Source organism: Eubalaena glacialis, chromosome 5 (genome assembly GCF_028564815.1).
Source record: "Eubalaena glacialis isolate mEubGla1 chromosome 5, mEubGla1.1.hap2.+ XY, whole genome shotgun sequence".
Classification (NCBI taxonomy): domain Eukaryota; kingdom Metazoa; phylum Chordata; class Mammalia; order Artiodactyla; family Balaenidae; genus Eubalaena; species Eubalaena glacialis.
Window position 1 is genome coordinate 76,616,771 of NC_083720.1, and position 144,179 is coordinate 76,760,949.

General features: G+C 41.9%; 1 protein-coding gene across 1 annotated transcript; it reads left to right on the plus strand.

Moving 5' to 3' along the window:
* The first annotated feature begins 5,565 nt into the window (after positions 1–5,565).
* Positions 5,566–89,929, plus strand: KIT (KIT proto-oncogene, receptor tyrosine kinase). Its single transcript, XM_061192308.1, has 21 exons — positions 5,566–5,684; positions 41,561–41,830; positions 45,588–45,869; positions 46,956–47,092; positions 53,306–53,477; positions 57,396–57,585; positions 60,337–60,452; positions 72,533–72,647; positions 74,313–74,506; positions 75,682–75,788; positions 75,883–76,009; positions 76,287–76,391; positions 76,683–76,793; positions 78,334–78,484; positions 80,351–80,442; positions 80,974–81,101; positions 82,178–82,300; positions 85,806–85,917; positions 86,033–86,132; positions 86,482–86,587; positions 87,718–89,929. The coding sequence occupies exons 1-21, from the start codon at positions 5,618–5,620 to the stop codon at positions 87,844–87,846; spliced, it is 2,934 nt and encodes a 977-aa protein (XP_061048291.1). The 5' UTR covers positions 5,566–5,617; the 3' UTR covers positions 87,847–89,929.
* Positions 89,930–144,179: the final 54,250 nt, after the last annotated feature.

The window sequence follows — 144,179 nt, forward strand, 5'->3', positions numbered from 1 at the left end:
GACCTCATCCAAACCCTCAGCTGCAGCCACCTCCCTATGGCCTGGCCTGTGCTGAGCTCCAGGCCTGGGTGTCTAGCTGGCACGACATCCACGAGCACCTCAAACCCACCAGGCTCAACTCCACATCCTTCACTTTCCATTAAAAACCTGCTTCTGTGTCTTGCTGAAGGGAAGCATGTTGGAGCTGACATCAGAAATCGGTCCCTCTTTCCACTCACCTTCCACAGTACCGTTGGGGATCAAGGCCTACGGGTCTGCTCAGCATCTCTCTTTTTCACCCCCTCTCACCATTCTCACCTCCACAAACTTAACCCAGTTTACCACTCCTCCTGTGGATCACCGCATTAGGCTCCTGTTTTCTCAAGTTTTGGCCCCTTTCCATACATCCTTCACTGCGTCTTCCCACTATCGTTCAAAATGTTAACCTTATCACATCTGGCCCCAGAGTAAAGTCCTTTAGTGACTCTTCATAGCTTCACCCTTCATCAGAGGATGAAGGTCATGATTCCTGGCATGAATAGCTCTTGTTTATCTCTGTGGTCTCAACGCTTCCCTCCCTGTGAGGCCCCGCTTCCTAGCTGTGCTGCACTACTTGTGGTTCACATGCCTCGCGCTGGTTCTTGCCTCTAGCCCTTCGCATGCGTGCTTCCTGCCTCTCCCTGTTTTGCCTTCCTCTCCTCTGGATGCCTCAGAATCTGCCATCTCTTTGGGGGAGCTTCATGAGGCCGCTGTACATGATCGAGGTGCTCTTCTGTGTTCAAACATCACCCTGTGCAGAGCTCTGTTAGAGCACCTGTACAACCATTTCATCTTTGACCCCCTTATGTGTCTCTCTTCTTTCTCCGCAAATCCCATGAGGACAGCATCTCTGTCTTGTCTAACTCTGCATTCCCAGCACCAAATAGAGCACATCTGGCACATAGAAGGTGTTCAATCAATACCGAGTGAAAGCTTGACCTAAGAACATACATTATCTTTTTTCATCCTCACAAACGGTGAGGGTTATCATTAGTATAGAGTCTACCAATAAGGATCATATACTCATTTCTCCCATTTGATGGACAAAAGACTTTCAAATCGTTACTGGAAAAACAAGGTCTATTAAGGAGCAAACTTGAAAAGGATTATTCCCTCGATGTAGCAATTCCACCTCTAGGAATCTATCCTAAATAATTCATAGGAGGCAGGGAAATTTTATTCACCAAGATCTTCATCACCAAGTAATTTATGATAGAAGAAAACTGGAAAAAAATAGAGAAATGATTAAACATCCAGAATTATGGTATATAAATAGGACTGACTGAACATTATATTACCATTATATGGTATGTTTCCAAAGAATTTTTAATGATCTGGGACAATGCTTGTGTTATGATTAGCGAAAAAGCTAGAAAGAAAATTAGCAAATATTGTAAAATCAAATCATATAATAAAAAAAAACCCCTTAGGATAGGCAGAGAAAAAAGATTTGAAGGAAACATACCAGGGACTTCCCTGGTGGCGCAGTGGTTGGGAGTCTGCCTGCCAGTGCAGGGACATGGGTTCGAGCCCTGGTCCAGGAGGATCCCACATGATGCGCCCGTGCACCACAACTACTGGAACTGTGCTCTGGAGCCCTTGAGCCACAGCTACTGAGCCCACGTGCCACAGCTGCTGAGGCCCGAGTGCCTAGAGCCCATGCTCCTGCGCACCACAATGAAGAGTGGCCCTCACTCGCTGCAACTAGAAAGGGCCCACGAGCAGCAACGAAGACCCAACATAGCCAAAGAAAGAAAGAAAGAAAGAATTGCTTTGCTTGGCTCTGTTAAAAAAAAAAAAAGAAACATACCAAAATGAACTCTTCAGTAATTATACCTTGGGTGATTTTTGTTTTGTTTTGTTCATTATAATTTTTGGTATTTTCTAAATTTTCTACAATAAGCATCTTTACTTTTACAATCAGAAATATAAAAAATCTTCAAATTACAGATTTGGGCTGTCTGAGACTATACTGAACATTTTTGGTTCTCTTTGTGCAGCATCATTCCTCCTTCTCCTGTTGAGAGGACCTCGCTTTTTCTTTGAGAACACAATCCTCCCCATTCCCTCGTGACGTGGATGAAGTGGGCCCCCAACCCTAGCTCCAGGGATGGGCATGTGACCCAGGCCTGGCCCATCCTCATGTTCCATCTGTTTGGCTTCAGTGACTGGTTCTAGATGGGCATGTGACTTAAGCCAAATCGGTACTTCTGCAGGAGATGTTCCTGAGGGCAGAAAAGCTCTGCTTGCATTGGTACTAATGAGCTGTAAGTCTAGAGCTGCATATGAGGTCAGGGAAGCAATACAGGAAAGCATTGCTGAAGGATGGAGATGAAAAGGAATGCATGTGTGTCCACACACACACACACACACCTCACCTTCAAGTCTGATGACTTTGAGCTCTTAGATCTAGGAAAGTCTGGGACATTATCACCCCTGGACTTTCCAGTTATCTGGGCTAATACATTTTAGGTTTCTTTGTTTGCACAAACTAGTTTGCAACTTCTACAAGTTGCAGTCAAGAGTTCTCATTAATACAATTACGAAAACAATAAAAATACATAAAATATAATCCATGAAAGGGTCCAGGGCTAATCACAAAACAGACTACAGAACTGGTCCCACACATCCCACCTGAGATATAAAACATTTCCATTATTGTAAATGTTTCTACTGGACATGATCTAAAGTATAGTTCATTCCCCTGGAAGTTCACTCATAGCACCTTCTATATGCCTCCTTTTAGTACATAACTGGCAGGGGGTATTATTAAAAATAGCTAATAACCCTAAAGGCACAAAGACTGGAAGCTCTCTGTTGTGCCTGGCATTAAAACTTTAATTGCTGGATCTGGGGAGATTTGGGGTATCTCAAGGGAGGAGTTGGAGTGAGAGGGTACTAAGGTGTTTAGGAAAGTAGATATTTTTCCAATCAGTACAGAAAGATTTCAATATTCTACCAACCGATATGGTCAGCCTGAGTGTGTACAGGCTGAACACGAGCCCTGTTAACAGATACTATAGTTTCTTATTTGGGTATCTGTTTTTCCTCCTGGAACAAGAATCTCTCTACGTAGAGACTCTGTCTTACTGATTTTTGTAGCGTATGCCTACCTAGGTGCTCATAGGTGTTTTTGAATGGTGAACATGAATGATAGTCCAGCATTGTATAATTCCCTATTCTGTTTTTTATTTTTTTTTCTGATAGACGTTTCCTGCCTAGAATTAAATTGCAATATGGTCTCTTTTCAGCCACTCTTCTGAAGACTTGTTATCCTCTCCAATATCAGTTGATTGAAGAAGAAAATTGTAAATTTTCTCTTTCAGGCATAATGTTGATATTTTTAACACATAGTGATTTTTTTCCCCACTACAAATGATTTTAGAAATAAATCAAGATCCTAGAAACTTATGATTGCTTTGAGTGGTAGCTTTTATCTCTGTCATTTTAAGAAGAAGATGTGGTCTGATGGCCCTGAGCACAGAGCCCTTTGAATTTCAGTTCTCCCACAGCTGTGTGCCTTGAACCATTTGCTAGGACATTGGGGTGTGGGTTCCCACACTTGACTGTAAGGATTGCGGCAGGACCCACACCTGTCTATGAACAATGGTCCTCCCAGTGCCTAGCCCCTCCTTGTTCACAGTAGACACTTAGATGCTTATTGCATGAATAAATAAAAACATTTAAAGAGAGGCAATCATATATATCGATGAAGTAGTGATAATTTTTAAGTGATTAGCTTTTTAAAAAAAATTTATTTATTTTATTTATTTATTTTTGGCTGTGTTGGGTCTTCGTTGCTGCGCGCGGGCTTTCTCTAGTTGCAGCAAGCGGGGGCTACTCTTCTTGTGGTGCACAGGCTTCTCATTGCAGTGGCTTCTCTTATTGCAGAGCACGGGCTCTAGGCGCGGGTGCTTTAGTAGTTGTGGTTAGTGGGCTCTAGAGCGCAGGCTCAGTAGTTGTGGCGCACAGGCTTAGTTGCTCCACAGCATGTGGGATTTTCCCGGGCCAGGGCTCGAACCCCTACCTCCTCTGAATTGGCAGGCAGATTCTTAACCACTGCGCCACCAAGGAAGTCCAAGTGATTAGCTTTAAAAGTCACTTTTCTTAAACCAATTTAGGGCCTATCAACATCGAACAGGTGAGCTTTCAATATTAAATAAAGGGGGTGGCAGAGAATTGGTTAATTATAAATTTGGCTGCTACTTTAGAGAAGGGTCTAGGTATATCTAAATTATTCCATAGCTTTTTCTTATGGGCACTTCCCATTTCTTTTCCATTCTGAAGCTTTCTGGAGAGGTGTTTACTGATTTATTAGAATGCACAGGGAAAGCTCATCATACCTGGGGTCAGTCTTATAATGACTGGGTCTCCCCTCTTTTAGCTGTGTGATCTTCGGCTACTTTTAGAATTGAAATAATATACATACCTGTTCCACGACCTCACAGGGCTGTTACTGTGAGCATGAAATAGCATTCAGCGTAAGGAGGAACTATAAAACCCTATACAGATACTGTTGTTTCCTTGGGTAAAGCATTTCCTAGGCCGTGAAACTTGGCTTAAGAGGATCATTTTACCATTGTTTTGCCTTGGTACAGGCTAGGGCAGCTAAGAGGAACGCTAGAATCCCCACCCCTGTAACTGTCGTCTGATAGAGAGGCAGAGAAAACCTACAGTAAAAAAAAAAAAAAAAAAAAAAAAAAAAGGCGCCCAGAGGGCTTCTAGAACAACGACTTTGGCGCAAATGGGTTTAAAAACTCGGGCTCCCAGAGTAAACTTCTCAAGGCCCCTTCCCACCCCAAAGCCCCAATCTCCAGAAAGGTCTCAGCAGGGGCTTGTTGGGCAGAGGCCACGCCCACCAATAGAAACCAACTGTGATCTTACAGGTTGAGGAGCAGGTGGAGAAACTGAGCATTAATAATTACCTACGCCTGGGCTCAGCTTTTTACCGCGGCGCCCGGCGCCACGCTTGGTCCCCCTCGAATAACAGGAATAGAGAAGAATGTCGGGGCCCAATCCCATCGCCCCCCTCCCCCCGTTCCTGTCCCCCGCACCACCTCCACCACTAGCGGCGTCCAGCCTCCTCCCTCGGGAGCGTGCTCGAGGGGCGGAGGCGGACCTTTATTGTCTGGGGAGCACCTGCCAGGTGGCGGGCCGGTCCCCTGATGTGCGCGTGGTGCCCAGCTTCACAAAGCGCGCGGGCAGCGCCACTCTCGTCCGGGAACCGCCTCTGGCAGCTCTACCATATCACAGGAGAGAAGAGGTGGAGAGATGAAGGGGCTCTGGGGTCAGGAGCGGGAGGCGAGGGCCGGCGTGCTCGCTCGCTACCCGCGGGCTCGGTCCCCCGGGATCAGCACGTCGAAGGAGCAGGGGTCAGACGCCGCAGCCAGGGAGCAAGACCCAGGAGTGGGGGAGGGAGGGAGGGGAAGCGAGGAGGGGCGCGGAGAAGGGGCGTGGCCGGCACGCAGTGGGAGGGCGCTGGGAGGAGGGGCCGCTGCTCGGCGCTCGCAGCTCTGGGGGCCCGGCTTTGCCGCGCTCCGTGCACTTGGGCGAGAGCAAGAACGTGGAACGGAGCTCTGCTCCCAGCGCAGCCACCGCGATGAGAGGCGCTCGGGGCGCCTGGGATTTCCTCTTCGTCCTGGTGCTCCTGCTCCGCGTCCAGACAGGTGGGAGGGCGCTGCGGGCACCCGGACCGCGTCCCTCGGCTCACCTTGTGCCCCCCTAGGGCCCGAACACGTTGGGGGTGTGTCGGGAGAGGTGGCTGCCGGCCCTCTGGTGCCGGGGCATTTCAGCCTCCGGGAAGATTCGGGGCGGCCCTGGGACTCTCCTGCGCCCTGCCCTGCTCACCTGCGCAGGGAGCCCCCTGTCGCTGGTGGTGGGCGCGCTGAGCTGGGGGTCTTCCGGGAATGGGGGCGGCGAGGGGGGCTTAGGCTGAGCGAGGTGAGGCTGAGGGCAGCGGGTTGCGTGCGAGTTTGGGGATGCTTTTGTGCGGAGGGTGAGCGGGCGCAGAGGCGGGCGGCGAGGGGCTTCGCACCCAGCGCGTTAATCTCCGCCGGGCGAGGCGCGACCGCTGCTTCCTTTTGTTAAAAGTTGTGCGTGTGTGACCGGCGCACCGGAGGACCGGCCGGCAGGTTCTCGGCCGCGCGGAGGGCGAAGTTGGAGGAGAGCCTTTTCTTTGCTCTGCGGCGGCTGCTTTCCAAACCGCGGCGCTCTTTGTGCCCCAGAGCAGGGGACGGACCCGCTGCGTCTTCTGCTTCAGGCGCCATCCTGGACCCGAGTCGAAGACTGCGTTGTCCCCGGGTCCTCCGTTTATGCCTTTTGCACGGGGAGCGTGCCGCGTGCGGCTCTGTGGCCGCGAACCTGGAGGTGCGGCTCCGGAGACAACTTGGGTAGGGCGTGTGGAAAGCAGCCGCTAGGTTGCAGACTTTTTGCTTTTGTAGATTCCGTGCCCGAGGCTCGCCCCTTTCTGCCGGGTGCCGTTTCTTTCCTGCAACGCGCCCCGGAGCGGCTGAGGGCTGCGTTTGCTGCCTGCTCCCGGGGGAGGCGGGGACGGTGCGCCGGGACACTGCGGTCCCTGACCCCAGCCGCCACCCACGCACGGCCAGAGTGCCCGGCCAGGCTGGCAGGGCTCTGCAAGCCCCTCTACGCGGTGTCTGCGACCTGTAATCGCAGGTCCCTGTTTTCTTTGGGAATTTTGAGATTCGCAACACCCCCTCCCATAAGATATCTCTACTGAAGGGCTGCCTGAGGTGAGGGGTGGGAGATGGAGTGGAACTTTCTGCAAATCTTACTTACATCTTAAAGCTGTTATGAAAATCGGTTATATCTGCGCGGGAACTTGGGTCTTCAGGTGGAGGAGGATTTGCAGGCTCCTGGAAGCCCTCAGATTCCTGCCCCCTCTCTTTTTTTCTGGGCGTCGCTGGTGCGCAAGCGAGTGCAGGTCGCCCGGCTAACCCCTGAAGCCCTGCTTTTTCCCAGGTCATTTTTGTTTTTTTTTGTTTTTTTGACCTTTAAGGCTAACTTGATGATGTAAGGATAGAAAGTGAGTCTGAACTGGAATTCAAGGGCTCCAAAGGAAGCATCGCTATGAACTGTTGTGGGACTCTTATCTACTGCTGATCAGTTTTCCCATAAAGTCTTAAGATGCAGCCTTCCCCTTCCCGGTCTTATAAGGCATTGTGAGGGCTTTCCTGTGGGGGAAGAGAGGTAGGAGGGATCATGAATGAGTGTCCGGATTGCCGTGGCGGATTTGACTGCCTAAGCGTTCAAATTAGACGTTTGGTCCTTTCCATCTTTGTGCCTTGACATTTTAATTTCAGTGAAGGGGTGTGCACTGGACCCGACGGGGACCCAAGAAAGGTAGACCACGCATACTATTTCCCATTTTTAAAATTAAATGAATCAATTGCTCCCTTATTCCTCATAATTAGCCCGCTCCATCCAACAGATTTTTTTGGCAAAGGGGATTTTAAGGTCTGGCTCCTGGGGGGCAGTGTGGTGTAGTGACAAAGGCTTGTGCTGCCTTTCTGGTTCTCCTTTTCTCAGCTTCTATTGGCTGTGTGCCGTTGTGCCAGCCCCTTAAATTTGGGGGAGCCCGGGGTCCTCAACAGGGCAGCAAGGGGTCTGCACCATGAAGGATCCTTTGGGTCCCAAATTCTCCTCTTCCAGCATTATGAGCGTAGACTCTACACTTCCTCTGAACTCTTTCCCTGAATCCTTCCTGCCTCCTTGAAATTCCACTGCCTCCTGGTCACGGCGACCGCTTGGTGGTGTCCTACTGGTCTGCCTCTGGTTAAAGCAGGGAGATGTGTGTTCTCTCCGGTCCACACATGCTCGCCTACAGTTTCCCTTTGAGGCCTAGGAGGTGCCAACTCTGCAGGACCCTCCATCATCACCACCCCCGCCCCGCCCCAGTGTTTACAACTCCTGTGCCCAGCAGGATGAACCTGCAGTGAATAGTGAATCATACCCTCCCCTCGTTCCTGCAGGTGTGAGGCTAGAGTCATCCCCAGCAGCTGGACACATAACATTCTGAATTACTATCCTGCTGGAAATAACATGATGGTCTTATAAAAGGGAACCCAGACAATTCATTTATCCCCTTTCTGGTCTTTCCCACCCCTCCACACATTTTTTCTTAAGACTTTATAAACCATTCATGCTGTGCTATTGCAACACGTTTTCTAGGGTGCCTCCAATTTCACATTAGTGCCAAACCCAGTGCTGGGGCCTTTGCCTGCAATTTCCAGTCCTCTCAACAAGCCCTGGAGGTAGTCTTGTTACCATCCCTACCATTAAAGCTGGAGAAACTGGCTGAGGATAAGCCAGTTCCCAGAATAATCAGGGGTGAAGCCTGAGATTGGCCCCATATGCCCAGCTGTATATCCAATCACATGATTTCTCAGAATCAGTTGTAAAGTGAGATTTATTTGAAACTATTCTGTATCATATGCCAGGCATTGTTGGAGGTTCTGGGAATATAGGATGGCCAAGATCATTACTTTCCCAGTGTTGGTGAAAAAGACCTAGATTGCCTGTCATACGATGTCTGAGTTAGTGTTCTCAATTTGAGGGAAGTATTCATTGAAGGGGGAGTCATTCAATGATAGCTTCCCTGGGGGGTATGTAGGCATTTGATGCTGGGTATGAGGGCTTTAGGTGTTAGCTGTCCTATTCCAGGTAGAGTCCCTCCGAAATGAAGATGCACTGTCTCTAAAATGATGGTGCAAGTTAGTTGAAATTTTTTTCCATCCCCACTGCAAAAAACTAAAAGTGGTCTTAGCATTATATACTTGTGGCGTACTTGTGAGAGAGAAAACCCCCAGTGATGGGTAACATCATTGGCTGTTTACCCTGGACGAGCACAATGAGATATAATGGCAGCTCAGCACTCAAAGCCTTTCTTTTTCCAAAACAAATGCTTATCAGAAATGTGCCAAGTTATTTTGTGGGCTTCCCTTGGAGCACGTTTATGTACAGATGTTGTTGTGATGGATTTTGCTGCTGTTGTTGACGGCCGTTAGAAGTTGCCCTTAGGATTTTGACTCATTTCCTCAAGTCTCCCCCAGCTGATTAAAGAAAGACACCAGGAAATGAGCCGCGGTGTCCTGAGCGGGAATTCTTGAAGCTGGACTGCAGTGCAGGGACCCCTCAAAGGCAGCGGTCAAGGCTGCAGCGACGTTTTCTCCAGAATGAATTTAGTTTAACAGCTGATAGGCTAGGGAAGTGCTTAATGTTGCTGCATTCACATATGGTAACTTTTTTAAAAAGGGGACTGAAGGACATTTGAAGAAATCCTAAGCATGCAGAATTTCACCTGCAGTCTCTGTAACTTGAATAGATATTTTCGTGGCTGCAAATCCAGAGTGAAGAGGGCCTACAAGGGAGTCACCAGAGGTAAAAGTTTGAATCTAGGGCAAATCCAGTGTAAATCTTTGTTGAAAGCAGAGAGGACTTGTGAGGAAGCCTAGCCTGGCAGCTCTGGTCTCTGACATTTTGGACCCGAGACAGCCCATCTTTTGACTTCAGACTCTTAATTGCAAACTCATAGCCCTTGCTTGGATGTGTTTCGTTTGGCCCACATGGTGCTTTTTTAGAAAACATTGGGGCAGTATTTAAAATATGGAGAATTTATATCAAGATCTAGATTTCTTTATTCTCTCAAAGAATCGAAAACTCCCCCTCTTTAGATGGGACCTCTACTCTTTCCATTGCTCTAGACAATACCACTCTATACTGCAAGTCGGGCGTTTAGGCATTTAGCCTTGGGTCCCGGTGAGCACAGGTGGGACCACGCAGGTACCTAGTGGAAGGAGCACAGGCCTAAGGAATGAAAACAGCCTTGTATTAGTCTGCTGGCTCCATGACTGACAGCTTTGTGACCTCGGAACAAATTGCTTACCCTTGCTGAGCTTCACTCTTTCATCCTAGTTTTAGCTGTGTGACTTTGGGAAAGTTACTTAACCTCTCTGTGCCAGTAAATGTGTGGCTACATATAAAATTTTTAGAATGGTACTGCCTAGCACGCTCATGGTACAAGCTCAACACATGTCAAGCTCTGTACATATTTATTATCTGTAAATAAGGAATTATTGCTGTCCCTAATATGGGAATAATGCCTTCTCTAATATGATTACTCTAAAGATTAGAAACAGATTCTTGTAAAGATACTTGGCACAGGGTCTGGGATGGCATAGGCACCTAACAAATGAAGAAACTCCATGAGTATGTAGAATCTGACTATTTCTCTTTATAATCCTTGCACGCAGATACCAATAGGTACTAACTTGACAGCTTTTAAAATGAAATAAACTTTAATTTTTGTCTTGAGTTTTACATAGCTTTTGACAAAACAGTTGGGAATCACTAGTGTTAAAGAGTGAACAGATCTTGGACTATTTTTTTCCCCAGGGGGGAAAAAAACCCAGAAGATTTTTTTTTTAAACATCTTTATTGGAGTATAATTGCTTTACAATGTTGTGTTAGTTTCTGCTGTATAACAAAGTGAACCAGCTATATGTATACATATATCCCCCAGAAGATTTCTCCAGTGAAAATATTCATACCTTCTAATTTTTCCATTCATCTTATGCTTTAGCCTTAATGCTTACATTTTGGTTATGAAATGCGTTGGTTAGGTATTTTCCGCTGCATACCTTTCTGACAGTTAGGTTTTTAAGGCTTTTGCAAACTTTAAAGTTTAAGCTAAATTGTTATTCAGGGCATGTGGCATCAGAGTTAAGAGTTTGGGCTCTGAAGTTGACAGGTTTATCCAGCTTGGCCTCTTGCCAGCTCTGTGACCTGGGACGAGACCCTTCACCTCTGCTTAAGCTTCAATTCCTCATCTGTAAAATGGGGATGATGGTATAGGCCTACTGAAAGGAGTAAATTAGATCATGCACGAAACACACTTTGCATAGCGTCCCTTACAGGGAAAGCACGGGGACTCCACCATCAGGCTGATTTTATGTTTCTTTTTCAGCGTTTGTCTCTTAGGAAAGAAATTTGGAAATGGTTTTAAACCAGATTGTATAGAGGGGTTTCTTTTAGTATTAAGATGAAGCTTATCCATTCAATGTCTAGTTTTTTAAAAGGTTCACAGTTAGTGTTAATGCATACTTCTCTCCCTGGTTCTTTGTTTAACCTTATTCACAGGCTGTTTTCCACCAAAGGGAATATAGCTTTCTGGATAAAAGTTTAGGAGGGGAAAGTTCTGTAAATGGCCCATTTTCTCAATGAATAAGTAAGTGTAGCTCACAGAGGGTCCATGAACCCTATTGCCTTGTAAAGTGGCATTGAAAGCACCTTGAGAGGGAGGAGCTTTTCCGTGACTGTATGAGGCCCTTCCCTAGCTGTGAGGGACCAAGCTGAGCTTGTCCATTGCCCTGGGCTGGACACACAGCAGTGCTCAGGCAATACTGGTTTAACTTCTCTCCTGTTCTCCAGCACTTGTACAGAGCTTTGAACATAGTGAATGCTCAGGCAACATTTCAGATTCAGTTTAACGAAGGATGATCAATCCCTATGTCTTGGTCCTTGTAGGGACGATGCGTGTAGGCTCTGGGGGTGGGGTAGGAACAGAGTAAGAGCAGAGCCAACAATTCAAAGAGAGAATTGGTGTCGTAAGAAGTGCAAAGGGCCCAGGCAATATTTCAAAGGAGAGGAGTTTACGTCTTGGTGGACATGTGATAGAGATCAGGGATCAGTCCATGTGGGAAGTAATATTTGGCATTAATTTCTAAACTTTAAAAGAGGGTAGAGTGTCTGTAGTGGAGGCTTGTGTTGGAAAAAGCTCCTGAAACAGGGAGCAAGAGATGAAGATCTTATTTGAAGATTTTCACATTTTTCAATTGGTGTTAGGACTGGGGGTAGAGAATTGGAGGCGAAGAGGCTGGAAAGGTGGATTCTGATTAGCCTCAAGGAGCATTGGAGGGGGAGGGTATATTTAGTGTTGAGTTTGGTCCAGATTCTGAAAAAAACTCTGAAGTCAAGGCTGCGGTAGACTTGACCCAGTAGTGGCCCTCCCAGCTTTGCTTGCTGGTCCAGGGCTGTTCGCTCTACTATTCTGTCCTGTTAAGTACACTCCCCAACCTGCTCCAAAAACTTGCACATCCGCTTGCTGTGGGCAGCCAGAACTAAGGGAGGTATGTGTGTGTGTGTGTGTGTGTGTGTGTGTGTTTAAATTTTAGTAAAATGCACGTAACATAAAATTTACCAGCTTGACCATTTTTTGGGTGTACAGTTCAGTGGTGTTAATTACATTCACATTGTTGTGTAACCCATATCCAGAACACTTACATCTTGCAAAACCAAAACCCTCTACCCATGAAACACTCCCTGAGCCCTTGGCAACCATTATTCTACTTTCTGTCTGTATGAGTTTGACACTCTAGGGACCTCATTCAGTATTTGTCTTTGTGACTGGCTTATTTCATTTAGCATACTGTTCTCAAGGTTTATCTGTGTTACAGCGCGTGTCAGAATTTCCTTCCTTTTTAAGGAAGGCAATGTATGTACATGTATATGTATGTACCAACCACATTTTTTTCTCCATTCATCCATCGATGAACACTTGTGTTGCTTGCCCCTTTGGGCTATTGTGACGAATGCTGTTATGAACATGGGTGTACAAATATCTAAGGGAGAGTTTCAGAGGGGCCTCTGTTAGGATGGTTAGGCCCACGGCTGAGAGCTATGTGTTGGTGGGGAGCTGGGCAGAGGGACCATCGGTCATACTCTTTAGATGGTTAGGTGGTCTCTGGATGAAGGAGTGAGTGCCTGCGTGTTGGGGTGCATGCTCTGGAAAGAAGGGGGAACACTTAAGAGACATGAGGAAGATAAAGGTGGCAGACTTAGTTACTTTGCTTGGCAAATTTACAGGCATCTTGGATGTGCCAGGCACTGACGAGATTGTGGGGAAGGGGAGCAGGAGCTATTGTGGGTGTGGTAACGGAGATCTGGGGATGCTACGGAGTTCACAGAAATAAAGCCAAGAAGAGGAGCCCATTTGAAAGAGGGCATATGATGCTGGACTCCGCTATGTTTGTTTATTGATTATTTACAGGCTGCATTTACTTGGCACTTAATTTCACAGACACGATGATAGATATAAATGAAAATCTTCTTAGGGTCAGGTGCATGTAAAAAACTAAACCCCAAAGGTCACAGAACATGGCTCTATAATATTACAGTAGGATTTGGGGATTATAAAGAATTGTGTGTTGTGTACCCATCGTATAACGAAAAGTAAATTTTCATGAAAAGAAATCGATGGCAGGAAGATAATTTTCGTTTAGTCTCTGCATTAGACTATTTTAAAAGTATGTTTATTGGTTTTCTCAGAGAACAAAATGGATGTTTTAGGCACGGAAGAGGACGTAGAGTTGATTAAAGCTTTGGGAAATAGGCCCTTTGAAGGCAACTTAAAGAATTGGATTTATTAAGCCTGGAGAAGATAAGGTAAAGGAAGGTTTAGTGAATGACAGTCTTCAGATATTTGTAGTATGTGAGTGAAGAATGGGACAAAATGAGAATAGTTTAAATTGCCCCAGAAAAAAATTGAGGTTTTTTTTTTTTTTTTAGGGAAAATTCTTTGATTGGAAGGGTTGGAAAAGACTTTATTGTGTTACCAGAGTTATAGGGCCTTGGCTACAGGTATGAGAAAAGCCAAAAGTAATTGTCATTCTGAAATGGTTAGGTCCTGCCCACCTCAGTTGGCTTGATGACCCTTTAAGGGCCCAGCTGAAATCTTTCTAAATAAAATAACCAGCTGTTTTTCTCTCTTCACTGCCTCGGCTGTGGGGTGGACTGTTTCTTATAAATTCTGGGTAGACTCTAACAGGAGCCTCACAGTTTTTGGTTATATTGGAAATAGCCAATAAAGAACCCACACCTAAAAAGGGGTTATTGATCAGTCTATTGGAGTTGGGGACAGTGGATCTAACCACAGAATGAACTGTGCAGTGCACGATAGCTTAAGCTGAGTGCCAAAATAAGAAAAACAAGGAAGTTCGGGGTCTAGAGAAATCTGTAATCGACCATAATTAGCCCTAACCTAAGAATGATTGTGCTCTGTGATCACCCGACCGACTGGTGATTTTGAGACACAGCCAGCCATGCTGCATGTAGGCTGACAGATCTGTAAGGGTGAAGGAAGTCCTTTTCCCTTGATTACTCAGGGATGGACTGTTCAGTCTGGGGTTTACCCAGCACCCTCACTTCCCTTCCCACCTGTCCCTTCCCTTTGGTCATTTCATGGTCATGGCTCAGTGGCACGTTAGATCAGCCAGTGGCCCAGCAGGGGAAGGTGGTAGAAATGAAATTGCAATTGGGCAGTCTCTGGTTGATTACATCATTTCGCTTGTCATGTCAACATGCATGATGATTTCTGAGATGTGATCCCTGCCTTCAAGGAGCCTGGGATCTGTGGAAACATAAGTGCTTGGTGTAGATGCTAACATAGTAAGATTTGTAATAAGATTTAAATACTAGTGCTGGTCCAGAAGCCAGGACACATATTCATTTGCATTGGGTGGGAGGAATGAGCATCATTTCTTGAGTAGAATGGCTGATTCCAAGGAAGATCTGGGACCTGAGTTAAATCTTGAAGAATGGGGCAGGAATTGGTCACGGTGTGAACAGCAGAAGTAGAGGTTTACAGTTAGCTGAAAGACTCCCATAGAAAAAAATCTCTGTGGAGACTAGCAGAAGATGAGATAGGATAATTTTTAGGGCACCTGGATTTTTCTTCAGTAACTGCAGTATTTGCTGCGGTACCATATGTGATGAGATTTTTGTATGTGTAATCTGGTCAAGTAGGTGCTTACTCAGAGAAATAACTTTAAGAAACGGAAGAGTATAGGTCTCACTTTTGCATGATATTACATATATTGTATGCACAGTGCAAATCCAGAGTAGGTCCACGGATGTGTACTTGGAGTTGCTTCTAAGTCCAGGGCTAATTACCCTCCCCTACCTTCCTACTCCCCACCACCCCCCAGCCAAGATCACAGATTTTGTAGACTCAACATCTGTTAGTAGCAAGAGATGATCTTTGAGTCTCTGCTTCTTAACAAGTTTAAAATATTTATTAAAATGATAAGTCAGGAATGTAACAGTCTGCATAAATTCACTTGTTCAACCAACCAACCAACCAACCAACCCACCAACCCGGCAACAAATGAAACCCCCAAGCCTGATAAGAGTCCTGACTGGCTTAGGCCATCTTGGGATTCTGCTCTAGGTTCCCTAGCCCTGCATTTAGAAGGTAATTAAAAGGTCATGAGGGGTACTGGTCACTGCCCTTCCCAAAGCAGTGAGCCTTGGGGTGGAGGTGGCTGTTTGCGGGGGGCAGAAATCTATCACTTAAGGAAAAAGTGTGAGTGATGGTACTTCCCAGGGAATGCCTTGTTCTTGACCTAATGGATTAAAAAATAATAGGGAAAATGAAAAGAGGAGAAATCCTTACTTTTTTCCTTGGGTCTCTAAGTTCTTCAGTGAGGCAAAACATCCCGCTTCATTTGGGTTTATCCCAGGTGACTCACGTTATTTCAAAGGGTGTTATAAAATTCTTGAAAACAGTCAGGGCTGCCAGTAATTTAAATATGATGGCCTATGTAGACTCGTTAGCAGAGGAATTGCTTTGCAGGGTTAGAACAAAGGTGGCGTTGTCACAAAGAACTTTGGAAATTATTTGGTGTCTCTTTTTATTGGAAGGAAGTATTTATAGAAAGGGATCTAATGTAGATGTGGCTTCTGGGGAAAACATTTACCAGCGATTTTGTGTGGCATTTGGCTGTTATTCTACTTGGCTGGTGCATGCTTAAAAAAACCTAAAACTATTGTTTAAAAAATTGAAAAATTATACTACTTGGAAAGACTGTGGGTCCGTTATAAAGTGATAAGTTTTTAAGTTTATAAATGTTAAAATGCATTTCCATCCTAATTTTCACAATGTAGATTTCTTTTTTAACGGCTGATGGAAGATTTTCATTTCAAGGAATGGTCTGGTAAAACTGCACGGACTGGTCTTTCGGCTTTTCGTCATTGTTAAGTCAAACCAGGATTCTTACTCCAAAAATATGTCATTAGAATCACCACTTGAAAACAGTTAATTGGGATGTTTAAAGGTTTTTCTCCTTATTTTAGTATAGTCAGTATATTTACTACAGCGAAATAGTAGACAAGTTTCTAGCTCAAGCAAAATGCATCACTTTCATGAAAAAGAATCTCCCTTTCCAGCTTTTTAAAATAAACTAGCATATGTAGAAGGGTTTATGAATTTTTTAGGAGATCTGAATGTGTAGCCTAATTTCCATTCCAGTCTTTTCAAGGGATAGTATTTTAAATGATCACCTTCGTTTCAGAATGACTGCCTTCTAAGAAGAAGCTGGCCAGGATGCCGAAAGAGCTCAGGTAGTGAGCGGCATGCCATCAGGTGAGGACAAATCCAAGGCAGGTGCAGATGGCTTCTCTCTCCATTCGGAAAACTTGGAACAGCAACTCTGGGCATAAAGCTGTAGTGCTTAAGATTTACAGTTTCATTCTGTTAGTCCCTTCAGTATCTTTTAAACGGACCCTACACGTACCAGGAATTTATAGATTTGTTCACAAATAATTATTGACGCAGTAGGGGGGCGAGTGGTATAGTTGTAAACACACCAGGCAAAAATCCTTGTCCTCTTGGGGCTTATGTTCTAGTGAATTCTTTTTCTTTCGTGAGTCCAGGTCCACAAAGAGCCCAGAAGGAAGAAAAAGTCTAGAGTCTCTCAGAGAAAGCGCCTTCATTTAGATTTATTTCAGTTTCTTATTATGGTCAATTAAGGAAGGAAGCAGAGAAAGGCAAGGTTTCTCAGAGGGTTGGGGGGCGGGGTTCACAGGGAAGGAGGGACCAGAGGAGGCAAAAATGAAGTTAGGTAGGGGTGGGTTGGGGAAGGGCCTGGGTCGGGGCCGACTCAGGAGGAGCTTTGTGAGATGTTTGTCACTTGAGTCCTGTCTGCCCCGTCAGTGCCCTTGGAAGGGCTGAGCATCACACGCCAGTCTTCCAGCTTATCACGGCTCCAGTCTTTGTAACTTCAGCCTCTCCAGCAGGTATGAGGATGTACTGATGAAGGATGTACCGAACGGGGTGGCAGAAGTGTCTGCAACGCCGGGGGAACACAGATAGGTGTCTTCACTTTCAGGACTTTGTGGAGCCTTGAATGTGCCAAAGTGCATCGTCCGTCTGTGGCTTTGGAACCATTTTTCCCAGAATGGACCAGAATGCTTTTTCACAGCTGAGAGAGAATGCTTCAGGGGGGTCCAGGCTGAATGCTCTCCAGTATGTCTCCAAGGACTGGAGGCTCTGCGCCTCCTTTTTCAATTCTTTCATCTTTTTCTTGTCGAAATCTGACCACCTTCAGTTTTTAATAATACCTGTATTTAACTAATGGCACTTTTGAGTCTGACAGAGCGCCATTTAGCCACCGTCCGTCATATTGGGCATGGTGTGTCAACTCCCGTGTTGCTGCAGCCAGCCTGGGTAAGGTGACAGGGTGACTTCATCTGACTTTTTGCATTTTAGCCTTAGGGGGGCCTTTCAGAGTTCCATGAAGTGATAAGCCCTCCAGCTTCAAATCAGGGACTCCCCCAGATGAGAATTGACACTGTTGGTGCCCAGAACTGGAAAGTTCCTTCTCTGTCAAGTCTTGGGCATGGAGTAGCAGTCGTGCTGCCTTTGGTATTGTTAGTGTTGATCCTCAGGAAGGAATCCAAGATAAAGACTGTCCAGGGACAGAAAGTGGTACCCTCTTGAGTTATGGGCAGGAAGGCAGCCAGTGACCACAGCTGTGATTGAAGGCATTAAGGTAGATACTCAGGTGCTTGGTACCATGTCAGTTAACAATTTCGATGAAACCGACAGCTTTATGTATACAAGTGTGGATGCTTAAGTAATTATGAAATCAGTTGCCTTAAAGCACTTGGTTTAGATTTGACGAAAGACTATAGTGTTTCTAAGCCAGAGAATTCTTTTTATCTGGTGTCATCATCATTGGTTAGCACCTATTGTTTTGGGTGAGAATTTCAGGGCCTAAATTTAAATAGACCCTGTTTAAGTTTGCTATCAGTTGACTAGGAAAGGATTTAACGAAAAAGGGGGGTGTCCTATGACTTCTAGGCTGGGTTATTTGAAAACCTATTAGCAGCCATTTTATTTCAAGATGGAGGAATTGAATCTCACGTTAACTTTAAAAAATATGTAACTTTAAAATACATAGAAATGTAAGTATATATATATTTATCATGGGACCATCTCACACACGGAGGATAGTGAACGAACCCTCATATACCTATCATCCAGCTTCAGCAGTTGGATCAACACCAGTCTTTCTGCTTTCCCTCTACCCACTTCATCCTCCCATTTTTTTTTGGCCACCGCACGCAGCTTGTGGGATCTTAGTTCCCCGACCAGGGAACGAACCGGGGTCCACAGCAGTGAAGGCCCATGTCCTAACCACTGGACTGCCAGGGAATTCCCCCCATCCTCCCATTATTTTGAAGCATAAGCATCATAGAATTGCATCTGTGAACATTTTCAGTACGTAGCTCTAAAATAGAAAGGTTCCCTTCCCTAAACATAATGGTAATGCCAATGTCACAGCCTTCCAAAGCAATAAAATTCCGCAGTGTCATTGAGTAACCAGGATTCACATTTCCGTTATTGAAAAAAAATATAAAAACATAGACAAATATATTAAATATTTGATAGACTCTAAGCAAGAGCCATATATGGCAGTTTGTTGATATGGCCTTTTAAGTCATTTCTTATTTATAGGTTCTATCCCCCAATGTTTGTTGAAGAAAACTGAGGATTAGTCCTGTGCAGTTTTCCACAGTCCTAATGCTGCTGCCTGCATTCCTGTGGTGCTGTTTAACATGTTCTCTGTTCCCTGAATTTCCTGTAACTTGGTCATTTAGAGGTTTGATTTCTTTTTTAGTAAGACGACTTAATAGATGGTGTGTTCCTCTATTATTCTCTTTTCTTTCCCTTTTTTGGATATACCGTTGGGTACTTACAAAGATTGTGTTGGGTACTTACAAAGATTTGTGTTCTAATGGTTGCCTTTATACTTATACCTTTATATGATACCCTTGGTTCGCTCTTTCTGGGGCCCTATTTTCTATTGGTTTCCTTCTGTGAGTAACAATTTAAATTAGCTAGTAGCCTATTCTTTCCTCTCCCTTTTCTCCCCTATTTGGGATTTGAAGTAATATCCTTTTACTATAAGGCAATCAGCAAGCATATTCTACTTTGCAGATACTCTCCCTCCCCTAATTTTTCTGATAACTGCACCAAAATTACTTTATCAGAATATACAGCAGTCACATACTCTGCTGTCTCCTTTGTTACCACCGTTTAATCTTAGTTCCACAAGTAAATATATGTTTAATGCTTGCCACTAGTTCTTATGTTCTGTCTTTCCCGACATTTTGGTTTTCTGAAGCTCATCCTCTAACAGATACCTCAGGAAGCATTCATGGGAAGTGTTTCCTGAATTATGTTCACAACAGCTTGTCTGTAGCCTTCGCTTTTATACTTAAAAGTCAGGTTGTCTGATATAAATCCTTGGCTCATCTTTTCTTCGCTCAAGGATCTTTAATATTTTACTATATTGTCTTTTGCCATAAAGTGTTGTCAAAGTCTGCTGGAAATCTGATTTTCTTTCCCTCATGTTTAACTTGGTATGTTTGCCTAGATACCCAAAGGCCTGTTTTTTGCCTTTATTCTTTGAAGTCCAGTAGTTCTGTAGCGTTAGATGCTCTGGGTTGATTTTTTCAGGGACATACTGTGCTACTTTAGTAAGTACAGTATCCTCCCATATCTGCAAGGGGTTGGTTGCAGGACCTCCACGGCTACCAAAATCCTGGATGCTCAAGTTCCTTATATAAAATGGCACAGTACAGCCGGCTCTCCGTACTGTTGTTGTGGAACCTGCAGACACAGAGGGCTGACTGTAATTTCAAACTTTCTTGTAGTGTAGCTTTTGCTGTTTGTTCTATTCTTCTTCTTGGCTTTTGGAACTCCGATTGTGTGTATGTTAGATCTTCTTTGCCTATCTTTTATATTGATCATTTTCTCTCAAATCCTTTTAATGTCTTCATAATTCGTTTGAATTAAAAAATTTTTCTTTCGATCTTCTCCTTCTTTTGAGACTTTATTCATTTTATTTGCTCTTGTGTTCTTTTTATTTACCCTTTATTTCTGAAATGATTTTTTTCTTTCATTTCTAATTCTTAGTTCTTTATCTCCATTTTCAAATCTTCCTTTTCTCCAGTTCATTTCTTTTTTTTCCTTTTTTTTTTTTTTTTAATTGAAGTATAGTTGATTTACAAAGTTGTGTTAGTTTCTGGTGTACAGCAAAGTGATTCAATTACATATATATATTCAATCAGCTCATTTCTGAGTTTTAAAAATTCTGATTTAGGCTGTTCTTTATAGCTTCTTTTTATTTAATCTCTTTTAGCTCATTTTTGAAATATTAGGTTATAGTTTTCATTTGTTTTGTGTCTTTCTGGCATGATTTTATTTCCTATACTAGGGATGTCATTCTGTTCCTTATTTTTTCTTTAAATAACGTATTTGGAATTCAACTGCTATTCTTTTCTGTTGTTCGCTATGAGTTTTCGTATACTCTTAGTAGAGCCATTATAGCTTTTCTAGCTTCACAGTTCTAGAGTACCCACTTAACATTGTTTTCACAAAGTGGTGAAAAAAATGGTCTTTACTTTTCTACACCTAAGGTCTTACTTTTTTTTGGTCTCCGTTCTCAGCCCCTACTTATCTGAACCTTTCCTTTCCTTTGCCCTATTTTGCTCACCTTAGATTCATCCTTAGCAGTTTCTCCTCAGTGTGGGGCTTTGACCTAGTTTGTTAGTTCATAGGGATCAGACCTCTCCCATCCCAGAACATTCCAGCCCATTAGAAATACATGGGTCACAATCCCCTTTGTACTTCCTAGGGAAGTTGGAACCTGCAGAGTCCTCTGCCAGCTTCTGTGGGTGTCCCCAGAATGGCCCTCTGAGAATTGCAGTGCGTACCTAACGGCAGTTCTTGAAGCTGTTGGTAGTTTGTCCCCACCTCCTTCATACATAGGGCTCGTGGGGATACCTTATCACCTGGTTTTGTTGTAGATGCTATCCATGGGGTTTTTGGTTCTGCTCTATTTGTCTGTTTTTATAGTTAGGGTGAGTTGGGGATATTCAGTAATTATGCTTCCACCACCATCTTGCCAGAATCTATGCAGACTTTTTAGCATAAAATTTGTAGACCTTTGGGTCTACCAAGTCAGGACGAAAGTAGCAAAGTCTTGAAACATTAAATCAGTAGTACCTGCCTTTAAAAATAATTTTCTTCCAAAATATAAGAAAGTAGAGAGAAAACTTAATGGTTTTAACTATCTGAAAACTGGCCACTTTATGGGCTACCTAAGCCATATTCTGAGCTTACTGTTTTGTTTTGTTTTTGAATTTTATTTATTTTTTTATACAGCAGGTTCTTATTAGTTACCTATTTTATACATATTAGCGTATATATGTCAATCCCAATCTCCCAATTCATCCCACTCTAAGCTTATTGTTTATGACAAAATGTAATAGTTGAAATCATCTGAGTACCAGGAAGCCCATATCTGAGGAAAAGGTGTAAAGAGTGACACACTTTTGCCATTATTTGTTTGGTTTGATATTCCTTGAGTTCTGAAGGAGATAATGCTATTTTATAATTTTAAAAGGATTAAACCACATTTACACTTTTAATACCATCTAATAAAGATAAAATCATTACTTAATTAGGTGCATTTTTCTCTTTCAGCCTTTTTTTCCCCCATTGAAGAATTTGCATATCTCTAATTATAGTCATTTGAAAAAAAAATGCTGCCAGGACTTGACATAATATTAATTTAGATTTCCAAAAATACTAAATTTCCTTCCTCCAACTTGAGTTTCCTCCAGTTGGCCATTGATTTAAGTTACATACTAAAAGGTGACAATTTTAGAATTGGCCCTTTTTTCCTCCTGTATTTAGGGATAGCCATTATTCTAGAGCCATAGAAGGAAGAAGTAAAACTTTCTCAATGGGTATATTGGAACCTTTTTTTTTTAATTCTGGAAAATAGAGTAAGATCATTTTCAGACATTCCCTCTGCTTTTCTACAGAGATTGAGAAGAAATCATTTCAGAATGGGGCTGGTCATTAAGAATTCTTTGCAAACGGGTAGCAGGGTTAATGTATTGCTCTAAGTGAATGTCACCCAAGAAAAATTAAGGGAAAAGTCAACACTCATTAAGCAAATTGACCAGCCAAGTGTTTTGATGAATGTCGCAACAAATTTGAATAAACAAATTTTGTCCATTAGTGTGCTTTTAGACCAATGTGATTGTTTTGGTCTAATTATTTTTTATTTTGTGTATTCAAATGTAGAATGGCTGCAGAATTTACGATTGCAGCAATTATCTGATTAGCAATTTAGAAAATTGGTGAATAGTATCTGACTACTCACCAAGAAATGCCTGGCATTTGATAGGGCTGGTGCAGGACCACATACAGTCTAAGGAGAAGCCTGTGCTGTTTTCTGTTTCTCACCCACTGCAGATGAGAGCCCAGAGGCCGTCACTGGGTTAGCATGGGCTGTGGACATGGGCTCTGGGCCCTCGGATGTCATGCACCAGATTGAGGTCTGATGTGCTACAGAAGTTGTATTTGCCACCCAGTGTCACTATTCCAGAGTCCTGTGGCTGTGACTGGTGAATTCTGCAACATTTCCCACTTCTAAAGCTTGGGGATTCAAGAAATCTGTGCCCGAGTGGCTGCCAAAGCTTGTCAGGGGGACCCAGTGTGAGGCCGATTTCTAGGTGTAAAAGCCAGGCAGATTTGCTCACTCAAGAAAATCTGTTTTGCAGGTTTGCTTTGAATTCCAAGATACAGATTCTGGTAAAAAAAAATTTTTTTTTGCTGCATTAATGCCACGGGTTTCTCCTGATAGCTGCCTGCCTTGCGGGGGAGGGGATAACTGGTCCTCCACATGTGGTCCTGGACCCGCAAGCAGCAGGATCACCTGGGGCTTGTCAGGAATGCAAACTCTCCCTTCCCACTCCAGACCAGGGGGCGAGGCCCAGCGGTCCCTTTTACCAAGCTCTCCAGGTGATCCTGCTACAGACTAAAGTTTGAGAACCACCAGTCTTCAATGCAAAAATGATTGGGTTTTGTCACAGCGTTGGGCAGTGATCGTTAAAAAAATATTAAAGTTCTTGTGACCTCTTGAATGTCAGGCGAGGGTGCAATTCTCAGTTCTCTTTCTGTGGCACTAAAAAGATAGATAGGAGTTTCAGTTGGTCCAGACAGGAAAGCAGACAATTGCAGTACTGTGGGACAGTGCCCCACAGAGCCTGCAAGGGGCCTTCAGAAAACATGCCATGTACCAGGGGGAGGGGTGATGGGAAGGCCCCTCTTGGTGATATTTTAAAGGAATAAATGTGATCGTGTCCCTCTCTGATTAAAACCTTTCAGAGACTTCCCAGTGTTCCTGGAATAAAGTCTGTCCTTGTAGATCCCATCTCACGCCTCCAGTGGCTCCTCTTGATCTCCATTTTGCAGATTACCTGCCTCATCCTTTGCTGTCCATGCTTCCTTCACTCCTTAAAGATGTCCTTGTTCCTTGGAGCTGCAGGAGCCACCCTGCCCCTCTGCCCACTGCCAGGGGCACTGTGTTTCTCCCTGGTCTCCTAGTGCACCTCAGACCCCAGCTCACATGTTTTCCTTTGCAGTCCTTTCTGACCCCTCCAGGGTAGGTCAGGTCAGCACTCCTTGTGTACAGTGCACTTTTTCATACTCTGCACATTGTAATTATATAATTGTATAAATTATTGGTTTACAGCTCACCCGTGGAGCTAAATATAAATTCCACGAGAGACCCTGCCTTGTTTCCCTGCTGCCCAAGGGCCCAGCCCATGGCAAGCATTCAAGAAAAATTTTTAGTTGAATGAATGAATGCGGGGGGGGGGGGCAGTCCCATTTTTATCCCTAGGACATGCGGGCTGGTGAATGTATGCAATTTTGTTGGAGGTGTCACCTAATGAATTCTATTTACAAGAGTGTATTTGTCACCATCATCTAATCCTCTTGCTAGAAAGGTGAGTCCCTTGCACAGTGGCAGCAGAATCTCATGATTTGGTTCTAATTTGGGGTCTGGCCTGTGGACCACCCAGGAGAAGTTCTTGAGTATTATGCTTCCAGGGATATGGGAGAGGAGGGAAATCCTCTGACCTTGGAGATGTTCATAATACCCAGGCCAGAAGCCAGCAGCCCGAGTGGTAAAGGTGACACCTGCGAAGTTTCCAGGGAGATGACTGTTGTCCCCAGTCCCCTCAGGGCTTCCTGGAAGAGCTGCCCTCTCTGCTCCTAGAAGTTGATTTTGGGGCAGCTTCGTTCTCCCCACCCACTTTCAGATCTATTTGATGGAAGAACAGAGATGGCGCTCCTTTGCCTCATTTTGGTCAATTTGTCTTGACCTGGGTCAAGCCAGGAGTTTTCATTCCTATTCTAGAAGGTGACAGCATGGGAGTTACTCCCAGAGGCAACAGCTTCAAGGTGGGGGGCATTTTGCCTCCAGTCGGAAACTAAGTAAGCCTTACATTGATAATTCATGGAAGGGCTGGCAATGGCACACATGGGTGTAATTTATAAAAGTACACGTACTGAGAGCAAGGGCTCAAATTCTTTTTAAAGATGGAGATTTAAGATCTAGAGTGGCTTGTGGGAATCTTGCTTTTGATAGAGGAACTGATAATCTGCTATTTGCCAATTAATTGATTGTTTTTGTTTTACATTTGGGGCTCAGCATACTCTCTTCCAATTTTTTTTTTTTATGTATTTATTTTTGGCTGTGTTGGGTCTTCGTTGCTGCACGCGGGCTTTCTCTAGTTGTGGCGAGCGGGGGCTGCTCTTCGTTGCGGTGCGCGGGTTTCTCATTGCGGTGGCTTCTCTTGTTGCGGAGCACAGGCTCTAGGCGCGCGGGCTTCAGTAGTTGTGGCACGTGGGCTCAGTAGTGTGGCTCGCGGGCTCCAGAGCGCAGGCTCAGTAGTTGTGGCGCATGGGCTTAGTTGCTCCGTGGCATGTGGGATCTTCCCAGACCAGGGCTTGAACCCGTGTCCCCTGCACTGGCAGGTGGATTCTTAACCACTGTGCCACCAGGGAAGCCCCTCAGCATACTCTCTTATACCTAGTGTAAACTCCTGTTAGATTTAGTGAAACATAATAAACACAGTAAGTTTTGGAACAAACATCATAAACACTATTTCTCACTTGCGACCATTTATTGAACATAAGGTAGGTATAGGATTTGGAGATAATGTATGAATCCTGATGTATCTCACCCCCAATTTATAGATGTCAAAACTCTGAGGCTTGGAGAGGTCAGGTAACTTCCCCAAAGTTTCACATCGCTCAGCTTGGAATCTGCAAAACGCACACCTTTTCCATTATATTTCTGTTGCCTCCTGCGCCCATCCAAGCTCAGAAAAGCACCATCAATCTCCAGTCTCTGAGCTTGCTTCTAGACTTGAAAATATTGCTGAATAAAGTTACAGAAGTTGCAAGATGACTACAAAGAACTTCAGGATACCCTTCACTTAGACTCTCCGATTAACATTTCGCCACATTTACTTTGTCCATGTATATACATATTGGCTTTTCTGACCCATGTAACAGTTAAGTTGCTAACATGCTCCCCTGAAAACCCATCTGAGCCTCAGCCTTGGGTTTGATGAGAACACTGAGGCCGCCCAGGCTGAGTTCCTTCTTCTGCCCCCCACCTGTGTGGTCTTCCCCCTGGCCTCTGGGCTGGGGCCTGGCTCCAAAAAGGGACCCTCAGCTCTCTTTTGCCCTCAGCCCTAGTCCCCAGTCCTTTAAATTTAATTCAGACCCTAAAACCCATCCAACTCCGTTTCTGGAAATTGGCTCTCTCCAGCACCTAACAAACAGAACCTCTTCTATGGCAGGGTAACACAGGCAAATAGCAGGGAGCTCCCTGTATGTTTCTACCTGTTTCGTGAAAAAGTGGGAGACCAGGGACTTGCCCCAGCTTGTTATCCAGGGCTGCAGCTAGGCTGTTTGGCCCCTGCTAATTCAGGTCTCTTTTCAAGACAGTTACCAATGCTGGTAACTTTTTCTCTGTCAACTGCTTCAGATAAAATTGCTTTTTTTTTTTTTTTTAAATTGATACTTTTGTTTTTACTTCCTTTGTTTTAAACCAGCCCTGTGGCTATAAACGGACATTTTGAAAGTGGAACAGAAGGAAAAAACATTCTCTCTGCTCCATGTATGGGATGGAGGGGGAGGTACAATTTCCCTTATCTGACAGGTCTATTAAAAGCAGAATTTAGCATATAATCACTCCTAAAATGTATTGATTTACCCATTATGGTGAAAATTAGCTTAAATATCTATTTAAGCCAAGTATTATTCCAAACAACTTTCAAAACTAGAAAAGCAGAGAGGCCTTTCAAAAATGTAGATCACATTTGAAGGCAGAGTTTAAAAACTGCCTCAGGAAAACACCTCAAATGTCAGGATAAATGGATAAGCTTAAATATGATATTTACATACAGTGGAATACTATTCAGCCTTAAAAAAGGAAATTCTGACCCATGCTAACAACACAGATGAACTTTGGAGACATTAGGCTGAGTTAAATAAGCGAGACACAAAAGGGTAAGTATTGTATGGTCCCACTTACATGTGGTCCCTAGAGCGGTCAGATTATTGAGACAGAAGGTAGAATGGTGGTCACCAGGGGCTGAGGTGAGGAGGTGATGGTGGAATGGGGAGTTATTCTTGAATAGGTTCAGAGTTTCACTTTGGGATGATGAAAAAGCTCTGGGGATGGATAGTAGTGATGGTTGCACTACATTGTGAATGTATTTATTGCCACTCAAAATTTGTATAATTAAAAATGGTTAACATGATTTTATGTTATGTATATTTTACCACCAAAAAATGTTTTTTAAATGCCCCAGTTGGCATATATTTATGTTCGCGAGTGTAAAAACATTGACCAGACAATCCCTTGCTTATTGGTATTACATTTGATGTCATTAGAATGAAATGCTATAGAATTAGAACCAGAGCTTATGGGTGTCACATATTTTTATTTCTTAAAAGTTTTCATTTGCTGCTAACACAAGCTCATTTCCCCGCCTGAGCCTGGGAATTGGCATGTTGAGGAATTGTCAATTTCTTGGTTGGAGGAAATGGTATAGTGATTGCAGGCCCACACTCCACCACACGTGTCCAGGACAGCGCTAACATGAAGGCAGTTTACGCCTCACAGGTCCTTTTGCAGGTCCTTTCAAGGGTCTAGCTGTTGCCCTCTGTAGGGCGTGCAGCCAGGAGGTCTGCTTGGAGGTGAGACGCGCACACGTCTGTTTTCCTGGGTACTTGGTAGGTCTGGGGTGAAGCTGGCCTTTGACTAGCGTGGCCGACCTTCTGTGCTCTTCTTGCCGTGTTCCTTTTCACTTGCCTCTTTCTTGTTCTTCAAGTCAAGGAAGTTAATGTTGCAAGCAGTCAGGAGCTTCCCCACCCCAGCTTCACAGATGGTAAGGGTCTTGTTCTGTTGTTTATTGGATTTGAGTTCTTCTGCGTCTTATCTGCTGCTTATTTCAGTAAGTGCTTTACAGAATTCAAAACGTGGAAATCTACGTATTTACAACAGGAGCTGCACTGGGCTATCAGGAAAAACCCACTGAAAATTAGGACGTTCCTCTTCTGCTGCAGGGATGGATCCTCATACATTGTGCTTGTCAAATCCAGACGTCATCTGACTCCCCAAAGACCCACTTCATAATGGCCGTGCGTATCTTTGAGATCAAAAGGGGAAGTCCTGCTCCCTCAAACATCGGGTTGTATTTTTCTTAGGATGACTGAGTAGGAAATATATTAAGTAGCCCTATGTAAGCCTTTGCTGCTGGGGATGTATGCGTGTCTAGAAGAAGTTTTGCAATATAATAAGCTGAGAAGGATCCTCCTTTCATTGTCGAATGGGTGATAACATGCATCTCCACACTTACTGTTCACTTTATAAGATGTACGAGCCAGGAATCAAGTTCCATGTTTAGGCCCTTATTTAATTCTGTGTTCAAACAGTGGTTTAAAAACAAAGCAGGTGATTAGTTATATTATTTATATCATAAGAGAATCACTGCTACTCATTATTGCCATAAATAGTTGAGTACTTTTTATGTCCAGCCAGTTTTGTTTTTTTTTTTAAATAAAGGGTTTCTTTATTTTGACCCTATTATGGCCTAACTATTTGATTACAGATCCTAGAGTCTTAGGGCTTTTGATGGCCTCTTTTTAGTTTTTCAGAAGAAGAAACAGACGCCTAGAACCTAAGGGACTTGCCCCAAATTTAGAATCCAGAATTTCTCTATGTCCCCACCATTACATTTTTCCTTCACTAACTGCTTCAGAGCAAAAATACATAGTTACACATTTTATCTAAAACGTACAAATATTAAATATCTTAGCAGACACCAAACAGTAATTTGGTCGTGCCTCCAACCTGAGAGAAGCTTTGACATGTCGTACCTTTAGAAGGCATTTATTGGAAGCCTGAATCCTTGCTGCTGAGTCCTCTTAGTAAGTTTCCTTAGAAGAATGCAGAACATCTAACATCTCCTTGATCTTGGGTATGCTTTTCAAACAGCAAAAGCAGCCTGAGGGCAGCTTCCCTTGCCCCCAGATGGCATGCTTGTGAATGGAGAATTGATGGAAAGAAGGAGTTGAGGGTTCAAGTACAAGGAAGCTCCCAGTTGGGCATCGTTGAGGGATCTGCGTGGGGACATGCTTTATAGCAGAGAACGAGGCCTGCGTGATTGGCCCAGGGATCACAGTAACAGCCAGAAAAGCAGAAAATACACATGCTACAGGAAAGGTGTGATCAACAAAGGTGATTTATTAGTGCTGGGTTTGTCTATGTGGTTAAGGCAGAAAATAGAGGGGCTGACTCGGCCCCCAGGAGGAAACCGCTCTCAGGAGCAGAGGCCGGAAGGGCCCAAACCACAGGTGAATCCACCCCGGCTGAAAGTCTGCAGAAAGGTGAGCCAATGTGGGGTGGGAGTTGGGGTGATGTGGCCCAACTCTGCCTCTCCAGAGGGGCATCCATGCACTGGGGCATCCCTTTCTAGCACCAGGGAGCCTGGTGAATCACTCTTGCTCAGACGTCCATGAGAATGTGGGACCCACATGTGGTAGCACGGCTCCTTTGTGCCACAGATATTTTTCTGAAAAGAGCGTGTTCAAAGAAAGGGGGGCTTAAAAATAGTGTTTTTACCCCGCCTCAGTCACCTCATGGCCACATTCATCAGCCCTTGAGGTCAGGCAGTAGCCGCCTAGGCCTCTCCAGCCAATCTGTGTCGTGGTCTTCTCGGCTAGTCACTGCTCTGTGTCCCTGACTCCCATTCCTTCCTTCCTTTGCTGTTCTCCCTGGCTGCCTGCCCCCTTGGATACTCATCCCCCCACCTTTTCGTGCGAGACCTCTGGCAGCTCCCATGTCTTCCATTTCCCCATCAGCCACTGCCTTCCTGCTCACTGACTTCAGGAGTCCTCCCTCCTCCTCTTCCCCCCTCCTCCCTCCCCTCCTCTCCCTCCTCTCCCTCCTCTCCCGCCTCTCCTTCCTCTCCCTCCTCTCCCTCCTCTCCCTCCTCTCCTTGACGTGCAGTCAAGGCTCCTCTTCTCCCACATCCCAGGCCTGCAGTACTGTCAGAGATTCTGGCAGGATTGGGTTCTGGTGTGCAGCCAGGGTTGCAAATCAGTGATATAAGTTCCATGACTCTCCATCCCTCCTCCCTACTGCCAGTGACCAATCCTTTGTGCTGAAGACTTTAGGGCTGGTTCTCTGTCCATTTCTGTTCCCCCGCCTGCTGCCATGTCCTCCAAGATTCTAGCATCCTTTTAGAAGTCCCTCCGCACCCTCTAGCCTGGAATTTCCTGGTTCTCTCTTACCAGTCGAGTCATCACCATCTCCACCCTACTGTAGCCACCTTGGCCCTTGTCATTTCCTTCTCGGCCCCTCTGTTTTTTGCACTCTCCATTCCCTCCCTGGATGATTTTATGGGCACCCCGGGATACCACCCCCTGTGTGCTGGTGAATATGTCTGTGGCCCTGACCTCCCCTGCTGCCCCCGCCCCCATCAATTTGCAGAACCTTCCAGCTGCCACCTGCTGATCCAAATGCCTCTAAATCAGTTTTTTCCCCCTCCAGTCTGTTGGCACCCCATCTTCTCATAGGTGTAAGCCAAAAACAGGGGTGTCTTCTTTCCTTCCTCTTGCTTCCTTACTGCCTAGATCCGCCCATGCCGAGGCCCCGTACTCACCCAGGAAACACCCACCTCTCCTGTCCGTCCCATACCTCTGGCTTATGTTCTCATCAGCTCCTGTCTGGACCTAGTCTCCTAGCTGTCCTTGTCTCTAGTCCTGTTCTGTCAGTACTATCCTTCACTGCTCCCAGAGGGGTCCCCCCAAAACACACACCAGTAGCTCCCCATCTGGGCAGGCTCACCTCCTTACCATGACAAAGACCCTACTGGGTCTCTGGCCTCACATCTTGATGCTGCAGGGATTTTGAGTGACACCTGACTTCTGAGCATGCGTCTTGCTAGTTCTGTGACATTTGCTCCTGTGGTTCCCCCACTCGATAGACCATCTGTGCCTACAGTCTGGCCAGGTCACACACATTTTTTAATCTGAGCTCTAGGAATCCTTTCTGACCCCTCTTTTTTTTTTTTTTTTTTTTTTTTAATATTTTTGGCTGCGTTGGGTCTTCGTTGCTGCACGCAGGCTTTCTCGAATTGAGGTGAGCGGGGACTACTCTTTGTTGTGGTGCGCGGGCTTCTCATCGCGGTGGCTTCTCTTGTTGCGGGGCATGGGCTCTAGGCACGTGGGCTTCAGTAGGTGTGGCACAAGGGCTAAGTAGTTGTGGCTCGTGGGCTCAGTAGTTGTGGCTCGTGGGCTCAGTAGTTGTGGCTCGTGGGCTCTAGAGCGCAAGCTCAGTAATTGTGGCGCATGGGCTTAGTTGCTCCGTGGCATGTGGGATCTTCCCAGACCAGGGCTCCAACCCATGTCCCCTGCATTGGCAGGCGGATTCTTAACTACTGCCCACCAGGGAAGTCCCTTGACCCCTCTTCTTGCCCACATGCTCTGTTGCCCTTTTTGTCTGCTCTTGCTTCATTGTATGGTCACTGTGTGTGTGAGTTCAGCTTCCCCACTGGGCTGTCATGCCCTGCTCTGTATTCCTGGTCCTCAGCCCCACGCAGGCCAAATGGTAGGAGCTCAATTACCATTGCATCCATGAAGACACGTTTCTGAAGTGCTGGCTTTGTTACTGAGCCCCTTCTCTTTGCCACTAATGACTAACGCTCCAGTTTTTCTTTCTCTGTCCTTCGGTTCCCTTCTGTCAATTAGTTCGTAATCTTTACACCAACATTGAAATATGCTTAAGGAGCTGCTTTTTTAAAAAAAGACTGTGCTGCAGGATGTCTTTGTTATTGATATTTTGTGATTTTAAAGTGACTTTCAAATGGCTGATCATTTTATAATGGTCTGTTGCCATTGCTTGAAACCCTAAGCTGTCTCGAAGATGGAAACAGATTTTGTATAATCACTAAATATCCTGGACCTAATGTAGTACCAAGACCTGGCATGCAGAGAGAAATTTTATTTTTAGAAGCTAAATACAAATTTGCATTGTACCAAGGAATTGTTTTTTTCAGGCCCCGAACGTAGGGGTATTACAGTGAGAGACTTAAGGGATGGTGAGGAGACTGTGTCAATTACCTATTGTTTATCTCATTTCTAAACCTGAGTAGATTTTAGCAGTGAGTTCCATTCAGTTGAGTACTTTAAATCTCTATGTTCTAAGATTAAAGCTGTATCTGAACTTTTCTCTTACCCAGAAAATCCTTTGGAAAGTGTTCAATTGTGAATTGGAATTCAAGTGATCCATTTCGGACTGTTCTCAAACTTGTCCGTGGAGGTGCTTTTAAAGGTTGGAGATGGTCGGGATTTGGGTGGTGTGTTTGTGCGTATGTAGTCGTGAGGCAGTTCAATTTCTTTGAAAGCTCATGTTTTCCCCCTGAAAAAAATGCGTTTGATTTTTTTCTTTCTATTTTATGCTATGTATTATAATATAAAAGGATGTTTACTGTTATTTGTCACTGAGTGAAATTGACTTTCAAGAAGACTGTTAGCAAACACCCTGGATGAGGAAAGCACTGCTCTGTAAGATGATGTCTCAGATTATCTTCCCATATCCTGCGCCTCTGCATTTCCTATACGTAGTCATTCCTTCGCTGTGCACTTAGTGAGCACATGCTGTATTCCTGATGTCCTGTGAGGCTTTGAGGCTAGTGATGGCTACAGACCTGGCTTTGGATTCTGAGAACTCACAGTTTGGGGGGTGGGTGTGGGTGGGATGGGATCCTCATAGGATGAGCTTTTCCTCGAATACACATACAAACACGGGCACATGCAAACACACAGACAAAGACTTCCTGGCTTAGCTCTCACGGCCCCTCCCCCTGGAGCTTTTCATGGTCCTTTTGGGCAGAATGATAGCTGCTTCCTTTGAGTCTTGGGACCTGTTTGTGACCTCTCAGTATTTTTGTTTCATTTGTATTAGATTTGTCTCCTACACAAGGCTGAGTTCCTCATCAGCATCTCGTTCACTACCATGGTAATAATTATGCAATAGATGCATGTTGACATGAAAGATGTCTTAATGGTTCTGGTGGCGTGGCCTCACCACAGTGGAATGGGGGCCATGCTGGATCCTCCATGGCGTGGCTTCCTCCAATTTGCGTGGGGATCCGGAGTGGATTCACACTCTCCCTGTCGCTGGGCAAGAGCGTTTTTAAGGACTTGTGTGGTTTTCACTGAGTTCATACCCCCAACCCCAGCTTTATTCTATTTCCAGTATCATCTACTTGTTTTCAAAAGCCTCATGGGTGTTGTGGGCAATTACTACGATCCTTCCATCTTGATTTTTATCCAGTTTACTCCTATGGGAATATAAAAGTGTGTCAGAAACAGTAGGATATACAAATCATTAGCCCTTTTATTACAAATTGTGGTTGAACAGTATGTGAACCAGAGAGGAGCTGAACTACAGTGGAGCTTTGAGCTTTGCCTTATTCACAGCTCTACTTCCCCAAAACTAGAATAGGCCTCTCTATGTGGGTTTTCTTCCCTGCCATTATTTCACCTGGTTCCTTATATTTGTGTCCAAAGAGGAGAAGGTTTTGAAGTGACTTCCTTACTTTTAACCCCAGCTATAAATTCAGTCTTTGCAGCTTTAGACATTTGTGAAGGGTATAAAGACCTTAGGAGGACAAGTTGAGACTCCAGATTGATTAACAGTTGACATGGTCCAACCACTACTGAAGGTGGTTGGGGAGCAACCTGTGCTCAAGCCAGGCGCCCCGACTTACACAGATCATTAAGAAGCTTGTACTGTAGAAGCCCACTCTGGACTCGAGTCTTTTAAGCCACAGATCACAAAAAATACAGGTCTATCTTGAATGGTTTATTTCACTTAAGAAAAGAAAGATGGATGGCTTTGTTCTTTTTGATGGAGAAACAGAACTTTTTCTTTGAGTTTGGGTTGACTTTGAGTTTGGGTTGACTGATGGGAGTTCTCAGACAGTCTGAGCTGCTGTCTTCCCCATACACCACACCCACAATATAAGGCCTGCAGTTTCTAATTTCAGTTTCTTTAAACATAGTGCCTGTGAGACAGTCAGAATGCAGAATCCCCCCGTGTTTGTGAAGTGGAGACCCTCCCCCAATCTTCTGATGTTTCACCCACATTTAACTTGAAGAACCTGTAGGGTTTTTTCAGTTGAGCCACCTTGTAGAGTGTTGCTTCGTTATCAGAGAATCAACAGCTTTCCCCAAACACACACACACACACACACACTCACACACACTCATATTTCATCAATTTTCATAACATGTACTTATATATAATATAATATCAAGTCCAACTTCCATAAACAGGTTTGAGAATAAAACCAAAGGACTCAGATAGTGTGAGGAGAAAAGCAAAGATGTACAGGAGAAGAACTCTAGTAGCCTTGAACGTTCAAGTCTCTTGGGCAGTAGTCAGTGTCGTTTAAAATTTCTAGCTTATTCAGCCCTGAGCGCTAAAAGAGGCTTCTGCTATGAATGGCTACTCTGTATAAGGTAGTAGAGAGCTGGGAAGAAAGAGAGCTGGTGTTCAAGCCCTCGAACACAGCTGTGTGGAACAAATAAAAATAATAACTGATTAATTTTTGAACGCTGTGATTTAAGATAAACTTGGGGGGCCCACAGAGGCTACTACTAGAGGTCAGAGTGGTCAGATAAGAAAGAGCCAAGGTAGCTGAGAAAATTTGAGGCTTCCCCCCGGGCCTTGAAGAATTACTGATTTTTAAAAAACCTTAGTTTTTAAAAAAATTGTGGTAAAATATACATAATATAAAGCGTACCATTTAAAAGTGTCTAATTCAGTGCCATTAACGTACATTCACAATGTTGGGCAACCATCACCATATCCATTTCCAGGACTTTTTTTTTTAATCAGCCCGAACAGAAACCCATTAAACAATAACCCTCCATTCCTCCCTCTCCCTAGCCCTTGGTAACCTCTATTCTACTTTCTGTCTCTATGAATTTGCCTATTCTTGATACCTCATATAAGTGGAATCATACAGTATTTATCCTTTTGTGTCTGGCTTATTTCACTTAGCATAATGTTTTCAAAGTTCATCCATGTTGTAGCATATGTCAGAATTTCATTCCTTTTTATGGCTGAATAATATTTTGTTTTATGTATATACCACATTTTGTTTATCCGTTCATCTGTCGATGGACAACTGGGTTTTTCCACCTTCTGGCTATTGTGAATAATGCAGCTATGAACGTTGGTGTGCAAGTATCTGTTTGCATCCTGCTTTCAATTCTTTTGGATATGGCTGAATTTTACACTAGAAAGAGGTTACAGAGGGTATGTTGGTATTTATCTTGAACTATTGTTAAAATCTTGCATTGTTGACTGTTCATAAGTGCCCTTTTCCTCCCTTATTTGTGCTTCTTGAGAGCAAGGACTGTTTCCTAGGTCCAGCACTTAGCAAGGTACCTGGGATAAGTATTTGCTGAATAGGTCCTGGAGTTCCTAGCCCAGAGCCATCATTCATTATAGTACTTGGTCCCCAGAATGGTGGGTTTTGCCATCTATCATTTTTGGGGGGGCTCATTAATTAACATGTGTTCAGGAAACAGAAAGCAACTCTTGATATTTTTATTAGCCAAACATAATTAGGGAAGTATATGTTCAAATGCAAAGGGTCCTGATATAGATAAAACCCAATTCAACAAACGTTTGTTGAGAACTTGCTATGTACCTGATATATTTCAAAATGTGTGATTCCAGAGCAATTTCAAAGGTCAGTTGGAATAAATTATTGGTATTGATTTTTAAATATAATAAAAGTATGTGTGTATATATGTCTGTGTGTTTGTATATATACGTATACACACACATATATATCTTTTAACAGGAATCTCTAGTTTTTTTTTTTCTTGTGAGAGCATTATAGTTTGGAGACAAGAGAATAATATCCACAGTCCCACTCTGATATAAGCTCTATTTTCATTTTATAGTATGAGTTTGAGGGTTGAACTTATCATTTATTTTGAAAATAAAACCCTGCATGTTTCTGGTGGGGATTATTTACAAAATTTATTTTTTAAAACTCTAGAAGTAAAGTGCAAACTAATGATATCAAATTTGGAGGTATCCATAGTGGTTTTAATGGATGAATTAAGCCACTCCCTTTTCTTAGTGGAGCAACGGAATAGACAGTTGTGCTCTTTTGGGGATAGGTCGGAAGACTGTTAGCATCTGTTACAGGAGCTGGGTGTTTTGGAACCTGTCCTTCCTCCAATCTTTTATATGTTCAGGGATTGAAGGGAATCTTTTTTATGACTATGCTAGGGAAAAAAGTACAATTTAGGATCCTTACCCTGAGAGCCCTAAGACCTTGCAGTAGGTAGAGAAGGTAAGATATAGATGTAGACCACTATGGTACAGCAGTAGAAGCCAAATGGGTGATGGGGCTGAACATGTTAGAGGGATTTAGTGGGGACAGGTGATCATGACCTAGAGTGGTTAGGGAACAACAGCCGTGAAGACTGGGCTTTCTGTATGACAAAGAGGTGAATTGGTGGAGTAGCTGTGTCCTGGGGACATGGGCAGAGAGATGGGCATAACAAGGACTGAAGCGCGTTTGCAGCATCCTTAGTCTAAGGGTCTGACTGGAGAGGCAGGTTGGGTCCAGAGGAAACAGCTAGAAATTAATCCCGTGAAAATGCTTTGTAAGCCGCACATGATGTCAGTGGTAGCTGCTGCTGTCTCTGTTAGGGGTTTTGAGGCTGGGAGTGGGGTTGTTGAAAAAGTGGTGTTTTAGGCTGATGGGTCTCAGGGTTATGAGGTTGGATGATTTGGGGGTGGGGTGAGTGGAGGCTGGAGGCATGGAGATCTTTCAGGAGAGGATGTTCTCTCCATGACATTGTAAGTGGCTAGTCTGGGGTGGGACAGCAGGAGTGGAAAGGCATACAAGGATGTGTGACAGAGGCTCTGCGGAAAGATTGCTATGTTTTTACTGCCAAGGAGGGCGAAGTCAGACAGAAATCTGTTTGGGAAATGATGGACCCATTCACATCCATAGGAAGTAAGTCAGGACTGATTGGAGGGAAGATAAGAGATTCTGTTTTTAGAATAATTGTGTCTCGTATTTATTATGTGTTTTCTATGTGCCTGAGCACAATTCTGAGTGCTTTACATAACAGCTTTATGAACAGGTGCTGTTACTGTCCCTACTTTCAAGATGAGGAAACCGAGGCAGAGATGATTGGTAACTTGCCTAAGGATCACACACTTAGTAAGTGGCAGAGCCAGGATGCAAATCTGTACAGTCTTATCTCTAGAGATTATCATACTAACTGAAGTAAGTCAGAACGAGAAAGACAAATACCATATGATATCACTTATATGTGGAATCTAAAATATGACACAAATGAACTCATCTACGAAACAAAAACAGACTCACAGGCATAGAGAACAGACTTGTGGTTGCCAAGGGGAAGGGATGTAGTGGGAGTTTGGGATTAGCAGATGCAGCCTATTATATATAGGATGGATAAACAACGAGGTCCTACCATATAGCACAGGGAACTGTAATTTCAACATCCTGTGGTAAACCATAATGGAAAAGAATATGAGAAAGAATATATATGTGTATAACTGAACCACTTATAGCAGAAATTAACACAACACTGTAAATCAACTATACTTCAATAAAATAAATTCAAAAAAATTTTAGAAACCTCAAAAAAAATGAGTCAAGCTCTTACCTAGGATGCTTTATTGCTTCACTGTAATAACTAGCATTTATTACAAACTGCCCAGTCCTGTGTTAAGCTCCTTGCGTGTATTTATCGCATTTGATTTGCATTAGAACTCTGTGAAATGAGGGTATTTCTATCATCATTTTCCAGATATGGAAACTTGGGCACAGAAAGCTCAAGTGGCCTGCCTTAGGTCACACAGCTAAGCCTTGCCTACGTTGGGGTGGCAGGTCTCCAGAAGTCAACAGTATTTATTCAGCCAGGTTGTAGTATCTGCATATGCCCTTAAGACCCACTCATGAGAAGATTGAATTGATTGAAATATATTGCAATATAAATTCTTGAGAATTTTTGGATTCAGTTTACTGTCAACGTCGCTCATATGGACTAGGAAGTACTCCTTTTTTTTTTTTTTTGGCCGTGCCACGTGGCTTGTGGGATCTTAGTTCCCCGACCAGGGATTGAACCCAGGCCCACAGCAGGGAAAGCACCAAGTCTTAACCACTGGACTGCCAGGGAATTCCCGGAAGTATTCCTTTTTTAAAAGGGATAAATAATTGAAATAATAGCATCTCCATTTACTGCTGTGCCCATTTTCATTATTTAATGCACCGTATGACTTTAAAAATAATCCTAACCACTTCACTCCCACATTCTGGCTCCTTCATTTAGATGTTCAGCCTAGTGGGCACACAGTCTCGTCCATAGCACTTCTCATATTGTTGGTGCTCAGTAACGTTTTTTTTTTTAAACATCTTTATTGGAGTATAATTGCTTTACAGTGTTGTGTTAGTTTCTGCTGTATAACAAAGTGAATCAGCTAAACGTGTACATATATCCCCATATCTCCTCTCTCTTGCGTCTCCCTCCCACCCTCCCTATCCCACCCCTCTAGGTGGTCACAAAGCACCGAGCTGATCTCCCTGTGCTATGCGGCTGCTTCCCACTAGCTATCTGTTTTACATTTGGTAGTGTATATATGTCCATGCCACTCTCTCACTTCATCCCAGCTTACCCTTCCCCCTCCCCGTGTCCTCAAGTCCATTCTCTACGTCTGCGTCTTTATTCCTGTCCTGCCCCTAGGTTCTTCAGAACCATTTTTTTTTTTTTTTTTTTAGATTCCATATATATGTGTTAGCATACGGTATTTGTTCTTCTCTTTCTGACTTACTTCACCCTGTATGACAGACTCTAGGTCTGTCCACCTCACTACAAATAACTCAATTTTGTTTCTTTTCATGGCTGAGTAATATTCCATTGTATATATGTGCCACATCTTCTTTATCCATTCATCTGTCAATGGACACTGAGGTTGCTTCCATGACCTGGCTATTGTAAATAGAGCTGCAATGAACATTGTGGTACATGACTCTTTTTGAATTACGGTTTTCTCGGGGTATATGCCGGGTAGTGGGATTGCTGGGTCATATGGTAATTCTATTTTTAGTTTTTTCAGGAACCTCCATACTGTTCTCCATAGTGGCTGTATCAATTTACATTCCCGCCAGCAGTGCAGGAGGGTTCCCTTTTCTCCACACCCTCTCCAGCATTTATTGTTTGTAGATTTTTTGATGAGGGCCATTCTGACTGGTGTGAGGTGATACCTCATTGTAGTTTTGATTTGCATTTCTCTCATGATTAGTGATGTTGAGCATCCTTTCATGTGTTTGTTGGCAATCTGTATATCTTCTTTGGAGAAATGTCTATTTAGGTCTTCTGCCCAGTTTTGGATTGGGTTGTTTGTTTTTTTTGATATTGGGTGCTCAGTAACATTTGATGATTATGATTGAACTTACTGTTAATCTTCTGTGAATCAAGGCTGCTGAGCATCTTCTGATCTGGGGGTGTACTTTGCATGACATCATGGAGCTACAATTGATGCCGTGGTTGGAAGGTGCCCAGATGAAATATTTGTCTGGGTTAACAAAGTGGAACTGAGACTGGTCATTTATACACATCCTCAGGGGGCAACTTCATCCTTTCTTTAGAGCACCTTTGGTCTGTCCCTCTCCATGGATTCTGTTTCTTCTATCTTCAAATGCCAGCAAGCCTCCTATTTTTTTTTTTTTTTAACTTTTAACCTTGTTTGACTACAGATCTATCTCTTCTGTGCTTTCTCCTGCCACAGCTCTCTAAGAAGAGGTCTACACTTGCAGCCTTTAACCTTGAAGCCAACAGAAATTCCCACTCAACTGAAATTGGATTTCCTGTGGTGTCTTTCTAACCAAGTCTGGGGAGGCTTGGTTCGTTCCCTTTGACCTTGCTCAGCCTCTGCCCTGGGACCCACCCACCTTTTCTTTGAAACCTTTTGTGTGTTGCCTGCCTTGCCTCTTTAGCCTCTCCCCTTCCTTTCTGGTGGTCTCATTTTCAAAAATCTCTTTTGACTCTTTCCTACCCACTCTTAGCTGGTAAGATCGGTACTCGTTGTGTTCCTCTTTTGTCTACAAACCCTTTCCTTGGATTATTTGTTCGTGTCTTTTAACTTCACAGGTATTACTCTTGCTCCACCATCGGAATTTCGGGTTGTCAGGTGAGAAGTCCATCTACCGCCCAGGTAGCACCTGGGAGCAGGTCTCTTGCTTCTCCCGTCCCTGTCCCTTTCTGACCCTCCCTTTCTATCTCCACCTCTGCCCTGAACTTGTGGAGAGGCTCCTGGTATGGCCTACTCCTGCTGCCGCCCCTTCCTCTACCTGGCTTGGATGGCTTTTGCTCCTCCTTTATAACCTACGTCAGTTCTGTCTCTGACCTTGTATGTGTGCAGGGGGCACAAATCCCAGGCACATGAACCATTCCCCCCATGATCCTGCAGAAGTGGCTGAAAGCCCCCCAGGGAGCTCTGTTCTCCTGGTGCCCCAGTCCATCTCACCCAGGTCATATGTGAGTCAACCTTTTGTATTTTTCATGGCACTCTAGCCACTGATGTGCTCTTCCTCTGGCAGTATCAGATCTTCCTCTTTTCGTCTCAAATCCTTGCTGTGGGTTCTGTGGCTTCTGCCTACCTTAGGACCAGAGCTTTTCACTGGTTTCCCTGAATCTAGTTGACCTCCGCTATCTCACTGTGCATGAGTGTCTCGGTGGTATGTATCTCTGGTACATGTCTGTCTTTTCTTTCTCCTCTTCTGATATTGTGAAAATCCAGCCCACTTCTTTTTCTTTAGCCTAAAGCTAAACCTTGTATCTTTGTTTCATTATTCTGACATTGAACACTGTGTACTTTAAGCTCTGGAGTGTAGGACTGTGTGTCTCATTTATGTGGATTTTCTCCCAGCACCTAACAATGCTTTTGTAGATCACAAGTAATGAACAGATACTTGCCTTCATGCTACAGATGCATGCGTGCACAAATGAATGAATGAATTGGCTGCTGTGAATTTTCTAAGGTTCAAGTTTCATATTCAGAGTCTATAGTTTATATCTTTAAACTAGTTTCCTATGTAGGAAACCTCTCTAGGCATTAGGTTGATCAGGCTGCAACCCAGCGTAGCCCAGGAAGTCTCATGATCTGATCATTAAAATAAGATTTTCATTTTCTGCCTTATTATTTGAAACTTACAGATAGTCCTTTTTTGATGACCATCACCATATAAGGAGAATTGCATAGAAATAACTGAATTCACAAAGTTTTAAGAAAAAGCCAGGTTAATCATGATCATGTACATTTTGCTTGAAGAGTGACAGCCCAGTAGTTTTTTTTTAATAGTGCAAGATTTTGTTTTTGTTGTTTCTAGACTGGGTGTCAGCATGTCAGTATCATTGCAATGGCCCATGTTCAGAGTGGAAACTTGACCCCGCTGTGTGTTTAACCCAGAGAAGGCCATGGCATCCAGCAAGGCTTGGCTTGCATACCAAGGGTGACCCTCAGGATTAATTGAGGGTTGCAGAAAATAACTTAATTTTCTAGATGAACTTGAGAAACTTTAAAAAGAACTCTCTCCCCATAAATAGCTGGGCAGCTTTGTCCTATTTTTATTGTCGAGTACACAGAAGATGGAAATCAATATTGGAAGAAATCCTTATTTCGCCTAAGAAAAAGATCACATTCAACACGATTTTCATTTTTCTTGGCAGGCTCTTCTCAACCATCTGTGAGTCCAGGGGAACTGTCTCCACCATCCATCCATCCAGCAAAATCAGAGTTAATTGTCAGTGTCGGCGATGAGATTAGGCTATTATGCACCGACCCAGGATTTGTCAAGTGGACTTTTGAGACTCTGGGTCAATTGACAGAGAAAACACACCCAGAATGGATCACCAAGAAAGCAGAGGCCACAAATACAGGCAATTACACGTGCACCAATGAAGGCGGCTTGAGCGGTTCCATTTATGTGTTTGTTAGAGGTAAATGCTCAGCTTTCTTTGATGCTATACTTAGAGAACTTTACATCCTGTCCTTAATTAGGGATGACATATAGATGGCTGAGTCATGGATAAAATATTACTGGCTGGGTCTAGGAAGCATAAGACAAAAATTTTTTTTTGTTAGTTTCCCCCGTCTTTTGATACATAGTGGCTTTGGGTATGACTCCAGCTGAAGGTCTGCAAGGCTGTGATACTCTTCCTAATGAGATTACAATATGGTTTAGCCCATTTGTCCTGGTGATGTGAGTAAACCCTGAGAATAAATTAGGCCCTTTGGGAAGGCGGCATTTTAATGCCTTGAGATTCCAGATACTCCCACTTAGTAAAAACACTTCAGGGAACTAAAGGCCTAAACAGATCAAAGCTTCAAATGAATTGACCCACTTTTAGGGAGTAAATTCCAGAAAAATAACTCAGTTGGCTAAGCACCCCCTGTCCTTCCTAGGTTCTTAATAGAAGTCAGTTCATTCATTTAAAAAATTGTGACCTCTTAGAAACAAAAGGAAAATGTGATGGTTGGATTTCTGTACCTCATCTCATGTGATGAATGCAGTGATTCATCTGTGTTTGTGCTTTTAATATCCTTGTCAGGAGGAGATTTCCTGGGGGGCTAGGGGCAGGGATAAGGGAGGAGTCTCTTTTTGCTGATGTAAAAACTGAAGCACTTAAAGCTTAAGAGACATACCCACATTATAGGAGGAGAAATAGTTTCAGTTCTAGTCCTGGGTTTGTACCTGGCCTGGGGTTGTCCTTGCAACCTCATGCATGGTATTGTGGAAGAGGACCGAATAAATTTATCCTAGATTGTGGATCTGAGCCACCCCTAGAATCACAGTTCCTCACGGCAACACTTGGATGAGATCGCCTGCTCTGTCTTCCTTATGTAATTGTTATCAGGGAGACAAAATTGTGCAAATTCTAGTTCTGTCAAGGGTTAGTAAAATTGACTCTCACGTTCTCTGTACAGAAGGTTGCCGTGAAACTGACGCTGCCTCGCCTTAGTTTATCTTTTACTCTTTCCTGGGTGGGTAGCTGCAAAGAAAGACGCGTTGAAAAGCCACAGCTAGCCTCCGGGTGTGGTTCCATAATTGTTGAGCCGACCATGTCCTGTTCTTTGACATTCAAGAAGGTACTCTGTAATTTCCAGGTGGTAATGAAGTATCATTCTGCTTATGAATAGGATGGGTAGACAGCTGAATAAATAGGGAAACTGCTGCATTAGCCAAATCAGTCTCACAGAGCTCACAGATTTTCTTGATGGGGGAAGTCATCCCCAATAACTTAGAACTACACTTAATTATTACCGATTTAAGATGTTCGGATGCTTAAGTAATGTGTCTTAAACAGCAATGAAGGAAATTGGGACATTGCTGTAGGAACTATGACTCAAGTGACTGAGAAAGAATAGATGGAAAACTAACCAGCTATAGCCTCGAACCGTATTTCAGCCATTATGAGATAATTTGTTTGCAGAATAACTTAGGAAGGCTGGGAGGTGCATAATTTGTTTTGGAAAACTCTTTGAAAATTGGTCGAAATTATATGATAAGTATATTTCAATTATGTCATTGATTTTTGTGGGACACCCGATTTACAGATGGAAAGGACAATTTAAAAACATTTTAAGTGTAATCTGTTGGCCCAACCCTGTATCTGTATTATCTTTACACAGTAGAGGCGGCAGCATATTGTGTATACAGAATGAGGTTTGTATTTGCTTATATGAGGTCCCAGTCGACCGGAGGCTTTCCCAGTCCATGCCTGGTGTCCTGGCATAATTATTAAGAGTACCCCTTTCAGTCACAAGTATCCTGGTTTGGACAATCAAGTATTTGCCATAGCATTTCTGAAACTCATAAGCTCCCCGTGTGCATATCAATTTATTTGATTTCTAGAAGTTCTATTTATACATACCTTTCAAGGAATATGAATAGAGTGAAGCCCACATGTTAATTTATACTGTGTGGCCTCCTGATAGTTTTCTAGATTCTATTCAGAAGCTGGAAGATCCTGGAGACTGGGAACTCTGGAAAGAGGCCCACGCGGAGGGGTTAGGGTTTTGTAGGAATGAAAACACTAAACGACAATTTTATGATGATTCAGTTTTGTTCATTTTCAGTCTTTTTTTTTTTTTTTTTTTAATTTATTTATTTATTATTTTTGGCTGTGTTGGGTCTTCGTTTCTGTGCGAGGGCTTTCTCCAGTTGCGGCGAGCGGGGGCCACTCTTCATCGCGGTGCGCGGGCCTCTCACTGTCGCGGCCTCTCTTGTTGCGGAGCACAGGCTCCAGACGCGCAGGCTCAGTAGTTGTGGCTCACGGGCCCAGTTGCTCCGCGGCATGTGGGATCTTCCCGGACCAGGACTCGAACCCGTGTCCCCTGCATTGGCAGGCAGATTCTCAACCACTCGCCACCAGGGAAGCCCCATTTTCAGTCTTAATTGTACTCTATTGTTACTTATAAGCTGATTGAAATTTATCTTAATGAAGAAAGAATTGTGTAGAATGTCCCTGTGCTCAGGGTGTTCACCGGCTTGTTCTTAGAAACTTTCTGAAACCCGTGTTGTTACAAACAATGGAGATGCTGGTAATTCTCTCACTTTATAAGGAAAAACATCTGGACCCCTCCAGCTCCTTCTCCACATTGATGTACTCTGCACTGTTACTACTGGTTATCATCCAAGCTTCAGGCTAACCCATGGGGTTCCCATATTCCTTTCTTCTTAGCACATCTTGAGTACTGATAACACTGGTTAGTCGCCTTTTTAAACATTTCTTATTTTTTTCCCTTTCCTCTCATTGAATACCCTCACATGGCTCCTAGATCGTGGTCATTTTGCCTCCCTCTAAACCTCTATGTTCTTCTTTTAATTCATAGACTCTTTCCCATGCTTCTCGCTTAGTCTTGGAGGCGTATAGTACATATTTGACTTTGAAGTCAAGCACACTTGGGGACAAATGAGGCAAGTTATTGTATCACCAGAGGGAAATTATTTCACCTTTCTGAACTAAATAGGTCTTCTTACTTGTTAAATAGATTTAAAAAAACACATATGATTAGTTCAGAAACTGGTACAACATGGAAGTATATTTGGACACTTTTCAAAAAAGTGATAAAGGCTCACACAAAAGTAGAAGTTGTGTCAATTAGATAAGATCAAAACAAATTCCAGATTGGACAGTAGGTGGGAAAGTCCTGAACAAGGTATAATTCCACTTTTTCCCACCCTGTTAGATGCCATCAGACTGGCTTATTCTTGGCCCAGTTTCTTTGGAGTGTTACCTGCTGTAGAAAAAAAGTAACTATTACAATAAAATATTCCTAGAGCTTTAAGAGTTCAAATTGTGGTATCAGTCAGACCTGGCTTTGAGTTCTATCTTGCCATTTCTGGGCTGTGTCACTTAAGAAGAGTTACTGTTTTTGAGACTTCAGTTTATCGATAAAATGGTGATAATGATAGCGCCTGTCACATAGGGGTGTATTGAGGATTAAATGAGAACGAGAAGTGTGTAATGGTCCAGGCTTAGTGCCTGACACATGGAAAGTGTTTACTAAGTGTTAACTCTTCCTTATTAGTATGATTCGGATAAATTCTGCTTTTGTTTGCAAAGAATAAAGTCAGCAGCCATTTGGGCCACTAGGGATTGTTGTTATGAGCGGCAATATTTTAGATTTTTATAAAATGTTTTCAGTGTCTGTGACCAGCCATTCAAACTACTGATTGTTGATATGCTGTAGATCCTGAGAAGCTTTTCCTGGTTGAGCTTCCCTTGTACGGGAAGGAAGGCAACGACACGCTGGTCCGCTGTCCTCTGACAGACCCAGAGGTGACCAATTACTCCCTCACGGGGTGCGACGGGAAACCTCTTCCCAAGGACTTGACGTTTGTCGCTGACCCCAAGGCCGGCATCACGATCAGAAACGTGAAGCGCGAGTATCATCGACTCTGTCTACACTGCTCGGCGAACCAGAAGGGCAAGTCCGTGCTGTCGAAGAAATTCACCCTGAAAGTGAGGGCAGGTACGGGCCCTTGTTTGCTTTCTTCTGGGAGTCGGAGCATCCTTTGATCTAAAAGAAGACTTCTCTCTTCTCACTGGTCCAACTTAGTATGTCACTCAGGTAGCTTCTCGGATCGTTTCCCCCAGCCTCAAAATAATGCCGGCTGCTTGTGATTGCTTTATTTCACAGTCTCCATCCCATGTGTTGGGTCCACGACCACCTCCAGCTGGGTATGTCTACCAGGGATGGGCATTCAGATGGTCCTGGGGACAGTCTTTAAACCTACTGACATCAGGACATCCCAAAGTTTCATAATTGCACAAAGTGTTCCTTCCAAGAGAAACTCATTGGGAAGCCTTAGTTACACTGAAAAGATTAGCATACAGATTATTCACTCCTTGATTTACTATTGATCTATGAATTTACTTCCTCCTCAGCTATTTAATTTTAATACCTTCTCAAACTATTCACAATCTGAGGAGGAAAGTACCAGCTGACTTTGGACCTTGTTATTAATGTGGCATTATGTAGAATATTTTGATAGCTGGAAGATACCCAGATTTTTGTATTTCAGATATCATCTAACTCAACACCAGTTGGCATTTAGCTGTTGAGTAGTTTTTATTAAGGCTTTTGAAAAAGGATGCTCTTTGGAATTAAGGAAAGTTTGATTATTTAAAAACCTGTGATTTTAAGAAATAAGATGTTATTTTTACAGCACATGGGAAAGATGCCTGTTTGGTTAAAAGAATATAATTAGTTGTTGGTCACGTTCTCATGAAACCATCAAGTCAAATAAAGATGAAGGCAGCTTCACTATGCCAGGGCTTCTACCTATTTCAAAATAGCATTGCTCAGGATTATTATAATCTCAAAGTAGACAGTCTATCTTTTTCACTCGGTGTTAATGAAGTTACTTGAGGGATGTACAATTTAATTGCTGATGTCTTCAAATATACAAGTAATACAGATCGGTTAGTACCATACCTTATATCTTATTCAAAAGACCACAAAGTGAGCTGGGCACAGCTGAGGAAAAATGGTAAGTTAAAACGTTATGCTATACTACAGCCAGTTATTTGAGGGCCACGTTTCGTTTTATTCTAGCCATCAGAGCTGTACCTGTTGTGTCTGTGTCCAAAGCCAGCTATCTTCTCAGGGAAGGGGAAGAATTTGCAGTGATGTGCTTGATAAAAGACGTGTCTAGCTCTGTGGACTCAATGTGGATAAGGGAAAACAGCCAGGTGAGTGGATTGTTTTCTCCATTTGCCTCAATGTATCATTCTCTCTGTGTGGGAGAGTTGAAGATTTTTCTTTAAAAGAGTCTATTTTTTAAAAAATTTATTTTCTTGAAGTAGAGTTGATTTACAGTGTTGTGTTAATTTCTGCTGTACAGCAAAGTGATTCAGTTATACATACATGTACCTTCTTTTACATATTCTAGAAAAGTCTGTTAATTGTCCTGGGGATGGCTCAGCTGGTGTGTCTGTCAGGGGTGGAACTGTCGAGAGGGTGTACAGATGTGTATTTACCCCTTTCATTGCACCATATGTAGATGTGTACATTCATTATGAGTAACAAAGAAATGTCATTTTGTAAATTTATTTTGAGAAAGTCGTAGAGAAAACTTCAGACTTGTTATTACTCCATGCTGTTTCTTTGAATGACTTTCGTGGGGGAAAAAAAATTAATGGTTCAGTGAGTAGCTACCTTGATTTTTAAAGCTACTATGGCAACTATTCAGGCCAGATTATTTAAAATATTGGGGAAAGTTGCCAATTTTTTTCCTTCCATATTAAAAACATAAATCAATGGTCTCAGATGTTAGCCAAGAAGCCCTTCCCTCTGCCACGGAGAGGCCGATCCATTTGAGAGATTTCTTTTTGTATGGATCTGATTTCCTGCTTTGAGGCTGCTTACCCGAGATCAGGTTGCTAATGGTTTTCTATTTGTTTTAGTCGCTATTAATAAAATGGTTGTCATCAATCTGAAACATTTGGACACATTTAGGTTATCATTCATTTAACAAATGCATATTGAATGTCTACTGCATGTCAGATACCGTGTTAGGCATATCTTAAAATTAAATAAATTTTAGCCAGTTATATTTGAAGGTTTTTCTCCCTCTCTAATACTCGTATTAATAACAAGGTCTTTAAAATGTCCAGTTTCCCTAATATTTTGCCTTAAGATTCCCATTGACTGAGTTTTTAATAATTTTTGTTTGAATGATCTTGGCCAACTAGTTAATTTGCTATCATGGTAGTTTTTCTTTAGTACACACGTGCGTATTACATTGGAAGAAAGGAAATACTGTCTTTTCATCCTCCCCTTCCTCTTCTTCCGCCTCATGCTCTGTATTCAACATTGGCTGTTTCATGCCTGTTTAGAGAATCCTTTGCTAAACAAGTAACTATGGTGATTAGCATAATGCAAACCATTATGATGGCGTTCGTGTAGACCTGTGATGGATGATACCTTGCTAAGTGAAGCCTGCCATTAACAGGAGAGTGGAACCAGTGAGTCAGAGAAACAAGTCCTATCATAAAACCAATAGCTTACATATGAATTTTTGACTAACCTTATAGAACACAGTCCCATATTAATTGCCTTTCTATGATCCTTGATTTCAGATGAAAGAACAATTTATGGTTTGTGTAACTGAGCCTCTACGTAACTTGAAAATTAGCCTTTTTGAGATGAGAATTAAATTGCCCCAGGCAGTTTTGTTCTGAACCACTTTTTCCCAGGAGTCCTGCATGCCATTCCCAATTAATCCACTGGCGCTGGTAGATAAGCCTGCAGTGTTGGGAACTCTTTGGGGAAATCCCAGTGAGCACCTCCAAGGGTTAAGGAAAAGCAAATCACGTGCAAACAGTATGTAATGTGTGACTTGCAGATGGGGCTCATGGCTGTATGCCAGGGTTCATCCATGAATCTTTTATTGATATCCTTTGGCTTAATTTGGAATACCTAGCACTGTTACAGCACTATCAAATTCTTTTAAAAATCCTTAGTATTTGATCTGGATCATTTAGAATAAGTTAAACTCACAATGAAATTTAGGGTAAAACAACTGTTGTAGTATTTTTGCAACTGTTTGTTTTAAAACGTAAGAGAGTCTTGGAGTTTATTCAACACTGTGAATCTTGGTTAGCTTTTCTAAGGCTTCTAAATCCTCATATTTTTGCTTGCTTTTATTATGATCTTTGACAGTATCCTAAATTATGGCCTTCGGGTTTGGGTGTTGATGTTGTATCAATTATTAACACACTATTCCTTCTAGCACCAATGTATTCATTGTCCTGTTTAGCTCCCTAAACAGGGACTCCTGGGCTCTTGCAGGAACTAGAAGGAAGATACCAGGAATCTAGAATATAGTCTGTGACCTGCCCGTTGTCACTCTGCCTTTGCCGAGGGGAAGTCTGTAATATGATGGACTGGAAAAGGCCAGAGAAAAATGTCACTTCCCCTTTGTCTCTTCTTAACAATTACTCTCAGGCAGGAAAATGCCAGCTTTCTGCCAATTATTAGAAGAATCTCTTAGAAGGGATTATCTTCAAATCGACATAGTGCTCCAAACCGGAAAGGCCTTTAAAGACCTTTATTCTCTCATTGCCTTTTAAAAACAAAAGCTGAGACCATAGTGGCATCCTTGACTTGGCCAAGATCTCACAGTTAGTTAACCAAGCAGGTTTCTCTTCTTTTTAATTCCAAAACATTCAACTTTGGCAGTCAGCTTTTATGTATGCTTATCTTAGTGAAAAGAAATTTCCAAAAATATAATAACATGAGAAAAAAGAAATAGCTATAATTCTACCACTGTACATTAGCAGTACTGTGCAATAGAAATAGAATGTGAGCCTCCTATGTAATTTAAAATTTTCTAGTAGGCACATGACAGAGTAAAAAAAAAAGTAAAATTGATTTTAATGTATTTTATTTAACCCAATATATCCAAAATATTTTATCATATAATTAACATTAAAAAAATTTTTTTAAACATCTTTATTGGAGTATAATTGCTTTACAATGGTGTGTTAGTTTCTGCTTTATAACAAAGTGAATCAGTTATACATATACATATGTTCCTATATCTCTTCCCTCTTGCGTCTCCCTCCCTCCCACCCTCCCTATCCCACCACTCTAGGTGGTCACAGAGCACCGAGCTGATATCCCTGTGCTATGCGGCTGCTTCCCACTAGCTATCTATTTTACATTTGGTAGTGCATATATGTCCATGCCACTCTCTCACTTTGTCCCAGCTTACCCTTCCCCCTCCCCATATCCTCAAGTCCATTCTCTAGTAGGTCTGCGTCTTTATTCCCGACTTGCCCCTAGCTTCTTCATGACCATTTTTTTTTCTTAGATTCCATATATGTGTGTTAGCAAATGGTATTTGTTTTTCTCTTTCTGACTTACTTCACTCTGTATGACAGACTCTAGGTCCATCCACCTCACTACAAATAATTCAATTTCGTTTCTTTTTATGGCTGAGTAATATTCCATTGTATGTATGTGCCACATCTTCTTTATCCATTCATCTGTTGATGGACACTTAGGTTGCTTCCATGTCCTGGCTATTGTAAATAGAGCTGCAATGAACATTTTGGTACATGTCTCTTTTTGAATTATGGTTTTCTCAGGGTATATGCCCAGTAGTGGGATTGCTGGGTCGTATGGTAGTTCTATTTTTAGTTTTTTCAGGAACCTCCATACTGTTCTCCATAGTGGCTGTATCAATTTACATTCCCACCAACAGTGCAAGAGGGTTCCCTTTTCTCCACACCCTCTCCAGCATTTATTGTTTCTAGATTTTTTGATGATGGCCATTCTGACTGGTGAGGATGATATCTCAATATAGTTTTGATTTGCATTTCTCTAATGATTAATGATGTTGAGCATCCTTTCATGTGTTTGTTGGCAATCTGTATATCTTCTTTGGAGAAATGTCTATTTAGGTCTTCCTCCCATTTTTGGATTGGGTTGTTTGTTTTTTTGATATTGAGCTGCATGAGTTGCTTGTAAATTTTGGAGATTAATCCTTTGTCAGTTGTTTCATTTGCAAATATTTTCTCCCATTCTGAGGGTTGTTTTCTGGTCTTGTTTATGGTTTCCTTTGCTGTGCAAAAGCTTTGAAGTTTCATTAGGTCCCATTTGTTTATTTTTGTTTTTATTTCCATTTCTCTAGGAGGTGGGTCAAAAAGGATCTTGCTGTGATTTATGTCATAGAGTGTTCTGCCTATGTTTTCCTCTAAGAGTTTGATAGTGTCTGGCCTTACATTTAGGTCTTTAATCCATTTTGAGTTTATTTTTGTGTATGGTGTTAGGGAGTGTTCTAATTTCATTCTTTTACATGCAACTGTCCAGTTTTTCCAGCACCACTTATTGAAGAGGCTGTCTTTTCTCCACTGTATATTCTTGCCTCCTTTATCAAAGATAAGGTGACCATATGTGCGTGGGTTTATCTCTGGGCTTTCTATCTTGTTCCATTGATCTATATTTCTGTTTTTGTGCCAGTATCATACTGTCTTGATTACTGTAGCTTTGTAGTATATAGTCTGAAGTCAGGGAGCCTGATTCCTCCAACTCCGTTTTTCTTTCTCAAGATTGCTTTGGCTATTCGGGGTCTTTCGTGTTTCCATACAAACTGTGAAATTTTTTGTTCTAGTTCTGTGAAAAATGCCAGTGGTAGTTTGATAGGGATTGCATTGAATCTGTAGATTGCTTTGGGTAGTAGAGTCATTTTCACAATGTTGATTCTTCCAATCCAAGAACATGGTATATGTCTCCATCTATTTGTATCATCTTTAATTTCTTTCATCAGTGTCTTACAATTTTCTGCATACAGGTCTTTTGTCTCCTTAGGTAGGTTTATTCCTAGATATTTTATCCTTTTTTGTTGCAATGGTAAATGGGAGTGTTTTCTTAATTTCACTTTCAGATTTTTCATCATTAGTGTATAGGAATGCTAGAGATTTCTGCATTAATTTTGTATCCTGCTACTTTACCAAATTCATAACATAAAAATTATTGATGGGATATTTTACACTACTTTTTTCATATTATGTCTTTAAAATCTGGGGCATATTTTATATTTACAACACAACTCAATTTGGACCTACTACATTTCAAGTGCTCGGTAGTCTCAAGTGGTTAGTCCTTATAAATGCTATATTGCCCACATTTTTTTTTCATGTTTATTTTCTCTCTCCCCTCATGCATATGTATTAACACATGGTTGCTGTCTTAAGGTACACTCATTTTATGCTTTTTACATAAAAGAAGCATTTTTCTTATTTTCACGTATTCATAATTTTGATACCTGGTATACATTTAGGTCATCTCCAATTTTTCACCACAGTAAATATCTTGGAGCTTTTGTTTTCTATTGAGTTGTTTCCTTGAGATAAATTTGCTGGAGTTGCTCAGTGGTCTGAACATGCTTCCAAGTTGCTTTCCAGAAGGACTGTTCGGATTTACAGTACTGTCAGAATGGTCTAATGCTAATAGGTTCACCATAGCCTGGCCAGGGAATCACCCTTGATCTTGTTCCATGTCAATATCAGCTCCTGTTTATTTCTTTTTTAGTTGCTTCCCTCCCCCCATTGTAATAGGAATGTGTTCATGTTACAGAAAATTTGGAAGATGCAGAAAGCTCTATGCTATTCCTTTTAATCTTTTCAGAGAGTGGTTATAGTTTATATTATGGTTGTTTCCCCATGACGTTTTCCATACAAGAAATCTCTCCATGTCTTATCTGCAGATAAATATTAACAGTGGGATGGTGATATCATAAGAGTAAATGCACAACCTTTTCTCTTCAGCTCATGTGTAAATAATTTGGGATTTTGTCTTATATGTCTTATATACTTTGGAACTCCCTTTAATACTTGCCAAAATTCTGCTGGTTAAGAACTATAGGATGAATTTTCGAGTTAGTCTTAGACACTGTAAGTCTATTTTTATTCATGAAAATAATATAAATGTTAATAAAATAGAACGATTGTTACTAGTGATGTGTTTTCTTTCAATCACTGGGATGTAGAATAGAAAAAAATATATACAACAGGAAATATTGATAGGATATAAATATGCTGACTTGTAAAATATCAGTATCCTGTATTATTTCTTATATAAGAACTTTTAAAATTTGGCACTGTTAAAAAATATTTAGCACTGCAGAGAATTTGGAATTACGTATGCTGTGGTTATTAAGAAATGAATTTTCATGTTTTTCCAATCATTAATAATGACTATCTTTCAATATAATCCTGTAATATGAAGTGTTCCAATGACAGACTTGTCATGATGTTTTATTATACTTACTTAAGTAGTGTATAATGAATGCTAATATGGAGAAGTTAATTGCTGCTATTTTTAACTTATCTAGGAAAGATCCTGAATATAAATTTTATGGTAATCTTTGATTTTTTTCCCTCCCCTTCTGAAACCAGCAGACTAAAGAACAGGTGAAGAGGAATAGCTGGCATCAGGGTGACTTCAATTTTCTCCGTCAGGAAAGATTGACTATCAGCTCAGCAAGAGTTAATGATTCTGGCGTGTTCATGTGTTATGCCAATAATACTTTTGGATCAGCAAATGTCACAACAACCTTAGAAGTAGTAGGTAAATATCTCTGGGAATGGATAAATTACTGGCATAGTGAATGAAGAAATTACTAGATAGTTTCCTTTTTACGTTAATGGAATGTTGAACAGATTCTTAGGGTTTTTATTACTACTGAATGAATGGATGAATATATGAAAGAAAATGATCTTTGTAGCCTCTTCCAACTAGAGCACAAAAGCAAATTCTACCAATTTAATAGAGGCAAGTGGAAAGTTGTAACTATGAAGCTGTTTGAACATGTCATTCTCTGCTTACCTCCCCTACCTCAACAAATAAAATGTAGGTTGAGCCTTTCCAGAAACTCTAGTCCTTGCTGAATGACTTGAGTTTGGAAATGGATGGAGACTTTTGTCTGTGGAGGAATGCATATGCTTAGAGCTTAATGTATTTCTCTGAATCTTTTGGTGAGGTTCCTCAGCCTTTTGGTTTATCGTTTTATGATTCATGGGCTCTAGTCACCCTTTGTAGCAGAAAGGACTGAATTGGCTTCTCCTCCTCAGTACACCCCTGACCTCACCCTGTCATCCAGCCTTATAGGCTGCAGCATAAACCTTCAGGAAGGCAGCCCACCAGGCATGGGTCATTGATTCTACAGAGCATAAACTGAAACATGTAACCTGTGCCCTAACCCCATCATATCTGGTATACACAACTGGTTTAGTGTTCCGTGCTTTAGAAATCTTACTGAATATTTATTTCCCAAGCATCTACTTAATGAGATCAGAGTGTGGTATTTTGAATTACTGAAAATAATAATAATTTTAAAACTACTTTGTTTACACTTTTCTTGTCTTTTGAGTACTGTTTGCATTTAATCTATTTTCTTGTCTTTTTAATGCAACCATATTCTCAGTGCTTGACTTTGATTAAGTACTTGTAAGGTGGTGAAATTCATCATGAGCAATAATAAAATGATGTGATATTTGTTTTCATTTCTCTCCTTTCCCCCATATTTCTTCAATAATTTATGTACCAATGTTAGAGGTCTGCGATTTATCCCACAATAATCTCATATGATTTTGGCGTTTCTGCCCATGTTGTAATGGAAAGTATCTCACCAGACTGAACGTGAAAAAGACACTTTACTTGCAATTACAGAGCCAGCCCAGAGAAAGGGTACTACTCTGTCCCTAAACGTGATTGTGAACCATTTATTAATTTGAATAAAAGGCTATGCTTTTAAAATATTAAACTCCATAAGTGCTAATTTGCTAAGTTGATTAGGGAGCATGTTGATATATCAGCTTCAGCTCCAGAAAGCAATTAGTAGGGATGTTTGGAGCTTATTGTTGTATGTAATCAGATTTTTAAAATCCATTCATCAATTTCCAAGAATATAACTGTATAACTGGAAAGACTTGAGGCCGTGAAACCTGAATCTGGCTCTGTACTGTTTCAGGAGTGGGTTGGGATGGGACGAACAGTAAGAGACAAAGAGAAAAGTAATTTCTTTAGGGGCTGGGAGTAGGATTTGGACACAGTGTGGAGTGGCGCAAAACACAAGGCTTCGGGGTGGCCCCAACCAGGTTTTGAGTTGGAGCTCTGCCACTTAACTTTCAAATGCACCCCACTTTAACTCTGCCTGCATTTTCTCTTCCGAGAAACATAGCCACTAACTCCCAAGGCTGTGGAGGGAGAAAGGCCATATATTTTGCAGATGTGCCTGGCACAGTGTTTGCACTTGATTAAATGTTAATGTCTCATCAATTTCTTAAGTCATCCTCTGTAACAACCCAGGTGGGGTTCTTTGAGTCTAATAATTCTTACACTTCATGAATTTGAAGCTGTGTCCTATTATAGGACATAAAACTATATTGAGCAAACTGGACTGTAGAAAACTCAGGAGAACTTGAGTATTTTGTACATGATGATAGGGAGAGAAATCAGTGGAAATATTCTTGTCTGTGGTGTTTGAATATTTTGCATTGTGTGATATCTTTGAATTTATGACCTTGAGTACCTGAAAATTTAACGTAACATTCAGACAAAACGTTTATTTCCTCAAAATTAATCTAAATTAGCTTAAAGAATGGCAAGGGTGTACCATTTATGATTCCGGTATTAGAACAAGGTGGTGTTCTCATTTCATTTGGATGATTTTTGATTTTCACCTGAAAAACATTTTTTCCATTGATACAAAGGACAGTTTGACTCCATTTTTTTATTCTGAATCTGTAGGAAACTAAAGGAGAGTTAAATACTCTAATGTCAACTTCATGTGGGCCATCAATATATTTAACCAAACAGTGCCAAAGACAATGGCACTGTTTGGGTAAATGATAATATAAAATGCTATAATTAATTTTCAAATTTTGAAAAATAAATAGAAGATTAAAGCTCTTCCATAATTCCACTAACTTGATATAACCATTTTTAGGATTTGGTATATGGTTATATTTTTATATGCAACAGGATTTTAATTATACACACAATTTTATGTTCTCTCTCTTTCTCACTTAAAGTACGTGGAGACTCTAGGCTGTGCTACAGTAAAGAGACCAGCCTTGGCTTCTCACAGACCTGTATTCACATGTAGGCTCTGCTTTGGGTAGCCAGCTATATGGCTTTCCAGGACTTGATTTCTTTTTCATCTATAATTAGGGGTTACGAGCGTTCTCTTTCAGTATTGTTATAAGTTAAATGTTTGTCATAATTATTAAATAAAGTGTATGCTAAAGAACTTAAGGCAGTTCTTGGCACATAGTAAGCATTCCATAAATGGAGGCTATAAATATGATATTGGCCATTATTTTATTATGGTCTTTTTCAAGCTCTTCCTTGTATTATTATTATTATTATTATATAATAATTTCTAAGGGCTGCTTTATTTACTTAACCAGTTCTCTATTTTCTCATTTTTAAAATTATTATGACTAGTGTAAATAGCATTTCTTTTTGCATGTAGCCATCTACCTCACTAAGAAGAGTTCTCGGATTAAATTGAAAAATAGATAATTTTTAAAAATCTATATTGCTAAATGCTTTCCAAAAGAGTTGTGCCCGTTTACAAAGTGTAATTCAGTGTGCTACTTTAATTACACTTGCAAAATTATTGAGTTTATTTCAGATTAGTTTTGCTATTTTTCCATAGAGTGGGTATACATTATTTTTTAACAGCTTTATTGAAGTTTTGCTATTTTTAATATGTGAAAAGGGATGCCTTATTTAAATTAGTAGTTTATTTTTCCTTCTATATTTTCATGTCCTCTTTTTCCTATTACCTTAATTAATTTTCCTATATATAGATATTTTTTGAAAATGTTTATGTATTCAGATTTGTCTTTTATGATTTTTATTTCTTTGGTTACTTCTAAAAAGCCTAGAAAACTCCTCTCGCCCTCCCCTCCACAAAGTTTGATAGAAGTAAGTTCCGTTGTTTAGTTAAAAATATGGTTTAATTATTAAAATACTGTCCTTGATTCATTTGTGATATATGATATGACTTATAAGATCTAAGTTTATTTTTCTCTAAATACTAAATGACATTCTTGCAACATTTTTATTAAATATTGGGGCTCTCTTCCCCTTCTTGATTTATGACATCTTCTTATCACATATACAATTATATTGGATCTGGGTATGGGCTAACTATTTAGTCCAAATACTTTTTAGCCTAATAAACATCAGGAGTGGTAGTTCTAGAAGATTTATAAGATGGTGATAGATGTTTAACAGACTTGCTTAAGAGACAGAGATAAGAGAATAAACATTTCCAACGTGTGTCCTTTCTCACTTTATGACCGTGATTCTCCAAGAGCAAAATAAAATGTAAAATGGCTAGTCAAAATTCTTACTTGTCATTGCCAATTAATATTGGAAATCAGTCAATATCTTTATAATCCAAAGATGAAGTTTTGTTATTTGTCAAGATTTTGGGGATAACAGTTTCTTTCTGTCTCATTCTGCTGTGATTAGATAAAGGATTCATTAATATCTTCCCTATGATGAATACAACAGTATTTGTAAACGATGGCGAGAATGTGGATCTGGTTGTTGAGTATGAGGCATATCCCAAACCTGAACACCGACGGTGGATATATATGAACAGAACTTCCACTGACAAGTGGGAAGATTACCCCAAGTCTGAGAATGAAAGTAACATTAGGTAAGAAAAGGGCCTTGTTTGGGGAATTACACGTTACCCCCACCCCGTCCCTTTGGCTTACCGGATCCTATTTCTGTGACCCATCAATGTATGAGAGGACAGCTGATACAGAAGGAAGTTTGGGGCTGCTTCCTGAGTCGTCATCATTTCATTTTGCTATGTGTTTAGAGCACACAGAAAAGTCCATGCGTCAGTTTTCTTGTTTGTAAATTGGAGGATAGTTCTCTCCTAGAGTTCTGAGGATAGTTCAAAGCAGTGACTAGCATATACTAGGGACACATTAAATAATTCTCTTCAGAGAAAGAGAAATGTTAGTGCCTTTAATCATTTTTTTAAAACTGTAAGAAAACTAAGAATCATTAAGCATCTTTGGGCCAGGCGGTGAACCCAAGTTTCTTTTACATCAGACCTCTCGCCCTCTTTTTTTTTTTTAATTTTTATTTATTTATTTATTTATTTATTTATGGCTGTGTTGGGTCTTCGTTGCTGCGTGCGGGCTTTCTCTAGTTGCGGTGAGCAGGGGCTACTTTTTGTTGAGGTGCATGGGCTTCTCATTGTTGTGGCTTCTCTTGTTGAGGAGCACGGGCTCTAGGTGCACGGGCTTCAGTAGTTGTGTCACATGGGCGCCGTAGTTGTAGCTCGTGGGCTGTAGAGTGCAGGCTCAGTAGTTGTGGTGCACGGGCTTAGTTGCTCTGCGGCATGTGGGATCTTCCTGGACCAGGGCTCGAACCCGTGTCCCCTGCATTGGCAGGCGGATTCTTAACCACTGCGCCACCAGAGAAGCCCCAGACCTCTCATTTGATCCTCAAAACACTTATAATAAAAACAGGGCTTCCCTGGTGGCGCAGTGGTTGAGAGTCTGCCTGCTAATGCAGGGGACACGGGTTCGAGCCCAGGTCTGGGAAGATCCCACATGCCACGGAGCAACTGGGCCCGTGAGCCACAGCTGCTGAGCCTGCGCGTCTGGAGCCTGTGCTCCGCAACGGGAGAGGCCGCGATAGTGAAGAGGCCCGCGCACCGCGATGAGGAGTGGCCCCCGCTGGCCGCAACTAGAGGAAGCCCTCGCACAGAAACGAAGACCCAACACAGCCAAAAATAAATATAAAAATAAATAAATAAATAAAATATTTTTTAAAAATTAAAAAAAAAAAAAAACAGTAGCAATAGTGACACTTCATGTAAGCTGTGTGTGCTTTTATCCTGCCATGTGCTGTTCAAAGTCCCTCATGTACATTAACTCAATAATTTTTGTCCTCACAAATCCGATGAGGAGGCACTCTTACTTCCCTTCTTTCTATAGAAGAGGAATCTGAGACCTAGATGGGTTAATTTGACCAAGAGCCCACGGCTGATAAGAGGTAGGTGCCTAGATAGAGTTAGTATTTTTTCCTAGTCAGGAGCTCTTGGCTGTTGTAAGAGTGTGGATAAGAAAGGATGCTGTCCTGGGCCTCGGTCTAAGGGTTGGAGGGAAGAGGATGGATTGGGAGGTGTCCAGGCTTCCTCCTTAAAGGTGATCGAAGGGGTAGGAAAGAGGCAGGAGCTGAAGATGCTCTCAGAAGGCTGGTTGTGGCAGCCAGGTTGGATGGTAAGAGGCAATACTGTTCGAGGGGGAGGGGAGAGGGAGGGGGCAAAGGCAGTGAGCTCAGCTTGGGGTTTGTTGAATTTGAGGTTGACTGTGGGATCTTGAGCAGGGATGTTCAGGTAGAATGTATCGTAGGTCAGGTTCCCTGGATGCAGTGCCTGCAGGAGGGATTCACAGGCAAGGTCTTCATTAAAGGAGAGAGAGACCTGGCGGGGAGTTGGGGGGAACAGGGTAGAGAGGGGAAAGGAGAGAAGAAAGGGTGTGGGTGAGCCACAGTCCGGTCCCAGGGACACTCTGGACTGGGGGCGTGGGACGTGAGCATAGGTCTGTAGAGGAAGAAGGCATAGGACAGGGAGGTCTGGACTAGAGGTCAGGATTTGAAAGTTGTGAGCAGACAGTAAGTAGTTCAGGGGAGCGTGGATTGCCCAGGGAGCACGTGCAGTGTGAGAGGAGAGACTGAACCAGCCACCGCGTGTCGAGTCGGTTGTGGGGGTCAAGGGGCGCCCAGGGCACTCCATCCACGCTGGAGCCCGTGTCAGTAACGCCCCCGATGGTGGTACTGCGCGCTCAGCTATCACAGCCATCTATGATGTCCTTGCTGTGAAACAGAAGGTCGAATAACACATGCTGCAGAGGACACTGGGAAGAAGCAGCGGGGGGGGGGGGGGTAGGAGGAAAGCCAGGAGACGGTGGTGTCACAAGAAGGAAGGTGAGGGCAGCGGTATTGACCTTGCTGTGTGACCCTGAAGCATCTGCATGGAGACACCTACATGGAGATGCCTGCCAGCCTGGCGTTTGCCAGGCAGGTGCTGCTAAAGCAGGGCGGGCGAGTTCAGGACACTGATGAGAGGGAGGTTGAACAGAGGACCAGGGCAGAGAAGGATGCGGCCGTGGGGACAACCCAGGAAGAGGAAGAGGCTGCCATCTCTGTGAGGTTGCCTTTATGCTGAGGGAGCCTTTCCCCACTCTGTATTCTCACACGCCAGGCATCTGTTCCAAATGAAATATATGTGTGTGTTCGTGTTTGTTCATGTGGATCTTGTTAATACTGAATTAAGTGGGGTATATTTTTCCAAAATAAGCATGTATTTCCGGGTAGAAACTGATAAAGCCACACGCTCTGAGGCAGGCCGTCCACAGGTGACTGATGGGTTGTCCTTTCTTTGTAGATATGTAAGTGAACTTCATCTAACCAGATTAAAAGGGACCGAAGGAGGCACTTACACATTTCTCGTGTCCAATTCTGATGCGAATTCTTCCGTGACATTTAATGTTTACGTGAACAGTGAGTAGAACGAATGGCTCCTTATCTTTTTATTTTTTTATTCTTTTAAGTTGTGGCTAGTGTTTGTAACAGCTGCTGCACTGAGTTCATTGTGTACTGGGTCAATAACGTTTCATGATAATTTGACCTTAACAAAGACCTCGTGGTTTGGTGGTTGGAAGACTGTGTACAGAAACCAATTCCTTGTCCTACATTTCACTGACCACATGACCTTGTAGCTGGTGCTCAGATGCTGGGTGCTGCCTTTGAAGTCAACAGAGGAGCCATAGAAGTTAAAAATAGCAAACAGTTTGAGGGAGAATGTATTCTTACTGATTGTTGAAATGGGGAGCCGGAGGTTGAATAGGAGCTAGATGATGGTATTAGGTGGGAAAGAAGTGCTATCAAGCCCTGACAAACAGTTTCTCGTTACAGCGCTTTCTCTTTCGGGGTTGGGGTATTCTTTGTGTGAGATGAATGCAGTATCGATCAGCCCAGTGGGTCCCTACTGCGTACCGTGTGGAGCCTGTGGGAGAAGGGAGCAGGTGGTTTGGGGTGGGAGGATGGCAGTGGACCTGGGAACCTGAACACCTGAGCCCTGTGTGGCCCACATCGCACAGTGTCTTGGGGCAGCTTCTCTGCACAGAGGCTGATGCCTGGGGCTGTGCTCACCAGCTGGGACTTCTGCCAAGTGTAGGGCCTGCTCTTGGCTCTGCTCTGGGGCCACCTGCATTTCCCAGGAAGGGTGGCAGGTGCCTGCCACACCACACCAACCAGGGGACCAGAGGCAGGAGGCCTCCAAAGACACGGAATCCCAAGGGACCGGCCCACAAAATGACCATCGGAATTAGCCATCCGGGGCATGGCGGGGGGGTGGGGAGGGCGTGAGGAGACAACCTGGAACATTCCCTAGAGAACAGCTTAGTAACAGTTTGTGTGTGTTGGGCTGCAGGATGGGAGCCAATTCCCTGTCCTCCAGGAGCTTATCACTTGCTACGTAGAGTGATTTTCCATCGTTACTTCACTGACGCTGCCGCACACTAGCGTGGTGGCGAGCGTGATCCCTTTACAAATGAAGACAGGAAGCAGCTAGCAAGTGACACTCAAGACAGGTTTTTGATTGCTCATCTGGAGTCTTTTGTCAATTCCAGCATTTCCAAAATCGTATTTCCTGAACAAGGTGTTAACATGTATTTAGATAAAGAGCGTTACATCTGCGTAAACATTTTTCTTAACTGTGGACCTTCTCAGCATCCTTCATATGCTAACGCGTATTTTGCCTGCCCAGGAGGAGGCATGGGAATGAGCATACATCTCACATGTGTATGACCACAGAACTCTCCTTTTCCAAGGGAAACATGTTAATTAACATCTCAGTTCCTGGGAACAGTTTTGATTATATGGTATCTCATTGGCCTGCAATTCAAATATCTCTAGATTAATTCAGATGTTCATCAGAAGAGTTTAGTGTATTACACATGGGCAAAACTACCTGCTTACCGTTCAAGTAATTGAAGAGGTGATTGCAGGTAAATCACTATCCTTGCAAGCATCATATCCGTACTGTCCATACAAAACTTTATTTAGGGTGTTCTAGGGCAGTGCTCCTCAAACTGTCTGTGGTAAAGGACCTTTTGTATTTTTAATTTCCAATTCCTTCTGGATCAATACTTCTTATAAAATACAGAAAGAACCAGTCACTAAGAAAGTGAGATGGAAAAGAACAAAGATATATAAAATCCCAAGAATGGATTTTTTTATTATTAGATTCAACAGATCCAATTAAGTCAAATTGCTCCTTCTAAATGCTTAGTCTCGGTTTCTATGCTTAAGTCCTGTGGACCAGTACCAGTAGATCATGGACATGGCCTACTCGACAGGCCTCACTTTGAGAAGCTTAGTAGTTGGGAATTTTATAAAATTTTGTCGTTTGCATTTCTCTTTCCCTGGCTTCAAGGTCCAGGGTGCATTAAGATCTGTCTCTTTCCCCCTTGTTCCTGCTTCCGTTTGCCAGTGTGTGTGGTCTGCCAGTCAGTCATGAGTCACTGACCTTAGAAAGACATCTCTGAAGTCACCCTTACTTTTCTCAGGGTGACAAAATTGCTACCTTTTTACTTACCAGCCTAATTTGCCATCCGACAGGATCGGTGTTAATGACCTCTGCTGGTGAATTCACGCCTGTTTGAAACTAGAGAGGAAATGGCCTGAACTGTCCCAAATGATCCTTTCTTGGACTCCCTGTTAGTGCAGGAGTCCTTTTCTATTGTATATTCTGGGGCCCGGGTCACAAATACCTCCCAGCACGTACTGAGCTCCTGCTTCATGGCACTGGGCACACAGATGAGGGTGTGTAGTGTCTGCCCTCGTAGGTTAAGCTCTTCAGGGAGTCTCTTCATTGATGTCAGTTTATTACAAACACTAAGCTGACTATAAAGGCATTTATTTCACTTACCTAACACGTTGGATTTCTTGATCTCCAAATGCTTTGACAGAGGTAGCATTTTTGTGTGAATCTTTTATCTGTTTCTTATGAAGTATGTCCCAATTGCTCTTCACAGATATAGTTAGCTAATTTCTTTGTTAACTTTATTTTGTGGATTGAAAAAAAAAATTCTAGTTGATGTATCATGGGGCAAGATTTTTTTTTTAATGTTAAATTTAAAATCAAAAGCTAAAAATAGTTTTAAAATTTAAACTTGGACCAGTTGTGTCTATTTTGACATACCATTTTAGCTAAGCCAAATACATATGTAGATCTGCTGCATGTTTTATTCTGTAAATAAGCTTAGCCCCAAGGGTGAAAGGAATTGTGCTCTGCAAAAACTAGAATGAATAAAAATCAGAATAATAAATGCATGCTATTAGTGTAGAAATTCAGGCTACCTTCACTCAGTGATGGGGATGCATAATTGCTTAATAGATTCAGCTATGAGAAATGCTCAGGAAGATCCTTGATTTTGAATAGTTAAATGTTTGGTGGTTGAAGAATCCATTTGTTTTGAAAATTCCACATGTAGATTTGAGGATATTGTGCGTGCGTGTGTGTGTGTTTGTGTTTTAATCACTTATGTGGGAGCCTTTAAGAGAAAAATATGTATATGTTAAACTTGAAAATGTTTTAATACTGTTTTTAACTTCTCTAACAAGCCATGATTTACATGGGTCTGGTAAGTAGGCTCACTGACATTAAAGGTGGTTTATAATGGCCAAAAAATGAAACAAAAAAATCAGTGATTCTTTGCATTGAACTTGCATTACAGTAATTACTCTTGAATTGCTTATTGAAGATGTATACAGAAATCAGATTCTTAGTTCTAAAAAGAAGTTTGATATCTTCGGTGAAAATGGCCGTTTCCCTTTCAGATCAAAATTGGGAGGAAAATAGAGTTCTAAGAACTATAATACTACCCAAAAGTGCTTTCTTAATAGGCACTACTCTTTCCAAAATTCCTGCAAATGTTAGAAAAAGTGACATCACCAAGATTCTGTAGGTAGCCTGTGATAATGGATTAGAAACCTGTGGTCTCTTTGGTTACGATAAATGTCATGCAGTAAAGGTTTTTATCAGATCCAGGACAAATAAAAGGCCAAACACGTATTTTAACCCTGATTTTCTACTTGGCTCCTCTCTCTCTCTCTCTCATACACACACACTCACACACACATACCACATTTTCTTTACTCATTCATCCACTGAAAGAAATTTATGTTGTTTCCATACCTCGGCTGTTGTGAATATGACTGCAGTGAACGTGGGAGTACTGATAATCCTTCGAGATAATAGTTTTGTTTCCTTTGAATTTATACCCAGAAGTAGGGTTGATGGATCACATGGTAGTTCTATTTTTAATTTCTCGAGAAACGTCCATACTGTTTTCCATAATGGTTATACCAATTTACGTTCCCACCAACAGGATACAAGAGTTCTCTTTCTCCACATCGTTGCCAACACTTGTTTTCTTTTGTCTTTTCAATAATAGCCATGCCGACAGGTGTGAGGAGATATCTCATTATGGTTTTGATTGGCCAGTAACTTAAAATGACACTAGTAGCATTATAAAATGTTAACTGGTAGCATTTCCAGATCAGTATTATGAATTTAAAATTTGTAGCAAATGATATACGAGAGCCATAAATAGATCCCTCTCCAATCTCAAAGGTCTGTCCTTTAATGACAGACCTATCAGTTGAGTGAGAGTATGGTGGTACTCAGGTGGTGGTACAGGAAGGCCATCAGGACAAGTAAGGTCTAGAGAATGAAAGGGCTTGCCTTTCATCTTTGGGATTACACAGAACACACATAATGTTAAGCTCGATTGGATATCCAAACAACTGCTGAACTCTACACCAAATTAATTCTCAAAATCACCGATTTCTCTCCATTTATGGCAGAGTGTTAACAGGGGGTTGAAACAATTTAAGGAAATGCTAAATAATGTATTATTTCTAAACCACGGCATCATATAATTAACATCCTGTCTGGTGTAAGCAATTATTTATAGATCGTACAATATACCCAAATCAGTCAAAGTAATAAATCATCCAGAATGAGGCTTCTTCATGGGAATGTTTCCCTTTGACCACATCTACAGAATCTGAGCTGCTTTTTATATATTTTTTATTTTTGGTCATAGTTAAATCCAGTTATGGATAGCTAAACTATCCTTCTTCCAGGGAGAAGCCACCCTAAGTGCAACACTGTGCTAATAAACCACATGCGCAGCCCACTATTTGCCGTAGGTGAGGGTAGACCTAACAGGACAGCCGTGTAGCTAGATGGCTTTGGACAGTCTGCCAGCCAGCCAGCCAGCCATCTGGGTCATCCACCTGGCTGGAAGTTTCAGTGACTTTATCCAGGGTAAAATAATACCCGTGGTGGCCGTGCCAGTTTGGGGGTTAGGGGCACCTTTCCAGATCCTCATGAGACAAGAGAACAAAGTTACTAGGACTTTGCCTTTTGGGAAGGTGGAAATGTTTTCCTACCTCTTAACCTGTTAGCCTTTCTATTTCCATTTTTTAAAGATGATAGGGCCTTCCACACATTTGGGTGTCCAAACCATACTTGCATTAGAGGCTAAAATTTTAAGACTTACTGCTAACACACTTATCAAGTTTTACTTGAGAAGCTTTGTTGTTTAGTGTTTTTCTGTTTCTTCTTTTCTTTTTTCCTACTCGGTGGATTCTATTAGACCTACTCCTATACTAAATTACTGGAATTCTTCAACATTAAATAAAGCTAGTGCTAAATAGACCTCCTTTCTCTGATTTATTTACTTGCTTTTGAGAGTTTGCTGTAAGGCTACCACAGTAACCAGAATGTAGCCTGGTTTGTGCAAACATTTGTATACATGTGTTTTTAGATTAAAACAATTTTTTCTTATTATAAAAATGTTATATGAAGGATAGGATAACTTGAAAATACAAATAGGCAAAAATAAGAATCAAACAAGTTTTAATTGTACCTTTTAAAGTTTATTTACATGTTATGGATTACCAGTGCTAATATATCTCTTATATATATCTTTACAGACCATTTTTAAAACCTTTTTTGTTTTTTGCGGGGCGGGGGGAACAAGAATGAGGTTCTTTTGCTAACCTTGCGTGTTTTGGTGCTGAGCAGTGAATGCATTGTAAGCAACCTTCCATGCCATAATAGTTCTTCTACAGTATTGCTTTGGTAATCTCATTGCATGGCTATTTCATAATTTCTTTAACCCGTATCTGATACCATTTTGAGACATTGTGGTGTGTGAGGGTGGGACTCTGAAATGATGTGACTGAGTTTTTAAAGAAACCAACCAAATGGTTATTTAAAGTTTATAATTATCTTGTTTAATCTCAAATGAGCGACCTCAGCTAAGTGCCTGGAAGTTGATAAGGTTATCATCTGTCATCTTTCGTGCTCCTATGACTCGAACATATGTCACGGAAGATACACTGTGCTGGCTTGCAGGACAGTTCCAAATTAAGGAATAATTTTCAGATCTTCTTAGTAGTTAATCTATGTAAAAATAGTTTCTTATCTTTCTACATTAATTTTTTTATAGGTAATTTGAGATACTTGACAGCATCTGAAGTCTGTTTTTATTTTCTTTCCCTGAACTTGAAATGAGTTTTTGTTCTTAAATTGCTTGGGAGTTATGAGTGTTGTTTTTGATGTGACACTTTAATATCTCCTTCTCCTTATGAAGAGGATCTCTGTGGATGCAAGAATTGCTATAGACATTTAAATTGGAAGAAAAAAGGAATATCATGGCAACCTACTTTAGAGTTTGATTCTCTTGTATTTTGACAAAATTTAGGAAATGTGTTGGTATCATTTTTCTTTCATGTCTCATTAGAAAGTTGGTCTGGTGGGGTCTGTTGGTAATTTGGAGATCTGTTGAAACGCTGAACCAGTTGGAGGACAGGGTAACCCATCTAGATCGTTAGGCCCTTTTTTGGTGTGGTCTGGCCATTATTTCATGTTTATGGTGGAAAAGCAGGAGAAGAGGTTTAGGTTTGGAACCATGTAAGCTTCAGCTAGAATTGACCCCGGACTTGGGATATACTTTTGTAAAAATAATAGTCCCTTTCATATTAGTGGAACTGCTGCTCTATGGAAATTTCCTTCCCAGTTGAGCCACATGTGTTCTTACATCAAATTAGCCCCCTTCAGTTACAAATGTATACAGCGTCATCTATAATGTAGTGGAAATTTAAATTAATCCAAGAATAGGTACATAATCTTTCCATGGGCATTGTGTCAGTAACCCTTCTCTTCCACTTCTGAATTATGTGGCAAATTGAATTCACTACTCATACAAAGTAGAAAAATAGCACTTTATCACATGCCTGCACTCCTTGGCAGCAGGGAGGGTTGCATTGTGATATGTGTACACATCCCCCCTCCCTGTCTAGGTCACCCAGTGATGGTGCTCCTGTAAATTGGGCGCAGTGATTCTGGCTGAGGAAGGCTTTTTCCAAGTAGTTTCATCATTTTTTTTAAAGCTAACTTTCAGGATAAGGAGATCTTTTTTGATGGCTGTTTAGAATAAGGATTGGCAAACTATAGCCCTCTGGCCAGATTTGACAAGTATCCTGTTTTTGAATGGCCCATAAGCTGAGAATTTCTTTCTTTCTTTCTTTGAGGTGGCGGGTGGGTGGTAGGAATGGTTGGAAAAAAAAACCCCAGAAGATTTGTGAGATGTGAAAATAAAAGTCAAATTTCAGTGTGCGTGAATAAAATCTTATTGGAACACAGCCTTGCACGTTTGCTTACATGTCTATGGCTATGTTTGTGGCAGAATCGAGTATTTGTCAGAGACCTATGGCCTCTAAAATGTAAAATATTTACTGTTTCACCTTTTACATTAAAAGTTTGCATACCTTTCATTTAGGACATCACTTCAGTAGGAGAATGATTTTTTTTTTTTTTAAATGATAGACACTCTGCTAAACAGAACTGGATGTAGGACACTATAGTTGAAGTTTTGTTTCATTTGTTAAACAAATTTCTATTAAAGTACCCATACGCCAGTTGCTGGATATCTTTAAGAATGTATAAAACAAAATGTATTTTCTTTAATTTTTTTTTTTTATTGAAGTATAATTGATTTACTATGTTGTGTTTCTGGTGTACAGCAAAGTGATTGAGTTGTGCATACATATATAGTACGTATATTCTTTTTCGTATTCTTTTCCATTATGGTTTATTACAGGATATTGAATATAGTTCCCTTATAGGACCTTGTTGTTTATCCATTTTATATATAATAGTTTGTATCCAAAATGTATTTTCAAAATATCTGTTCTGGGGATTTTTTTGTTTAAGTATTAAAAAAGTATGATATTCCTTTTATAAGTAAAAGTTAACCTGAGTTTTTTAATACTTCTATTTTAGTTGATTTAAATTCCTTTATTATAACGATATTATGGCAGGAATGTAGATTTGACTCAGAGCCAAACCAGGATAGTGACAAATTGCTACCAAGCATTGCTGTATTGCCATTAAATATCATGGGACCTACAATTGTAAAAACATACTCAACCGTAAGATTCCTCTTCATTTTGTCTTTTGTTGTATGGACACTTAAGTCTGTGTTCTTTGCTGATTAGAGAGTGTGGGCAGATGCGCATTTGTAGCAGGAGTTGGTGGAGGTAGTTAAGTTGAGCCAAGAACTATACTCAGTGCTTCCCACCCCCCCACCCCAGCTCTTGTTATCTGTGCTGTGTTCTTTAAAATTCGATTTGTTCTTGCCTTCCGTATGGACATGATGTTGGTGAAAAGGAATATTTTGTAAGATCACATATCTGTGGGGTAAGTCAGCAAATGGTTGGGATTTTTAATTGTGTGAGCAGTAAATTCTCAGAAGAGTTATAAGCACTCTGAAATCTGCCTACGAGCTGATCAGTGTTGTCGGAGACGCCAGATGACTGAGGTCCACAATGCTTTGAAAGGAGACAAGGCTAATTTTTATCTCCACGGGAAATACATAGCTTATACACCTCTTAGGCTTATCTAAACCTCCAACTTGGGAGGAATTAAGGAATGTGTCATTTGGTATACTGCTGATTGCAGAATATCTAAGAAAACACAGCTCAGATTTAACCTGGAGAATTGCAGGGAGTTATGTGTCTTTAAAAGCAAAATGTATGTTTAATGCCTTAGACGGTGCGTTGAGGCACTTACAAAATGCAGATGAGCCCAGATTTTCATTTTTAGGAATCAGAATTATACCTAGCTCATTCTTTATGCATTAAACATTTTTTGTAGGGCAACTTGCCATGTACAGCCCAAACTGTACTCATGTAATTTAGCCTTTTCAGAATGAGGTCTCTTGTCCCCAACATTAGGGACAAGGCTGGAATTAGGATGAGGCAGGAGAGATGCCTAGGTTGCCAAATTTAAGGAGGTGCTCACTCAGGGTGCCAACTTGTATTTGCAAGACCTAGAGGGTGAGAACCTTCTTAAATTCCTCGCCTTAGGTGCTTTTCTTGCCTCACTCTAGTCCCGGCCCTGATAGGGTCCCTTGAAGATTCTCTAAAAAAGCCCTTTGCTGGGTCAGATGCTCAACGTATTAAATCTCTGGAGGTGGGGCCCGGGAATGTGCATTTTAACCTCATCTCCTCATGCTTCAAATGCACAGTGAAGTTTGAGGAGCCCTCTGAGCTTGGTTTGCCAGCCTAAGGTCCAACAGGACAAAAGCTGCTCTATTAGCCTTAGGTTAGGTTGGGATAGTAGCTTAAAAATCTGCCTAATTAACCAGCACACAGGAACAAGTAGGTCAGCCAGACCGTACCTTTTGCCAGCTCTGGCCGTTGTATAACTGCTACCAGGTGTCATGCTGGAAGGCTTGGATCTTAGAGCACTTGTAACCAAAGCTAAATGCAATTGATTATGTAATTTTCAGCTGTTCCAATTTTTTTAATTAAAAAATGTCTTATAGGTTTGTTATTAGCTATGTGTTCACTGTAAAAAAGAAAAAAAATTAGAAACTAAGAATGAAATAGAAACTATCCATAACCCTGCTACTCAGAGATAACCACTGTGAACATCATGAGGCATCCTTTCAGCCCTTTCCCCCATGCTGAGTAATATTTAATTCCACTAAAAGTCCATCATGTAGCGTTAGGAAGACTGAATGACAAAAGGAAGGTTGGTATGAGGAGATCTGTCTTATGAACTTGATTCCCATTTGAGTCCTATCCAGTTATCTTTACTGTCTATGTGTAGACCTTCCCCTCTCATCATTAATCTCAGTATGCAAAAAAAAGTCACACAGCCAGGGATATGTGTGGATTTCTTATGTCATGGCCCACTATTGCAAAAATAGTGTAAATCCTGCCCCTACACAGGAAAATCACCATTAGGCTGTTCTTCCAGGTCCCTTTTTGTGACTCTAATTGAATTCCTTTGGAATATGAGGGGCTTGTTCTTCTGGGGGGACTTAATCATTCAACAGCTCTTACTGTATGTCTGCCATAGGTCAGACTCTGCTAGAAGTCAGAGGTACAGTCAGTGAGACGTGGTCCTTGCCCTTGAGAACATACAGTCTGACGGAGGAGGCACACCAGGATGTTGTGTAAACGCGTCAGGTGCTCTAAAGGGCTTCAGGTGTAGGGAGGCGAGACTATCCAACTTGGCTTTGGAGAGTTGAGGATGGCTTGGAAAAGAAGATGACACTTGAATTGAGTCCAGAGAGACCTGCTGTATGGTGCCTGCAGTCTTCAGCAAATAGCATTCTCCTAAAGTTCCACTGCTTTCTGTGTTACGTCCTACTTTTCAGCCCGATCACACAGTTGCCCATGATAATTAAATGAAACTTGCCAGATGGATGCTTTCGCAAGACGATGGCTTGTCTTCTTGCTCTATTTGTGAAAGCTGGCAGTGGATCCAAACTCTCAAGGATGCCCCTACCTTGAGACTGCTTTTGGAGTGTTGCTCTTTTGTGTATATTAGCCAAATGGCCTGCGCATCAGCAGGGCCAGGTTGAATGACAGGTGGGTGTGCCATGCATGCAGACACTCTGATCCCTGCCAGGCCATTTGCCTGCAAGGAGGTGAGGTGCTGAGAGGTTGTTCTACAAAGATGTCATTTCTCAGCTTATTTCCTTCCTTCGAGGAAGTAAGCTTCTGATCTGTCAGTCTTTTCCTCTGACCACGTATATTTTTCCTATCAGTTGCAACATAATCAATGTCAAATTCCCAATGCATCGGGTTAAAACACACACATGTTATGCTATCTTGAAGCAGTTTTTAGATATTGAAGAGAATATTTAGAGTGGCAAATACAGTTAACCTAATTGGTAGCAAACTTGATTAACCAAGGAGGGTGGGTACTCTGAACAGAAAAGAATAACTGAATAAATGAATAACTAATAAATTAGTAATTAATACATTTATTGTTTCGTCTCTGTGAATCATTCTTGGTTCTTTGTGTGCGCCATCTCATTTAGTTGTCACAGCATCCCTATGAAATAGGTACTCTTGTTATTCCCATTGGACACCCGAGGAGACTTGGTGGAAGGCAGAGAACCTCTAAGTGTCGGAGCTGGGGTTCAGGTCTGTCTGCCGCACGCGGCCGCCTGTAGCTCTGTGCTCATGCTTGGCATCGGCACATGCGATGCTGTACCAGGGATGCAGGATGAGCACATCACCATCCCTGCCCGTCAGGTGCTTACGGTGGAGCTTACTCATTCTCAAAGGGTTAGAATCCTTCAGATATATTACCAGTAGAACAACTGTATGTAAATTCATCTTCTGTTCACTTTAGAAATAATCTCAAGAATTTGCAGTGCTTTAGGGCACCCTTGATTGAACATCAGTTGATAATTATAGTTACACAGAAATGTCAAATTAGAGCATTCCTGCTGATACAGTTTACTTTTTCAGTGATTATACTCAGGTTTAGACATATGTATAAATAAAACTCTTGAGCTGGTTTCCTCTTCTCATTTTCTGTTCCTGTTTTGTATTTGAAATAAAAGTTTGAAGTTAAAAGCCCGTCTTATGTTTTGGCTTCTCTGTAAAAGGGTGATTCAGCTCCTTATCTGCACCACCCCTTCCACACCCCCGCCCAAAAAAAAGGGGAAATTTCTGAGGGGGGGGGTACTTCTCTTTTCCTGTAGCTCCTCCTAATTTCTTCTATGCTAGTTCCTGCAATAACTTGAAATTCCTATGAAAGTTTCAATAATTTGAAATCCTGATGGCAGGAAACCTTTAAACCAGATTTCCACCTTTAAGATAGTTGGGAATCCTGGAATCCTGATTAGAAGCCGTCTTTCAGGTTCCCCCTCACTGGAAACAGAAACCCTGCCCAGTGGTCCTGCGACCTCAGCCATCCCCGGGACAGGGAGATCTCGGAGACCCCGGCATCCGCAGGATGGACAGTCCACACGGGGGCTGGGCAGCTCTAACCAGGAAAGCCTTTCTTGGTCAGACCCTCACACCTGCCTTCCCTGTGCCTTCCACTCACTGGTTCAGATTCTCCCCTTTGAACAACATGTTCCTCAGGGTCCCCTTCGGCCTCGAAAAAGTTTTTGAGGATTCAGAAAGAGTGGAGTGAGCCTTGTTGAGGTTTTCCAGCAGTCTGACGTAAGGCCACTTCTCTCTTCCTGCAGCAAAGCCAGAAATCCTGACTCGTGACAGGCTTATGAATGGCATGCTGCAGTGTGTAGCAGCAGGATTCCCAGAGCCCACCATCGATTGGTATTTTTGTCCAGGAACCGAGCAGAGGTGAGATGATTATTTTGGGTACTACTTAACATGCATAAGGAAAGGACTGCAATTCACTTGAATTTCAAATATGTTTTCAGATTTTAAAAAAACCAAACTTTGTTTTGATTAATTTTTTTCTGTCCATGTGGCTTTTTAAAGGACATAATTGCTATGGTTTTCTTGATAGACCTGAATTTTGTTTGCTAAAACATGATTACCGAATGACTTCTCTATTTTGGTGGTTATCTTCTTGGATTTATCATGCAATTTCCACCCTGCAGGTAGATAAAGCAATTTTCCAGGACAGAGTAATTAGATTTCCAATCTATACACAGGAGGTAATATGTGTGGGAAATGTGGCTGTAGTTATCATGAAAAAAATTACCTCGGAAGTTAATTGCCAAGTTACCAAAAAGTAATGATCGCACAATTACCACATACATACGGTGTTTGGGAGCTATGTGTTTTAAAAAGGTTTTCTCCTTGATTGAGGTGCCCAGGCCCTGAGCAGAGCACATCTGGCATTGTACTTCCTCTCCCTCACAATCCACACTTAAACCTTAAATTGTCCTTTCACATTACCTGAAGATGAAAATGGGGTCAGCATTGCTGTTTTTATCCATCAAATGCTATTTTACACTCAGGCCAGTGTAACGTCACAATCGAATAGTCAGGGTAATAATAGAAATTTCGTTTTTCACAGAATAGACCTTTTTTATCAACACCAAGTTGGAAGAGGTTACATAGGATTGTTGTTCTCAGCTGAGTTTTAGTGGAGTGTTTTCTTTGGGGAGTAATAGGGGGTTCAAGACCCCTGGAAAGTATGCCCACAGGGGAGGCAACCACAGTAGTTTTAGACATCTGTTGAGCAAATATTTATGGAGTGCCACCTCTAGGCCAGACATGGGTCTAGTGAACGAAACACCTGAGTCCCATTTGTGAGTTTATATTCTAATGGGCAGAGATGGACAGAAGATGAAATAAATAACTACCATGTGCAGGTGTTAAGTGCTAAGGGGGAAAGTAAAGAGCAAGGTAAGGGAATAGAAAATTGCTAGGCATATGGGGAGGGTAATTTAAAATAGGGTCATCTGAGTCTTTGCCACCTGGAGTCCAGCCCAGCGGCACGATCTCCATCTCCCTCCATGGAACCTCGAGCCGGTAGGGTCCTCACTTCTGGTGTTTGGCGGCTGACCCTGTCTTCATCCTCATAGACTTGACCGCTTTCCTCCTCCACGCTCTTCCTTTTCAATCCTTCATACGTTCTTTCACCATTTATTTATAAAAGGCTACTGTGTGCCAGGATATGAACCAACCGTCTTATTGAATTCATCTCTGATCCTTTCAATAACCCTCCAAGATGGGTATTACCACCCCAAGTTTACAGCTGTAGGAACTGAGTCTTGGAGAGTTTAAGTACTAGTCGGAAGTCAGCAGAATAGGTGTTTGAGTCCAGATTTCGAACCCACTTCTCACTCTGAAACCTCTTTCTTCTTTTCCAAGCGCTTTTCTTGCTCACGGTGCCACAGGCGTGCTCATCCGTCATCACACTCTTCAGTTGTAAAAGGAAATGTCTGATTACAAACCTCTGACTTAGTTTTAAAAGTATGCCACATCCAATGTGTTTGACCGATTGATTCTTTTTCCTAGAGTAAGTCTGCACTGCTGTTTTTTTCCCACTAGATGTTCTGTCCCCGTTGGGCCAGTGGATGTGCAGATCCAAAACTCATCTGTGTCACCGTTTGGAAAAGTAGTGGTTTACAGCTCCATTGATGACAGCGCCTTTAAGCACAATGGCACGGTGGAGTGCAGGGCTTACAACGATGTGGGCAAGAGTTCTGCCTATTTTAACTTTGCATTTAAAGGTAACAGCAAAGGTATATTTCTTTTTAATCCAATTTAAGGGGATGTTTAGGCTCTGCCTGCCATGTCAATCATGATTTTAAGTCCATTCCATCACTGGCCATGTCATTTCTGGTAATAGTCACATTGCACATTTGATTGTCATCAAACTTACTCAGTTTCATTCTGTGCTAGTTTGTTAATAAAATGTGTGCAGTAACCATGTACTATATGTATTTTATGCGTGTGTGCACGTATGTATGTGTGTGCATATGTATCTATATAAAATTGTGTATTTCCAACGGTTTCCATTAGAAAGGGGTAGAGAAAGAAAATAGGAGAAGTAGACTTACTTTATATCCAAACAGAAACAGAATTAAGACAATTTAAAGATTTAAATTCAATTAAAAATTATTTAAGTTGTGACTTAAAATCAGTTATTTTAACAGATTGCCAGACACCATATCAGAAAGTTAACATTACCTTTTATGAAATCATGTTAGTGAGCTATTTCTTTACCATCTTTAAAATTTGATTCATGAGTGACTAGCTCTCCTAACATAAGTTGAATGATCCATGTGGACGAATTGATGAATTGGTATGAAGTCAAAGACAAAGGAACTAGACACCTACATTGTTAGGGCTCTGTTTTTGTTTCTTGAGTTGGCAAAGATGAGTGCCAGAAAGTGGTGTTTGTTCAGTTTTTGAGTAACGAGGGGAAGAATCTTACATTGTTCTTCATCATAGGTTTTTTTTCAGGTAGTGCAATGAAAACACTTTAAAAGTGTTTTTTGTCGGTTGTGAAAGAAACTCAATGTGCAATGTAGAAAATTTGGAAAATCAGGAAGACATAAAGAAGAAACTATAAAATATCCAAACAGGAAACACCTTAAAGTTCAAGGCAGGAATTTAAAGTGCAAAGTTCATTGAGATGTTGCATTTCACTGACAAACAGTGTAACATTATTCTTGTGCTATGGAAATTGCAACCTCTTTTCCACAGTCGTCTGGTTTAAAGCTGTTATTTTAAAAGATTCCTTTGAATAACAAGAATAAGATAATAATCAAGGCAAGGAGCTCAGATGCAACTGGTTTGACTTCTGCCGTGATGGGCAGTAAGGTGGGAGGTGGGTGAGTTGGGGGCAAGGTGGTCGTGGTGAAGATCCGACCCCACTAACAGGTTGTGATTCCACGTTCCTCCTTCATTTTAGAACAAATCCATGCCCATACCCTGTTCACGCCTTTGCTGATTGGTTTTGTGATCGCAGCTGGTATGATGTGTATCATCGTGATGATTCTTACATACAAATATTTGCAGGTAACCATTTATTTGTTCTCTGCCTTGAACGCTGTAATGGCTGAACCATTAACCATTAAAAGATGATGCCTCTTTCCCTTTCTCCCTCCACCAGAAACCCATGTATGAAGTACAGTGGAAGGTGGTTGAGGAGATAAATGGAAACAATTATGTTTACATAGACCCAACGCAACTTCCTTATGATCACAAATGGGAGTTTCCCAGAAACAGGCTGAGTTTTGGTCAGTATGCAACAGGGGCTTTCCACGTAACCTTTTTGTGTACACGTAACAGTGACTTTAAGGAACCCCGGTAGCTTCCTTTGTTTTATTTCACCTGAAGCAGTAAGTGTTTTTTGTGAGATTTCACCACCTTTGACAGATTTGGCATCAAGCACACTTTAAGGAAGTGTATCTAGACAAATTTGTCCCAGATCCTTTATTGGTTTTGAAATGACACAAATAGTCCTTCAGTCCCACCACACCATTGCCACTTACTTCCTTGTCTTCCTTTCTATAGGGAAAACCTTGGGTGCCGGCGCCTTCGGGAAAGTTGTTGAGGCCACTGCATACGGCCTAATTAAGTCAGATGCGGCCATGACTGTTGCTGTGAAGATGCTCAAACGTAAGTTCCTGCAGGCTACTGTGCGTGCTAACCGTCAGTGTCCCACATTTGTCTTTTTTTGGCTTAGTTTTTTGGTTTTTTTGGGGGGGGATATAGTTGTTTTACAATGTTGCATTAGTTTCTACTGTACAGCGAAGAGAAGTAGAATTCCCTGTGCTATACAGCAGGTTCTCATTAGTTATCTATTTTATACATATTACTGTATATGTGTTCATCCCAATCTCCCAGTTCATCCCAAGCCCCCCCCCCTCAGATTTGTTTTTTGCTAAAATAAGATATTTCTAATTTTAGCAAGTGCCCATTTAACGGAACGAGAAGCCCTAATGTCTGAACTCAAAGTCTTAAGCTACCTCGGTAATCACGTGAATATTGTGAATCTTCTTGGAGCGTGCACCATTGGAGGTAAGGCCATGGCCAACCTGCCTTTTTTTTTTTTTTTTTTTTTTAATTAATTTATTTATTTTTGGCTGTGTTGGGTCTTCGTTTCTGTGCGAGGGCTTTCTCTAGTTGTGGCAAGCGGGGGCCACTCTTCATCGCAGTGCGCGGACCGCTCACTATCGCGGCCTCTCTTGTTGCGGAGCACAGGCTCCAGACGCGCAGGCTCAGTAGTTGTGTCTCACGGGCCTAGTTGCTCCGCGGCATGTGGGATCTTCCCAGACCAGGGCTCGAACCCGTGTCCCCTGCATTAGCAGGCAGATTCTCAACCACTGCGCCACCAGGGAAGCCCCAACCTGACTCTTGTTATGGGTCAAATTATCAAAAGATGGGAGATTCTGATATGATTTTTGACAATGCTTGATTATAAGCTCCGTGCAAGATTTTGACCCAGGCAGCTAACCTCTTGCTGGATTCCTGCACCTCACCACCCAAGCTATTGTTCTTAAGGATGTATATTTCAGGTTTTATCATCATGGGGCGGAACAGCCCAGGACATACCCTAGTTACAGTCGTGTATGTATCACTGACATTGACCTCTTGAATATCTCGAGAATGTCTCATCTCCTCCAGAAAGCTTTTCTTTTACCTTGTGAGCTTTTATATTTTGCTGGATGACATTTAGCCACTAAAGTGTTAATGTTCATGTACATACCATCATTAAAAATAGGCCTCTAAGCCTTCCAGCCCTCAAATATACACCAAATGAGCAAACACTTCACTTCTATAAAAAAGAAATTTCCAATTCGGAAGCAGTCATTAGTCCTCTCATCAAGGCTTTCTGTGATGTTGCCAGAGGCATTTTGGTCAAAAGGAACAAAGATGTGTAAAATGAGCCATTCCTCAAGGTCTGGAGAGATCCACTGTCAAGTTGACAGGTTTATATAATTTCTTAAAACAGCTCCCATAAATGTTGCTTCACCACACCACGAATTGTTCCTGAGAGATTTCTGCCCGAGTTAATTAGTTGCCTGTTAACTTCAGGGCTACAGTTTTTTAGGCGTTCACAGCACCAAAAGAAAAAAAAAAAAAAGTTCGACAGATAGGTCCTGGAACACAGGTGATGCCTTGTCATTTCAGGGTTTCCCCCACCTCCCAGTCTCAGCTGGTGGTTCTGGTGGTTGGTTTTCCTATTATGCCACAGTTTTTTGTGTGCTCATCATCATTTCCATAATAACATTACCAAGAGGCATGAAGCCCCCATTGTAAACAGAAATGAATCAAAGGATTCATATAGGAAGCTTGATAATAATATAACGGTGAAAGCTATAACTCCTGTCTAAAACCAGCAGTCATGCCTGGCCCCTAATCACTTAGAAATTCAGGTAAAAAGGTTACTCTGCGTCTTTTTGCTAAGCAGTGTTAATAGATAGGATTGTACTTGTACTAAGTAGGCTTAGCCTTGAACCTGAGTGTGAATGGCCATGATCACCCTTGGGTATTTTTATGGGAGGCTGGATGGTCTGTATATCTCACCTTTTTCTAACCTTTTCTTAAATGCTCATAGGGCCCACCCTGGTCATTACAGAATATTGTTGCTATGGTGATCTTCTGAATTTTTTGAGAAGAAAGCGTGATTCATTTATTTGCTCAAAGCAGGAAGATCACGCAGAAGCGGCGCTTTATAAAAACCTTCTCCATTCAAAGGAGTCTTCCTGGTAAGACTGATTTACATAAATAGCTGTTGACAGGCAGTTCATGGAGTCATGAGGGTTTACAATCAAGGTTGATTCTTTAAAAAAGTGAACCTGAGGTACTTTGAGGTACAAAATCAGAATTATTAAATCATTTAAATGTGATTAACGGTTTAGAAAGTTCAAATAGTGTTTTTAAAGATTCAAATAGTGTTGAACTTAAATTTTTGTTGATTCTTAAAAATTCTTAAAAATTCTAAGCTTTAGTTCTATTCAATTGAATGAATTCTGTACCTATTTCTCTTATCATCGTTCTGTTCTTGTGTGTCATTCTCTTTATACTGTTGAGCCGGGTACTATATGCATCTTTACAGTGAGACACTGTTTATAGGGAAAGTGGGAAAGGCTGCCAAGTTGTCACAGTGAATTCCTTTAAAACCTTTAACAGAATGGCAAAGAGCTCCAGACAGCTCTCTGCACATAGGTTTCTCACCATCTACCTCTGAATTATTTCTGTATACCTTACCCTTTCTTTTCTTAACTCATGCCCTCAAAAGACACAACTACTCCAGCACATTTTAAAAAATTGTGTGCCTTATTTTCATCTCTTTCATCCTTGACACCATTCTGAATTTGAATGATGTGTCAAGGGCTTCGAGTTCCTTTAAGGAGAATTGGTGTAGTTTACAACCAGAATAGAATTCTGTGCCATGTCTTGCCTTTTCTTTCCAAGTGTTGTTAAGATCCGCCATTTAAGATTTCCTAGATTCACCCTGCCCAACAGAAATCATAGTAATCATGCCCAATCCCTTATACTTTATATTTCTGCAGTTGTGGGGTGGGTTTCCTCTTTCCTTTTTATTTACTGTATCCCCTACATTTTGAGAAGGCAAGACTTGTCTCCTAAACTTAATCCCAGGCCCTCAAGGAGACCTTGGTAAATATTGTTGATAGGCGGTTACCTCCTAAAGTGTTTTTCTATACCTCTGGCTAGAGTTTTAAATCCTTGGTGAAGCTTTTTAATTCTTTTTTCAATCCTGTAAACTTTGAGTAGTGACAAGTGGAAGTAAAATACAGTATAAACCAAACCATCTTTTGTTAGTTTCTCTAGCGCACATCCTCTTTATATGAATAAATGAGCCACTTTGCCTTATTTCTAAAACCTTGGCCCCCTATATATTTTTTAACTTTCTGAAGTAATGGCCTAAATTGTTCAGTCCTGTTAGTGTTTTTTGTGCTTTGGGATCCCATATGGGATTGGAACCACCAGCACACTCTGAAGGAGATTGTTGTCATGGTGTTTCTATGCTAATCAGAAGCAGGAAGTACTAGAAATCTTGAAGACTCTCCAGCCAAATGTTGCAGATTCAAGAGGTCCAGATGGTTCAGAAAATCATCCAAATTATTGGTGTTTATCTGAACCAAACTTGGTTTTTTTAAACCTTCTTCCATCAGTTGCTGTATGTTAGCGATCTCTGTCTTCCCCCACTAATAACACATCTCGGAAGCTCTGGTTCTTTGTCTCTTTCATCTTGTCTCTCTTGAGGCTAATTTAGAGAGTTTGAAGTAATGTGGGATAATGGTTTTGGTTCTCTGCTTCTCATTAAACCCCTGGTGTCAAGAGATGGGAAATTTCTGACCTGAGTTCCATCTACAGTTGAACACAAGAAAGGCCATCTAATTCCTGGGGATTGGACCCGAATGTTGAATATTAAAAACTCATATCTTACTGAACAAGATTTTCCTCATTGAAACTTGGCAACGCTTTCTTTAAATAAAAGCAGCCTCTTATGTTCAAAAAGGGATGGGGAGATAGAGCCTGGCCCTTGTGTGCTCCCCCATTTCCCATTTTATTTAATCATGATTTGATGGATGTTTCATCTCTCCCAGCGGTGATAGTACTAATGAGTACATGGACATGAAACCCGGAGTTTCTTATGTTGTGCCAACCAAGGCAGACAAAAGGAGATCTGCAAGAATAGGTGAGTACCTATCAAGCAATAAAAACAACTTCATTGACAGAGGGTTTCTCATACCACTGTGGAATCTAACACCATTCCTGTAGTGACCGGTTCTCCTTTAGGATAGGATCCAATGGCCTAGGATCCATTGCCGTAGGATCCAGTGGCAATGCCAGTGGTCAATGGCAGTTAAGGGTTGCAAGTGGATATTTGGGGTCAGGGCGTGTGTTATTGTATCTGAGCATCTTACTGCATATATGATAACATGCATATCAAAATATATCACATACATATTTTGCATATAAAAAATATGAGACTTTTGTATTCATCCACTGTTCTTCTTCCCTGAAGATTTTGTAAGTTAGCCCAGGATTGGGAATATTAGCTTTGTGATTCCGTACCTACCTGTCCTTAACACTGGGGAGGTGATTTGCCTGCAAGTTCACATCAGTTCCTTGATTACCAGCCCTTGGAGGTATTGTTGTCACTGTCTTTTACTCTCCTTATCTTGAAGGTTTTAATTGCTAGGAAAATCCCTTCTCCTCCTGACAGGTTCATACATAGAAAGAGACGTGACTCCTGCCATCATGGAAGATGATGAGTTGGCCCTAGACCTGGAGGACTTGCTGAGCTTTTCTTACCAGGTGGCAAAGGGCATGGCATTCCTTGCCTCAAAGAATGTAAGTGGGGGTGATTCTCAGAGGAGTCCTCTCGTTGCCCCCATGGCCCCCAAGGGGCATTTTAGAGCCATAGTTAGAAGGCAGAGTGTCATTTGAAATGTGGTAACCAAAAGCAGAGGAAATACAGTTTCTTCACGTTCTAACTGCTGTCTCTTCGGAATTCATGTTCTCATTTATAAGCTTTAAAGTGCAAGCCTGTCTAAATGAGCTTTCTATGAATATATTTTTTTTATATGCAATGAATTCATTTAAAACTTGGCTTTTAGGATATAGGAGCTGCTCTTAGAAAATAAAGAGATAATTATTTTATCAGCCAAAGGAGGGGGTACCTCATGTAGTTGCAATGCTCGGTGAAGCATATACTTGGGTCTTTTTGAAGTTAGATCTCAAATATTGCACGTATGGTTTACAAAGTGCAGGGGAGTAAGGAATCAAGAGAGAGCAATAAACATTTGATCAGAAGGTTGGGGGTGGGAAGAGAATGATGGAACCAAAACAAGGAACATGGTCTCTGGAAGGGTGAGAGGAATTCCTTAGGAAATGGGACACGCAGAATAGAATGAGGTTACAGAACCTACCCTTAAGTATCATTGGTGACATTTCCAAACAATTACCAAACTAAAAGAGCATATAGGATGGCTGAAATAAAGAGCCTCTTCCCTTTGTCCTTAGGAGGTATCAAATTGAAGTTGTAGACATTTTAGAAACTCTTTAAAAGGACATTCAAAGAGAAGCATGTAAAATGAGTTTTCCGTTTAAAAAAATGATGCGACTATTTATAATGTATTTTCCTATGAATGAAAGTAGTCCTAAGGAAAAAAAGAAGCCATTTATTCAACTTGGTTTTGAAAGTGATTATAGTAATTAAGGTCCTAACAATGTGAAACACAAATTTGAACATCATTCAGAGTGTAATCTAGATATTTATTTTTGGTGCACTGAATAGTTTAAACGTAAAGCAAAAGTATTGGCACTGTATGACATAAGCAGCATTCTAGTATTAAACATAGCTTTCACTCTTTAAAAGTTTAAAATAAATGTAAATGGTTTTCTTTTGTCTCCCACTCTCCTAATAGTGTATTCATAGAGACCTGGCAGCCAGAAATATCCTCCTTACTCATGGTCGAATCACAAAGATTTGTGATTTTGGTCTAGCCAGAGACATCAAGAATGATTCTAATTATGTGGTCAAAGGAAACGTGAGTACCCACTCTCTCTTGACAGTCCAGTGAAGGAGTTTTGTTTCAAGTTTTCTTAAGTATTGCTTTTTATGATTTTCATAATGCAAATCCTACCTTTGCGGTACCATGCATTTTAGCAGTCAAATTAAGTGTACTTTAGCAAAATTCAGATAATAGAAATCCTAATTCTAATTGTGTAATTATGGAGCATGTGAAGGAAACAGAAATAGCCTTAATTTTCATTATAGCCTGAGAATAGCAATGAACTTGATTTTGTTCAAGTGAAACAAATGTGGACCTGAAGGTCACAGCAGGAGAATTTTATTTTGAGATTGACATGCTATGTGAAAAAGATAATGTTAAGTCTAACATAATGTTCAGAGTTAGGTATATAGAATGTTGAATCTTACAATCAAGAGAGCTTATTAAAGACATTCATAAGGAATAATTGGCTTACGGAACATAGTGATTTTATTTCAAAGTGCTTTCATTGCCAATTTTCATGGTATCATCAGGACAAACCCTTGGCATTAGAATGCAAGTCTTCACATTTTAAAAGTTGGAGAAACTGAAAACACAGTGTATGTTAGTGATATTTGTCTGAGATTGACACAGGTCAGTAGAGGCTGAAACTAGAGCCTATGATTTCTAGAGGAATATCCCATTAGTATGGGAAGCCAAGAGTCTTGAACATATATTATTCTACATCTGTTTTCCCAGGCCCGTACCTATAGTCCAGAGCTATTCCTGGAGGTAGCTCTTGTGTGCCTTATGATGATGTAATATTTCCTTCTCCATCACTATGGCATCTCTGTGGGTGGGCTGTATTAGACTTGTTTTTTTGCAGAAACGTTCCTGGATTCCTATCGTTCCTGATGATTCCTATCATCAGGATGATGATAGCATGCGTTTCTAGTAACTCGCTAAGGCTACGAGTGTTAATAACACCAAGTCCTTTCCGTCCTGGTACACTATTGGAAGGAAGAATGAAAGGTGGTTCTCTATCCAGGCCTTTGAGTATTGACAAAAGGCTACTGGGTTCTGGACCCAGTCTTGCTGAGTTCGAACCTGGTTCTATCATTTAGTGGCTGTGTAATATTTGGCAAGGATTACCCCAACACCTCTGAACCTTGGTTTTTCTCCTTTTGGTAATAATACTGTCACCTGCCTCATAAAGTTGTTGTGAGGATTAAATGAGTTAATATACATAGTAGGGTGTTTAGAATAGTGCCAGGCACACTGTGGCTAATACTTATATGAGGCACTTATTACTCTGGCTAGATGTCTTATTTGGAATCTAAATAATCATGACAGTGGTTATGCTGCAGCTTCTTAATAGCCCGTTCTTGGCTAGTGACCTTAATTGGAATTAACAAGGGTGGGTCAGGTGGTTTGGTCCCACCAGGCTTCAGATTGTGGACTCCAGCTAAGCCAGTTCAACTAACCAGTCAGAGATATCACTCTTCACCAGGCTACTGGGTAAGGGGACCTAATGGGACAAAATTAAAAGCAGGGAAACTCACACAACATGTTATTGGCCCCAAATTTACATCATAGTCATTTGAGACCTCCTCGTTGTGTCAGTTTCTCTGAAAGTTCTTCACACGCATTCTTGGTCATTTTTGTGCTGTGGCCCCTATCATAGTCTGGTGACACCTGTGGATCCCTTGTCAGAACACTGTTTTAAATGCATAAAATACATAGGATCCTGAGAAAAGCCGTTAAATGGAAATGAAGTTATTAAAATATTAAGAAGTACCTCTGTGATATTCATTACACGTGCTTCTTTGTTACACAGAATAACATGTTCTAACTGTGGGTCTAACAACTACTGTAATTTCTAAGTGATGAATATAAAACTGTAATATGAAGGTACCTATGTTACTGTTGGTGACAAAGTCACAGGCACTGCTAAGACCTGGTGCTTTATTGCCTGCATTCATGATTTAAGGAAATGCTCAACTTTAGTTAGTAAACACAATAATGTAATTTTTTCCCTTCTAAGTTCACAAGCCCCTGAATTCAAGATACCTTGTAAATCTCAGGTTAAGGGCCTCTATAAGAGCTTTAGCACAAAATCTGGGAGGGGATACTGGAAAGCATTATTTTTTCCTACTGACTAAACTAACTTTAAGACCAGAAAAAATTGTCTTCCCAGTTTTCAATTCCTAAATGGATTAAGTGAAGGATTGATTTACCTTTTTACGGTAAATTAAGATCCAGGAATCCAGAAATGTCTCTAAGAGGAATAGTCACAGAAAGTTTGGCTCGAGGTTAGCGGGAGGAGTTCAGGATGTGAAGTTCGGCCATTGAATTTAAACCCCGAATCTGCCACTCACCACCTTGGAATAGTCATAGTCAGCATATCCGCTACTCTCTTATCACGTGCTTGCTTGTACAGGGCAATTTTTCAGACACTAGTGAGTCAGCAATACCCAGCTAAGCACTGGTACCCATATTATCTCATTTAACCCACAAGACAACTCATGGAATTTGAAGTATTATTTTTGCTTTACAGAAGAATATCCTGAGGCTTAATTTATAGATGCATAAGTGACTTTCCCACTGTATTAGTAAGGGATAGTTTTGGTTGCATATGACAGAACACCCCAAGAAAAGTAAAACAAGTATAGGAGTAGCAGGCCGGGCCTGGTATGGAGGTTCCATGATGTACTAGGGGAGCGAATTCCTCCACCTTTCTTTTTTTTTTTTTTTTTCTTTTTACCATCCTTGGTGGAGCCCTTATCTTCATGGTCCATGATATGGCCATGAGAGAGCCAGCCAACACATCCAGAAGGCAGGATAATGGAGGAAGAGACAAGAAGGAAAAGGCCACAGGGCACATGCCAGCTTCATTTTAAGGAAGTTTTCCTAAAGCTGTCACACAACACTTATATACCTTAGTGGCCAAAACTGAGCCACATGGCTGCGCGCAGCTGGGAAGGAGCTGGGTCATGCAGTCCTTACCGTGGGAGGCCATGTTTCTATTAAGGGAAAAGGGTAAACAACGTTCAGTGGTAACTAACCTCTGTGTTACACAAGGCCAGTGGTGGAGCCAGGGTTAGAACCCATGTATCTGTGTGTGACATCTGTGCTCCTATCCACCACACTGTACAGAATCAATGTCCCCATCTTGAAAATGGGGGTAATATACAGTTGAACAATGCAGGGGCGAATCTCAGTATAAATTAGAGCCAGCCCTCCGTACCCACGGTTCCTCTGCATCCTTGGATTCGACGCACCGCAGACCGTGTAGCATTTATTATTGAAAAATATTCATGTGTAAGTGGACCCATGCAGTTCAAACCCTTGTTGTTCAAGGGGCAGCTGTACCTGTGATCCACCTATTTCAGAGGCAGTCGGGGTCATCTGAGGTTATGTGGGTGGAAGTCCTTCGTGAGATGCCCGTCAAGTTCTCACCTCCACCTCTCGGCAGAAGCAACATTTATAGGAATATTTTCTGTTCCGTTTTTTTTTGAGCTTCATAATTAACATTGTTGACTCTGTTATGCTTCCATTGCAGGCTCGGCTACCTGTGAAGTGGATGGCACCAGAGAGCATTTTCAACTGTGTGTACACGTTTGAAAGTGATGTCTGGTCCTATGGGATTTTTCTGTGGGAGCTGTTCTCTTTAGGTAAAACGAGCCTTGCCAAAGGCTCCTTGATCAGACTCAGAGCATCTTCTTTAAGGTGTTGTCAGCGTCCTGCTTGCTTACTGTTACACTGATTTGCAAACTGTTTGTGCCTCAGGAAGCAGCCCCTACCCTGGAATGCCAGTCGATTCTAAATTCTACAAGATGATCAAGGAAGGTTTCCGAATGCTCAGCCCTGAGCACGCACCTGCGGAAATGTAAGGGCCCAGACATTCTTCCTTCAGATAATGTTTCCCCTTTTATTTTCCTTTTTAAAGACAAGCTCAGATGTTGAGGGTTTTCACTAGCACAGTTTGAAATGTCGCTTGGTTCCCTTTTTATGACATCCTGGTCAAATGTCATTTCTGTAGCTGATTTTCATAATTCTTGTCACCAAATATACAGAAAGTTTTGGCAGCATCTCATAGACACAGTTTTCTTTTATGCCCATGTCATTCACTATGTCCAGTTGCGTAGCCCTGGAATTATTTTTGAAATTGCTGCATGGCATACACCTGAGGACCCGTTAAGGGCATTGAGGAGTGATAAATGGCCCTCGTTTTGCAGGTATGACGTCATGAAGACTTGCTGGGATGCTGATCCCCTGAAAAGGCCAACATTTAAGCAGATTGTGCAGCTGATTGAGAAGCAGATTTCAGAGAGCACCAATCATGTGAGTACACTCTAGCCAGGCCTAGGACCTCCGTTCTCTTGGTTCCAAGCGTGTCCTCCTTCTCAGGCTCTGGGGGTAAGGACTAAGCTACCCACCCCTTCTCTCCTTGGCTTAGGCTGTAAATTGGGCTTTGGGTAGGAAAGTAAAGCAATGGAAACAGTTTCTTTTTTTGCCCAACCCCCCATTCTGGACCAAGGGCTATGAGATGAGGAGGTGAAGGAGTAAGAGGGCTTGGCACTCAGAAGTGTGGACATAGATGTTTCCATAAGGATTTGCCACGTTTCCTCTTCCACCCCAAGTGCTGGTCATGGGGTCTGCATGCGCTCTGCCTCACGTGTCAGGCTATTCAGGCTTTGGAGGGTTGGGGTGATGTGCACTAGAATAAAATCAGAGAAAAGACAGCTTGTTGCTGCAGTAAAATAAACCTTCTGCTCAAGAAAGCATAACCAGAACGTGGCAGATAGCTGTCATGGCCACAAGCCATAGAGAATGAAGAGTTGTTTGAAGTTGGGAGATCCCTCCCAGTGATTTGAGGAGGGGGGAAATCAAAACTCAAATCCATCATTTCTTTGGCTTTTTAAGGAAGAATGAGTGATCCTTACTTTGACTCAGATTTGTTTTAAGCTGCTTTTTTTCTGGTTTGTGTGTTTGGAGCTGTCTTTTCTTCAGCATATACCACTGATACTTTTGGGTTGAAGCTTGCTCTTCCGGGTGTCAAAGCACATTTTTGAATTAAACAGCATTTCACACCCAAGAGCCTGGTTCTCAATGGAAGACCCCTGGAAGGACCACCGATTTCTTAGTGACTGACATCAGCCTTTGGATTGGAGTTGGCTGTAGAGATTTATACACCTCTTAAAAGAGTTAGATCGTTCTCTTTCCCAGATGTGTCCCAGCAGAAAAGCACATTTTGCACCATCACTTCTTAGGTAATCAGACCTTGGGGAAAATGAGGGCTAGAACAAAGCTTGTCTTTGGTCAGTATGATTTGGTTCCTGGCTGTAAGGTCTTGTAAACCTCCTGGCTTTAGGAGTCTTCATAAGTTGTGATTCTGAGGCTACAGATGTGCCCCTTTGTTGCTGTGCTCGTTACAGGGACTGGCGTATTAACTGCGGACTTGTTTTCCTCAGATTTATTCCAATTTAGCGAACTGCAGCCCCCATCGGGAGACCCCCGCGGTGGACCGTTCCGTGCGGATCAACTCGGTGGGCAGCAGCACGTCCTCCACGCAGCCTCTGCTTGTGCACGAAGACGTCTGAAGCAGAATGCGCATCTGGGGGTGGGGGGGGAACCCCCTGACAAGAACGGCCCCCACTCTTTTGGTTTTCATAATGGTTATTTTGTTTTCCTTCGACTCGAATCCTACTCCAGGGTAGTGGACACCCCACTGTACTCCTGTCTTTATGAGCACACTTTAGTGGCCGATGATTTCTGTCATCAGCTACCATCGAGCTGCATATGTTCCCGACAGCAAGCTAGCCCCCATTAATGGAATAACTTCAGACTTGGAGAAAGGGTGGGTGGGATGGGCTATAGACACCCTGAGTCCTTCCCAGGGCTTCTCCAATTTCTGCCTGAAAAGTATAGTTGATAGTTTATTTGAATACGTGGCAGTAGTCACCTTCATTCCTCATAGTCATCCGTAATGATATGATGATGCAGCAAGATTAGAAGCCGAAAGCTCATCCCTTGATGTGGAAAATAGAATGTTATTCAAAGGGCAGAAGCCTATGAGTATCTGGGCTCAAGAAATCTAGTATTTCATGCTGGGAGTGAGACGTAGGCTGTGGAAAAATGCTTTCCAGGCACGAATAAAGACTGCTGGGTGTGAGCCTTTGTGCTCCTGACCTGGTTTCTAAATAGAGTTCACAATTAGGGAGCTGAATTGGAGAGAAGGCCTCCCCAGCCTGCATTTTGTATATACTCATCTATAAATTGTACAGATTCACATATTTGAAGGGGGAAACCCACAAAGTGTAGTTTCTGGATACGATTCTGGCTTGAGTCTGCTGTGTGTAGGAATAGCTGAAGAGCCAGACAAGTTTGAAGGAAACAGTGCTTTTTTTTTTTCTTTTCTTTTTTAAAGAAAATACGTAATTGCCAAGCACAATCTTAACAGAGATCTCCTTTGTAGCCGATGAACTTGCTCTAGAGATTGTCCAGAACAAGCTGACCAGCTTCAGAATGGCATTGTGTTCAGTGGATTTGATGCCGTTTGAAAAAGTGACCGATTTACTGCATGACTCCGGCAGAAGTGACAAAGCAGTACTGTCTTAGTTGGATTCTTCTGTAGCCGGAAATAAACTTTAGATTCAGCCTCCATCGCAGGCATGTCCTAGACACTGGGCCAGTATCTATATAAGTGTGTATGTGTGCGCGCGTGTGTATGCTTGTAGACAAATATTTTGGGAGTAGTCTTGCCTTGAGCCCAAGAGGGTCCTTCAGTACCCAAGAAGTCGCTTGCCTTTCTTCAGCGCAGCTCTTGTTTCACTCCACCTAGCTGTGTAGAGAAGCTTACCAAAAGCTTACGTAGAGGCATATAGGAAGTGGAGTGCTTAAGTACCTGTTTATTTGCAATCCACCTGCACTTAAGGCACTCTGTTATTTATACTCAACATACTCTACCTGTTCCTTAGACCTTATTAATGCTACTTTCCCACTGAAACATATTTAAATTTTACACTTTAGGCTGTAGCCTGGATATTACTGTAGAGTTTACCTTTTTTTTCCTGCCCAACTATGAGAGATCCATGGGTACATGGCAAGGTTTGTGTGTTGTCTCGTGAGATTCAGGTATGCTGCCCTCACAGTTTTCTCCTTCTAGGTCCCTTAGCTTTCATTTAGAGAACTGTGGCCATTTATCTGGAAGTAACCATTTGCACTGGAGTTCTATGCTCTCGCACCTTTCCAAAGGTAACAGGTTGGGGCGTTTTGTTGTCACGTAAGAAGTTGTCGCTGTTTGCCACACTTTGAAAATTTCCTTTGTGTTTCTATTGACCTTGGTTATAGTAAGAAAAATGGTTGTTAATTGTAGATGTCTAGGTACTTCAGGGGCACTTCACTGAGAGTTTTGTCTTGGATATTCTTGAAAGTTTATATTTTTATAATTTTTTTTTTTTTTTACATCCCATGTTTCTTCGGCAGTGGCTTGATGTTTGAAATTATTTTGTGGCTTTTTTTGGTAAATATTGAAATGTAGCAATAATGTCTTTTGACTATTCCCAAGCCCATGAGTCCTTGAAAATATTTTTTATATATACAGTAAGTAACTTTATGTGTAAATATGTAAGCGGTGCAAGTTTAAAGGATGTTGATGTTCTCTATGTTTTTTCTCTGATATGTTGTCCAATTGTTCACAGTTCTGAAGAATTCTAATAAAAGTGTAAATATATAAATCAAGTGGAATTTTTAATTATTTCAGACTCAGGGAAATTAAACTTGAAAGTGTTAAAGTGCATTCACCCTGGCATTAGAATGGTTTGTACCTAGTATGCATAAGATACATGCGAGGCTACCAGATTGCTAGGATTTATATACTTAAAGATTCAACAGACATCTGTTAAGAATTTGTATGTGCTGTATTTTCTCATTTTATCTCTACAACCCAAGGTCTCCACTTAAATTGAGAAATAAATATAGAACACACTGAGATTACTTCACATTGCGATGATGATTATTAGGTTGATTCATGTGAAATGACCATCCTGGTTAGCAGCAATTTTACGTGGTTCAATCTAATATAACTGGCATGTTTCTTCCTAAAAGAGATTGTCTAAAAATTAATATGAACAGTGAAGTAATTCACAAGGTTGACATGAGGAATCCCAAGAACATGGTTTGTATTCTTGTTGGCTTGGATTTTTAACATCCCTCCTGAGATGTTCGTGCCCCACCCTTTAATCTTTATTCTCACTTGCTTCTGGAACAAAGTGAAGTTCTATCACTTGCTTGGAGGGAGGGGACTGGTGCCTTTTAATTCGGTACTGTCCTGTGGCTGGAGCAACCTTTGTGATCAGGAGGGACTGTCCAGACCATTGGAACCTGCATAGACCCTGAGTGTTATTCCAGCTTAAAACAAAGAATCACCCCAAACCACAAAATCCTATTAAAAATGAGTTAAGCACGCAAAACACCATCAGTTTTATTTTCTTTATTGACATGGCATCTACACCTGCAGAAGTAACTCCTGGAAGGAGAGGGAAAAGGGGTGAAAGGTGAACTGTAATGAAGAGGAATCCTTTTAAAATCAGGAGGGAATGGTGTGGCCAGAAACATCAATAATCAATGAAAAACAGACCCACATTTCAGTCAAGCGTTTTCCGTTATATTATTACAGACAGGAATGAATGCTAACTGACCACAAAACAAAGAAATCCTTCATGAATGGTTTCATTGTCATTTAGACCTTTTCATGTGTGTGCAGTCAAGAGTTAGAAGCAGTCCCTGGCCCTTATATTATTAGTGTAGCTGTTACCTTCACTGGCCCAGCTTTTAATCACAAAGTAGATGCTTGGTGTCCAGGCTCTCACTGGGTTCAAAGGCCTTGTCTCGACCCCTTACTGCTCTGTGACATTGGGCAGATGAACTCCTGAAATCTCATTTTCCAAAACCGTGGTAACTGCCTCAATGTACTAAAATGAAGCTGTCAGACCACCTTGTTCATATGCCTATTACATAAATAGCATTCAAAAATGGTGACTTTCGGGGCTTCCCTGGTGGCGCAGTGGTTAAGAATCCGCTTGCCAATGCAGGGGACATGGGTTCGGGTTCGAGCCCTGGTCCGGGAAGATCCCACATGCCGTGGAGCAACTAAGCCCGTGCACCACAACTACTGAGCCTGCGCTCTAGAGCCCGTGAGCCACAACTACTGAGCCTGTGCACCGCAACTACTCAAGCCCGCGCACCTAGAGCCCATGCTCCACAACAAGAGAAGCCACCGCAATGAGAAGCCCACGCACCGCAAGGAAGTGTAGCCCCCGCTCGCGGCAACTAGAGAAAGCCCGTGCGCAGCAACGAAGACCCAACGCAGCCAATAAATTAATTAATTAATTAATAAAATAAAATAAAAAAGAATGCTTACTTTTAAAAAAAAAAAGTGACTTTTGTCATGGCTGATGAGGCTCGTTAGGAAGGAAGAAGATGCTCCCATACCAACGTAACCCAGTGGTTACCCCGCATAGAACTCTACGTTCAAAAATGTGCTTCTAGCTGTTGTCTTTCTCTGAAGTGCAAACAGTACCATACTAGTTTGCTGTGAAAATTGACTTTGCTATAGAGATTTCTGTGTTTTATTAAAATCCCAACTTTTTAGCCAGGAATTCAAGGCTCTCTATTCTTGCTCCAGCCTTCCCTCCACGCGTCTCTCATGTTACCCTCGACTCATAAATATGCCCCACTCTTCTGCTTCCATCCATTCTGACTTTATGTTGTCTCTTCTCTCCCAACAAGCCCCCCCACCCTTCAAGACCAGGGAAATAATCTCAATTGGAAGTTGCCTTTGAATCCCCATGACATTTGGTACCCATCATTTTTATTGCTCTTAACAATCTATTCTGCCTGGTACTGTAATTACTTTGATTTTTGTGTTATCTCCTCCCCACCGATACTATAGTCAGTGTTAAAATTAATTAATATAAAATACCTATATGTGGCGGGTCACTAGTTTTCTCTGGTTATCATTCACTTGTTAAAATTAGACACTCCAGAGGTTAAATTGCTCCAGAGTTTGCAGGAGGTAAAGACTTGCCCAAGTTCGCTTAGTGGTATGTGAAGTCCCTGCACCTCCGTGGTGGCAAGTACCTGGTCTTCCCATGCTGGCATCTCCCTATCCATGTCCGTGCAGACATCACTCATGTAGCACAGCACTCTTTCCCATGGAGATGCCTTAGAAGTCTCAGCTTTCTCCAGGAAGCCTGTGCTTGTCAATTGGAGTTAGCCTAAGGAGAGACTTACCTGTCACCCTTAAATGATCACTACGTTTCAGATTTCTTGAGGCACAGGTGTTCTCAGATGCTGCTGAGGCTTCTAGCACAGTGGTTCATGAGTGATTAATTAATACTTATGGAATGAATAATTAAACATTCCATCAGCATAGAGTAAGGGAGAGCCATCTGGGAGGAAATGGGTTCAGAAAAGACAGGAAACATACAACATTTACCCAGAGTGGGTGGGACCTTGGAATGCAGTTTCATTTCACAGTAGGGGTGAGGCTTTGGGGAGAAGAGAGAAGGGAACTAGGAAAGTTCTTTTGGGCAGCCTCACTGAGGCATGCAGAGCTGCTTTGTGGGAACAAGGAGAAGAGAAGTAGAGAAAAGGAGGGTTTGGGTGGCCGGGGAAGGCTAGAGAAGGGAAAGTGGCAGAAGTTCTCTTCTTCATGCAGCATGGAGAGAGGTGTGGGGGCTGCCAAGAGGCCCCTGGGGGCAGAGGGAACCAGCCAGTGGAGCACAGAGGGCGGACATAGAGGAAACATTCCAGGTGTTTGGAGACAGCTGGAAGCTGTCCATGCTGATTTTTGTGGTTTTGAAGTCTAACTGAATGGTTAAAATTGCCTTTTCTTTGTTCTGTGTAACGCCTGCCACACTGTGGTTCGTCCGGCGAGGTGTGAGAACTTAAGTCCGAAGCACCTGAGGAGCCGTGGCAAGCAAGCCACAGTAAAGATGTGATTTGGGGAAACTTAACAAACTAGAGATTTCTCATGATGCCACTCATTTCTGTAGCAGAACTATTTTTTTTTCTATGTGTGGTATTAATAAGTATGTGCTTCAGTGGTAGGAAAACTTGAAAATTCCAAAATCCTTATTAGTTCCCTATTTGAGAGGCTGGTGAAGTAGGATGTGTGTGCATGTGATGTATTTATTACATTATTTTGAGAGAGTAACCGTCTGTTATGTGGACGTACATTAGGTACAGCCAAATTGAATATTTCCATTTGGCGAGGAAGGTAGGATTCATGAAACTCAGGCCTTAACCAGTAGGTTGGATGACAAGACCAGCTGAAGCCTTATGAAATGTCTTTTTGTTGCTCCTGTTATTTTTGTCTTGGGTTCATTGTCTCATTCTTTAATGATTATTAAAATCTTGTGCCTGAAAGTTTATTTTGCTTAATTATGAAGTAGACATGCATGTTTCTATTTATGTAAAGTATTTGCTGTAAAGTTTTTTTGATTTATTCTCTTAAAAGATCACTATAGGTAAAAAATGAAGGTCAGCAATACAAAAAAGAAAAAGAAAAAAGACAGGAGACCTCCACCCCAGGCTTGACCTTGGGAGTGATCAGCCGGGCCAACCTCTCCATGAGGAAACCCCTCCCTGCTCCCAGGGACCAGCCTGGCTAGTACCAGCTGGGCAGCCTTCAAGTGAACATTTGTAAAGGAAAGTACATTAGTCTGCTAGAGCTGCCGTAATGAGGTACCACAAACTGGGAGGCTGAAACAACAGACCTTTGTTGTCTCACAGTTCTGGAGGCTAGAAGTCCAAGATCAGGGTGTTGGCAGGTTTAGTTCCTCCTGAGGGTTGTGAGAGAATCTGTTCCTTGCCTCTCTCCTAGCTTCTAGTGGTTTGCTGGCAATCTTTGGTGTTCCTTGGCTTGTATATTTCTGCCTTCTTCACATGGTGTTCTCCCTCTGTGTGTATGTCTGTGTCCAAATTCCCTCTTTTTATGAGGACAGCGGTCTTGTTGGATTAAGGACCCACCCTCCTCTAGTATGACCTCATCTTAACTAATTATGTCTGCAAAGGTCTTATTTCCAATAAGGTCAATTCTGAGGTACTGGGGGTTACCATTATGACTTCAGTATGAATTGGTGGGACACTATTCAATCCATAAAAGAAGTGTCTCAAAAATTCTCTGTACTGTGACAGGTGACCTGATCCTCACTAGAGTACTGAAATTGGCCCTCTAAAAACTAAGAAAATGAGTTTTCTCCAGGAAGCCTGTACTTGTCAATTGGGGTTAGCCTAAGGAGAGACTTACCCGTAACCCTTAAATGATCACTACGTTTCATTGTGCCGATTTCAGAGCACTCTTTTCAATTATTTGATTATTTAGAACAGTGCCTAGAACAGTACCTGGTCTGTAGCAGACACTCAATACTTGTTGAATGAATGAAGTTTTATGCTTCTCCTTGGAACTTGCCCCCTGGCCTGCCCTCACTGGTTCTCCTCCTCTCTGTTTTCCTCCATCACCCCTTCAAAGGTCAGAGTTGCACAGAGTCTGGCCCTTCATGTCTTTTCATCTGACATCTCCCATCAAGCCCTAGTCTATTTCATCTCATCCCTGGGATGTGGCCATCACCTACAAACAGACGATTCCAATTCTGTCTCTAACATTTCTCCCCTTGTATAGACTAGGGTTGCCAGATAAAACAGAGGACACCCAGTTAAATGTCCCATACAATATTGGCGACACACAGATGCTAAAGATGTATTTGTTGTTTATCTGAAATTCAAATTTAACTGGGTGTCCTGTATTTTGTTTGCTAAATCTAATAACGCTTGTCTAGATTTTGGGAATATTCAAGGTCCAGCATGTGAAGAAATGAAGAGTTTCAGTGATTGTAAAAAAACAGAGGAGGAACTTTATTTTAGTGAAGGTCTGTAGGTGGGAAATCTTGTTTTTGCTGTCTAAATTACTTCACCGTCATTCTTGAAAGATATATTCACTGGATATAAAACTCAAGGTTGGCAACTTTTCAGCATGCTTATTTCCATGCTTTCTTCTGGTTTCCATTGTTGTTGTTGAGAAGCCAGATCAGTCTATTGTTCTTTTGAAGATAGTTATCTTTTTTCTTTATTGCTTCTAACATTCTGTCTTTGGTTTCACTATTATATGTCTAAGCTCAAATTTCTTTCTATTTATCTTATTCGAGATTCTTTGGACTCTGAATCTATGGATTGGTGTTTTTCACTGATGCTGGGAAATCCTCAGCCCTTTTAAAATTGCCTCTGCCCATCCTGTTTCAGTTCTCCATCTAGGATTCCAATTCATTGCATCTTAGAGCCCCTCACTCTGTCCTCCATGTCTCTTAATCTTTCATATTTTCCTTCTTTTTGTCTTTCTATGCTGCATGCAAGGTAATTTCTATTCATCCTGTTATCTGAATCCCCCTTCAGTGCCTGCCTAGGGAGACTTTTTTTTAGCACCTTTATTGAGGTATAATTAACATACCATGGAATCCAGTCATTGTAAGTGTATAATTCAGTGATTTTATTAAATTTATAGAGTTGTGCAACCATCCCCATGATACAGTTTTAGAACATTATCCCCAAAATTTATCTCATGCTTGTTTGCAGTTAATGAGTATTCAAATAATTTAAATGAATTAATTTTCAATAATTCTTGCCCTGTAAGATGACAGCACATTTTTGGCGCTCATAGCACACGCACGCAGTCATTTATGTCTCTGGGATCTTTCTAGATGTTTCGGTCATATAAATAACAGTGACAATTGATAGGTTGCCTTGTTTGGATATTATCAGTGATGATGATGACAATGGTGATGAAGATAATGATGATGGCTACCAATTGTTGAATGCCTACTCTTTACCTGGACCTACATTGGATGTTGTATGACTGTTAGCATTACTGATGCCATCTTGGGCCCACACAGTTCCTCCTGTTCTTCCACTGTCCCTACCCAGGATTATGCTGTGCGGTAAATCACTTCTTCATTGTTAAGGGCTTTGTAGTTAATAGATATCATTTAATAATCATTACAACCAGGTGGCCTCTATGCTCTGGTAGTCTCCAAACCATGATGAAATCCTTTGTTGATATATTCCCGGTGCCCATGAGACTAGTTACCCATTCATAAATCTCGACTTAGGAATGCACTCCCTGTTTCCAAGCACGTACCCCCATACCCTAGGTTATCTATAAAAGTATCCCAGTGGCCCCTCGGCAGTGTGGAGTGCAGCTGCAAATACTTCTAGATCTTTGTCCGCCCAATTCACCCCGCGAGTAAGTTACCCTATGATAAACTGATCCATTCATTAAATGGAGGCGCCTGCCTCATTTTTTGGTCTCAAGATAATTTCTCAGTTCGATGGGCATTTTTTGTTCTCCTTGTCCTCCAACAGATGTTTTACACGTTTTACCTTATTTAAGCTTCAAAATAACACTAAGAAGTAGGTATGATTTATCTCCATCTCAAGGTGAGAAAACTGCCTCTGAGAGGCTCACTGTCTTGCCCTAAACCTCACAGCCATGAGCAGTGGAGTTGAGAGGCAAGCTCTAGTTTGTTTGATCTCTGAATTTTCATCACTATAAACTAGTTGGTATATAGGCAAGCTCCTTATTGTCCTTCTCTGGGCTTTGGATGATGTTTTAGCCATTTCAGTTCACCTTCAAAAATACAAGAAAATGTAGAGAAAGCAAATCAACCATTTTGCTCCCTATTACCAACTCCTCTAAATGTTGGTGAGAATGGTGGTTGAAGTCGAAGTTAATGTGAGGCTCCAGAATCATCTGTTGATTTCCCAGGTTCATGATCTGCCCCCTCCCTTATGTACCATGGGACCTTCCTCATATCCTTCAAGAACATTTTTGCCTTTATATTTCAAAGAACAGTCTTGTTCATTCGAGCCTTGTGAGAAAAACAAAATGTTGGGTTTGCAGAAGGGGCTGGGGTCTGAAGTGCAGAGAGAGGCATTAGAGAAAGAGGGCAAATCAAGAATTGCAGATCAGTGAGAGTGTAGGTGAAAATACCACCTTGCCTTTGCTTCAACAGTTGTTACTGTGGCTTATAAATTAACAAGCTGTCGCCCATATGTCTCCTTCACTGTTGATTCCACTTTTGTTGGTTAAATGCAGCTTTTATGATGTGGGTTCGACGAGGGGTTTAACCTCACAAGGGCTGGGTCCTCAGGGTAAAGGCTCCTAATTGAAATAAATGTTCTCCAGTGGCTCGCCTAGATGTCTCCGTCCGTGGTTGGCTTTGAAGTGTGCATGCTTTTTCAAGCACATCAGCAGGACCCTGGTGTATTTTATGAGACTGACCTTTTTCTTTGTGGTCTGTGGCTTAGTAGCTGCTCTTGTTCTATAGGTAATGAAGAATGAGGACAGGCAAGCACTCTTGTCGTGGTTGCTTGTCTCAGAATGTATTCTAGGGCAGCTGAAAACACTTGTGTTGACACAACAGGCTGCCGGGCCTAAGGGCCAAACAGCCCTTAAATGGCATCATTTGCCGCTAATCAGGGTATGCTTTATCCTTGGGGAGTGTGTGGTCTAGAAAACTGGTATGGGTAAACTGACTTTCTCCACTGCTTACATCCAAATATTCCAGTTGACTAGGATGTGAAAACAGTTTTCATTTGGTAAGCTAATCAATCAACAGCTACTTGGAGCGACTGTTGAGAAGGATACAGGGACCTCAAACAGGTTGAGTGAAAAAGAATGCTGCTGTTGATTAGCTATGTCTGCCTAGACGTTGGTATGGGGAATGCGGTATATGTGCTAACCCATACAGCACCCTTATATAGCTCTAATTATGTTCTGAGTGCTTTACGTACATTAACTAATCTGATCCTCTCAACGACCATATGTAATATTTTATAGATAGGGAAACAAAGGCATAGAGAGATCAAGTAGCTTGACCAAGGTCATATAGCTAGTAAATTGCCAAAGCAGGATTTGAATCCAGGGAGTCTAGCTTCAGAGTTTAGGTTCTGAACCACTGTGTCAAACTGCCTCTATTGTCCTATTATAATCAAGTCAGACTACCTGGGTTAGCCTCATTCAGTAAAAGCTTCACATTTTTTCTTGGCATCACATACAAGAAGGGGTCTTCTCCACCATGATACTTACTTACTGGACTTTGTGGGTCTCTATTGCCCTTCCTTCCTCCCAGGCTGACCATGACTTAGGTATCTGACCTTGCAAAACAAGATGGCTTTTTTAAACAGACAGTGAAGGCGGAAGTCCCCAGGTGTACACAGCATGTGTGGGTGACAACCACAGGTCCAGGTTAACCCAGGTCTCTGAAATGAATAATGTCTAAAGGTGACAGGAAAAGTTGAAGATAATTGTACCATGGAAGGTATTCCAAGCCCGTCACTTGCCCTACCCATGCCTCTATTTACCACTCAGGTGAGCCTTTTTCCTTTCACATAACCATTTATTAAGCACTAAGCACTTAACTTGCATTATTTCATCTTATCCTCACAACAGCCCTAGGAGGTAGGACTTCATCTGCATTACACAAGTGAGGAAACTGAGACTCAGGGAGTGTAAGCAAATTTTGTTTGACTCCAAAGTCCTTCTCAATGGAATCAGAAATTTACAATTTCTTTTGCTGGGGTTGCTGCTGAATCCCCAGTTAAATGGAAATCCCAGTAAGCAAAACATTCAGTGGCAATGGGGTCCCAGAGGCCCGCCTGGCAGGCTCTTATCCTCCCTTTCCCACAGCAACCCCCCAGACTCTCTAGTCCATCACAGACCACATTTGGGAAACCCCTGAAAGTTCCCTGCAGTTTAGCAGATTAAAAATCCCGTCCCAACTCTGTGTGGTTGACTGGCCGATGATGTCTCCTCTTGCTGGAAGATTTCCTGTCCAAGGGCACTTGGGGAGCATTTCCCAGCCATTAAACAGAGACTCCTCTTTTGACTCAACAGAAAGATACTGGAGGAAGTACACCTTCCTTGTCTGCAAGTTTTTCAGTCTTCTGCAGCACAAAGGCTGTTGTTTTCAAATTAACTGTTACTCTCTCTTAGGTAATCAATGTTAACTTTGATATGGTTCCTTCATAACTTTCTATTTCATACAAATATATCTCTATCATCTATCTGTCTATCATCTCCCTCTCTCTCTGTATATATATTTCTTGTTCTTTAAAGGAATGGGATTATTATATATTCTGCAACTTACATTTTTAATTTCCACTGTATCATGATTATCACTCTAGATCACTACATGTAAATGAAACTTATAATTTCGCATTGCATGGACATACCAAAAGCCTGGCATTTTCAGGTAAGAAACATCACATTAGCTACTGGAAGTTTAAGACCTTATATTTGGGGCCCACTTCTAACAAATGAGAGGTTGGAATGCATTTGTTTGTTTGCGTTAAAAGCAGAGTCAGGAGGAAGTATGTGATAATAGATTTTAGTCAGTTTATTAGATAAAGATGATCCACATGTGAAAGCCTAGAGCAGTGCCCGGTAAGGTGCATGTGCTCATTAAAGGTTAATTAAATCTGAAAGTATAATATCCTTTAGTAAGTAAAAAAGGGCTGAGAAAGTAGAAGGTATATTACTGTGCCTGGATTGATTTTTATTCAGTGAATTTTAAAAGGAAGATTATTAGCTTTTCTCAGATGTCTAAAGGAAATTGGAAGAGAAGGAGTTATTTTCCAATCACACATATGCATCTACAGTTCATTTGCCTATGATTAAAATAAAGCCAGACCACACCAGGGTTACATTAGACATTCACTGCTCAGACAACAATGGGCTATCACTTTCTCTTTGAACTGTTCTCCAATGATTGCAAGTCCCCTACCCCCAAGAATGTCAATCCTTACCCCTGTTTGGGCTGATTAGTAAAGCTTTAGCCCGCTCTTAACCGACGATGAAAACAACTGCATGCCAGGTACTTTCAGGCCGTATAACCTCCAACTCCCTGACATTCTGAATCCATCAAAATCCTAGTTGATGGAAACAGTGCTTATGCACAATTGTCTAAAGAGTAATCAGTTCATCTCTCCTCCCCTATGAAATGCAAGGTCTATCCATGAACATAAGAATGTTATGTGCACGGACGAGACTATATTGTACCGTTGCTGAATTATACTTTGGGATATTCCATCAGCTTCCACCTTAGATTAAGGAAATTGTAAAAAGAACATTATTGTGATTAATGTTTGGTGTTTGGAGTTGAGAAGACCTGAATGTTAATCCCAGCTCTGCCATTTATTAGCTTTAAGACTTCAGGTGAGTCATGTAATTTCTCTGAGCCTCGGTTGCCTCATTTATTAAATAGAAATAAGAACAGCTCCTAGCTCACTGGCTGTCTGTAGAATTAAATGAGATAATCCAGGTTAAGTGCTGGCAGGACAGTACTCAATTCATGGTCTTCCTGGAGCAGCCTTGGCTGAGGGTCTAGACACCTGGAGGGCCTGGCTTTCCATTTCCTCCACCCTGTGGGTCTCAGACAGTCTCCCCACATACGTCCCCAGCCTCCCTGGAAGGTCCCCGCTTGCCTCCTCACCCTTTCAGGGAAAACCTAGCATAATGCCTTCTATGAATCTAGGCTTTAAAAAACGAAGGCTCCAAAAGGGAGGGGATGTTTTCTTCCAGCAGCTTCTGCCTGTCACACAAATTAACCTTCTAACAAATTATACTGCCACATCTGAAAAAGAGTTTTTTGACCTGTCAAGTGTTTTGCAAGTGCACAGAATATAACTCAGGGCTTCACTATTTGTCTAACCCGTCTGTCAGCTGGTCCCAACAAGCAGCAGCACATCAGCTGTGGACTCCAGAGAATGCCCTGCAAACCACATGCTCGACAGTACAGGGCACCGTCCCCATCATTGTTTTTAGTGGACTTGTATTGATTACAAAAGAAGCAGAAGGACATAATGGAGGAAACTTCTTCAGATCTGTCGAATCCTAATCCCACCAAAGGCTGCTCGGCACCCAGGTGCCTTCTGCTGGGTCGTTTAAACTGTGTGTGTGTGTGTGGGGGGAGTGGGTGTTGGACTCACCATCTTTGAAATGAGATGGTCACAATGTATCAGCGATTTCCAAAATACTCAGTAAACAGGAGGATGGGAGTGGGTGGGACTTTGAGTTCCCACCCTTGGTTTAACCAGAACTACCTGACGTTTTTTCTGGTCCATATATCTGGTTAGAAGAAAGATGTCTGCTACCCAAAGCAAGAAAAAGGTTGTAAAAACCACTGGCTTGGTTGATCTCTGGGGTCTGTGATTCTGTGAATGCAGCAGAATCTGCTAAGAACGGGCGATGACCTTTCTCTTGTGCGTTGTCCCACCCAGGCCCTCTCTTAGATGCGAGCAAATAACAGGTGCAGCCCCAGCCATGGCTTCAGAACCCAGACACACAATGTCAGGACTAACCCTCTGGGATGTGCACGGCTTCCTGGGAAACATAAGTTTTGGCAAAATGCCTCCTAGCCTGGCTTTGGCGATCCGATCGCTCTCCCTTGCTTGCCTCACCTTCATCCCCAGTCTTGCCCTGGGCTGCGCAGGTTTGAAGTAGATGAATCCGGACTCAGACGCTGTCCGCTTTCTCTCTCAGCTGCTTTAGCTGCTGCTTTGGCGTTTCCCTACTAGCCAAGTGAAACCTGCCATTCTAGAACCGGAGGCACGAGCTTCAAAGGCACAGCAGGTGATATTAATTAATCAATCATTGAATCCCAATTATCCAACAAACATTTTCCGAGGACTTCCCCCGTAGGAGGCTCAGGACTGGGTGCCAGGCATACAGGGATAAACAAAGCGTGGATGGTGCCTTCAAGAAACGTCTGGGCTCCTGGAGGAGATGGATCACACGTGTACAACCCATTACCAGGGGATCAGGGAACACACAGTGCCTTGGGAGCACAGAGAAGGGCTCAGTTAGCTTTGCCTGGGAAATTGGAAGGGGAATTATGGTGCGTGGAATATAGTAGCTCCTCAGTAAATATGTACTGAATGAGGGCGTGTTTGAGAAAGTGGACTCGGGGCTACACTGCTTAGAATCGAATCCCAGCTCCTTCAGTTCATCAGACATGAGACTTTTGGCAAGTTACGTAACCCCTCTGTGTCTCAGTTTTCTCATCTGAAAAAAAATGGGGCTGATAGTACCGACTTCACCTCACAGATTTGCTATGAGGATTAAATGTCAACACAGGTGAGGTCCTCAAATCAATGTTTGGCACGCAGTAAGTGGGTCAGTGCTGATGACCGTGGGTATTGAACAGGAGTTGATAGGGTAGAGAAAGGAGGGGAAGATGGGATCCAGATTAAAAACACAGGAGTTCCTTTCAGTAACTCCCAGAGGGAACTTGCTCTTATCAGCATTCAAAAACAAACAAACAAACAAAAAACACAAAAATACCTGGCCCAGGATCCACAGTTCCCTGAATTTGCCTTCCCTTCCCCAGCTTCATGCTCTTCCCCATCCCTCCCTTTCCTTTTCTTTCCTCCTTCACCTCCCTTCCTTCTCTTTTTCCCTTGCTCCATCCTCTTTTCTTTCCCTCTGTCTTATTTTTCTCTCTGCTCTGTCCTCTCCTTCCCTCCACCTCCCTTCAGCCCTCTGATATCTGCTCTTTTCATCCTCCCTTTCTCCCCACTGCCCCTCTCCCTGTATCCCTGGTCTTCCTGCCCCTACGCCTCCCAGCCCAGCTGGCCCTGTAAACATTCTCCAAAGCGTGGAAAACCAGACCTTCCTCTGCTCTTTGTCCGTCCCTCTTCCTCTAGCAAGCGGCCTCAGAATAGAATGAAGACAGACCAGAGCAAAGAAATAAATCTTTTTTGTTGTTGTTATTGTTGCTTCTCAGGGAAAAGTACCCCTGGGTGCCCTTTCTTGCCAACACAGCCAGGGCTCTCTTGATGACATTTGTAGCTTGGGGTGATCACGGCTTTTGGCCTGCTAACTTTTTACTGTCAAACACTCTAGCAGTTTTCAGGGTTTAAACGGCAGCAATCGACATGGACAGAACCACCCCTGCTGACACCCTGAGGGGGACAAAGCCTGGATCCACGGAAAGACAAAATTCACGAGTTTACTGCACTCAGAAATTAATGCTCAGGCATGAAGAGTGGTCCCTTCCCTCCCAGAAGTCTGGCCTGGGCATCTCCCTTGAGGGGCCTCCCTTTTCTCTATTCTGCAAACGATTCCTGCACGTTGATCCTGTGCCTAACACCATTCGAGGCTCTAAGGAGGCAGCACTGACAGGACAGAAGGGAGAAGGGGTCCCTGCTCCGCTGGGATCAATTCGAATGGGTGAGGCAGACCATGAACAAGTAAAAGCATCACTAATAAACTTGTAGGTAGTTACAAGTGCAATATAGAAAATAAGAGTAATTAGTAAACGCATCTTGGTGGGGAAGTGTTCGCTTTAAATCGTACAGTCAGGGAAGTTCTCCCTGAAAGGGATCCATTGAGCTGAATCTTTAATAACACGAAGGAGCCTCCACGTACACCCGGGGAAAGGCGAGCACCAAAGACTCAAGGTGGGAAGAGTTTGGAGAAAAAGACCCGGAGGGATGGCGTGTAGGGACCTAGTGGAGAGGTGATATGTGATGAAACTGGATAAGCAGGAAACGACCGCGTTTTATCAGACACATTTACAAGTCCCTTTGTAAGTAACAGTAAGTAACAGAGACAGACTGGATGATTTTATCAGAAAAGGGATTTATTGAAAGGAACTTAGGTAGCCCACAGGATTGTCAAGGACATGTGTGGAAAAGTGACAAGAGCAAGGGACAGCAGCTGCACACTGACATTGCTAGTGCTTGTGCTACCATCCCTGTCACTGGACACTTCCACTGGACAGCAGCCAAGGCCACTTTGGCTGCCTTCCAGATAGAGTCCTGCAGTCACCGAAGCTTGATTCAAATGGTGGGTATGTGGGTATGTTAGGGTTCTCCAGAGAAACAGAACCAATAAGATGTAGGATGTCTATCTATTCTATTCTAGTCTAGAATTGAGTCACATGATTATGGAGGCTGAGAAGTGCCAAGATCTACACTTGGCAGGCTGGAGAACCAAGATGGCCTATGGCATAAGTTTCAGTCCAAGTCTGAAGGCAGGAAAAGACTAGTCTTCTCCAAGACATTGTCCCAGAGCATGGCATGGAAGAGATGCCTATCATCATGCAAATGACAATATAAAGTAGACATTACAGGTATGATTATATTACAGGTATGCTTCAGGAGAGTAGGCAAGGTTGGAGATAGCAATTGGCAGGATGGGCTTGGGAGCCAGAGAGCTTTGCTTGGACTTTTGTTTCTGCTAATTACTAGTTGTATGATCCTGAGCAACTTGCATAAGATCTTTGAGCTCCAGTGTCCTCAATTATAAAGCAGGGTTGTGTTCGTTTCCTAGGGCTGCATTAGCAAAGTACCACCAAACGGGTGGCTTAAAATAACAGAAATTGTTCTCTCACAGTTCTAGAGGTTTGAAGTTAAAAATTAAGGTGTAGGCAAGGCCAGGCTCCCTCTGAAGGCTCTAAGGAAGAATTCTCCCTTACCTCGTCCTAGCTTCTAGTGGTTGCCAGCAAGCCTTGACATTCTCTGGCCTGCACCTGCGTCACTCTGATCTCTGCCTCTGACATCAAATGGCATTCTCTTCTCCCCTTTCTGTATGCCTCTGTGTCTCTGTGTTCAATCTCCCTCTCCTTTCTCCTATAAAAACACCAGTCACACAGACCTACTAGAGAATGGACTTGAGGATAAGGGGAGGGGGAAGGGTAAGCTGGGACAAAGTGAGAGAGTGGCATGGACATATATACACTACCAAACGTAAAATAGATAGCTAGTGGGAAGCAGCCGCATAGCACAGGGAGATCAGCTCGGTGCTTTGTGATCACCTAGAGGGGTGGGATAGGGAGGGTGGGAGGGAGGGAGACGCAAGAGGGAAGAAATATGGGGACATATGTATCTGTATAACTGATTCACTTTGTTATAAAGCAGAAACGAGCACACCATTGTAAAGCAATTATACTCCAATAAAGATGTTTAGTAAAAAATAATAATAATAAAATAGAAAAAATTTAAAAATAAATAAATAAATAAATAAATAAATAAATAAATAAATAAATTGAACTACCATATGACCCAGCAATTCCACTCCTGGGTGTAGATCCAGGAAAGAAAAAAAAAAAACAGCAGTCACTGGGTTGGGGCCACCCTAATCCAGTATGACTTTACCTTAGCTTGATTATGTTTGCAAAGATCCTAATTTCCAAATAAAATCACATTCACAGTTCAGGGGTTAGTAATTCAACATATCTTTTGGTGGGAACACAATTTATCTCACGACACGGGATACTGTTTTAACTACCTGGTACATAATAGTTGCTCAATAAATGAGTGTTCCTATTCTTTCTGTTCTCTTTGGTATGGACTCCATGGGAAGCTATGGTGATGGGGTAGTTCTGAACATACTGGTGGAAAGCAACAATGACAACACACATGCTTCCTTAACACGGTAATTCTGGATCCGTAAGTTAGGGAAACAAAACTTTTAGAACGCTACTGTCTTTGTATTTAATTGTCATTTGGAACCTTTTGCATTGTGCTGGAATTCAGTCGATAAGCATTTGTAGATTAAATACTGGTTGCATTTTATTGTTCTTATATTGTTACCTTCTTAGGTTCCCTTTTGGACTTCAGGTAGCATATATTCTCTCTACTTTTCAGCACTACCCTTGGTGCTTAAAACTGGGCTTGTCACATACATAGCAGCTGCTCAATAATTGAATTGATAAATGGTGTGAAAAGCTACTCAAGTGTCCCAGACATTACATTTTCTCAGACTTAAGGGATATTAAAAGTGACTCGCGAATCGTTGCTAATTCTCCTGGCAGGAGTCTGACAGGGTTACTGGGGACAATTTTTTCATTAACTTTAGCCGTATGGCTGGGATTGGCGTACTTCTCAGTAACATAGAATGGAATAGAATGGGCTGTGCAGGATGTTCAGTCGTTGATTTATTCATAATACTTGTAAACTCAGAAACCATGTCAACTAGCATCAGTGCAGTGAAGTTGTCCAATAAGCCAATGTATTTTGAAAACTTTTTATTTGGAAACGACTTTGAATTTGGAGAAAATATGCAAGAATAAGAATAGCATATAGGGAATTCCCTGGCAGTCCAGTGGTTGGGACTCGGCACTTCCACTGTAGGGGTCACGGTTTTGATCCCTGGTCGGGGAACTAAGATCCCTCATGCCACGCGGCGCAGCCAAAAAAAAAAGACAATAGTATATAGTAAAAAAGAATGGTATATAAAACACAATTAATATCCTTGACCTGGATTTACCTGTTGTTAATACTTGCCCCATTTGCCATCTATTGGCTCTTCTCTCTCTCTCCATCCCTCCCTCCCTCCCTTTCTCTCTCTCTCTCAGTTGACCTCATACCTTTCATAATTGTACTCCTTTTGTGTAGGATCAGGGATTGCATTTAGCCATTGTGTCTCCTTGGTCTCCTTTGATCTGGAACATTTCCACAGCCTTCTTTGTCTTGCATGACACTGATATTTTTTAATAATATGATCCTTCCTCCCCCTTTTTAGTAGATTGTTCCTCATTTGGGGTCTGAGTGACATTTCCCCAAGGTTAGATTCATGGTCGCATTCCAGGCTGGATTGCTACTGAGTGATGTCATGCTTGTCTCAAGACGCACATCTGAAGGCAGAGGAGAGCCATCTGTCTTGTGTTGGCACAGCAACTTTTTAAGCAACATTTTTGTTGAAGCATAATATACATACACAAAAGTGCACAAATAATCGATGGACTGCTCAGCTGGAGATCACAAAGTGATTGCACCCATATAGTCACCACCTAGATCATAGTAGAACATTAGCAGCATCCTAAACCCCATCCTGGGTCTCCTTTCAGTCACTCCTTCCTCTCTCCCCCTTCCCAAAAGGTAATTGCTAACCTGACTTCACATATCATAGATTAGTTTTGCCTATTTTTGTATGTTTACAAAGGGAGTCATATATATGTTTTGACCCATTTGTCTTGTTTGGCTCAACATTATGTTTGTAAGATTCATCCACATTATTGACATAGTTGTAGTTCATTCATTTTCACTGCTGTATAATATTCCATTTTACTTTTTGTTTAATTTTTATTGGAGTAGAATTGATTTACGATGTTGTGTTAGTTTCTCCTGTGCAGCAAAGTGAGTCAGTTATACATATACATATATCCACTCTTTTTTAGATTCTTTTTCCATATAGGACATTACAGAGAAGAGTTCCCTGTGCTATACAGTAAGTCCTTATTAGTTATCTATTTTATATATAGCAGTATATATTGACATATACAATCCCAATCTCCCAATTTATCCCTCTTCCCTCCCTTTCCCCCCTGGTAACCATAAATTTGTTTTCTACATGTATGACTCTATTTCTGCTTTGTAAGTAAGTTCATTTGTATCATTATTTTAGATTCCACATATAAGGGATATCATATGATATTTGTCTTTCTCTGTCAGACTTACTTCACTTAGTATGATATTCTCTAAGTCCATCCATGTTGCTGTATAATATTCCATTTTAAAATACAACACAGTACATCCATTTTACAATTGATTGACAAATTGAGTTGGTAGTTTGGGGCTATTAAGAATAGTACTGCCATGAACAGGTTTGAACATATAGTTTGTTGAACCTAAGCATGTACCTCTGTCGGGCACATTCCCAGGAGTGCAATTTCTGCATCATAGTCTTTTTCTTTTTTTTTTTTTTTTATTTATGGCTGTGTTGGGTCTTTGTTTCTGTGCGAGGGCTTTCTCTAGTTGTGGCAAGTGGGGGCCACTCTTCATTGCGGTGCGCGGGCCTCTCATTATCGAGGCCTCTCTTGTTGCGGAGCACAGGCCCCAGACGCGCAGGCTCAGTAATTGTGGCTCACGGGCCCAGTTGCTCCGCGGCATGTGGGATCTTCCCAGACCAGGGCTCGAACCCGTGTCCCCTGCATTGGCAGGCAGATTCTCAACCACTGCGCCACCAGGGAAGCCCTGCATCATAGTCTTTGAATACATTCAGCTTTAGTAGATATTGCCAAACATTTTTGCAAAGGGATTATATTAATTTTCACTCACACCAGCAGTGTGTGAGAGTTCCCATTGCTCCACATCTCACCTAACACTTTGAATTTACTGACTATAGTTTAAAGACTTGGCCAATCTGGTGCATTAATAACACAATCTCGTTGTGGATTCAATATGCATCTTCCCTATTGAGGACCTTTCCCTAGGCCTGTTGGCCATTTGGTCATCGACTTTTGTAAGGTTCCTGTTTAAGTCTTTTGTGTACTGTTCTACTGTTTTTTCTGAGATGTTCTTATTGATTGGTGAGAGGTCTATGCATAGTCTGGACTAAGTCATTTGTTGGTTTTCTATATTGCAAATTTCTTCTATTCGGTGGCTGGCCTCTTCACTCACTCCCGTAATGGTATCTTTTGATGAATCAGAGATTCAATGTAGTCTAATATAGTAATTTTTTCCTTTATGGTTATTACTCTTGGTGTTCTGTTTAAGAAATAGTTTCTTCTTTCAAGACCATGACAATATTTTCATATTTTATCTTCTAGAAGCTTTACCTTTTACATTAAAACCAGAATCCACCTGGAATTGATTTTTGTATGTGGTGTAAGAGTCAAGCAGGATTTTCTTCTGTATGGATATTTCATTGACTTGGCTCCTTTTACTGAAAAGAGAATGCCTTCCCCTCTGCTCTACTTTGCCACTTTTATTGTCAATAAATTATCCATATATGTATAGATCTACTTCTGTGCTCTCAATTATGTTCCTTCAGTTTATTTGTATATCCTTGCGCAAACATTACATAGTCTTTATTACCAGAGCTTATAGTAAGCCTGGATGTCTGATAATCTAAGTTTTCTAAATTTGATCTTCTTCCCAATTTTTCAAGGGGCTATTCTTGACCTTTTGTATTTTCATATAAAATTTAGAACTGGCTTATCAATTTTTAAGGAAATGACCTATGGGAATTTAGATTGGCATTGCATTAAATTTGTAGATCAGTTTGAGGAGATTTACATCTTTATAAAATTGATCTTCTGGTTCATGAAAATTGGCATATGCTTCAATGCCAATTTTCTTTCTTATATTCAATTTGCTAATAATAGTCTTGGGATTTTGTATCTATGTTTATGAAACACTCTGACCTGCATTGCAATGTGCTTATTAGGATTTACTATCAAGGTTTTGTTGGTCTAATAAAACAAGTTGGGAAATGCTCCCTTTTTTTCTATTCTCAGGAAGAGTTTGTATAAGATTGATGTCGTTTCTTCCTTAAATATCTTAAATATTTGGAAGCATTCACTGGTGAAGCCATCTGGAAGGTTTTTACTACAGAGTCAATGACTTTAACAGATACAGGATTGTTCAGATTTTTCTATTTATTCCAGAATCAGTTTGGGTAGGTTTTGTTTTTCTAGTTATTTGTCGTTTATCTAAATTTTTTAATTTATTGGCAAAAAATTGATCATAATATCCTTTTATTATGTTTTCGGTGTCTGTAAGATGTAAGTGACAATCACTTTTTCATTCTTGATATTGGTTGTTTGAGCATCATCTCTTGTTTTCTTAATCGGTTATCAAGAAGTTTATGAAGTTTTTAGTCTTTTCAAAGATTCAACTTTTGGGCTTCCCTGGTGGCGCAGTGGTTGAGAATCTGCCTGCCAATGCAGGGGACACGGGTTCGAGCCCTGGTCTGGGAAGATCCCACATGCCGTGGAGCGACTAGGCCCGTGAGCCATAATTGCTGAGCCTGCGTGTCTGGAGCTTGTGCTCCGCAACAAGAGAGGCCGCGATAGTGAGAGGCCCGCGCACTGCGATGAAGAGTGGCCCCCACTTGCCGCAACTAGAGAAGGCCCTCGCACAGAAACGAAGACCCAACACAGCAATAAATAAATAAATAAATAAAATTTTTTAAAAAAAGATTCAACTTTTAATCTTTTGTATTATATATTGTTTTTCTTTCATTAATTTCTGTTCTTGTCTTTATTATTACCTTTCTTCTACTTTCTTGAGTTTTAATTTGCTCTTCTTTTTCTAATCAAGTCACTTAATTTCCAAACATTTGGGGACATTTTTGTTATTGATCTCTAGCTTAATTCTTCAGTGGTCAGAGAGCATACTCTATATGATTTCAATCCTTTGAAATTTTTGAACTTTGCTTTGTCGCTCAGTATTTGGATACATTAGATAAATATTCCATGTGCATTTTAAAAATACATGTATTCTACGACTGGATATAGTGTACATATATGTATGCTTATATGAGTATGTATATATATACAAATGGTCAACTTAGATCCATTATCCACTTATATATTTATATCTGTTATATTTATAAATTAGGTCAATTTTATTAGTGTTGTTCAAATCTTTTATATCTGTATTAATATTTCTCTCTGCTTATTTTATCAATAACTAGGAAGATGTGTTAAAGTCTCCCACTGTCTTTGTGAATCTTTCCGTTTCCTCTTTTAGTTGTGTCAGATTTTGCTTTATAAATTTTGAAGGTTTGTTTTTGCTCCTGCAGGCAGTTAGATTAGGGTTGGATCACCTTAATCCAATGAGCTGATTTGAAGCTGGGTCTTTTTGAGCGTTAATCTAGCCCCATTTATCCTTCGCAGTTAATATTGTGTAATATTTTTGAATAATTCATATATTCATCAATTTGATAAATATCTCTTGCATGTCTACTACGTGTTAGGCGCTACAATAGGTGCTGAATCTTCTGTATTCTTTTAGAGTTATAAACAGACTGCAACTGTTTTTGAGAAGGAATCTCCAGCACCAAGGTGGTTATTTCTTATTTGGTCTCCTCATTTCTCAGGATTTTCCAACCTACATTCCACTGCCAGAGGAATTGCTATGAAGCATCTCTTTCTTCTCATCATGTACACACTCAAAAACCTGCCTTTGTTTCCCAGTACTTGAAGAATAGACGTCCCTTTTTCCCCAGCTGGGAGGATCGATGAGGGACTACCTTATGTCTTCCTCAGAGTCGTAACAAAAAAGTCTTACCCCACATTTGATCTGAGGCAGTGCCTTGGATTTGATCTTTCCTTGAGAACATTTCTTAATTTCTCAGAACCTTTTTCAGATTGGAAAAACTATTTTGGGATCTCTGTATTTCCTCTAAATTCTGCTTGAAAACTGCACAGTTCCTTCTTTAAACCCTCTCTTCTTATGTTACCATTGGCAGCTTGATGAAACAAGTTGACACTTTTTTAACATTCTGCCTGGAAATTTCCTTGACCAACTACTAACTAATTACATACCCTTTCTGTCTTCCCTGTGACAGGGGGTGAGAGTTTTGCCAAACTTTCTGCAACCGCTTAACACAGGTCACCTTTTCTCTAGGCTCCAGTAAAAATTGTTCTTAGTGTCCATCCAGCCTGTTCTAAAAGTATTCTCAAGGCTCTTCTGGTACCTACCTGCCATTTGGTTTCAAAGCCACATATTTTAGGCTTTTGTTATGGAGCATCCCATTGCCGGTAGCAATTTCTATTTCTGCTATTTATTGATGCTTAACAAATCACTACACAAATTGGAGGGTAAAAGCAACAATAATGTTTAATTTCTCATGATTCTGGGGACTGACTTGGCAGTCTTTCTGCTTCACATATAGTGTCAGTTGTGCCTGTAGCCCTGGGGTGTTGATGACTGAAATCTCCAGACTTTGTTCTCTCACATTTCTGGTAACTTGGTAGGGACGGCAGGAAGATTGGGTTCTGATGAGATGCTGGGATGGCTGGGCCGTTCTCTCAGTCTCCACGTAGTCTCAGGACCTCTCCCGCTGCACATGGTCTTTCCAGCAGCTGGACTGGTTCCAACTGGCTCTTTATTTCTATTCATTTCATTTATTAAATAAATGGCACTTTATTTCTCATGGCCCACAGATGCCCTATGAAAACTTTATTGGGTCCCAGGTCATTTGGACATCAATGAAAAAAGTAACAGGAGAGAAAAATGCAGTCAGCTTTTCTAACCTCTGGCTGGAGATTAATCCTGCAGTTATTAGAGGATTACTTGGGACGTTCCTGGCCGCTTTTAGTTGGTACGTTTTCTAAAAGTATTTCTCCTTCCTAAAAGTGAATGAACAAAGGAGTAGAGGCAAGGGAAATGGGAATCTGTTGAAATGGATTTGTCTGCAACTCTAAGAAAAGGTTTGGTAAAGTAGAGGGGCTATTAAGTAATGGATGTCTTGGTATTTCCTCTGGATTTAAAAATACCCTGTATTTATATAGCTCTTATTTTTAAACTAGCAAAGCACTTTATCTTTAGCCTTTTAATATCCCCAAAAGGTTAAAGATGATGTTTTCATCTTAATTTTCTTTTTACCATGTTGTTCTAGTTTCAGGTGTACAGCAAAACGATTCAGTTATATATATATACACATATATATATATGTATATGTATATATATATATATACATATATATGTATATGTATATATATATATATTCTTTTTCAGATTCTTTTCCATTATAGGTTATTACCAGATATTGAGTATAGTTCTCTGTGCTCCTTGTTGTTTTTCATTTTAATTTTATACATCTGGTAGAAGATGAAGATAAGCTAAATAACTCCCCCAACATTATCCAGATAATAAAACCATCCATCTATTTAGTCATCAATTAATTTTTTAAATTATTCATTCTTTCACACATATTTATTGATTACCATTATTTATCAATGATCAATTTAACTTATATTTCTTGATTACCCAGGTTTCTGGGTATACAGTAGTAAGAGACCATTCATGAAGCCTGTATTGTAGTACATGAGCAGAAATTAATCAAATAATTATAAATATTCAAATTTGATTATGACATGTAACACATAAAAGGAACCATGCATGCATGTTTTAGGAATACATGATCTATCTCAGGGGGTCAGAAAAAGCTTTCCTGAGAAGTGACATCGTGGTAGATGTAGATGGAAAACTAGAAGAGCATCCAGGCAGAAGATAGATTGTGTATAAGGCAGGAAAGAGCTGTATATCTTTGAGAAATGGAGTGAAAGTCCGTGTGGCCAGAGGTTTGACAGCACAGGCCAGGGAGTCATGGATGTGGCTGATGGGGCAGGAGGAGACCCCATTCTGGGGACCTTTACAAGTTACACTTATGAGCCACATGGCCTTAGGTAAATCCCTTAACCTTCCTAAGTCTCAGTTTTCTTAAAATGGGGATAATTTTCAATATGCTAAAGCTCCAGCCTTAACCTCTCGTCTGGGCTCTAAGTCCTTTAGTTCAACTTGCCATGTTCATTTAGAAGTCCAACCGGCACTACAAATCATTTCCAAAACAGAACTGTTGATTCCTGAAGCTGCACCCCCGAAACTTCCTCCTCCTCTATCTTCCCCTATTTCAGTGACTCCCTCTATCACCCACCCAACTGCTCACATCAAAATCTCAGGAGTTAGCCTCCATTTGTCACCTTCCTCATTTTCCACATAAAATAAGTCTTGTTGGCTCTGATGCCAAAATAAATTCCAAATCCAGCCACTTCTCACCATCTCCCCTGTTCTCACTGTAATCTAAGCCTGTGCTTTTTTTCTTATCTGGATGATTGCAATCGTCTCTTAGCCGTCTCCCTCTCTACTCTTGCTCTCTTAGAATCCATTATCCGCTCAGCAGCCAGAATGTTCTTTTTAAATGTATATTTTCGTGTCATCTCTTTACTTGAACACTCCTACATTTTCCCACTGCATTAAAAATGAAATACAAACTCCCTACCATGACAAGTCCCCAGATGAGCGAGTCCCTGCTGCCCCTCCACTACTGTCTGGTACCGCTTTCCTCACTATGTTCCAGCCACACTGGCCTCTGTTTCTCGCACATGGCAAGCTCGCAGCTGATCTTTATGTTACTGGATCCTTCTCATCACTTAGTCTTCAGCTAAAAAACTCACATTCTCAAAGAGGCCTTCTGTTCCATCTAAATTAGACCCTCTCCAGCCTCCTACTGGGTAGTCGCTGTCCCATCACCTGTTTAGTTTCTTAATAGCCACCACCATTCTCTGAAATTATCTTACCCATTTACTTCTTTCTTTCTGACTTCCAAATATAAGCTCCATGGGAGCAGGACCTCGTCCATCTAATCATCCTCGCCTAGTGTAGGGGCTGGCATGGGGTGGGACCACAATACACAATACAGTGGGAGAAATTTGTTGGCCTAATGAATGAAGATGTGAATGAAAGCACCTCACAGGGGTATTACTCAGCCCTAGAGCCAGGATCATTTTGCCTGGACTGCACGCTCTGGCTTCATGGCTGGGACACACTGAAAGCAGCTAGTTCTTGGATTACGACCAGCATTTTATTAGTGCAGACTCAATGTCAACTTTCAAGGTCCCAAATCCATTGCTTTTAGTATGATTCAGGGACTGTTCTCAACATCATAATCTATTTCAATAAACTCATCAGGGCTCAGATATTCCATCGTGATGTGCGAGTTCCATAAAAATGGGTAACTTATACCCATGATCAATTTTTATGTATATTTCAGTTTAAAAACAAATATAAAAGTCCTCAGGAAAACCCTCTCCCACGGAAGGGCATAACTTTCAAACAGTGGCTTAAAATGTCTATTGATTGCCCAATGGATGATTTGTAATCACAAATTACACATTTGGATAATAGGTCTTTGTGGGCCCTCTGAAATTTGTTTTATTGCGTTAACAGGTAATTAGGGTCTTTCACACAGACACACCATAACCGCTCCTTTGGAGCAATTAAAATTTGCGGAATGGATGCCTGTCTCTGCTGTTTCACTGGTACATCCCTCCAGATCTTATTACAGCCAGAGTAGCAGGGAAAGGCCCAGCCTGGTATTTAAGGAGGGAGCTGTTTTGAACTAAGGTAGATCCTAGCAGCAGCAGCCTGGGTAAAGGGAGGGAGGGAGGGAGGGAGGGAGGGAGAGAGAGAGTTGGTCCTGCGTTCCTGGAGGCCGCCCAAGCCCCGCACAGCTGGCTTTGGGCCCAGTGTAAACTGCGGACTGCTTGCCCAGCAGGTGTGCACGGCCCACCTGAGCTGGATCAGCCTCAGCACATTCTTCTCCAGGCAGGACACACCGTTTTGCAGATTTCAGTTCCAAGTATTTGTTCCCAAGCTGGTGCCGTGTCAACACCACCTTTTCTTTTTTCTTTATGACTCCTAGTTTGAGAAATACTTTCAAATACTCATCCCAAAGTTCTACTCATTGTTCAGGCTCACGAGAAACATCCTGGATGAGAGCCTGAACTCTGGAGCCTGACGATTCCGGGTTTTTACCCTGGCTCCGGTGTTTACTAGCTGTGTGACCTTGGGAAATTACTTAAACTCTCTGGAAACCAAGAAGAAGAATATTAGTAGTAGCCAACCTTTAATGGACCCCCGCTTAGTGCCAGGCACCATGCTATTTACATGTATTCTTCTCTCTTAATACACACAAGCAACACGGATTTATTTTAAAATTATCATCTTCATCTTAAAGACGATGGAATGCTTTGGGCATTAAATAACTCGCCAAAGGCCGTAAACCTGATACGTGAAAGAGACCGTTTGAACCAAGGTCTGGCTCGTGTGCTTAAACATTTATGCTCCCCTGCCTCCTAATAGCGCCCTTCTCATTGGATTGTTTTACAAATTTGATAATGTTCCTAAAGCGCTTAGCACAGAGCTAAAGAAATGTTCAATAAATGCATGTTATTATGATTTGTATTCTTCTTCTTATAGTTTCCTTGTGAAGTTTTCCTTGACTCTTCCTTGACCACCTCAGTGGCCCCTTCCTCTGGGTTCCTGTCATTTTGTACCTATTTCCCTCTATCACATTTGAACTATTCTTTGTTTACCCACCTGTCTGCCCTGCTGGCCTGCAATCTCCTCAAGGCAGGAACTTTGCCTTATTCATTAGCAAGCACAGTGTTAGGCGCAGCGTAGGGGCTCAGGGAAAACATATGGAATAAACAGCAGTGAGAGGATGGACCTTATAATTCATGGACGGTAGCATCTGTGAAGCCCCAGACTCTTGAAAGAGAGCCCGGCCTGTTTTGGACCTGCGGGCAGGGAATCATGGCTGGGAATAGAGGCAGGCAGAGGTGGGGGGTGATTGGAGGGAAGAATTAACAAGAGATAATGCTGGCGAGGTAGCCAGGCCTCTTAGGCCATGTGATGGGGTGGATTTTATCTCAAGAGCAATGGGAAACAGTAGAGGTGCTTGAAGCAGGAGAGCCACGTGATTGGGTAAGTTTCAGAAAGGTTGCTCTGTGTGAAGTGTGGAGAATGGATGGGGGTGGCGTGGAGCAGAGGCCAGACCAGAGGCAGGGAGCCCACTTAGGAGTCCATTGCAGTGGCCCAGGCAAGAGACGATGGGGGCCTGGGTCAGGAGCGGTCCTGGAATGAGGTTTCAGGGTGGTAGAAAAGAAAGGGTGGATTCCCAGTGCCCAGCAGACCCTGGGGCTCTTCACAAGCTTTCCCCGCTTCAATACCAGAAAAGAACCCCAAATAACTATTTGGAATACCACTTGTACTGTGGATTATTTTCTCACCTGTTTCAGAAGCCAAACCATGGGGAATGGAGAACTCTGGATCTAGCCTGTTCTGAGGCACTCTGTTCGTCTCAAAATACTGGAAGGTATTAGAGAACTTCTCAAAGGTTCCAAGGATGCTGATGCCCAGGTCACCAGTCTGCTCACTGCTGAGAAGAAGGAAGTCAAAGGAAAACATATATCCTATACCTTGGTCTCCACAGGTGACTTCTACTCTGATCCTTCCCACAGAAGATGACCTTTAGCCATTCTGACCTTTTCCCTAACATAGTTACAAATACTACTGCTTTTTCAAATCTAGATCAACAAAAAGGAAGAAGACTTTCATCAAAACCCCTGAGAAAAGTTTTAGGTTACATTGGACACAGCCCTTCCTTCGCTAAGCATTTAAGAGAGTGATGTCTACCTTAAGGACAGATGAGAACCATATGTGTCATGTACCTGCAGAACTTTTCCATTTTTTTGTCCCTTAAAGTAATCACCAGCCACTCTGATCCTCCAAGGGCATTTGCTCTGTCGATACACATGCCCCTGTGGGTTTCCCTTTGGCTTTGTGCTTTGGAGGAGAAGTCAGTTAGGAAAGAGAACAAAAGGTCAGACAGGAGGTGGTTGAGTTTATGAAGCCTGAGTCAGCAACATGTGCCTGTAGGCTCAGTCAAGGGACCAGTTTATTCCTTGGGGCATGAGCTGGGTCAATTTCTCTCCTTACTGAACCTCTGAGTGCCCTGGAGCCCAGTTACAAGCCTTGTAAAAATTGCCCACGTGTTGTCCACATTTGCTTCTTCTGCAAGTTTAGCTTGGTAGACTGGAGGGAATGCCCTTTGCTTCAAAGAGATGATGCTGGATCTAATGTCTGAAGTTTTATAATACGGTTTAATGATCTATGAAGCATTTTGTATACATTATCATATATCTTCTCCCTACAGATCCTGTAACATGGTTATTATGAAGTCCATTCACAGATGAAAAGATTGAGACTTAGAGAAGAGGTTGAATATATTTCCAAAGGTCACATAACAATTAGGTGGTTGAGAAGAAATCAGACTTAAGAGTCACTCAACTAATCAAATATTTCATCGGTACCTAACATGTTCAGACAAGGTCTCAGGCACTGAGAATACAATGGTGATCAAAGACATAAGGAATTTTCCCTCGTGGAGATTACAGTCCAGTTGGGGAGACGCTCATTAGACAAAGAAGTACTCAAAAAAATAGAAAATGATCAATATGAATAAGAGGTCTGAAGGGAAAACACAGGGTATTAGGAGAAAGTGTAGCAAGGATGTAATTTAGATGTGGTGTGTGTCTGTGTGTATGATGGTGGGGAGAGATGTGTGTATCACTGAAGACCAACTATAACATTTGAGACCTGAGAAACAGGGGGAAGGAATTGGAAGAAGAGGAGGGGTAAGGGATTTCAGCAGGAGGCGGCAGCATGTGTAAAGACCCTTAGGCAGGACAAACTTGGTGTGTTTGCAGATCTGAAAAAGGCTGAGTGAGTCGGCTTGGAATGGAGTGAGCCAGGACGAGAGGGATGTTAAGATGAGATCAGATTATTGGTAGGTTTTGCTGGATCACAGAGAGCATTTAGCCATGGGTTTTATTCTAAATGTGATGAGAAACCATTGGGGGATTTGAAGCAGGGAAGTTGACTTGGTTTTGCACATTAAGGTGATCATTCTAAATGTTCAATCAAAATTAGATTGTAGAGGACAAGTGTAGAAGCAGGGAGACCAATTGGGGGAGGACTTTACAACAATCCAGGGGAAAGTTGATGGCCCTATATCCTTAAATCCTGGAATTTTTGGCTATGGTGTGTGCTATTATTGTAATTCTAGAGACCTGGCTGACAGTTGAGAAGGGGTGTCATTTGCTACATTTTAAAAATCACCCTTGAGTTTTCTCTACTTACTAGGTGTCGAGGGACAACGAAACCACTGACACATTCAAGGATCAGCAAAGATTGCAACCACACTGTTCCAGGATTAAGAAAACCATCTCTTCATGATCATAAAATGCCATGCAAATGACATTTGGAAAGGAAACTGACCACCAGAACTTTTACTAACTGATCCTCACTCAATAAAGGACACTATCATTTTTACTAGCTTTATGACAATGAACAAGTTACTTAACCTCTCTGAACCTAATTTACACGATCTGTGAAAGAAGGATAAAAGTAGTACTTTTCTCAAAGAATCATATTAGAATGACATTAGATTAAGAATTAGAGCCATATGAAGATTAAATGAGATACTACATGTAAAACAATGCCTAACTGAATAAGCATTCTGCTTGCAATAAATAATAGCTATCATAATTAATAATAATGATGCTTTTAAAGTGTAAATGGAATAAAATTAGGTACCAACATTACTTCCATGGAATGATTAATTTCTGTCCCCAGGCAAAGTATTGACATATGTAGCTTAACTTATGAAGCATTACATTTCCCATCACCCCAAACTATTTTAAAATGCTTTGAAATTCTTGGATGAAAGACATTATAAAAACATAAAATATTATTATTCCAAAGAGAAAGTTTATCCTACAGAGCGATACTTTCCCTAATGACTATAAGCCATCTTTAGAGTAGCCCATTTTATTATCAAACTGAACAGCTGGCAGTATTGAACACAATTACAGATTCTGCTTTAAAAACCAAACATTAATTGGATTTCTGAATGCCATTTGAACTACAGAGAGAGACAATTCTTCTAACTCTAAAACCTACTTCCTTTCAGCATAGAACAAGAGTTTTACATCTTTGAGAGTCTCCTGATGGCTTCAGGTAAGTCTGGAACTAAAGCATTAGATTCTCAGTGGAGGAAGAATGTATCAAATATCAAATACATGGGGCTGCCATTTATCTCTTTCCAATTCTGCTGAAATGACTGCCCTTTGAAAAATCTGTCTGATGAGAGAGTAGTGTAGGGGAAATTCCTGCAAATATCATTGTTTCTAAACTTCAGTGGTCTGACCTTAATCCAAAGACAACTCAGAAGTCCCTATACTTGCCTGAACTTCGGTATGTAACCCGTATGCCTCCTTGACCCACGTGGCTCAGTTTATAGAGAGGCTTTTATTCAAGGATTTATGGCTCAAACAGCCAAAAGTAATCAAGAAGGAAACCAGGCTCTAAATTGCATCTCTTTAAAAAGAGGTTATGAGGATCCAACTTATAACTGAGAGACACTAATCTCCCCTTTTTTCTCCCCTGAGTCTCTTGCATCACGTATTACTTTGCATTCCCAGTCACTAACAGCCCCTCTTCCCACAAAACACTTCTCCATCTCATTTAGCTTTTCGTCTCTCCCTCAGTATTTAGATTAACTTGGTTTCTTTCTCTGCCTTCTTTCCCATAACCTCCAACTTGTGATCTTCTTTTTTTCTTTGCCCATTATCCAGTTCTGTATTATGGATGTCAAGGGATTCAATTGACAGAGGCTAATTCTCCACAGGGAGCCACAATCTTCCATCCTAATAAGGGCTTGATCTTTGGTCCTGTGATTTGCTGAATATTGTACTGGAATATAGTGCACTGTGGGCACGGGGCTTGGATCATTAGGTTCCTTGTGGATTATATTCAGTCCCAGTTTGGACACAGTCCCCTTGTCCTCCATGGGAAGGAATTGAAATGGGACGAGGAAGGAAGGGTGGAGGGCAGTGTGAGTGAAGCTGACTATGTCAATCCCAGTGGAAACTTAGAAATATGGAAAATAGTATCTGCCATCAGACGTGCTGAGGAAGGAAAAAAATGGAGCAGAGAGAAAGGAGTAGGGGAGAAAAGGGATGATAAAGATTGTAAAGGGTCCCAGGGGCTGGGGCAAGAAGGGGAGAAGAGAAGAAGTCAGGTGCAGAGAGAGATGAGGGACCCTTACAGAAAATCTACAATCAGCAACTTGACTGCTTCTGACAGCAGTCACTTGATTCATGATCCAGGGAATTGAAAGGATTACAGCACCTTAGGTGATATGTCAAGAGCAGGTTTCTGATGGGAGACTTGAGACTGTGATCAAAAATGTTTCTTGTCTGTTGAATAGTTGAATTAGCCTCCTAGGAATATGGCCCCAAATAATGAGCAGGGATGACACACTTCTCTGTTATCCACACCCATTTGATTATGCTTCAGAAATATGCCAAAATCTCTTCCCCAGCTCCTGAGACATCCAAGCCCAGAATACCTGTTTCTGTGGCTGAGTTATAGAGATTAGGCTGAAGTTTACTTAGACATTGCCTCTCATTCCAAAGGAGGTCAAGACTCCATGACTGACATTTTTTAATGGACTGCTGGCATGTTTTTTTTTTAAGGTTGGAAGAAACCTTGGAGATCTTACTAAAAACTTTCTTCCTTTTATAATACAAATGAAAAATGAGGGGCAGAGTGACAACTTAAAAAAAAATCGACTTCTGAGCTTGCATCCATAGTTCTGCATCTCTGGAAGAGGTAGAATGAACTCTGTGTTGCCTCAAGCTTGATTCACAGGACAGGACTAACGATGAATAACAGAGGGCAGAGCACTTCCATTTCTACCCCCAAAACAATGCAGTGACAAGGACAAGTGGAGCAGACCCACTTCACAGATGAGGAAACTGAGTTCAGATGGTTGAAAATGCACAGATAATAGGGAGAGAGACCTCCTGCTTCAGACAGTCCAGATGAAATATGGATACCACCCTAACAGGCTGCTTCCTTCTTACTTGTGTGAACGGTTTTCTTTACCTGAGTTCCAATCTCTGCGGTGCTGCTGAAATTGAACAGTTCCAAAGTGGAGCTATTTTGACTCATCAATGCTTAGTTTTAATATTGACCACACAGAGGCCTTCATAGTGTCCGCCAGTCGAGAGAATCACTCAAAGGCAAATTGCACAGTAGAGAGACCATTCAAGAGTCAGGGAGGCAGTGACTGAGAAGGAAAATCTTTCTTCCCACTGGCTCTTCCTTCCTGCTTCATACCTTTGGTTGCTTCTTCCCCCAGGGTGGTCCTTTGATGCCCACTTTAGTGAGGGCATCAGGAGGAAGATGGTACAGTGTGGTGGTACCACACATTGCCATGCTGCTGGCTGATGGGTAGCCAAATAGGACAAGGCAAATAGCATCCTTCTCCTACTAAAGACCTCTCTTTAATTCATACTGCCTAAATACCCCAAACGCTATGTATGAGCTCCAGGAAACCTCAAGAGGGGTCTGGTCTGTATCTCCTCTGATAACATTTTCTGTACATGTGATAGGGTAAAAGCCTTAATAATATATAAATATTCCCAGTATGTTTCTCAGCATCATCTTCCACCAATGAAGAGGATGCTCTCTTTGGCGGCTCAGTTTTTTCCCTCTCCCGTTACCCCCTCAGAGGACCAGCCCTTACTTTACCATAGATTGTTCCAAAGCTCCCCAGACTACCCAATGTGGCATTTAAATATTTTCCTTTCCTGACTCTCCAATTGGTCTGCTTCTCCCAAACTCCTTACTTTCTGCTTCAAGTTATCATCCTTTTTTCCTTTTTTAAATCATTAGGTCAAAATTCACTTTCTTTACTGGACACGCACAAATGAGGAAACCTTGGCGACTTTTTCTTCTGTCCCCAGCCAAGCATAGTTTCGTGACAGCTCAGCGCAGGTAGTGGGAAGAGCCTCAGAGAAGGATCCTCATCCAATAAACCTGGGCTATTGTTTTTGGATCACAGGCTGTGAATTGATTTATTGTTTGAAGTGATGAAAAAGGGTGTTTGGAGACTCGGAGGAGAGTTTCGCTCTGCGGTGATGCCTCTGCAGTCAGGAAACAGTTTTCTGAGCAATTCGGAGCTAGGAAATGTGGGGTTATTTTGGTAACTGTCAGCAGCAATTGGCTAGAATCTGTATGTTAAATGAATACAAACTGCCTATTTAATTATTTAACAACTAGAACAAACATCCCACTGTTGGCAAGTGAAAAACAGCCAACACTCAAACTCTGTAAAATCCCATCTCATTAGTTCCCATGATGTGATGTGACCCTACTCATACCCACAGTCCTGCCTTCAACCCTCCAGGGCATCTTATCTCGATTTTATTGGAGTTTGCTGGAATTGGAGTACAAGTGTCCTTAAGCAAGGAAATGCTGGGGAAATAAGAGCAAGTTAACCTCTAAATGGGTTCCAAGGCAACCACTGTGTTGAAACTTCACTTGGGTTCCACTGGCTGTTTTGTTTGGTTTGTTTCCTTCTGCCTCTGCCAGATTGTTGGCATCCTTGTCTTCTGGAAACTGCTGAATTTGAGCAACCAGGGGCAGGAAGTCTCTCCTTAATTTAGGAACGACTACAACGAGAATTCAAACTTGTTACTTTTGAGAAAATAGCTGTGATTGTATGTTGATTTTACTATTTGCTTAAAAAGACCCTCAAGGTTAATTAGATAGCCATCTAGAAACAGGCTGAGCTAACTAGAATTTGTGTGGCCCGAAGCGTTGAACACTAAGAAACTACTGGATTCTAGCCTCTACCTAGGCAACCCTTTTAATTTACTGTGTGTGTGTGTGCGTGCATGTGTAAATATAAATAAAACTTGCTTTTGTGATAAAATAAAAATTTTGCCATGTTGTATACACATTTTAAAATTTTGGAACCTAGCCTGATAAGCATTTAATATGAAAAAATGGCTATTTATAGTCAAGATGAATAGACTAGCTGACATGAATCTATCAAAGTGAACAAGAAGGTAGAGGGAAGAGGAGACAAGTAGAGAAACGAAGGGAAGGAGAGAAGAGAGAACAGGCCACATCAAAACTAGGAGAGCTCTGGGTGCCAGAACTAAGCATTGTGCTTCTTGCTTGTATCTTCTTGCAACTTTTAAGGACAGCAAACAAGTTGGAGGCCTCGTCTGCACGCAGATTTCCATTTTTATAGTACGTCCCATTCTTAGTGTTTAGTAAATTGATTGCGCTTTAACCCCGTTTTCCATGAAGCCCTACCTTTTGATTTGGGCTAAGAATTATGATTTTGCTTTGTGAAACTGGAACTTTGCGGAGAATCTCCTGCCTCATCCATGGTGAAACCCCAGAGTCGGTGGTTTTTATTTCCACGTCCTCAGCAGACACAGCGTAGAGACTGTAGTTAACAGTTTGTATATGATACAAAACACTGTAGATGCCGTATGTAGATGTAGATGCCGTATGCTCATCCTGACATCTCAGCTCAAAGGCCCCTCCCTCAGGCGGGGCCAGACCCCTCTTCTTATACTGATACATTCTCAGGACCGCTGTGCTTTTCACTTGGAGCATTTACTCCAGACTCTAATTATATATTTAGGTTGCGATTATTTATGTGATGGTTTCTTCCCGGTTAGATCGCAAGTTCCATGAGAGCCGCGGCCATACCTGTATCCCTTACCCTTGTTGAGACAGCAGCTACACAGGTCTTAGGACCTAGTAATTGTTCGATAAATATTTGTTGAATGAATGCTATACTACTATATATAAGCATGTATGCACATAGTCCTATACTGTAGGAGGCATAAATAGAGTTGACCCTTGAACAATGTAGAGGTTAGGGGCACCAACCCCCCCAAGCAGTTGAAAAGTCTGTGTATAGCTCTTGACTCCCCTCAAACTTAACTACTAATAGCCTTCAGTTGACGGGAAGCCTTAACCAAAAACATAGACAGTCGATTAACACATATTTTTTATGTTATACGTATTGTATACCCTATTCTTAAAGTAAGCTAGAGAAAGCAAAACATTATAAAGAGAATCATAAGGAAGAGAAAATACATTTTCAGTGCTGTACTGTCTTTTTGATACCGTTTACAAGATGAATCGTCTGTCTGTCAGTACCTACATCAATATTGTCCTATATGATACAAAACACTGTAGATGCCGTATGTATTATTAACACTACTTATCAAAATGAAAAGATAATGTGAAAAAGAAATTCATATGTATTTACAGGTGTAACATTCATGCACTGATAACGAAGAAGCAGCGATGTGATTGCTTTATGGTAGCCTAGTGTAATCGATGTGGTTGCTTCCTGGTAGCCTAACCTATATACTAATGAATGAATCACTATAAAATTTTTATGGCATACAGCATCACAGTCATATTCATAATATAGTATTGAAAACATTGTTACATTTTTTTTAAAAAAACTACTTACCTGTGATGATAGGCTGATATGCAATTTCTTCAGTTACTAGAGAGAGAGGCATATGTAGGATAATGTAATTCTTTGAAAGCAAAGTTATAAAACAGTAAGGAAACTAAAATGTCATTCATTTTATATTAAATATCACTCACCTTATGCCTACATAAGGATAGATTAATATCTACATATATTTTATGCATTCATGACATAATTTTTTCTTAAAGTTTTTTGATACTTCTGGGCTATGCATTTCATCTGTGAGTTTGTTCTAATTCTCACACATCTCCAAAACTATTTCCAATATATTTATTGAAAGAAAACACATACAAGCAGACTTGCATAGTTCAAACCTGTGTTGTTCAAGGGTCAACTGTGTGTATAATACAGTGTGTATATTCATGGGGTGAATATATAACAGTGCGCATACCACCCCCCACAACACAACATCCAGTATTTACTTAATCTCCCTGAGCCTCATTTCCTCATTTGTGAAATGAAAGTTAATGTGAGGATCTTTGCAAACCCCAAGTGCTGGACCAATAGAAGGGCTCAGAATCACCTTTCACTTCAGACCCTGGGATAGAGACCCCCATAAATGCCTTACATGCTTCGGGAATGCATTTAAGCATCTCTCGGTCAAGCTCTCTCTCCACTCAAGCCAGTCCATCATTCAAATTACTCTAAATTTAGGGTCATTTCCAAATATAGTACATTTCCTGGGCAGTTCCTTCCCTGAAAGACAGCCATGTCCAACCCAAAGTGAGGGCTAATGTTTCTCATCAGCCTAGTTGCATTTCTGTCTCCCTCTTGGCTGCAGTGTATAAGCTGATTGGGGGCCCATGTGGCCATGTTCATGTCCAAGCTCAGTAGAATGAATTTTTCAAGCATGATTTGCGAGTCACGCTATCACATGTATCCCGAGTCCAGCTGTGTTGCAGCTGCCGCCTCCCCTGTATCCGTTCATCTTGCACTTGGATCAAAAGCATGAGTACATTTGCCTGAACTGATTTGGTCTCAGCCCAGCTGTTTGTTCCCCATTGTCATCAGGATGTTTACAGACCTGCTGTTCTGGCCATTCTTGTTTCATTATCACACTTGGGTCTGAAGAGCATTTTCCCACATGGCCCTAGCCAAAGAGGCAATTTGGCTAGGTCATCTCTGTTACTGAAACTTCTCTGGGGCATTTATTTCAAACCTTATGATCTAAGTATACAACTGCGTATTTCTACAGTGAAAACAAGAAGAGGGGCTAGGGCTATAGATTTTGTTTGAGACAGGCCATGAGTGTCATTTTTGGCCCACTAATCTTATGATGTGATTTGTTTATTACTGTTTGACAAGAGAGCAATTTCAACCGGAGACAAAGCCAGGTTAGAGGAAGAAATTCATTCTTCCTCCTCTTATTTGGGTTAATTGGGCAAACATATTTTACCTTCCCAGAAAGTTGTTTTGACTGTTCTGAAACCCACTGATGCCTGTCACACGCCAGCAGGTATTTTGTTGGCAGGATCTGTGCTGGCAGAAGAGTGGGCGGGGTGTGGGTGGGCTGGTGGCGTGGAAAGGAGCCTGGTGGTTTGGATTGAGGTTCAAGGGCTGGCTGACCCTCGACTGTGAGAATACGTGTGAGTCACTCACTCTCTCTGGGACTCTATTTCCTCCTATTAATAACAGGCACCATGTATTATCGTGTTAAAATCTGTAGTTAAAAATCTGCTTTAGAAGTACAGACTTCCAGACTCCCCCCAAAGATCCTGTTTCAGTGTCTGAAGTGGGACCTGAGTCTATATATTTTGCAGTATCACAGCCCATGGCCAGTGTTTCCTGGGGTCTCCCCTACGACAACTGTGAGCTTTCTGATCCAGGATATTTTATACTGTTAATGAAGTGCTCTTTCCTAATTAAGAGCATGGTTCTGATTTCCCAGTAGCTCAGAACATTAAAAGGTGTAGCCCACATACCCATGATGGGCTGAGACTCAGAGCCGCACTCAGGCCAGCATCACGTGCAGTGGTGAGGACTGGACACGTGGCTGGTTGGAACTGGGATGTGCTGTAGGTATAAGATATGCATCAGATTTCAAAGATTTAGTATGAAAACAAGGAACGTAAAATATCCACTTAATTATTGCATCGACTACATGTTGAAATGATAGTATTTTGGTTATGATGGGTTAAAGAAAATACACTATTCAAGTTAATTTCACCTGTTTGTTTTTTTTAACGTGGCTACTAGAAAATTGAAAAGTCCACCAGTGGTTTGCATGTTTCTATTGGACGGCATTGCTATCGAGCACAAGGCAATTTTTTGAGAACAGCATACCCATGAGGATAGACCATTAACATGGACTGTATCATAGTAGCCTTATAAAGCGATCCAGGGTAATTCTGCTGGTCCTGCCCGAACCTCAGCTCCCAGTTTCCATTCTGACTGGTGGAATTTACAATGAAGGCTTGAGAAGGGATTGAACAGGCAGGCGATGGGGATACACTGTTTCCTAAGTGAGTAGATGTTCTCCTTAAGGCACATCTCCTGCCTGGATCCAGCTCTTTTTAAAAATAGAGAAGTTTTACCCATTCCCATTATAGACTCAGATTTTTCCCACTCTCTCAACCCATTCTTCTCATTCTCCACTTCACCCCTCGGTAACCTAACATCAGGCTGTCCCCTTGATGGTATGACAAACATTAAATTAGAATAAAAAATTTCCCAACAATATCCATTATAGGAAAAGGTGTAGTGAAACTGGGACACTTCTATGTTGTTGGCAGTAGCAAAAATTATAACCCCTTTGGAAACCAATGTGACATCATATTTCAAGAGCTGTATAAATGCTCTTAATCTTTGATTCGGTAAAGCCACTCCTAGGAATGTATCTTAAGGAAACATTCAACAGAAGCAAGATAAATGTATAAAGATATTCAAAGCAGCGTTATCTATACTACAAAATTAGAAGCCATTTAAACACCTAATCATTGAGGAACAGTTAAGAAAAGTATGCTGCACAATTCAATATAATATTATGCATTCATTCAAATTTATAATTATGAAGACTATATAGCAACACAGAAAATTGTTTACAAGATAATGTTAGATTTTATAAAGTGGAACACATAAATTGTATGTAGATTATGATTGCATGCTAACAATTATGCATGCCTATGGAAGAAGACTTAGAAGAAATGTGCAAAACTGAAATCTCTGTTAGAGTTATTAAAAAATAAATCAGAGCATTTTAACCAGGGGACTATACTTCTTATGGGATCCAGAGATGGGCTCCCACAGTGTCCATAAATCAAGTGAAAATATGTAATATTTTGTGTGGCTGTGCATAAAATGCATTTTTTGAGAAGTGGAAACATAACTTTCATTAGATTCTCAGAGGAGTTGAATGATCACGTCCCTCCCAAATTAAGAACCAAGGCTTAATGATTGTGCTGTTATTTTATTGTTTTAATAATTAAAAGAAAGCGAGGCATCTCTTCTCCAGGGACTACCCCAAGGTGAATTCATAAGCGGGCTTGAGGAAGAATAAGAGCCCTTAGATGAGAACAGGTCTAACCCTGGTAGAACTTGTGGGGAGAAATAGGAAACCTTCAGGAACCCCACATATTCCCATTTATAACTGATCTCACCCCCTTCCTGTCCCTCCCATCTCAAGGGCCCAATGCTTCTCCCTGTAAGGACCCTTCCCCTACCCCTCCTTTTTCCCTACTCCTCACTAATGTTCCAATCAGGTCAACTCACCCAACCTCAGGCCTTTGTAGCCCTCTAATCTCAGAAACAGTTGCCTCCTAAATGCCCTGCAGGGCTAATGGCTTAGCCTCCTGAGGAATCGTTGCCTCTCAACAGGCGCTTTGAAGGAACAACACTTTACCCCAAAGGAGGGTTAACACAAGAAGGTATCAGACACTAGGGCAGGGCCAGAGACAGATCCGTGTGCGGTACTGGCTGCTCTCTATCCCTCAGATCACATCGGGGCCGCCTACTTCACCCCATACGCACGGCCGTTTGAAGGATTCCTGGCATGTGAGGGACATCGTTCCATGAGTCCTAGCATTGTTTTCTCTCCTCCGAGCCAATGAAAGAATAAGCTAGTCAGTGCCTTTTTAAAGAACCCCTTAGAGAAAACAAATACCATATGATATCACTTATATGTGGAATCTAAAATACAACGCAAATGAATGTATCTACGAAACAGAAGCAGACTCAACAAACAGAGAGAACAGACTTGTGGTTGCCAAGGGGAACTGGGGATGGGGCAGGGAAGGATTGGGAGTTTGGGATTAGCAGACGTAGACTATTATATGTAGAATGGATAAACAACAAGGTCCTACTGTATAGCACAGGGAACTGTATTCAAGATCCTGTGATAAACCATAATGGAAAAGGATATGAAAAGAATACATATATGTGTAACTTTGCCGTACAGCAGAAATTAACACAACATTGTAAATCAACCATACCTCAATAAAATAAAATAAAATAAACCTTAAAACAAAAATCCAACAAAGGTCTTAGCTTTCCGGCAAGATTTTGGTTGTTCTTTCTTGTGCATCTACCTTGACAGTGTCTGGATTCAGTCATCTTCCACCCCACCCATCCTCCCCTAGTCCGATGCATCATTGTTGGTTTTTTGGCCTCATTGATGGCTTTGGAGTTGGCAAGAGTTTCTTTTTCTGAGACTCTCACTCCCAACACCCCATAGAGTCTCCTGGGCTGCCTGGAGCTGCAGTCTTGGCCTAATTCATCAGAGTGAGATTTCTTTCATGTTTTCCAGTTAGTCTATTTGCCTGTAAGAGAGTAGATGTTCTGTAATGGACACCTATAAATGAACTGAAGAAAAAGCAAAAGAAATGAGCACTTCAAGAAAAGTAGCCCAGGAGCTCTCTCCTTGAAGAACTGTCGCCAACTTTACCCCACGCTCATTTGTTAATGGCCTCACTTCCCAGCATTTCTTTTTCCCCTGACATTTTGGTGAAAGCTTTTTTTTTCCTATTCCAATTTAACATTTACCCCTTCAGCTTTTCTGTCAGACTTACTTTTCCCTGGAAACCTTTAAGCTAACCAGATCCAGCAATCATTATTTTTTTTTTCTTCATGTATATATGCCCCTTTCTTTCTAATCACAGATTCACTAGCAGTCTAACTTTCAGGGGAGAGGACCCCCCAGATCCCGGGCAGTTTTCTCTTGCCCATCTCTGAGCATCTCTCAGGAAGGGCAAGATGACGTTAGACTTTACTTCAAGACCCATTTCCACGCATCGTTGTGGTGAGACGTGGAAAGTTCTTCTTCACGTCTGACAAGTGATGGCCGTCTAACTTGATAATCTCCCATCTGATGGCAGTGGGGTTTTGGGAGCTTGTTGTCATCACCTTGAGGACCCTTGATTGTGTGAGAAGCAGTCGCTCTTACTTGTTAAGAGGACAGATTGTAGCAGAAAAATACTGGGGATCAGATCAAACCCTGGCCACTTCCTAGCTGTTATGGCCCTTGAAAAAGAAACCAAGCCTCAGTTTCCTCATACGAAAAAGGTAACATAATAGTGGTGGCTGTTTCATAAGTACACACACATTCCATTGTGACAGAGATCAATTGTTGTTACTGAATATCTCTTTTCCTTTTTATCCTCCATAATAGAATCTTGGATTTTCAGCTGGCTTCTTGGCTGTCTGGAATGAATAAAGATTATATTTCCCAGTCTCCATGGCAGCAAAGTGTGGCCATGGGACTAAGTCCTGGCCAAAGAAACGCAAGTGGAAGAGGTGTGGGTAATTTCCTTGAAGTGTCTTTAAGTTGAGGGTTTGCACTTCTTTTTTTCTTTTTAAATTTATTTATTTATTTATTTTTGGCTGTGTTGGGTCTTTGTTGCTGTGCACGGGCTTTCTCTAGTTGTGGCGAGCAGGGGCTACTCTTCATTGCGGTGCATGGGCTTCTCATTGCGGTGGCTTCTCTTGTTGCAGAGCACGGGTTCTGGCACACGGGCTTCAGTAGTTGTGGCACGCAGGCTCAGTAGTTGTGGCACACAGGCTTAGTTGCTCTGCGGCACGTGGGATCTTCCCGGACCAGGGCTCAAACCTATGTCCCCTGCATTGGCAGGTGGAATCTTAACCACTGTGCCACCAGGGAAGTCCCGGGCTTCCACTTTATCCTTTCATCCTTTGTCTTGTATAAAATTGGGATGCAATGGTGGGAGCTCCTGCAGCCATCTTAAACAATGAGGAGACTTAGTGAATGAAATCCACACATGACAATTAGACAAAATAGAAAGAGCTCAAGTCCCTAACATAATAGAGCACCATAACTGCCTTGGATTTTTTGCCTCCAGAAGTTGGCAGGGGAGAGAGAAATACATTTCATCTAAGTATTGTATTATTTTTCTGTTGCTTGCAGTCAAATTTCATCCTAAACAAGACCCTAAATATAATAACCACTTAGTACATGATAGGTGTCACTTAAGTCATCACCTATACATTTTGGAGAACCTCTCCCCATCCCATCCAACCCCCACAATATAACAGAACTTGCAGATGGACCTTCTGTGATGCTAACGTTTATTGAGTGTTAACTATGTGCCTGGCAAGATAACAAGTGCCTTACATGGAATATCTCATTTAAACTTCACAACAAGCCCACAAGGTTGGTACTATTTTAAACTGTCATTTTATAGACAAGTATATTAATTTCCTAGGACTGCCATGACAAAACAACACAGACTGGGTACCTTAAACAACAGAAATGAATTTTCTCACAATTCTGGAGGCTAGAAGTCCAAGATCAAGGTGTTGACAGGGTTGGTTTCCTCCTAGGCCTCTCTGTTTGGCTTACAGGTGGCTGCCCACTTGCTGCCCTTCACATGGCCTTCCCTCTGTGCCTGCACATCCCTGGTGTCTGTGACTTAATTTCCTGATATTATAAGAGCACCAGTCAGATTGGATTAGGGCTTATTCTAATGGCCTCATTTTAATTGAATCATCTATGTAAAGGCTCTATCTCCAAATATAGTCATATTCGGAGGTACTATGGTTAGAGCTTCAACATATGAATTTTGGGGAACACAATTCAGCCCATAACAATGAGGAAACTGAGTCAGAAGAGAAGTAATTTTCCCCAAAACTACACAGTGAGGAAGTAGCAGAAGTCTGGTTCCTGAGTCCAGGCAATGAAACATGGCACATTCTGTGTTTCCATTCCATGTTATCATCTCTAATAAATTTAGCTTGACAATAAGCCCCCAGTTCCCAGAACTCCACACATTTAATGGTCTAAGTTGCAGCAAATCTATAAACACAGATTTGAGCTTTGCGGGGGTAGCTTTATGTAATCACCCTTCTCCTTTGCCTTAACCCTGGTTGTCACCTGCTAATTGTCCTGGGGGCCGGGCCTTTAACCCGGGTCACCACCAAGCACCCCAGTGGCTTCATTCCTCCAGCTCCTGGGGAAATGCACCCCCTGGAGCCCTCTCCCTTCCCCACTAGCCAGTACCCTGAACACAATGCTTTAGGAAGAGACCTAAACACTTCTACAGACATCAAGGAGGAGCTACAAGCTTCTTCCACTCTGCCTAACTACGTCTCCATGTGGATGACCCTAGAAACCTGCCATATTCCCAGACCCCAAGTCTCAAATCCTGAGTCATCAGCGGGAGGCAGAGAGTGACCCCAGCCCACAGGTCCTGGATGCTGCCCTATACCATTGCTTCCTCCCCCACTCTTGTGGTACTTCTGCGGGCACTTGGCTTCTATCCCACTGCCTGTGCCCATCACAGATCATTGCCCTGGCACCTCCTTGAGCACAAGCCTCCCTGGAATCTGTCACCTTCATTGCCCCAGTTTTCTCCTCTGCCATGTCCTGCTGATCCTAAAAATGGAGAACATAGTTGTTGACTTGGGTGATTAAAAGCCAAAGAGAGCTCTATTTCCAGCTCAATCACAAATATAAGGTTAAATAAAAATAGCTGCTACTAAGTATTTTATACGTATTAACTCAATGACTCTTCACAACAACCCTAAGTTATTTCTCCCCTTCTACAGATAAGGAAACTGTAGCACAGAGAGGTTAGGGAACTTGCCCAAGGCCACACAGCAGGTACAAGGCAGAGCAAGGAGTTAAACCAATGTAGTCTGTCTTCAGAACTCATGCTCTTAACCATTTCTCCAAGTATCACAATTTAATCTTTTTTTCTCCCAAACAGCATGCAGATGTGGACACACACACATACATGCCGAAGACTGGCCTTGGATGAGTCCAACAGGAACCCATGAACCTGATTTGTCAAAAAGTTTGACAAATACAAGGTTGCATTGTCCATGTACCAGTACTTTCTATCCCATAACTGGCAAAGTAAGTGGTGCCCCCAAGGTCTCAGACCATTCCATCCACTTTCACATGTATCATCTCATTTATCCTTGTAATATTATTTTGAAGTAGGCACTATTATCTCCATTTTACTGTTAAGAAAACTGAGGCTCGGAGAGGTTGAGCAACTTGCCTTGGGTCACACAGCTACTAAAGGGTGGAGCCAAGATTTGGACACAACACTTCAACACTTTTGATATAATGAGGTGTGTCCAGGTGACAGGCTATGTGACCCCAGCACTCATCTCACTACATCACCACGCTGCCTTCCCTCCCTGAATGCCGCTGGAATTCTGAACAGGGCTGTCGAGGAGGAATGACAGGAAGGGTACAGAGTCAACTTAAAGAAAATATGACACTTATATTAGATCTAAAGTCCACATTATTGTATTTATACAGGCGTTCAAAAAAAATTCTGAATTCTAAAATAAAACAGAGCTAATCTCTTGAGTCCCAGCTACCACTGCACCTCTCACTTGCCAAAACCCATCCAATAAAGAAACGCAACCTGAAACATCTCTAAAGTATTTGTGCTTGAAGTCAAATCCATAAAACCTGCATTTACTAAAACCCTTTCTCTGAAAATCTATTAATAATGTACGGCCAGAACTTGCAGATGATGTGATCGTTGTTCTAGGGATTTGAAACCAAAATATTCCATTTTGTGAAGGTTTAATTTTTGCCCAGCGATGACATTGTTGATACAATTTTTAAGGAAGGCACATGTTCGTCCATTTGCTGATTCCCCCAGGCTCACAAAGCCAACAATGACTTAAACGCAAATTGCTTTCGATCTTCCCAAGTACCTCATTTTTATCATAAAGGGACCTGCTACACAAACGATCTATCATTCAAGTAGGAATACTCACATGTTAGACGTAGTCAGTATAGTTCATGGTGCTAACACCCTGCTAGTAGTTAAAGGAGCTGAGTTGTGGAGATGGACAGCTGCAGTGAGGTGGGGAATTCTGGAGGAATCCTTAATTTCTTTAAGAAAGCCCAAATACAAGAATTCTAACCAACAAAGCAAGTAAATTAGGAGTGATTTCCTGCTGTGTTCCAGTGGTGCTGTGGGAGATACAGAGAACTTACATGTAGGAGTTATGGATTCGAAGCCAGATCCAGCTACTTATCAGCTATGAGACCTGGGACAAGTTACTTAACCACTCTGAACCTCGGTCTCATCTTCTGGGCATATTCAGTACTCATGTCTTAGGCTGCTATGAGGTAACAGATTTCAAAACACCTACTATATACCCGGCACAAAATGAATATTGAAAATCTTTTTCAATCTTTTAATCTGAAAGATTAAAATTTTCAGCATTAATTCTGAATTTGAATTTTAAATAATTTTCCACCTAAAAGGGCAAAATCTTAATTTATATGTATTTCTCTAGGAACGTATCAATTAAGCAAAATAAAAAGGGAAATCCTGAAAGTTTATAACAGATAGCAGGAATATCTGAAATCTTATTCTCACTTTCCCCTGCCACTGGGACAACTTGGAGTCAGCCGGCCATGTATGCTACTTCCTGCCAAAGACTTTTGGGCTGCGGGGTTTGTTCACTACGAAGTAAGCAGACCACCTGTTCCACTCCCTCACTGCGTATTGCCAAGAATAGAATGTGTGTTGCCCATGGCCATTGTTTAGTTCTGTTCCATTCAGTTCAATGATTATGGACAAGGCAATGCCCAAGGCACTGAAGATACAAACATGAAGGAGATATGATCCCTGCCCTTGAAGGGCTCATAGCCTGGTGGGGAGACAGATGGATAAACAGATAATTTTGTGTGAGCTAGTCAACTCTGTGACTGGTGTGTGAACATGGAGAATTATGGGCCTGGGGGAATTAGGAACAAGTTTCTGGAGGAGGTGATGCCTGAGCTAAATCTGGAAGAACACATGCATCTATCTACCCACCCACCCATTCAGCCAGCCACCCATCCACCCATCCATCTATCCATCCTTCCACACAGCCATCCCTTTATTCAGCAAATATATGTTAAGTATTTACTCTGTGCCTGACATTGCTCTAAGCATTGTGATTAAAGTGGCGAACAAGCAGATAAAGTCTCTGCTCTTATGGAAATTACATTCTGCTGAAGGGAGACAGAAAATAAATGAGTGAATAATAAATATATAAATATAAATAGCTTCAGGTAGCAAGACACATGCTAAGAAGAAAATGGGGAGTGATGCTTCTGATCAGGACATGGAGCTGGAAGAGACTCTTTTAGATAATTTCCCCAGAGGAGGAAAAACTGAGTCAAGGCCAGAATAACAGGATAGAAGACAAACCATGCAAAAATCCAGAGTTTAGAGCACTGGGCAGAGGAAATGAGTAAAGGTTCTAAGGTAAGAACTAGCTTGGTCTAATCATAAACAAAACAAAGTTGAAAAAAACCACCCCAAAGCCAGTGTGGGGAGGGAGGGGATAGTCTGAGATAAGGTCAGATAGGAAGGTCTCCTTGCCTATGAGCCATGGCAAACAGTATCCTCAGTGCAGTGGGAGGGTTCAGACCAGGAGACGAGTGTGATCTGATTTCAGGCTTTTATGATTGCCCAGGAGTCAGCCAGCGGAAGTCCAGAAGCAGGCAGCTCCAGCCAGAGGAGCGGTATGCCCCCTTCCACGTGCGTACTTTCTCTGGTCAGTTTGGCCCTCCTTCTGCCTCTTCCTCCCCCCGTTCCCATCACAACAGTGCTGTTGAGATGGTCATGAGGTCAGGGTCAGGGTACACAATCAGGGGCCTAACAGATGTCAGTCCTGGGCGGCACTCTAAGGATAATCCCTCCTACTTCTAGAAATGCTGGCTCAACTGCTAGACTGCTCATGTAGCAGCAGTGAGGCCTCCTATGTGTATGGTACTCTGACATTTTTGCAGGGTGTTCACCATCATTATTTGATTTTACCCAGGGAGGTAAAAACATCAGGCATTTTTTTTTTCACACTCATGCAATAGATGAGGAAACTGACGCACAGTGAGGTGAATCAGTGCACACAAGGTCATATACCTAGTTTGGTGGCAGAGGCAGGATTAGAACCTGAGTCCCTGATTCACATTCTGTATTGCATCCACAGTGGTTCTCAACGGGGTGCTATTGATGTTCAGTGGGAGGTGGGAGTGGAGGTGAGCAGCTCTTTATTATGCTAGACTGTCCCAGATATTACAGGACACTTTGAATCCCTGGCCCGGGCCAGCAGTATTCATGTGTAAAACCTTGTGACAACCAAAATGCCCCCCACATATTTCCATACACCCCCTGGGGAGGATTAGTAGTGCCCCTGGTGGGGAACAGTGAAGTTTAATCCTCTCCTGTATAGATGGGAAAACGAAGACACCAGAAGCAGAAGGCACTTAGCGGCTGCTCACACATTTGCTGCATATTATTTAAACAGCTGTCGTTAATACTCTCCTCCAGTCTTATCTGGTAAGCGCAAGGATGCTGACCCATGCACACCATTTATTTATTTAGTCATTTGACAGACAGTTCCTAATTACTTTGTAAGGATGTGCTCTGTGCTCTAAGCTAAGGATGCAGCGTTGCAGAGGGACATGGTGCTGTCTTCTCATCACGGGGAAAGCAGGGGTGGAACCCCAGAAGCTAATGAACAGTTACAAGACAAAGAGGTAAATGTCAGGATGCAGTCACCGAGGTGATGGAAGAAATCTAGACAAGGGCACCCAGATTTGGAGGCACAGGAAAGGAGAGATTTTCCAACACCACAGCTGTCCAGTTCCAGAGCGTTTTGGAATATAATAAGCTTGCCATTAATGAAGATGTTTAAAGAGAGACAGGATCAACAGATGGTTGAGAAAATGAAAAAGGTTTCAGCAGCCTATATGAGGTCAATGTCCTTTCTAGTCCTGCAGCCTGGGATGTCCGACATGTCCACAGAAGACCATAAACAGAACGTAATCACATCTGATTTCTGTAATGATAAGTGGCAACGAGGTAACCCCGTGTTAGACTAGGTTATAAAAAGAAAATAATGCTGGAAATAATCTGGTTTTCCCCCAAAGCTCTTTCTACAAATTACCGACTTAAAAAAAGTACCATTTCCATCTGTCCATTCACATGGGGAGTGTTCAGGACAGGATTGAACATCGAGAGGGAGTTGGTAACCTCCAGCACTGACCGAAAGGGTGGGCTGACCGAAAGGGTGGGCTTCTAGGAGGGCAGGGCAAGAGAAAGGTCCTCTATGGAGGGATCTTTAATTGGGCACCGGGCACTTTTTTTCTCTCAGGTAGCTAGGAGAGCCAAGGAAAGCTCCTTAGTGTCAATTTACTCTGGTCTGTGCTGATCTGGAAAGGTTAGCAGCCCAAACGTCAGCAGAGGACAGTTCCTGACAACTCTGTGACAAGGGAGAGAGTCTCGAGGGACCAGGGTGCCCAAGGACCACAAACGTTGTTCTGCCTTCCGGGAGGTGAAGTGTCAGCTTTCAGCAAATGTTCCCTCTGTGCAAGGACAGAAAATGGCATCTAGAGAGCTGCTCTAACCGGGTGAAAAGTCATGTTTGTGCCACTCATGTCAAAAGGAGAAGGCTTAGAAAAAGGAATCAGCCATTGGTCAGGGCGATGATCGTGGCTTGCTGATGGCTCAGATTTAAACTTCAAAGGATAAAGCTGTCCGCGTTCGCTTTTCTTGTTGCTTCTGTATTTTCGATTGGAAAATTTTTACTTAAAGCAGACATATGCCAGATACCTATGGGATAATTAAAGAGTAAGATAATGGCCATCAGACTTCAAAAAAAAAAATCTCTCTTCCCTGCCCATCATCCATCTTCTATTTACCCCCTGTACGCCTCTCCTCACTTCAACTATTCTCTCCAGTTTGGCTTTAACAAATTCTTTCACCAGTGCCGAACTTTATTTATCATCAGCTTGCTTTTGATTGAGGGACACATTGAGATGAATGGGCTAGTCTCTTTGAGGATTTAGATTAATTCATTTTTCCGTGTTCGGTGTTCAACTTAGGATTCCAAACATATCTTGTGGTTGTCAAGCTATCCACTGACCTCTGGTTCAAAAACCATCACATTTAGGAGGAATTTTTGTTCTTGAGAGACCCCTTATTTTCAAGAGTTGGTCTTTGAAACTCTGACTTCCTGCTTTCACATCCACCCTCACCTCCTGTTCTGGACTGCTAGGGTCTTCTGTTATCACATCCTTTCTTAAGTGTTCTCCCTCTGTCTTTTTTTATTTCCTTCTTTGTTTTCCCCAACGTCACCTGAACTCTACCTGATTTGGCTCAAACATTTCTTTCTAGCAGGGCCTCTCCTTAGAACATATTAGATTCTGGGGTTCCCTGCACTTTCATGTCAAATATTTCCTTAGTTAACTTTTGCTTAGAAATACATGGTCCCTATAAAAAAAAAAGTAACATTCAGTAAAACATCCCTATAGAAAATGTAACGTACAAATAAAAAGGTAAATATTACCTATAATTTAAAAATATTTTTCTATTATATAAGTTTCAGGTGTACAGCATCGTAGTTCTACTACCCCAGCATTATAACATTGCTCCCCCGAAATGAAAATTCTTAACATTCTGGTGTATTTTCTTCCAAATACATAGGTGTATATGTAATCTATGCAAAAAATATTTATTTCCCTTAACTTAAAAAAATTAGAAAAGAACGAACACTCCAAGTTCACCAAAATCTAGAAGTTTTGTGGGTGCCTCCATAGAGAACAGGGCAGGGTCTTCAACCAACGGAGCGTGTGATGGCTCTTCAGCACTTGTGGAGAGTTTAGCTCGGTTTTCTCATCCTGACTGTGAGTCAGAATCACCTGGGATGAGCGGAAAAAATATAGATACCCGGGGCCCACCTGCAGAAGTTTTATTTCAATCAGTCGGGAGTGGAGGCTTAACATCTTATTTTTTCTTCTGAGATCCTTGTATGATTCTAATGTTAAGCCAGAGTTGAAGACAACTGGCAGCAAAGGATGACTGTAGGTTCTTACATCAGGATTAATGATCCCTGAAGACACCGTATCAACTGGAGGCTGTGGGAGCTGACAGGTCACCTCTCTGGTTGATGTGGGAACGTGTGGTGGGGATGAGAGGGCACGAGTACTCAGCCTTCTAGGGGCTAATTGGCTGGAAGACGCTAGCTTATCTTATGTTGTCACTTCACTTCCTCTTCATCCTCTTTCTGTATTCCAACACTTGCCAAATACACGAGCTGCGCTCACTTGAGGGCCTTACCTGCCTTCTCTTTACCAGCTGCTGCTTCTTCCTCTACTCTGTTGACCCTCACTCCCACAGCGATGACCAGTGATTTTCTGGATTGCTGGCTAATGCCTGTGGCCTCTTTTGTCATCTTCCTGAAAGATCACTGGCTCTGTCCTATGGACCACTTTGTGCACTGACTCGATACAACTATAGAGAAATATCAATATATAAATAAAAGGATAGAAGGAGCAAAACCTTGATTAATCAGATTCTTCCATTTCCAGAACACTCTGGGCTCTATTCAAATTGTAGGAGAGAAAGATAATCGTAGGAAAATAATCTGGTATCAGGAAACCAAGCAGTCAACCAGTGTCTAGGGTTTCTTAACCCGGAATCCACAGATGGACTTTAGAGGATCTATGAACCACTTGAAATTGAAGGTAAAATGGTGCATGTGTGTGTGCCCATGTGTGTGCATGTGTGTGTGTGTTTTTCTGTGGAGAGGGTCGGGATGTTTTCCAAGTGGGTCCTAATTCAAGAGAGCCTGAGAATCACTGTTCCAGCGTGTGTGTCTTGCTGTGTGGTTCCTGTATTCCAGCATCATTTCTTGTTTCTCTTTTTCACTGCCCCTCACATCAATCTGGTTTATGTCTTGTCTCCATCTATTCTCCATACTCACTTCCCTAGGCCAGGGCCTCTTCACCTTTCACCTGGAAATTGTGAAGTTTCCTGTCTAGACCTCTCCTTTTCTCCCTCCTTCCCACCCTCTTTTCTTGGGTCTTTCCTGTACCAAACATCTCTCCCTCATCCAATACATTCTTGTCACAGCCTAAAGATCCTCTTATAAACTCCAAATCTGTTCACAGTCACTCTCCAGCTTAAACTGGGGTGGGGTGGGGGGTGTTCTCAAAGTACCTACAGAAAAAAAATCATGCATTCTGTTATGGTATTTAACATCTCTCATACCCTTCATTAGGAGGTCCCAACTAGCCTCCTAATGTTTTCCTCTATGACTCCACATCGTGACCCAAGCTTCTCCACCTCTGTGCCTCTGTATCTTCTACTCCCTCCACTTGGAATGACCTTTCCTTTACTTCATGTATCCATACTCTATCCAAACATACAATGGCATCCCTGCCATGATGCTTTCCATAACCCCACTTGTTCTCACTCAGAACTCCAATTGAACTTTCCCTGTACTGGTCTTTCCACTTGCATCATCATGATTTATGTACATGCTTTAATTTCCATTGAGGATAGGGCACACATATGATTTATCTCTGTATCCTCCATAGGCTCTAGTATCATACTTTTGGACTTAATTGGTACTTAATTGGTATAAATGCTTATTTAATATTACTCTGCTTTAGCCAGCTTGGCTTGCCACAGTGAAATACCACAGACTGGGTGGCTTCAACAACAGAAATCTGTGTTCTCACATTTCTGGGGACTAGAAAACTGAGATCAAGGTATCAGAAAATTGAGTTTCTGGTGAGGCCTCTCTTCCTGGCTTGTAGACAGCCACTTTCTTGCTGTGTCCTCTTCTCTGTGCTCAGGGAGAGAGAGCGCTGAGGTCTCTTCCTCTCCTTAAATGGGTACAAGCCCTATCGGTTTAGGGCCCCACCCTTATGACCTCATTTAACCTTAACTATGTCCCTAATAGCCCTGTCTCCAAATACAGTCACATGGGGTTGGGGGGAGGTTAGGGCTTCAACATATAAATTTTGGAGGGACACAATTCAGCCCATAACATCCTCTTTGGCTTCCATTTGTATCTCTCTAAAGTATAGGTAGACAATCTCCAGGGTGCACGATAAGGATCCTGAGTCATGGCTGGTTTCTCAATCAACAAATGAGTCAGTGGTGTTTAACGTACGCTGCTTACTAAAACAGGAAAAGAAAAAACACCTGAAATTTTAGTGTATTGTTTTTCAGATTCTAGTCATTTGCATATCACTGTCATAATTTTTGTCATAGTTTTAGAGCAAATGTACAATTGTTTACTTAAAAGCACCTTTAAATTTATTCATGCTTTCACTTAAATATTTTTAAAAACTATCTATGAAATCATACATCTAATTATGTTTTTATGACATATATATTACGATTAAAATTATTTGTTCAAAATGTTCAGTACTGCACCCTCCAGAGCTCCACTCTGCTGGGAAAGATTCTATGTATTTCCAGCCCTATTGAGGTCAGCCTTAGCCATGTGACTGGCTTTGCCTAGTGATATATGGTGTTCCCGAGCAGACAATTTATGAGGCATTTTCTGGACTTGCATGATTCTTTCTTCCTGCCTCAAGACTCAGGATCTGTGCTTTAACCCGGTCCTGAAATAAAGAAAACATGAGGCAGATCTGAAACCAGCTGGCAACTTACATGTATGTGAGTGAGAAATAAATGTTTATTATTCTAAGCTACTGAGATTTTTCTTACAGGTCATTGGTTACCGCATCCAAATTTCACCTAAGCTGACTAATCAAATGTCCATTCGTATGTTACCTAGAGTCATTTTACATAATAAGATTTTGGGAACCCAGGACTTCCCTGGTGGCACAATGGTTAAGAATTCGCCTGCCAATGCAGGGGACACGGGTTTGAGCCCTGGTCCGGGAAGATCCCACATGCCACGGAGCAACTAAACCCGCGAGCCACAACTACTGAGCCCGCGCGCCTAAAGCCCGTGCTCCAAAACAAGAGAAGCCACCGCAATGAGAAGCCCGTGCACCGCAACAAAGAGTAGCCCCTGCTCGCCGCAACTAGAGAAAGCCCATGCGCAGCAACGAAGACCCAGTGCAGCCAAAAATAAATAAATAAAAAATAAATTAATAAAAAAAAAAGGTTTTGGGAATCTTACACCTTTGAGAAACATTTCTGGGTTTCTGAAAGCTTGAATGAGGGGGCAACTGTAAGGTATCTCTGTGTTTTTCAAATGACTCAGTGATTTCATCTTATGGGGAAATTATTTGAAAGGAATTTTTACAACCTGTGAATAACCCACATCCTGACAAATCATGGACTACAGCTTTCCTGCCACCCTGGCCCTTGTCCTTGTAGCATCAATAGCTCAGGACGGTGCTTTGTCCTTCACACTTTAAAAATAGCCTTTAGTCTCAAGAAGTAGTGATGGAGACTTGGCACTCAGATGACCTAAAGGCATTTTTTTGTCTCAAATACTCCAGTTTCTCCCACTGACACTTCAAAGACTTCAAAGGCAACTGGACTTTGGGGAGTGCTAGGCCTTTGAAGTGGGCATGGAGCGTGTGAGAATGCTTTTCAGGGCTGGGACAGGTGGATGGTTTTTAACAGAAGTGAACTATGGATAAAATAAAAACACAAAGTGCAAAAGTATTTCTTATCTGTCTGTCCCATTACCTAATCTATGCAATCTTATTAAATACAAGTTTTCTGCTATGATAGGGGAATGGCAGTGAAGTAATTAATTAATATTCAGTTTTATAAAAAGTTGCTGCTATGTAAGAACAACAAAATTTTAAAGACTCTCAGTGTCACAAAATAATATATAATTAGGGGATATAGTGAAACCATGGGTCATTCAAAGGTACTTCTGAAGGCCCCTCTGGGCCACTGCTGAGAACAACTATCTTTTGGCTTCTGTTCCTCTCCATTCCTCTCCATGCTGTGGCCTCCAGATAACCATTATCTCCTTTTGCCAAATCAGGGGTCTTCCTTAGCGCTCTTCCTCTTTAACTCCTCGGCTGCCTGTGACAGTTAACCACCACCCCCAAACTCCCTCTAACCCAGTCTTCTGTGAAAATCCACTTTCCTGATTCTCCTGTGAACTCCTAGCAAAGTTTTTTGTTCATTTTACCAGCTCACTTCCTTCTTCTTATCTAAGTGGGAATGTTCCTCAAGGTCCTCGGACCCGGTTTTGCTTCAGTTCCGCTCTCTGCTTTGAGAAACTCATCCATCCCTACAATATCATTTTGAGGCTGATGCCTCCAGCCCTGACTAACCCTTTGCCCTCAGGTGATTGGCACCAACTCAGAGGGCATATCTACTGGGATGTCCTACCATCACTTCAAACTCAATATATACAAAACCTCATCCGTCATCAGTCCAGTGTAACCTGCTTTTTCACTATACATTACACTCCCATTTTCCTTGGAATCATCTTTCATTCATCCTTCTTTTTCAGGACCTCTACCCAATCTATTTCCAAGTGAGTTATTTTTTTCTTTAAAATGTTTCTTGGATCTTTTTAGTTTCTTCTAATTCAGACTTCCAAAATCCTAGTTCAGACTCTAGCAACCTCACATCCTGCCATCACATATGTAAGATGCCCAACGTGGCAGATGCTGGTGGTTGCCTATTAAGTATCTCTTCTCCCCTCTTCCCTTATTAAAAGAGCTCCAGTTATCTGGGGTGTTGCAAGATGCCCAGGTAAGTTATCTCCCCTGTTATCCATACATCTACTTCTGCTGATGAGCACTTCTACCAGGTGAGATTTCTGGCAGAGCTATTGTTTTCCTGATAAAAGGTAATACCCAGATGGCACCTGCCTTTTCCCCCCACTTCCTACCTTCCTTTTTTCCTGGATGGAATGTAGAAGCAATGGCTGTGGTTAAGATACTATATTTTAAGTCAGCTAGGTCAATTTCAAACCCCATCTTAGATACTTTCTTGTGTTGAGACCTTGGGAAACTTACCTAACCTCTTTAAGCCTCAATTTCAT

What these genes read in the sequence shown, in the direction of transcription:
- KIT (XM_061192308.1), top strand. Translation starts at nt 5,618, where the DNA reads ATGAGAGGCGCTCGGGGCGCCTGGGATTTCCTCTTCGTCCTGGTGCTC. An exon ending in TGTCCAGGAACCGAGCAGAG is followed by an intron (nt 72,648 to 74,312) that starts GTGAGATGATTA and finishes TTTTCCCACTAG; the next exon opens with ATGTTCTGTCCCCGTTGGGC. An exon ending in GTGGGAGCTGTTCTCTTTAG is followed by an intron (nt 85,918 to 86,032) that starts GTAAAACGAGCC and finishes TTTGTGCCTCAG; the next exon opens with GAAGCAGCCCCTACCCTGGA.